The following is a 119,788-nucleotide window of genomic DNA, read 5'->3' as shown; positions in this document are numbered from 1 at the left end:
AATATATATTATGGCATATAAATTTATAAAATTATAATATTAATATTACATATTTCAATTTTTAAATTTTGTAAAAAAATACCATGAGCTTATATATTTTTTAAAACTATTTCATATTTTCGTCAGTATCATATATTTTTGTATATAATTGATTATAAAAAATTAATTTATTTTATAGAATATTAAAAATAAATTATAAAATTTTATAAAATAATTAAAATAAAATATAAAATTTCCATCAGTACTGATAATTTCGTAATAAAGTAATTGTTATTTTTTTTTTAAGACAAAACAAACGGAGAACTTATCATTTTGTAAGAGCAAGTAAACCATTAGTTTGGTTCCTAAGAGAAAAATTCTCTAAATCCTATACCATCTTTTTGCGGCCATGCCGTTGGGTGTGGCTATTTCCTATCCCTTTGGACAGGGACGGTCGTCGTTCCTTTTGCTCAAATAAGTGGCTTTTCCTTCTCCTCTTTCTCTAGATGAAGTTTTATCTGATCCATTGGTTAAATTAATTTAACTGAAATTAGAGCGAAGATAGGGATGCATGGTAGGTAATCGCACCGACTTCGATAAAATAAAAATATATATATATTTTAAATTTTTTTCACTTGGCTTTGTCTATATGTCTAAAAGGTTTTTTTCACATTTAATTTCTTTTATAGTTTATAATTTTGAGCATTTTAATTTTTTTTTATACAAATTAAACATTTTTTACATATTTTTTAAGTTTTTTCCTTGGATCAAATGAGTAGAAGTTTGGTATTAATTCTCTTTGCTATTTAATTTAAGGTGAGTGAAACTTTTTATTTTTTCTTTTTATTTTTCTCATTTAAGTATTGATTTGGTATTTTAATTATAAAATTAAACTATTTGAATGAATCTGAATTAGAAGTTTTGCATTTATTCTTTGATTTTGACTTGTATGCATTGTTCATATTATGTATTTTTTGAAATAATTTATTGTAGTCATTAAGGACATGTGATATCACATAATAATCATCCAAAGTGAGCCATAAGCCATGAGCTGTGACTATAAGATAGGGCTATGTGGTAAGAGTCCAGTAGGTCAATACGCAGTCCCACCTATAGGAAGAAAGATCCGGACACCATAACCATTCAATTCTTTACCAATACTCGCCCAATCTTGAATAGACGGAGTTTTCATATAAAGTTACTGTTAATAGAAATAATCCAGCAAATCTCCGATTAGGCCTATGATCGCAGATTATCGATCAATTAGTCGATACTAGCTGGGTTTTCAGAAAATATTATATTTAACTCTGTCCTCTTACAGTATAAAAACCAACAATCACAAAAATAAAGGTACGCTATTCTCTCGTACACAATTACTCTTGAATTCTAAGTAATTTCTTATACTCGCCCTATTCTCCAGTTTACTGACTTTAGTATTCGAGTGACTGTCATAGATGCTAACTACCTTACGTTCTCTTTCTTGCAGGTTTAACCGATTACAACACAGTTTTATTTTTTCGGTTATATCATTTGATTCTGTTGTTGGAAAAATCCATTGAATCCTCTCTGTTCATTTGAATTAAAGCCAGCCTCTTATTCTTTTTTCTATTAGAAAGAAATCTCTCTCTTCTTTTTCTTCAAAAGATAGAAAATTCTCGAGTTGCTGCTAAGGTTGCTACCAATGAGGGCGCTATCATTTCTTCCACCCCTGGCAGTGGATAAAATATACCTTCAATGGTCAATGAAGCAGATCTCAACAATCTAAACAATGAGCAAATATTTCAATACATCCAAAGGTTGCAGGCTACTCTTGAGTAGTACAAGACTAGGGTGGAGGTGTCATTAATGGCTTCCAGGGGAAGAAAGGAAGCCTCCATTGACACCCTGAGGATTCGGACAGAGGCAATCAAGATGCGGTCCAAAGAGAAGGCCGAGTTCAAAAAAGATGAATCTGACGATACTTTGAAAGACGTCGACTGGAAGCTGGTACGAGCTGTTCAAAGGTACCAGAAGGAGCAAGAGAAGGACTTTGGTCTGGATGATGCCTCGCCTCTTTCAGAAAAAATCTTGGCAGAAACTTTCCTAACCAAGTTCAAGCTGTCCAGCTTGGACAAATATGATGGAACAACAGATCTTAAAAGTTACTTGGCGATCTTTAGGATGACCATGCAGTTTCAGGATGTCAATGATTTTGTATTATACTGACTGTTTTCATCAACACTCATAGGTTTGGTTTAGAAATGATACCAACATCTGAGTTCAGGTTTAATTTAGAACTTTACACAGTTCGCTACGTTATTTAAATTTAAATTTATTACTTGTACACCTCCTAAAAAGTTATCTTCTGATTTGCGGAAGATCCGCTAAAGAGAGGGTGAGTTTTTAAGGAACTTTATCTCATAGTTCAATACAGAAGCAATACAGGTGAATGAGTTAAATCATGAGATAGCATATGAAGCATTGAAGAAAGGAATATGCAATGTCAAGTTCATGGATTCCTTAATAAAAAACCCAGCTGCTATGTACCAACAGTTGATGGACAAAGTCCAAAAGCATATCGGTCTAGATGATGAAGTCCAAGTACTGAGAGGGACAAGAGGACAAATCAAAAGTAAAACCAAAAAACTAAAGGGACAAGGATGTGAAGGAAACCATAAGAGTTATCCCATCTCTCGAATGAGGGATGACCAAAGTATAAAAATTATAATTTATTAAATGACTCATGGATGCATATTCTAATATGGATCAGAAAAAATGACAAGGAGGTTAGATAGTCTCCCAAACTCAATCCTGAGAAAGTAGAAAGGTGAGATAAGACCAAATACTGCCATTTTCACGAAGACCACGGATATACAACGGAAGAGTGTTGGCAACTGAAAGATGAAATCGAGAGACTGATAAGGACGACACTCTTCGAAAGTTCGCCCAAAAGTTCGCAACAAATAAAGTCATAAACAAAAAATAATTGTACAATTGCATGCAACATATATATCTTAGTCCTTTCAACAATAAAATTTCAAGGACTGATAAAAGGAAATAAAATCTCCTATACAACCACAACTAACTCAAGAATTGGCTCCTTAAATAATATATAAAGGAGGCAATTGAGAATCTCGACTCCATCATCTAAAGCTACGAGAGATAGGGGATTGACTTGCAATTTCCGCTACTTCCTCTAATACAAGCCCTTGAAACCTCCTATACCCTGGTCAGTTTAGGAAGACAACAACAGTAGAAAACCACCATCAGACCGCCAAATCTCATTTGAATCCCTCAGCATGCATCACGTCAAATGGCAAAAGACCCACATAAGCTTTACAATTGCACCAGTAAGGGAGGGAGGCCACCACTAGTCGAAGAAAGCAAAACAAAGCCTTCCCTTGCTAGAAGGAAGGAAGTAGACCGGAGAAAGTCTTAACGACTAAACTAAATTAACACATTATTTTATAAAATTCAGTATATTTTATATCATCATATAAGAGAAAAATGTTATTTTATAGAGTTAATTCAATTGAAATTTTATACCCAATTCCATCCAACAAAATTAGAAAAAAAAACATTGCTTATATTAATAGATAGAACTAATTGAATTATAGTTTCAAAAGAAAATTAATTGAAATATAATAACTTATTTTTGATAAATTAAATTATAAATCAAAAGAGAAATATTATACTATAATTTAGTAGATATTGACAAGGAGATGCTCCCACTCTCTCTCTAGTTAGGACGCGTTTGTCTACTGTTTGATGGGTAGCTCTGCGAGCAGGTTCCCTCAGGTTCCACTATTTGTCACTGGCTTCCTAAAAAAGTTTGATTCAGCTTACCACAGACGTGTAAGGAATGGACTTACAGTTCCTTGTTCACCATAGAGAACGTGGCTAATTCACTCTATTTAAGCCTCTCGTCTTCGAGTTTCAACCATGTTAACTATCTTCAACTTTTCTTCTCGTTTTCCTTGTTTATGTTTAGTTTTATTTACTGAGTATTTCTCAATGGAGAGATACTCTACTGTCAACCGTGGTCGCGGTGGTGATCATGGGGTGTTTGTGTATACCGTTCTCTTCATCATCATCAACAGCAGAATAGGGTTTTGGGCCAAGATGGTCGTACCCAAACCGAATGACAGTCCAAACATGGCCAGGTTGGCCGTGGTGGTTTCAGGGGTCCTACACGAGGTGGGCGTGGTGGTGGTGGAGGAAGAAGAAGAGAGGACTGGGGTCTCTTCTTCTTTTAAGTCATAAATATAAAAAAACGCCTTAAATGAATATTATTTACTATCAAATTATATATATATATTTATATCTTTTAAGTCAAGTGAATGAAGTATTAGTTTATTTATGAGTTTGGAAATATTGATAAAAGATTTTATTGAAACCAATTATAAAAAATAAATTTAAGTACATTTTCAGAAACTAAATATTAATATTAATAATTTAAATAAATTAAAATGTAATTTACCATTTTAATACAAATTTTCTGTGTAATTTTTATAATTATAATATTTCCTAATTTCTATTTGTATAGATCTTATAAATTATAAACCAATTATATTATTAATATCTGAAGATAATTAATAGATATCAATTTAAATATATTTTTATATAATTACCAAATTTCTAAATTATATATATAATAAAATTTTTATATAGTCTGTGAATATTAAAATTATTTATAGTTTAACTCTTTAATTTTGAAAATGTTATTTATCATTTCATCTATTAATTTTATCTCTCCTCATTTTTAGAGCCTATTATAAAATTTAAGAATAAAATTTAATTTTAAAAATTAATGGTAAAATAGATAAAATAATTTAATGTAAAAGTAAACACGAGGAATTAAATATAAAAATCAAGTAATTATTATTAATATTAAAAATTAAAAAGAATTATTCCATAACGGTTTTTTTAGTGGGTCCCATAGGACGCTGCCCGCCTTTCTCAGCAGGTTCCCTCAGCTTCCTTGCTGGCTACTACACGGTGCAAAAAACGACTTCCGAAACAAGTCGTCCTTCGTTTTTCGCCTCACCTTCAACCACCTTAACGTCTAAGCAATGGAATAACGCTTTTCTCCACTTGATGCCTCCTTAGCTCTCTCTATTTAAGCCCTTCATTCTTCGCTTTGCTTCCAACAATACACACAGTCTCTTCAAATTCTTCATCATTTCTAGTTTTGTTTACTGGTTCTTTCATCAATGGAGAGATACTCTGCTGCCGCTAGTGGAAGAGGAAGGGACGGTCAGGATGGTGGCCGCGGTCGTCGTGGTCGTGGTCGTGGTGGTGGTCTTGAGGGTGGTCCTGCACGAGGCGCTGGAAGAGGTGGAAGAGGTGTAAGAGGAGGGAGAGGAGGAGGAGTAGGAGGAATAGTAGACTGGGGGCCTGCCGGTGGCAGGTTTCGTGGATCTACTAGCTCTGCTCCTTCTGTTCAAACACGGATAGAGCCACAGAATATTTCTACTGAAGAACTTCCTGGTATGGTTCTGGTTCTAAGCTACAGTTTTAAAACTTGTTTGTTTGTTTGTTTGTTTTTAAATCAATCCATTTGCTTGTTTAATCAACTTACTCTGTTGTTCTAAAGATAAATGATGATGATGATAATAAGAATAATAATAAATTAATTTCATCAGTTAGCCTTTTAGAACTGCTTTGATTATTGAGAATGTGCTTGTGTGTGTTTGATTGGCATTCTTGAAGGCAATTTTTGCTAACAGTTTCATGAGAGTTTCTCAAGGTTTTCTTCTTTTTTTGCTTCTAAGTTATAATTATGACTTTGAGTATATGCTAGTTTGAAGTTGAAAAACTAGTCATAGACGGTTACAATTCTTTGTTTGTTCTTTCTTTTTCCTTTTAATCATTAAAACAACCTTGAAAAAATCTCTGGCTGAAACATGATTTGATATTTTTTCTTTATTTTTTTCACAGAGCCTATTGTTCCAGCAATGCAATCATTAGCAATTTCTACATCTTCAGCTCCTGAAGATTCAGGCAAACGCGTTCCAATTAAACGACCTGACAATGGTGGGAAAAATTGTGACCGGCCTGTACCGCTCCGTGTTAATCATTTTCTGGTTCGTTATGACCCCGAGAGAATCATAAGGCACTATGATGTTAATGTCAAACCGGATTTGCGATCTGAAGATGGTCGGGCTGTGAAGTTGCCGAAGACTGTTCTGTCTATGATTCGCAACAAGTTATTCTCAGATGATCCTGACAACTTTCCCTTGTTAAAGTCTGCATATGATGGTGAGAAAAACATTTTCAGTGCAGAGCCACTACCCACTGGAACATTTAAGGTGGGATTATCGAATGAGGAAGGGATAAAGATCCGATACTTCACAGTTGAAGTGCAGCTCGTGAATGAGCTTAAATGTAGCAAGTTGGGTGATTATATAAGGGGCGAAATTTTGTCCATTCCTCGTGATGTGCTACAAGCTTTGGATGTGATCATGAAGGAGAATCCAACAAGGAACATGATTTTTGCTAGTCGAAGTTTTCATCCTATCGAACCTGATACACAAGTTGACCTTCACCGTGGCATCATTGCTTCTAGAGGGATTAAACATAGCTTGAAGCCAACCTTCCAGGGTCTAGCCTTGTGTATGGACTATTCCGTTGTGCCATTTCGCAAGCAAATGCCCGTTATAGATTATCTACAGGAACACATTCCTGGCTTCAATCCAAACAATTTCAGAAGATTCAAGAAGCAAGTCAAGGAAGCTTTGGAGGGATTGAATGTTACTGTGACTCACAGAACTACGAATCAGAAATACAAAATTGCTGGATTAACCGATCAGAACACACGGGATATTTCATTTGACGTGGAAAACCCGAGTGACCAGAACTCTCAAGGGAAAGTTAACCTTGTTTCTTATTTTAGAAAAAAATACAACAAGGATATTATCCACATGGATATACCATGCTTAGCTTTGGGGAAAAGCAACAGGAAAAATTACGTTCCTATGGAGTTCTGCATCATAGCTGGGTGGCAGAGATATGCAAAGGAGCTTTTGGACGTAAATCAATTAGGAGAGTTAAGGAAGATTTCATTAGTTGCACCAAAGGATAGACAAAGAACAATACGTGACATGGTAGAAAATAGAGTTGGACCCTGCAGGTAAGTAACTTTAACTGCTTATATTCAAATGAATGTAAAGTATGACTACCGTATATGTCCTGGTTGTGTGCATATAACTTATGCTTGCTTTAAGTTGTTAGGGAGACCACATGGTCTCTAATTTGTTTTCTCTATCTGTATAATTTGATCATTTATAGAGGAACCTTTTAATTTCATGCTTATGCACATTCTTTTACCAAGTTCAAATACAGCTATTTGAAAATGGATTTGTGTGTTGGATTGAATTATAGCTATGGTGCTTATATTCCTTTTATTTTTTTCTCTATTTCCCTTGCAGTGGAGATATTATTCAAAATTTTGGAATCAGTGTGGATGTGGAAATGACAACACTTATTGGTCGGGTTATTAAGCCACCAGAGTTGAAGCTTGACACTAATCTGAGAAGAAGCTTGGTGATTACTAGCGAACCAATCAGGGAATGGGGAATACTTTTCTTTGGCGAGTATAGTCTTGAAAATTTCGCTCCTGAGCTGATCTCTCGCAGCCAAAGAATGAACATCCGCATGGACCAGCCTCGTTTAAACGAACTTCATCCAAGGAAATTGTTACTTGATGTTCAGAAACTCGAAGAACTGCTTGAAAGAATTAAGAGTGCACGTTTACAGATTCTTGTTTGTGTGTTGCCTAAGGAGCCTAAGGAGCCGAAGGAGCCTAAGGAGGGTCCTGCTGGTTACAATAATCTCAAGTGGATAAGTGAGAAAAAAGTTGGCATCCTAACTCAATGTTGTTTAGCCAAAAATTGCAGTAGACCTAAAGATCAGTTTCTCGCAAATCTTGCTCTAAACATCAATGCGAAGCTTGGGGGCAGTAATGTAGAGCTCATCAAGCAGCCCAATTTCTTGCAAATTAAGGGCCATTTTATGTTTGTTGGTGCTGATGTTAATCATCCTCGCTCTTACAACACAACAAGTCCTTCAATTGCAGCTGTTGTCGGCACCATGAATTGGCCAGCAGCAAATAAATATAGTGCACGGATTTGTCCTCAGGATCATAGGACAGAGAAGATTCTGAAGTTTGGAAGCATGTGCATGGAGCTTGTAAATACATATACCAGCCTAAATCAGGCAATGCCAAAGAATATTATCCTATTCCGTGATGGTGTAAGTGATGGGCAGTTTGATATGGTTCTGAATGAAGAACTCACGGATCTCAAGATGACATTTCAAGCATCGAATTACTCCCCCAGAATTACTGTTGTTGTTGCACAGAAGCGACACACAACTCGGATGTTTCTAGATGGCAACCAGGATGGAAATGTGCCCCCAGGAACTGTGGTAGACACAAAAATCACACATCCTTGTGGATTTGACTTCTACATTTGCAGCCATTATGGTAGTATAGGAACAAGCAAGCCAGCCCACTACCATGTGTTGTGGGATGAGAATGGTTTTACTTCTGATGAATTGCAGGAGCTTATTCATGGCATGTGCTTCACCTGTGCCCAGTGCACCAAGTCTGTCTCACTGGTCCCTCCAGTGTTGTATGCCGACCGTGCTGCTTATAGAGGTCGGGTTTACCATGATGCAATGGAGGCATATCAGTCATCAGCACCACCACCTTCAACATCATCAACGCCTTCCTTTGATGAGCAGCTGTACAAGTTGCACCCTGACCTGGAAAACTCCATGTTTTTCATTTGAGGCATCTTCCTCCTCTTTCGGAGATAGATAAACATTTTATATCAAGATCGCCGAGTTGCATTCCATTCTCCAGGCTGGAAAAGCAGTTTGTGCGTGAATCTAATAAGTATGAGGCTTGTGTCTTTTTAGTATAGTGTTTCCTCTTGAGTTTTCATGGTCTGTGCATGCAGAAGGCCATGTGAATTAAGAGGGTTATTTGTGTTTTGTGTCAGTTTGTCGTTTTGGATTAAGTTTGTGGACTGAAGTTCTGTTGAGATGTTTCGCTATTGGTCCTTTTGTAGTCTGTTAATGTTTCTCAATCCCTAGCTGCCTCATACTTGGGTTTAGCAAGGAGAAGGTCTAGTTTTTGATGCTAGATTGCTACTCTTATGATTGTCAGTATCACTATTTCAATATGATTTGAAGAAATTAGTATTACTCTTAAACCATTTGAGTCCTTGAGCTTTGAATTATCTTTAATTGAGACCTCAGAAATGGAAATGAGGGAAATTGGGAAATGCAATAGTATGAAAAATAGAGCACTGAATCTCCTTCAAAAGTGGCATGTTTATTGCAGAAGAGAAATGAATGTTGCTTTTACTTTCTAGTTTCCAGGAATCAAAGTAATTCCCTTGCATCATTTATTCAAAAGAAAATTGAGTAGTTTTCTTGGATTTTTATTAGAGCTTCCCAGTTGTCTGTCTCAGGAATTTCATTCAGACAAGTGTTTCTATTAGTCCCTGTCTCCCTGATCCCCTGGTTTTCAAAACCAAAATCATCAAATTTGTTTGCAACACACTAAAAAATCATCAGGTTCTTGCATATGATTTTATCCAGTTTTGGTTTTGTAGAATAGACAATTGTTTCATTTATTTCCCATAGTAGAGTTCTTCATCAGTACAAGTTCATCAAATTCTGAACTGAAAATAAATAGGATGACTCGAACTTTAAAGCCTGTGCTAAAACGAGTGATTTGCTTTTAACCATTCAATAAAATTAAATATCTAATATATTTTAATCTAATTAATTTAGAATTTCTGATAGCACACGTTTGATTTGTAATACTGGTATAATTAAATTAACTTTTTATGTTAATTTTGTATTACTAATAGTATATATTACATTTAATTTTTTTTATAAAATGATTAATTTATAAAATAATCAAATATCAAATTTAATATCTAAATTACAATAGTAAAAATTTCTATTCTTTATATGTTTTAGGGTGAGCATTCGGTTGGTTTGATTTAAAATCAAACCGAACTGAATAAACTGAAAATCAAAATTTTAGTGTTTATGAAATCCGAACTGAACTGATTTTGGTCAGAAACCGAATTGAACCGAACCGGTCTGATTTGATTCGATTCGATTTATTCGGTTTTGATTTTTAATAATTTTTTTTTATTTTTTACACCATATTTTTAATATTTTAAAATTTAATTAAAATATTTTAATTTTAATATGATTTAATTTCTCTATATTATTGAAAAAATATATTATTATCACTAATCGGTTCGGTTTAATTTTTTTGGTTTTTTTATCAAAATCAAATCGAATCAAAATAACCGAAATTTTTGAAATTAAAAATCGAATCGAATCGAAATATATAAAAAATCAAATTAAATTTTTAAATCAATTTGGTTCAGTCAATTTTTTTAATTTGAATCGAATTTTACTGAATATGCTTCACAATGAAGTATAATAAAATATCTGCCTCGCCTCGTCCTATGTAGTAAAAGAAGTTGAAGTTAGATTTACTCTTCAAAATTCTAATTTCAAAAAAGAGGACGATCCCTTTCTCGTGAACATAACCTGATTTCCAATTGAAAACAACATTTTACTTCAATTTATGTGCTAGATTTGTGTAAGAGACAAAATAAAAAAAAAAATGCAAATATATAAAATATGATATTGTGTGCATGGGTGGCATGCAGGCTCTCCTTCATCTCAAATCCAATAATCCTTTGTAAAACCAACACGTGAATCTCACGTGCCCACGACCATTGGAGGTTTACAAGTCTTAATCGTACGTCAATTTCAAAATCCTTCTTTTGATGTTGTCTTAACCTTAAAACAACAGCCTCTCCATCTCCAAATATCCTCTTCTTAATTCTCCATTACACTTTTCTTCGGATCTTTTGAAGTATAAGCAAAGAAATCTAAACCAAACCCATCATCAAATATTCACTTCTCATCCTTCCAAAACCTCCATAACCAATCCTCTCTTCTTCTCCGCCATGGAAACCCCATCTCTTTCTCCTAAACCTGCCCAAGATTTCAGGTCCTCTGTTGACACTTCTCGCCCTTTTCGTTCTGTCAAAGAAGCCGTAGCCATCTTCGGCGACCGGATTCTCGCCGGAGAAATATACTCTCCAAAGCCTTACTACACTCCTCGACCTAGTAGTTATGATCATTCATGGATGTTCTCATCTCCAAGCTCTATAAACCCTAGTAAAGAAGATGATGACCTTGGAGATAACAATAATAATAATAATGAGTTCTTGGATACTCTAAAGAAACTTCAGGCTGAGCTTGAACAAACGAAGACAGAGCTGAAGTTGCTGAAGGAGAGAGAGTCGGAGACTGAAATTGCAGTGGCTTCTTTGAATGCTGAGCTTCACAAGAACATGGCTAAGTTGGCTGCTGCAGAGGCGGTGGAGGCGAAAAAGGCGGCGTCAGAAGCAAGAAGGGTGAGTTTTGAAAGGGAAAAGATAGGAGAAGTTATCAGAGAGGAAAAAAAGAAGAGAGAGTTGATAATGAGAATGGAGAATTCGCCAACTCTGGCTAATATTCTGAGTATTAATGAAGAGAAAGAATACTATGGAGGAAAAAAAGAGAGGAAGAAGAAGATGACGAAGAAGAAGCCAATAATACCTCTAGTGGGAAATTGGTTCTTCAGAAAAAAAGGATCATCTGATAAAACTCTGAATGATAATCCTCTCTTTGCTTCTGCTCATGGTGTATTTTGATTAATTAGGGAAAATTAGTTTGTTGTATAAGCAAATTAATTCATTATGAATATTGTCTCAGGTTGAGTTTAATCAATTTTAAACCTATTTTTTTTTTTTGTAATGCATGGATGTATGTGGCTTCTATTATCAGTGTATAAAATTTCTCTGTTTTACTGCTTCTTGTTTTAAAATTTTTGGAAAAATTAATATTTGATATCTATAATATAAAAAAATTCATTAATTAAGCTTTGATTTCCAAAAATATATTAAAATACTTTTCAAATTTATTAATTAATTTTCCTATTGAATTAGTCGTTAATGATATAGAAAAATATAAAATATTTTCGATACGGAGAAATTAATTAATAAATATTTTTATAAAATTAAAAAATCAAGTAATAAACTTTACTACATGGACAATTTAGTAAAGAGTTAGATTCCATTTATTTTATATAAAATATTTTTGAAAAGAATATTTTTTTTATTTTTTATATTTAAAAAATTGAGAAAATATCAACGAAAGATATTTTTTTGTTGAAAAAAAATTAATCTATTTTAAGAAAATTGATTTTTATTTTTAAAATAGTAAATTATTTTTTATACTTTAAGTTTTATCAAGTCTTTATATATAAATTTATTAATATATTTTATTTTTTAAATTAAAATTAAATAAAAATAATTTTTTTTAAAAAATATTTTCTAAATATAATTTATTTTTATAAATTAATAGAATGTGAATGACTAAAACTATCAAAAAGATTAATTAATAAATTTTTAAAATTATACAAATATTTTAATATATTTTTCTAGAGATTTCGTACGGTATGGATTAACTAATAAATTTTTTAAAAATTTTTCATATATATTAAAAAAATTTAATTTAATCAATATAAACTTACTATTTCAATTTGATCTATTAATTTTAAAAATATATTAAAACACTCTTAAAATTTTAAAAATTTACTAATAAATTTTTAATATTAAAATTTTTAAGCTAACATTATATATAATCTTTAACACTAAAGGGAGGGAAAATTTTGCTCTTCAAATTACCTTCTCTTTATTAAGTAAATAACACATATATGCAGCTTAATTATTATTAGAGAAAAGTACAAAAAAAAGTGTCATATAGTATTAATTTTTTAATTGAGAATTTGTAGTTTAATTTGTATTAAAATAATATTTATAGTAATAAAAAACGCTAATTTTTAAATATCGTCAAAAGTATTGATATAAAAATTATATTACGAACTATTAATTTAACACAACTTGAATCACCGATCTTAAAATGAAAATGAATTAAACCATAATATACTTTTTTATATTTTTACGTTTTAATTAATAATTATATTTTAATTGTCACGTTAACATTTCTTGATAACGTCAGAAAATTATCGCTATTTGCTAATAATACGATACTTTAGAAAGATACGAGCATTGTCACAAAACTGGTTGAGGAGATGAAAACTACAACCTTCAAGTTTTTTTTACAAACTTTCAAGTTGTAATATCAAGCTGATTTCTGTTGAAATGCCGCTGTTCGTACTTGGGTCTCATCTTTGATCTCTTCCAAAGCATCCAGGCTGTTTCTCAACTTCTCCCCGATAGAGCTTTTATCGTTAAATTGGACCCGGTGAGTGGGGATCTATAGCTCTACGAGGACTACTGATTCTGTTCCAAATACTAGTGCAAACGACGTCTTCCATGTTGGTGTTCGATGTGTAGTTCGGAATTCCCACAAGATGCTATGCAGTTCGGCTGCCCAATTCTTTTTAGCACCATCTAACCGTTTCCTCAATTCTTAAAGGATAGCTCGGTTTGTCATCTTTGTTTAGTTATTCCTATGTGGATGATGTCATTTCTATGTGGACCGAAAAAAACTTAGTGTCATATGCCCATATTTCTTGCAAAATCTTGAAAAGAGTTACAGTCGAACTACTTTTCGTTAGATGATATAAGCGTTCTGAGTATCTTAAATCAACATATGATGTTACCCTCTATAAAATCTATTACTTTCCGAGTTGTGATGGTGTATACTGTCTCGGACCCCTTAGAGAAGTATTTTACGGTTACAATCACAAACATCTTCTATCCCATGGTTTTAGGGAATGGCCTAAGAATATCTATTCCCACGAGGAGAACGATCACAGACTTGATATACATGATTGCAGCATGACCGGACTATTGACATTGACGAACTTTTGACAAATATCACATCTCTTTATAAATTGACGAATTTTTATTTATTTTATAATTATAATAATTTATTAATATATATTAAAATTTATATTAATATGAAAATTTAATAATTAATAAATACTGGAATGGTAATATACTCATGCTCATAGCTACTGGCCTATGATAAAAAAAAATCTAAAATTAAAGCTGATAAAAATAGCTAATAGTACCATAAAATATGATCACATTATAAGAATTTGATAAGTAGATGTGCGATTTTGATAGAGAAAAATAAAATTTAAATACTATTACATTTTGTTTTTTATTAAAATTCGTTCTAAAAAAGTTGAACCTTCATATAAAGTTATAATTAGCACTGCAGACTCTCGTCTATAATTACAAGATCACTGACCAATTAAATCGATAAGATTCCATATTAAACATCCAACCACATATATCATCGCTAAATTATCAATAACCGTTATATTTAATTTTTGACTGTATAAAACTAATCGATCATAAATATAAAAGTACACGATTCTATGATATGACAACTCCCAAATTCAACATCCACTTTATTCCAGTTTATTAATTTGAGCATAACTGCTCACCATATTCTGTTTTTTGCAAATTCAGTCAATTATAAATCTATTTTTTAATGTATATTATTAAATATTAAAATTAGCTATTTGAGGGATGATTAAATGGTAAACTAAACACCTTTTTAATGTTTAAAATTAATAAAAAAACAATTAATAAATTTTTAAAACTATAATGATGGTTTTTTAAATTATAAAAATTAAATAATAAAATTTTCAAATTAATTCTGACCTAAGCGACTTGTTAGCAAAAAACTTTCGGTTTGATTCAGTTCTAGAAATATAAAGATCAATTATTAATTATGTTAAAATTAAAGGATTGAAGTGTATTTTACCATTACACAACCTTATTCCAGGAAACCTTCCTTTTACATTTCCTCCACCCAAACAGAAAGTTATTAACCACAAAGAAAATTTTCAATAAAGCCTCGCGCAGTCACACTTCACAAGTGTCGATATCAAATCGAATACTCGAGCATTCTCAGTACAGTATATTCCCCCTCCTTCCAATTCATTATTCCCCTCTTTTCCCTTGGTCACTTCGCTTCTACGGCGGTCGGCGGCGTTTCTCTCTTCACACCGGCTAATCTCCTCTTCTCTCTTCTCCCTCTATAAAGCATCTTATTTCTAGTGAAAGTAAGGCGTTGTTTTTCCCAAAAAGCCATGTCTGTAGCTCCTCTCCAGCCAAATTTCCAACAATGCGCCGCCGCCGCCTCCCTCGCTTCGTCCACCTCTCTCTTCCCATCCTCTTTTTCTTTTCGTTTAATCACTTTAAGACCTTCAATTTCGGCTCTTAGACCTGTTGTTTGTTGCTTATCGCAATCTCAGGTCTCAGTTGTTAATGGCAAAATCGATAATAGAGTTTCTGAGAGGAATGAGATTCGTCTCGGTTTGCCTAGTAAAGGCCGCATGGCTTCTGACACTCTTGATTTGCTAAAGGTATGTTTGAATTTTCTTCTGGTTCCTGAGAAAATGATGGAAATTATAAATAAAGGGGGAAATTCGACCTTTTTTATTATTTTTATTTAGGAGCTAACGCAATTTTTGACTCAGTTTTAAGGTTTTGCCGAGTTCGATTACTATTTGCTATTTGACTAGATATGCTCCTTATTGATCAATTTTTTTTCCTGTTAACCGTTATAATTGGATTCTGCTTTGGTTGTTAAATTCTAGCTGAATTAAGTTGAGTGATCAACTGTGAGGAAATGATGGAAAATATAGGACTTGGCAATTTCTTTTGAGTTTTCTTCATGCATTCATTTATTTAACATTAGTTTCATATTTGATAAGATATGTAATTAAGAATATACAGTTTGGTTTCTGGGATCTAAAATAAAAAGGAATTGCATATCAGAATTTCAGTTTCTGGCTCTGTTACATTAGGACTCCATTTTCATTACTTTTTCAGTACGCCTGAGTTTGACAGTTTCCCTTTTGTCAATTTATGTTGGAAAGTGACATGATTCTGCTTGGTTGCAAAGTAAACGTTAAATGGAAATAAATGTCGATTCTGATTCTTTTCTGTACTTTCTTTAAAGGACTGTCAACTGTCCGTCAAGCAGGTCAATCCACGACAATATGTTGCAGAAATTCCTCAGGTCTCTCTCTCTCTCTCTCTCTCTCTCACAGTTTCTGTTTCTCAAGCATGAACAAATATGTTAAGCTTTCAGAATTCCTCAATGAAATTATTGAAGATGAATTATGCTTAGAAAAAAAAAAGGATATGCATTGGTTCTTTATGATTCTGAATAGGAGTTTGGGTGAAGGTTGAGAATTTAATGGTTAATTCTAAATAGATTTTTCAGAATATTTGGAAAACCTGGAAAAAAAAATCAGCTAAAGCTAATTATGACTTTAACTTACCGTGATTCCTTCGGTTGTTTTTTTTTTGGGGTGTATCTGGTTTGGGAAGAACAAGAGCTTTATGAAGCTCAAAAATTTTGCTCTCTTGGCGATTCTAGGTATTATTGTGAACAAATCCATGTAGCAATGAATCAGTTTCAGACATTATTGAAATAAGCTAAGTCGAAAAGAAAAATATGCATGAAATTAAATATAACATGTTGCTGTACAACTTTAAGCATGTTGTCTAAAGTTTTTATTTGAAATTCCTCTTCCTTCCTATTTGAGTCTGCAATGTGGTTTTCTCAAGTTGTATTTATCATGTTTTTAATTGTAATACCATTAATCAGTAGAATTGCTAAGTTTTCCTTTTGCTATAGGTTTTTTCTCCAATTTTTGGGGTTCATTAATATAGACAAGGTTTTGTTGGTATTATTCTTCTACAGCTATCCAATTTGGAAGTCTGGTTCCAGCGACCCAAAGACATCGTACGGAAGTTGTTATCAGGAGATTTGGACCTTGGAATTGTGGGTTTTGATACAGTCAGTGAATATGGAAAAGTAAGCAATATGCTTATTAAGTTGGTTCCTTTAGAGGTTTTTGATGCTAGTGATACATTCATAGCCACGATAGTATGTTCTGTAAGGGGCAGTGAATCTTACTGAATTTCTCTTTCCTTATCATTTTAATTCAGACTGCAAAGGTATGTTTTAAAGTTTTCATCTTGTAATTTTAGTGGGTTAACTAATGATATCAATGGCTGTATGTATTTTTAAGCAAGATAGTTTTATACATAATGAAAGCATGGAATTTCTTAGATTCATTATGCTTTCTTAAAAATAGTGTGAGCATGGGTTTTTGCTTCTAACTAATCTGAACCACGTGAAGGGTTCTTGAATACAACTGCTGATGTCTTAAAAGATGGTAGAAAGACATCTGAGCATTTCCACATGCAAAATGGTATGGGTATGCTTCACACATTGCTGTGGGCCCATAAACTGTGTGAAACTGGATATCCTTAATGCAATTGGAAGTATAGGATCAACTATTAATTAAAATTTAAGTATGGAGCATCTCCCAAACTGCTAGTGTGTTGAAGTTTTTTCAACTAGTGAATTTTATGTCACATTTTTGGCTTTGGCACATTCACTGACGAGTTTTAAGCCTGCAGCCATGCTGATGATTCTCATTCTATCATTCTGTTTTTTCTGGTTGTCTTTTGGCTGCCTGTTGTGGATATAGAAGAGTTAACTTGTTATATTGACATTTGAACTAAAAATTTTGCCAGGAGAATGAAGATCTTATCCTCGTTCATGATGCTCTTGACTATGGGGATTGCCGTTTGTCCCTTGCAGTAAGTTCTTATTTTTCTCATATGGTTAGCAATATCTTTGGCATGCAGATTGTTTTCCACTGGTAATATTCTTAACATGACTTTCTTCTTCATCATCTTTTTTTTTTTTTCCTGTTTTTGACCCAGATTCCTAAATATGGGATTTTTGAAAATATAAATTCAATGAGGGAGCTAGCACAAATGCCTCAATGGACTGCTGAGAAACCCCTGCGAGTCGCTACTGGCTTCACTTATGTATGATATATTGAGTTCTTGGTAACATATCATGTTTGTTTTATTAGATTTTGGTTTTGCTGTTTTGTTAATATTTTTTGTTGCCTTTTGCACAGCTAGGTCCTAAGTTTATGAAAGAAAATGGACTGGAGCACGTGACATTTTCAACTGCTGATGGAGCATTGGAAGCTGCTCCCGCGGTGAGACACGAGCCTTTTTGGTAGATGAAATGAACCATTTTTGTTCTAATGTTAATTGTGCTACTCATTGAAGGTGCTATCATTAATTCTCATCCTTATTGATGAGTCCGATATGATACATCACCTCACAAGTAAGATGCATAAAAGACTATGATTATGTGTGTTTTATTTGATTCCTTTCTTTGTATCCTCTTTGACTTGTAAATGCTTCATAAGACATGTGGCAAATGAATTCTGACACCCTTTAGGTTAAAATTTTAGCCCAGTTGTTTACACAATTGAAATGTGAAGATAGCACAAAAAATTATCCTATCAAGTCATGTTTTACCTGCTGTACTTGCTGCTTCTTGATTTGAGGCTTCCTCTTCCACATCTTGGAAATGTTGCTTAGAATCTATCCACATTTATTTATGTAATTTTTTTTTCCTTTTTAGATGGGTATAGCTGATGCTATTTTGGACCTTGTGAGTAGTGGAACAACACTAAGAGAAAACAACCTGAAAGAAATTGAAGGTGGTGTTGTTTTGGAGAGCCAGGTAAGCTATCAAGCTAAACTGACTCTGTGACTATGCAAATATGTTATTGTAGCTCAGTTTGGATCTTTTTGGCAAAATGGTTAACATAATGCCTCCATTGCATAGTGGCTTACCTTAAAGTTGACCTATTCTTCAGGCTGTTCTTGTTGCTAGCAGGAAATCGTTAATGCAACGGAAGGGTGCACTAGACACGACACATGAGATTCTTGAAAGGCTGGAGGCACATCTGAGGGCAATTGGTCAGTTCACGGTGTGTATACCATATATTTAATTCTGTGCCTCATCCTACCTTCCCATATTTGTGGTGGTAACATTTTAATGGCAGGTGACTGCAAACATGAGAGGAAGTAGTGCAGATGAAGTGGCTGAACGTGTACTGAGCCAGCCATCATTGTCTGGGTTGCAGGTGAGGATCAGTTAACAATTTGAAGTGCAGTTCTCTTGCTATTTCTTTTTTATAATCAATATTCCCATATTTTCATTTGAGATGGTTTAACTGCTGGATATTGCTGATGGATGTTGTTGATAGCTGATATCTGGGAGAGACTATAGGGAGTAAATTGTAAATTTCTCTTATAATTGTTATGAATGCAAGATATATAGTAGCTCCTTGTATTATTTTCTTATGTATTTTTCTTTAAATAAATAAATTCGTAAAATTATTTGCCTTAGTTTAATCAGTAGCTGGGCTTGTAATTTTTTGCCTTAACTTTTTTACTTTGATATGGGTGATGGCTAGTTCTCTGGGTCCTGTCCTGCCCTCATCAGTGCAGGCTGGCAACCATACAGGCTGTGTAGGACTTGAACTCAGGAGCAAGACTCATGATGGCTGAGTCTTAAGAGTCTTGTCATTCAGACAACCACTAAGGCGATTTGTTTTCAAGCTCTTATGTGTTATTTTGGTGGTTACGTGCAGGGGCCTACTGTAAGTCCAGTTTTTTGCAAACGGGATGGAAAAGTTTCACCAGATTATTACGCTATAGTCATTTGTATCCCGAAAAAGGCATTATATAAATCTGTACAGCAACTGAGAGCGGTAAGTTATTTAATTATAATAGATATAGAACGTGCCGTTATAAATTGGCGTTCCTACTTCTGGTTTTGTAGGTAGAACCTTTAAATTAAAGTATGGAATGTCCAGGATTTACTTATGTTTCTTTCTTTTGTGGAGGAAAGCTTCTTTATACATTTAGGAAGTTTGATGGCCTTTGACGGAACAATGTCATGTGCATATTAACGTATTAGCTTCATATATGTGTTGCATGTTAACTGGTTCTGGCTGGACAAATCCAACACGTATTGGGTTATTCATGTATTTGGGATTGGCGTCATCTCTCTTTCTCTCTCTTGTTTGCTGATTTTACTATAAACTGTTAATATTCCATTTGACTGGAAACGTTAGAACAACGTTTCATCATCTCCCATCTCCTTGAGATTTTATTCCTGATTCCATTTTTGACAAATAAATTCAGTTGAAGTGTTCAACTTCTTCTAAAATGCTGCTACTCCTAATCAATATTTGGCAGGACTTGAATTCTTTCTTGCTTATACGCATGTTTTTTTGGCAGATTGGAGGAAGTGGAGTTTTAGTTTCTCCTTTAACCTACATCTTCGACGAAGAGACTCCAAGATGGCGCCAGCTTCTTTCAAAACTTGGGTTGTAACTCCTGTCATTGGCCTTTATCACGTCTGTTTACAGTAGTGTTGCTTCTTGAAATACCTTTGCTTTCATTTGCCATAAGGGACATCTTCTGATCTTGGGTATATTAGCAGGACTTGAGTTGCTTAAAGAATTTTGTAATGTATCTGTATTCTGTCTCGTGATTTGAACTCTTGCAGAAGAATTCGCTGTAGTTAAGATTTTGTACCATGATAACCGTCCCCCATCTCGTCTTTCATTCAGTGAACGAGTATACTTTTAATGCAGTTTTTATATTAATAAAATTTTATCGAAAAAAATGAGATATCCTTAACGGATAATAGAGAGATGATCATATTTAATAGATTTTTTAATTAAAATATAAGTAGTTAGAGTATAAATAGTTAAAGTGGTACGACGACGAATTCATTTAATTAATAGAAATATTAATTTTAGAATTTAATAAAAATTTATAATTAAATTTAATTATTTTTAATGTAATTTATTTGTTATTTTTTATTATTTTAAAATGATTTAGATTTTATTTCTTAGAGTTTTACATATAACTGATAGCCTGACTGTAACTGTAATAGATGGCAAAAATATAGAGATTTTACTATAATAAATAGCTGTTAACCAATTATTTTATTTTTAGATTGTAATAGATAGCAATAGACTGTTAAATCAAACATTATTTTAATAATATTAATTATTTTATTTTTAGAGTAATGAGAGTGATAATATGTAAAATGAAGAATGTATAAAATTTATTTTTAATAATATATATATATATATATATATATATATTAATTTATATGACAATAGAAATAAATGTTATTTGTGAGGAAAGGAAGTATTTAATAAATCCGAAAAATTATTTTATTACCCATGATTTTTCAACCATGCGATAACATATTCAACTATGGCAGAGGCAGTGTTGTGGCTGTTGGTGTCGACTTGCCAGACAATTTGGGCCACATGTAGCTCCAGTGACCTAACTATTACGATAGAACTTGCTAACTGGAGCCGAGTGGCAACCAGCTCTTTTATTGGTCTGCCCTGGTGATAACTGCGTTGGTGGATATCTGAGCTCTCTCTTCTTGTCTGCAGCGAAGAAAAAAGAAAAAAGGTAAAATAAATATTTATTGATCTCTAATATTTGACAAAATTAATAAATATATTTTTTTATTTTTAAAATTAATCATTCAAATTGGTTAATTTCCGTATTAAAATTGCTGTTAGTGAAGCATGTAATAACAATAGTGCCTTTGATTAACTATAAAATTTTCTTAAAAACCCTTACTATTCTCCCCTCAATCTCTTAAACCTACTGAAAATTAAAATACACCACACAATACTATTCTCTAAGGTATTTCTTCAAACAGTAGATATGCATTCTCTAATATAAATTTGGAGAAGAAAAGTGTTAACCAACAAACAAGTCACTACGCAGATTTTGGCTCTTTTGGTCCAATGCATATTTGCATGATTGCATCCGAATATTGCAAAAAAAAAAAAAAAAAAAAACATGTAAATATTATATCCATGGAACATGGGTGATAGAGGAATCATTGAATTGTCCGAATAATAGATTTGGATCTACTCTTCGTCTCTACACTTTTATTGCATTAATATGTCATTCTCAAAAAAGCTCAATTTATCTCAATTTTTTATTGAAATTAATTCAAAATCTTTAAGTTAAGTCCACATAAAAATAAAAAAAAATTAAGTTTATTGATTTTTTACTTAAATTAAAAAATGAATAAATTTATTTTTTTAAATTAAAAAATACTTATAAATTAATAAATATCATGAACTAATACGTCAAAAAGAAAAGAAAGAGAATAATTACTCCATTCTTCTAAAATTTTTTAGAAACAGTAGCTCAAAGCAAGAATATCAACATATTGATTCACAATTTTTTAATATATATAAAAGATATTAGAAATCTCTAAAAGAAGAATCTTTATACTCTAAACAGTTGAGATTGAAATTTATATATATTAATTTAAATAAAAAATATAAAATTAAAACATTCCTAATGGGGTAAAATTGAACTTTGGGCCATATTTAATAACAAAACTTATAATATAAGTAACTTAGTTAATCGATTCTATTTTTTTATACTATAATAATATATAAATTAATTATTATAATTTTATTTAATTTTTATATATTTAATAAAATTTAATATATTTAATATTGATAATCTGAGATCAAAAAATAGGATTTTACAAGGGGTTATATAAAACTGAAAAAGCTTAGACCTAGAGGAGAGTATTTCTCCTATGTTTTCTTTTGTCTGCTAGTGACGTGCTAACAGAACGTATATCATTGGTCCACCTGTTCCTACTACGTTGATACGGACGTACGAGGGAATCAGATCTCTGCTCCATGCGTAACGGCCTCTGATTCTTTCAGGACGCGCAGGCGGGTGGATCCACACGAGGGACATGCGGATCTACTTTCTGGTTCCGGGTTGAGCCAGAGGATGAGGTACGGGCCGAGTCCAACGAGGATCGGCTGGTCCAGTCGGAAGGGTCGGGCTGGCCTTGGAGAGGGTGAGCTGGACTTAGTGCGAGTCGTGAGGTTCGAGGGCTTCGGGATGATGGGCCTGCATTGTGGGCTGGACCCCAGATCGGGGAGAAAGAGCCCAACGGTCATCAATGGGCCTGCATCGTGGGCTAGACCCAGACCGGGGAGGAAGAGCCCAGCGGTCATCAAATATTACTATAATTAAAAAATTAATAAAAAATTATATTTTTTAATATATGCGAAAAAATTATTGAATTAAAAGAATATTAAAATTTTTTAACGTTTAAAAAATTTATTAATTAGTTTTTTTATTAATTTTAATCATTAAATATTATAAAAAAAATAAAATACACTCACTATAAAAAATTAATTAATATACATATTTTATAAAATTAAAAATTAATTAATAGATTTTTTTATGTTAAAGAAATTATAAATATTAAAAATATTTGACAACCAAATTAATGAATTGGGGACTAAATAATAATTTTCTATATATACATTTGTATTGCACACTTCAAGGCAAAGCTAATTTAACTACCTTACTTCGGACTTCACAATTAAGTTCACCTCGTTTGACTTAATCTATTTTAAGAAAAAAATTATTATTTAATTTGTAGTTTAGAAAAATTTTATTAATTAATATTTTAATTTTAAAAATTTATTAATTATTTTTTATTAATTTCATTATTAAATATTTAATTATTTAATTTTTATAATTTTACAAAATCTATTAATTTTATATTTTTAAAAACTTTACAAATAATTTTTTCATACTAAATATATTTTAAATTTTTTTATAATATTTAACCGTTAAAATTAATAAAAAAAATTAATTAATGTACTTTTAAAATTATTATAAATTTTTATAAAAAAAATTAATTAATAATTTTTTTATAATATAAAAATTAAATAATAAATTTTTTAATTTTTTATAATAAGATAATTTTTAATTTATTTTTATATTTAAAATAAAAAAATTTAAATATGTTTAACTTAAAATACCATAAATATTTAAACTTAGTTTTTAAAATAGAATTCTCTCATAATATAGAGATTAAATAATAAATTTTTTAATTTTTTATAATAAATTAAATTTTAATTTATTTTCATATTTAAAATAAAAATTTTAAAAAATTTTAATTTAAACAAATGAAAAAAAAATAGAAATCATAAATAATAATATTTCTTCTAATTTTTTTTTTTAAAAAAAACAAAGCCTCGCATTGTTGGATAATGATCTCAAATATTTTCTTGTTCACACATTTCCTTGTAGACACGATTGAATATCTGTCTAAATTTTTTTATTTTTTTATAGTGAAAACCGAATGTTTTCTTCCTTCTGCCAATAAAACAAGAGGAATGAGTAAATGCAAAATCCAAAAACAAAGACACAACAAAAGAGCTAAAACTAAGGACGATGGTGATCAATCAACCTAGTTAAAATCAACAAAACCTATATGAGACAAAACCAAAACAGCTCAACCTGTAATAGCAATCTTCATGAACTTCAACTCATGGATTTAGATCAACGGTAAATATATTTAATTAAATTTTAAAAGCAGATCGCATTTTCATGAACCTGTGCTTATAAATTCAGAACAGGACAAATATATGTAATAAAAATTTGGAAAAAATTTAACCTCTAAATTATATATATTTTTTACATTTTAGTAAAAAAAATAAAATAAAATCAAAACCATAGAATTTCGAATATTGATTTTTCATAAATTATTGTTTATAAATAGAGTGGATATTTGATTGGTTCGATTTAAAATCAAATCGAATTGAATAAATTAAAAATTAAAATTTTAATATTTATAAAAATTAAACTAAATTGATTTTGATCAGAAACTGAATTAAATTAAATCAGTCTGATTTGATTCGATTTGATTAGATTAAATTTTAATATTTTTTTTATTTTTTACACTTTATTTTTAATATTTTAAAATTTAATTAAAATATTTTAACTTTAATATGATCTTATCTCTTTATATTATTAAAAATAATATATTATTATCACTAATTAATTCGGTTTGATTTTTTTGATTTTTTATGATCAAAACCGAATTAAATCGCAATAACTGAAAATTTTAAAATTAAAAATTAAAACGAACCAAAATAAAATAAATAAAAAATTAAATTAAAATTTTAAAATTAATTCAGTTTGGTCAATTTTTTTATTTTAAATCGAATAACGTTCACTTCTATTTATAAATTTAAATGGATTGCGAGTACATTTAATTAAGTAAAGGTAATCTAAGTTTTTAAGTTTTTTTTTTTCAAGGAAAATTCATGTATGAGCTTTCACTTGACTATGTAGTAGGAGTGAGCAGTATTCGGTTCAAATTAAAAAATCGATCGAACCAAATTAATTTGAAAATTTAATTCAGTTTTTTATATTTTTCGATTCGATTCGGTTTTTAATTTCAGAAATTTCGATTATTTCGATTTGGTTCGGTTTTGATTAGAAAAAAAAACTGAAAAAACCGAATCAAACCGATTAGTGATAATAATATATTTTTTCAATAATATAGAGAAATTAAATCATATTAAGATTAAAATATTTTAATTAAATTTTAAAATATTAAAAATAAAATGTAAAAAATAAAAAAATTATTAAAAATTGAAACCGATCAAACCGAACCGAATCAGATCGATTCGATTTCTAATCAAAATCAATTTGGTTCGGTTTCTGACCAAAATCGATTTGATTCGATTTTTATAAACATTAAAATTTTGATTTTCAATTTATTCAGTTCGGTTCAGTTTTGAACCGAATCGACCGAATGCTCACACCTACCATGTAGTAAATATACATAATGCAATAGATCATATATAAAAAAAGTGAAATAATATCCTTAACCCAAAATTCAATAAAAATCAATTTATCTCATTTTACACTTGATTTTTTAATTGGCATAAAAAAAAAAACTTAATATTTTAAAAATAAGGTTTATTAAAGTTCAATTTGAAGCTTTTGATTCTAAATTGGTCTAGACCTATTAAACTCATGTCAAACTTGGTATTTTTAGCAGAATGAGAGTTTCTTATTAATTTTATACTGGAAAAATTAAAAAAAAGCCAATCACTAAGGAAAGAAAAAGCTAAATTACATTTCAGTATATAAATTTAATATAATTAACAGATTTATATTTTTAAAATTAAATATTTAAATTTTTATATAATTAATATATTCAAATTGAAAGTGTTTTTATTTATAATTCTGTTTATAAACCGGTAAAATAAAATTTAAATATTTAAAATATTTTCGTAAATATTTAAATTTTTTTTAATACGAATGAAGAATTTTATATTGTAAAAATTATATTTTAATTTATAATTTTTAATGTAATTGGTGAATCACTTTTTATATTTTAAAAATTAAATTTTTTAAATTTTTTATATTTAACCTATCTAAATTTATTATTTTTTGATTCATTATAGAAATTAATTTAAAACTAGTGAATAGTAAATTTTTTTTTAAAAATATAATTTTTTTAAAATGTTTTTTATAAAAATTTATAATTTATTTAAAAATTATTTGATATTATTTAAAAATAGTTGAAATTATAAATATTTTTAAAAAATTTTCAAATTATAAATATTGAAATATTTTAATTAATAAAAAATAAAAAATAAAAAAATATTAAAAATTAATTAAATTTTTTTAAATATTATTTTAAATAAAAAATAAAAAATAAAAATATTTATATTATAATAAATAATCGTCTACGGGTTATAGAAAGATTTAAGTGAATTTACTGTTATTAGAATTCACGAATTAAGTGTAATTTATTAAAAAAATAAAAAAATTATAATGAAAGGCAAAAGCATGGATGATGACCAATGAGTAAATAGAAAAAAGAAAGAAAAAAAAAATCAACCTTGAGTAGAAAGAGAGTCCTTATTTTGGTAAAACAAATTAAGAACCGCTTCTCCTTTCTCTTCCTCTTGTAATTCCAAGCAATAATCTCACAGCTGTATCCATCTCCCTCTCCCGTGTTCTTTCTCTCTTTCTTTAAGCGCCGACACAATCTTCAATTTCTTCTCTATTCTTTTTCTCTGTCTTTCTTAGATCCAATCTTTCTTGCACCTGACTTTACAGTCTAACACAGTCAATACCACCATATATCACTCATTTTTTACTTACCCACCTGATAAAATTTTGAATTTTGTGTGAAATCTACTTCAATTTGAGTCGGGTCTTACTGCAAATACTGGATATCACCGGCTACTCACTAGAAATTGTATTTGGAATATTGGGTATTGGTCTTTTTTTTTACTACAGCTTATTGAAGTTGGTGCTGATTTGGGAATCTGTAGCAGATATGGTGGTTTTGTGATGTTGGCTTGAGCCAGCGGAGGATTTGGGTTTCTGTGGGTGCTTTTAGTTAATTACAACCATGGCGACTCAGAGCTTGACAGACACTTACAAGGGTATGTCTTCTGATAATATCAAGGGGTTAATTTTGGCTCTATCTTCGAGCTTCTTTATCGGTGCTAGCTTCATTGTCAAGAAGAAGGGATTGAAAAAAGCTGGTGCCTCTGGCATCAGGGCAGGTATCTACTTTGTTGTATAATAAAATGTCGTTTGTAATTTGTCGAAATCTTTCGTCTATGCAATGACTTGTTCTATAAGGAATTGCTCTGTCTAGAGTAGTGATTTCATTCATTTCGGATCTATGTTCGTCTTATTTGTGATGGGAAATGTGAAGATTCTCTTTATTTGGAAGTTTTATTTAGTGATCATGTTAAGGATGTTGATAATTTTCTACTACTGCTGCTATTGAACTTGGATCAGGCAAGAGCACAGTTGAACTGACCAATCGTTGTTTTTTTTTTTTTTTTTGAGCAGATTAGCATGATCTCTATACTTAATTTGAGTGTTTATGCTCGTTTTATACAGTTATCAAGTGTTTGGATATCAGTTTCAATATTTTCATTTGATTTGGAGTCTATGTATTCCATGTTAGGACTCAAGAGATTATTCTATGAACTTTTTGGAGTTTCAGTTTCTTCATGTAATGGGATAGTAAAGTTAGAGTTTCGATAGATCCTAATTATAAATTTGGTTGGTGGCCAATATAAGTCATGTTCTTGTTCGTGCATTGTTGTTGGTATGGTTCTGCTAATGTGTGTGAAACAATGTAATGGAAAAGTGGGAATTTAGACTTTCCATCACTCCATCAATCAGTTAAGTTTGGGTTTTTGACCTAGGAAGATCCATATCTTAGTAATAGCATTTTCAGAGAATGCTTGATCTTTATTAAGGCAGCTGCATTTTCATAATCAGTTTAGTTTCCGGACAAAGCAGCTTGGAGCTAAAAAGTTTCTTGGCCATAAGACATAGAATTCAACTGTACAGCTTGTTTTTTTTATGTGGCTGTTCATTTCTTTTTATTCTCTTTCTTGGAGAAGTTGAATAGTTAGTCCATGTTTCAATTTGTTGCCCACATCCACAAAAACTATTGATTCAAATAAGCCATTATTCACATTCATTATTTGCGTGATGTTGTGCTCTTCTCATATATCATTATGTGACTATGATTTACTGGAATTTTACTGATTTTTTTTTCTTCAAAACAATTTCCAGGAAGTGGAGGCTATTCTTACTTATATGAACCACTTTGGTGGGTGGGCATGATAACAAGTGAGTTATACTATCATAAAATGATGTTGATTTTTCTTTTCTTCCAATTTAATGTTTAATTCAGTTCATCATTGTACAAAGTGTAAAGAAGTCGTACAGGTCCCATTTTTCTTTGTTGTTGATACTTCAACATCAATGCTGACAACTATAGACATGGTTTTCAAGTCCATCTTTGTATATTATTTGTGATAATTTGATCCATCTCTCTCTTTCTCTTCATGTGTTGTCTAGTCATCTACTTAATATGTTTAGATTTTTGTACTTTTGCCAATAAGAAGTCCACGTTAATGTTTGATTGTTTTGTTAACAGTGATTGTTGGGGAAATTGCTAATTTTGCTGCCTATGCTTTTGCACCTGCTATATTGGTCACACCCCTTGGTGCTCTGAGTATTATTATTAGGTATGATTGATCATCAAAAGATTATCTCATATTTATTTTAATCTGGTGCTAAGTTCTGATCTTTTGATGCTTTGTAGTGCGGTTCTTGCACATATGATTTTGAATGAGAAGCTACACATTTTTGGAATTCTTGGTTGTGTTCTTTGTGTTGTGGGTTCTACAACAATTGTTCTACATGCTCCTCAAGAACGTGAAATTGAATCTGTTAAAGAAGTTTGGGATCTTGCTACAGAACCTGGTAAAATAAATGTATCATTTATATTATACTCCCAATGGGATTCTACATAAGAAAGTCACTTAAGAACTGAGCATTTAATCCTTTTTTTCCTCTTCCAGCTTTTCTGTTCTATGCAGCTTTGGTCATAACAGCTGTATTTGTACTTATATTTCACTATATCCCTGACTATGGCCAGACACATATAATGGTTTACATTGGAGTTTGTTCTCTTGTTGGCTCTTTGTCGGTATGTTTTATGTTGTTTGCTATTTCTTCCATTTGTTTTTAAATATTCTTCGCTTTTCTGTTTATTTTGTATTCAAAATTTGTTGTTTGACAGGTTATGAGTGTTAAAGCACTTGGAATTGCATTGAAGTTGACATTATCAGGAACGAATCAGCTAATATATCCCCAAACGTGGGCCTTTACTTTAGTTGTAATTACTTGTGTGCTAACCCAAATGAATTATTTGAACAAGGTAACAATTGTTTCTGTTTAGTAATTTTTAGGTTTTGAACTAAGTTTATATGCTTGCATATCTGTTATTGTCCTCCTTTGCTCATGTACAAAATTCTCCTTATAAGTTTTCCTTATGAACAAATGAGGAAACTTGGGGATCAAGTAAAATCAGGCCACATTTAGATGGTTACTGGGCCTTTATTTTTGTTGTGGGAGGAACTCTAGGCATTTCTGAAGTGTAGAAACAGCTTATTGAGTTCCTTGTCCATCAGATTATGTTTCTCTCTTTTCCACTATTGATGATTTATTTTTCAAACCCGTAATTAACAAGTTTTTGTTTCTTCGTCTGTTTAATTTTGATGCTGCTTAACCTTTGGCATTTATTAATTCATGTAACATTCACTGGTTGGATAGATGAGTACAAAGTTGCTAAAATTATATCAAAAGAGAATAAAAAGGAGAAGCTTTTGAAGTGAGACGTTTTGTACTGTGTCATAGCATCTAATGTCTATTTGGTCTTCTTAGTTTTTGGAAATTTGCCCGTCTTATCTAAATCTTTGTTTGTTGAATGAATTTTTTGGATTATAATGATGTATATCTTATCTCTGCTTGAGGCTTAGACCAAAAAGCAGGAATTGATTTGTCATCGCTTAGGATTTAAATTGAGAAACCTCTTGACTATGTACTGTTTATTTTTATATTTGAGAAGTTTCCCACCTTTAATTGTTAGTGTTCTAATTTAATTTTTGATCTTTTGGTTTTGCCCCTCCAGGCACTCGATACATTCAACACCGCTGTTGTATCTCCCATATATTATGTTATGTTCACATCGCTCACCATTGTGGCTAGTGTTATCATGTTCAAGGTAAAATTTTGGCCAAATGGTAGAATCAACTTGAATCATGTTGGGGTTGCCCTATTGGATTACATTCTAGAAAATAATCCAGAAAACGCTTGAAGGAAAAATAAAAATCTTCTAAATGAAAATATTGCCTGAAGCAGTCTTGTTAGATGAATATTTGGTGTTCCCAGTCCCACAGTTGGGACCTTCCGTAGGTTAAGTACTTTTGGGGTTGCTATTGCTGGCACTTTTTCTGAGGCACTGTAAACTCATCATCAAAATGAGAGATCTATGCTTCATGCAATAGAAATTCGTGTAGAGCCTTTTGCCTTTTGAAACTTAGAATTTTGCAAATGTCTTTATGTCCTTGTTTATTGATGGATCCTGCCATTAATTTCATTATGTTTTTGTCTTATGCAGCACAGATTGCTCTGCTTATCCTTTTGTTGGCAATCATAAGTTATGAATGTTGAAATTTGATTTTTCTTTTCAGGATTGGGATAGGCAGAGTCCAACTCAGATTCTCACAGAAATGTGTGGGTTTGTGACTATCCTTTCAGGAACATTTCTTCTTCACAAGACAAAGGATATGGTTGATGGTATGCTCTCGACATTACTTTCTAACATGATCACCATTGTCATTAGTATTAATATGTGATTTTGCATTTTCACCAAGTTATCACCCTTCATTTTTGTCTTTGTGCATTTGTAACATGTTGACAAGGTTCCTTGTTGTACAATTAATTGAATGCAGCTAATGTCATTCTAAATCTAGGCTTATGTTTTGAATTGAGATATAGGGTCCACGTCTCTGCCTGTGCGACTTCCTAAGCACACAGAGGAGGATGGCTATGGTGCTGAAGGCATCCCTCTTAGACGTCAGGAGTCAACCAGGTCATCGCAAAATTGATATATTCATCAGCTTCTTCCAGCAATTGCTAAAGGACAGACATCTGGGGGAGGGACCATCTGGCATCAACCTGTATTTTATGAGAATACTTGATTCTTTTTGTTTCCGGAATACAGATAATGGAAAGGAAGGTGAGGAATTTTCCTCCATGTCTCTTTTTGGCTTCGCAAAGAGTCTAGCTTTCATCTTTTTCATTGTATACACTCCCCCAATTCATACGGAAAGAATTGGCCATTGTATTTTTGAGCACATTGGTATATATAATGCTGCTTTGCTTCTTTCATCACGAGTAGATTTGCTTAAAAATTTATGCTGCAAAGCTTAGGACTGTGTAAGCACGTAAGCATGCTTGCGTGTGTGGCATGCAGGCATTGCAGCAAATAGAGGTCTTCATTTTTGTATGAAAGCTTATCATGCAAAGTTTGCATTATCTATTTGCAAATTGATGCATCGTCAGGACGTTTTCCTGTTTGCCAATTAACACGAGAAAAAAGTAGGAATTTCAGAAGGGAATACAAACTTCTTCACAATCTTGGCTTTCTCATGCTTTCTTTTCATGTACGTCAAAGAAGCATAAATTACTTGACATGAAATACTGGAAGATTAGTGGTAAAAGGGAGCTTGTTGGTTGTGTTTCACAGAAGAAGAGTTGATTGCCTTCATTGTATTGCTTTTCAAGAATACCAGGTTTAGCTTATAAGACGAAATACCATGCTTCAAGCATGTTGCACGTCCATGTTCAAGAATTGCACTTGTTATCAAATTCGTAAACTCATTGGATGTTTCCTTTGGAATTCAAGAAAAGATAAGTCTCATCACCATTCTTATTTGTTTAGAGCTACTGTTAGTTAAGTAGAGCTCCAATCAATTTTCCAAGGTTCTTCATTCCATATCATCATTACAGTGCAGCAATCAAAACTAGAAAAGAAATGCAAAATAAGATGCAAGAAATCAAGTAAACTGTAACCAGCATAATTATTCAATAATCCATTTGACATCATTCATATGAAGCTTTGAGCAGTTAAAACATGTCAGTAAGCATCCAAGTATAACGTTAGACATTTCTTGTGATTGTGATTAAAATCTCCACAGTTTTCTAGCTCTTTTATCTTGGAGAATACTATTATCTGGTGAATAATAGTTCTCATACAGTTTTTTGTATTTTTTTTTTCTGAAATCAGATCCTCATACATCTCTACCTCAAAACCCAAAAGAAATTGATTTGTTGTGTGCCATGATGTGGAAAATATATCTAAAGTAATGGCTTTCTTGTGAATATTCCCTAGTAGAAACTACCAATTAGCAAAACATGGATGCCTTGTAGTTTGCACACACGAGATATGGGCTCTCAATAGGGAATTTGCTTCAGAAGGCTAGACACAGAACCACAATGTGACTTGTTCTTGCATTTCTCACAGCAAGAATGAAGATTTTTCAATGACCTTAAGGCACCTGTATGCACCATTTCAAAAGGCTAATCAGAATTTTTCATGACAAGTATAGTGTAAAGATATAATATTCAATTAAGTTAGATCACATGAAACCACATGGGACTTCTAGAACATTATCAAGCTCATCTGTCCAAGGTTAGAGTGCCAATGGACTCCAACTAAATAGATAACAGCTTTTGATTTATACAGATCCTTACAGGACTAAATTCCATAGACAAGAATGGAGTATGCATTCAACACTGCTAATCACTTCCTACACCTTGCAATCTGCACAGAATAAGCTTCAATATCGGTGGGTCACCCGATGACTAGGAAAACTAACCAACGTGTGGGAAAATGACAAGTATTTGAACAGCTGGAAGCAATGTCCCACTATTATTATGACACGGAAAAAGAAAGACAGAAATGAATTGGAGGATGATTTTTATGGATAGTCCAATAAATACACCATCATATTGTTAAATTTAAATAAGATCTAATTCACTCCAAAAACTAGTTTAAAATTAAGTACCTAAAATCCTTATAAACATTATTTTTGTCCAAACCGATGTCTAACAACCCCATGAAATATTTATGGAAGGCCTAATATCGGTGTAAAGACTCTGATACTATATTAAATTTGAATCAGACCTAAACTTACTCTAAAAAGCTAATTCAAGAAGAGGAGTGACTAAGGCCTTTATAAGAGGTAATATATGTCCCAAACCACCGATATGAGATTTAATAATAATGAATACTGCACTTGCAATGTTGTAAGACTTGAAATACATTAAAATAAAAATAAAAAAAAAAAGAAAGAAAGAGACAGGTAGAAAATATTTGCACGAGATATCTATATTAAAAATTCAAGCAGACGCCATTATGGAATCAATGCTGAAAGTATTGCCATTTTATCCTCTGATTTTCCCATTCTACCAAGTATCCACAAGCGGCAGTTTTCTTGTAGCACGATCAAACCAATTAACATAAAGAAAAAATCTACATGGCAAAGCAAGTCATCTACTAAAATTATGCACCATAGAATCTCTCCCCACAGCAACAGTCATTGATAAATGATGAATGTGATAGACTCCAGAGCGATGAAAAATGCATGAATTGGCTCAATCAGGCACAGATGAATTTCACAGTAAAGAAGGCACATATATTTTACATGTTTTGCAGTGTTGAAATAGAAGTAAATACTGAAAATGAGCTGATGATCATCTACACACTCCACCTCTGGTCAATTAAAGCAAATAAGCAGATGGTAAATCTGGCATTGCTCATTTCCCAATAGTCATGTTTCTGTTTAGAAACTAGCGAACAAAGAGAGTAGGTTAAAACTGAATAGTCAATTCAACATGAAATTACTAAAATATCAAATTTGTACCTTTCCAATTGTAGTTAGTGCACTTTTCCCAGTGATAGGCCTAAATATATGCTTTTAATTTTTGTTCTAAACGTCTAAGTAGAAAGCTTTGCGTTTGGGTCATTGGTATATTAGCTAGAATTTGTGCTCAAGTGTGGAGTATCATCCTTGGCAATGAATCAACTAGCATACAAGAAGCCAGGCCAAGAAGTATGAGACAAGAAGAATGCAAGTGGACAAACACGACACCTTCAATTGCAGCCTCTTACAACAGCTAATTACATTCATTTTTCAGTTAAAAATCAAAAAGATTTCACGATGCATAAGCAACATCCTTTCCTCTTTCAAGCCCCATTGGCTCCCAGTATATTCTATATCTTTACCACAATTTATTATTTATCTTGAAAGAAGAATAAGACTAAAGAGCTATTACCAGTGCATCTCTTTCCTTGTAAATTCAAAATATTACCATTATTATAAAAAATATTAACTAAGGAAATCAATGGAAAATTGATAACCAAAGAACTGCTAAAACCCATGAACACACAGATCTGAATACATCAATAAGTCAATATATCAGCATAAACAATAGAGCATCATCGAAGCAATAGGAAGAAATGGGTTCAATCATATATTTCTTAATCCAGCATTATTTTCAGCGACAAAATTTTATCTCAACAATCCAAAGTTTAAAGCATAAAAAATCCAAATAAGTTAAACACAATATTGAATTTAAAAATGAAAAAAAGAACAGAGAGATTACCTTTGAGGGAGGAAGTCGTTCTTGGAGAGACAAGCAAGCTTCTTTCTTGCACGGCTCTTCGCTTGGTTGCGTCGTTTCTCTGGTTCTCTTGCCAGCTCATTCCATACGATTACTAATTTTAAATTCAATGTTAGTTTCTATAGAATGGAACGGTGCCGTTTAATTCGGATTGTTGAAACTGGCAAGCCGACTTTCCCATGGAATGAAATCAAGGGAAAATCCATGGGAAAATTATTCTTGAAGCTAGAAAATTTGGATTAAATGACTTTTATATTTTTTAATTTGATTGAAGTATAACTAAATTAAAAATTGCTTCTAAGCATAAAACTCAATTTAATTAGATTAACCTAATAAAACAAACAAATATCCAAATATGTTATTAGAAGCAGTTGCGGGCTTGAACTTCTGAAATATTCTTCTCATTTTCAGGCGCGATCCATTTCCAGCAGCTTGCCCTTTTCTCTGCCATGGGTTGGCAGATTAGTGAGCCCAAGCCCAAGCCCTCGCTCCTTATTATAAGCAGGCATTGGCAGCTAAATTCAGAGCTGAGCAGCTGAGCTGATCATGTTTGATGGTAAACTATCCTTTGTACTTTATTCTCCGTCTCTGTAACAGTTATCTCTCTTCGGAATGGAAACTGCGAAGCCGTTAATAAGGGTATTCAGAAGCAAAGTAAAGCAAGCATCTTTGCTATGGCTTGAGGGTTTTCGAGAAGCTTGTTGCCTTCACAGAGTAGTCATTCTTTGTCTCAGGTCATCTCTCCCTCTTAATTATTGCTAAAAGAATTTTGCGTTTGGTTGACGAGAAATACAAGGAAAACTTTGCTTTTTTATTTTTATTTTAATCCAAATTCAGAGAAAGAAGAAATTTGTTGAGGTATTTGAATCATGTAAAATTTGGAATTCCAAGTTTTTCTTTCTTTTTTCTTTTGTTTGTTGAAAATCCAGCAGGAGTTTATGTCATCTTTCGTGATTTCGTTTTCTTTTAAATTTTGGGTGGCAGGTCAAGGAATCTTTTGATTAGAACTGGGCAGTGTTTTCTTTTGAATGGATTTATTTTCTTAGGAAGGTAATATTTCTCTCTCTGTATATTCATATAATCTGACCTTCAAGTTCAAATTTGCAAAATGAGCTAGAATGCATATTGATTAGAATCTTTATTTGCAACCTTTTCGAGTATTTCTGTGTTATTGAGCTATGTAGCATGTGCAATTAGAAGTAAAGAGAGGCAACTGGGCAATTTGAGTTCATCTTGCTCTATGGAGCTGCATGGGTATAAAATTAATCTAGCAAGTTGCCTTTGTGTAAAATTCTCACTCATATGCATAATCGGCTAGCTCCTGGATTCTACTACGAGGGTTTACCTCATAATTGCTTGATTGACTTTATGGACTGGTAATGTCTTTTGACCTAGATTTAAGACATTTATACTTGATTCTAATAACAGTGCAGAAATGGTTGCTTCATTTATGGTAGATGCATTAATGAAGTGAGGTCTTTTGATGTTTAGTTGTGGACAAATTCAAGACTGTACTCTAAGACTGCCATTCATCTAACTCTCTTGTGGGCTTGGCAGCAATGCTAATAACTCTTTTGATGCCATTCACATCTTCAATATATATTGTCAGAGTATTACTGTGGATTAGAATAGTGAAAGTTCTCTTTCTTGGTATGTGAACATACTTTTGAAATCCAACCCAATACCTTTGGGTGTTTGGTTGATCTACTTAGTTAATGTTTTCAGATGTTATCATTTAAGTCATGCTTGTCATAGTCTCATGATATGAATCTTTCAATCTTCATTTCGTTGCAGTATATTGGTGCTGAAGTCAATTGTCATCCCAACATTAAAATGGATACTACCTGATCATTTCTCAGATATTAGTTCTCAAGAACCAAGCACATTTGGCAGTATCTTAAAACTTTATTCTTTTTTACGTGTTGGACTTGTACAACTCTTTTATGTAAGTATGCAGATCATACATGCTTATGAATTTCTGCTGGTGCTTCTGTAATTTCTACGAAATTTCTTACATGTTAGGATGTGTGGGTGGTTTTCCTTAGTTTCTGTATCATGAAACTAGGTAGCTTATATCGTTTGCGAGCACATACAAAATATGCTAATAATATCCTTAGAACATACTAAATTGTAGCTTTATAAAATATTAAACCATAACCACTAATCTAAACACCAATTGAAGGAGCGTGGAAGACCAAAATTATCCAATCTTATCAACTGCTACAGCAGCACAAAAAGTATTGCAACATCCAAGTCCAGCATAATTTTCAAGTGAATATATCTTTGCGAAAATTTGCTGGATCTTAATTCATTTGATTTTCATAGAAATATGAAGTTAGGAAGACTCTACGTCTTACACATAATGTCTCTTTAGATCATATAACTGCTGAATGATTTGGTAAGTTGATCTCTATTGAATTTAACAGCAGATGCTGTCGTAAAGGTATGTATAATTCTAAGAAGGCTACAAATGACATTTGGAAACTCTGGAATTTAAAACTTGCTTGCTGCTTAATCAATAGTTAAGCCAGCAAGGTCTTGCCTTAATTTGCAATTACATGACTGGCTACAGAATAGTTTTGCAGAGTTATGCGGGAGTCCCAAATCTCAACAAAGTTGGAACTGGTGAAGATGCTTTTGACCGATTAAATTGAACAGCAGTCATAAAAAGAATTCCTGCAGGAATATATTTGTAAACTAAACTTTTAAAGCAAAACTTTGGATCATCTAGAAAAAAGCTATGTATTGTGCCAAGTGGATACCTCAGAAAGAAAAATTAAACCTTTATCTGATTCCAAGAAGTAAGAATATGTAGGTATCTTTTTGAATCATGCAATGGCGCAATTAGTTCTCTTTTTCTCTTTGAAGTTTTTCTAGCCATATGATAAAGAATAATTCATATTAAGATTATGCACAAAGATGTGTATGTGTGTAAGACATGCTTGTCAGTTTATTGATTTTCATAACTTATAATTTCTTTCACTGCCTATTTAATGCAGCTATTTTGGTTCTACCCATTGTATGTATTCAGCTTTATTCTCAGCACTATCTGGTATTTTTCTCTTTCTTATTACCTTTGTTGTTGACATATTCTGGGCTAATCTAACTGTTGTAGTGAGAATATGATATCCATGAGTTGGAGATAGATAGGGCTAATCTTATCTCTTGATATTTATCCTTGCATTATTCAGTGAGTGGTGAACGTAAGACTTCATATCTCTACCTGAGTTTATAGGTTTCTTTGTGAATGTACAGCTTTTGAGTTAGAACCAATTTTGGAGTTTAAATATGTGATTGTTTTATCTTATTAAGAGATGCTTGCCATGCAATTTTTGTTTTATTCATCTGTGTTGTTCTAAACTGATCTTATTAAGGTACAATGAAATTGCTAAGTTTGGTTTTACTGCAATGGGAAGAGATGGACATAATGTATTGGAACCTTTAAGCCAGGATGACCCAACAACAGCATCAGACAACTCAGGTTCAACAGAAAAGCCTGCTGGTCTAGGACGGTAGATTTCTATCTTGTAACTATTTGATTTGAGTGTTATTCCTTTTGCCTTTATTTGAAAATCATGCTTGGGAATGAATGCTGTCAGTTCATGTTTTTGTTGTAAAATTTTTCTGCAGGGTTATGATTGGAATTGGAGAGCAGGTGTATTCTATATTGCTTTTGAGCATATTCTTTCTAGAGGTACAATGTCTTTGATTTGCATAGAACCTCATCAACTCCAACACTTGTTACCATTATCTCTGCACTCTGCTTGAGTTCTTGCAGCAAAGTCAATTCAGCATGTATACTTTTTTATTTGCATTGAACATGGTGCCACTTTACCATGCCTTTGTATTTCGGTTTACACACTTGACAATTAAATGCAGGTTTATGCTACAGGATTTTTACCATATATAGGGAAGGCACTCAACTTTGTGCTCCTTTCCTGGATGTATGCTTACTACTGTTTTGAGTAAGTCATGAGTGTGTATCTGCTAATTTGTTGTTTAGCACTGACTATCGACTAGATAATTGCTAAGTCTGCTTGTTAACTTAGGTACAAATGGAATTTGTCTGAAGTGGCTCTGGACAGACGGCTGGACTTCTTTGAATCTAACTGGGCCTTTTTTGCTGGTTTTGGTAAAAATAGTTTCCTGCTAAATTTTCTGTTGATTTTGCAGTGTGCAATCTCATTTGTAGTAAAGTTTCCATGCTCTCAACTAATGCAACTTCGTCATCCTAAATAACACTGCAAATTGAAGGATCTTGAAATCACCAGTACTATGGTTTTCTTATGTTAATATATTTCAGTATATGCTTGACACAATTTATTTTACTCGGGGCATGAAAAATTGCAGGAAGTCCGTGTGTTCTTGCTATTTTCTTCTTCTCTCCTCTTGTGAGCTATGGTGTTATGGCTGTTCTTTTCCCACTGGTAGATATTTTGTTCATTTATGCAATCAATGAAAAAATATCTGGTTGTTATCTCACATAACCACATGCGGAATTTTGGTTGATGACCATGTGTCCTGCAGTTTGTTTTGACAGCAACAAGCTCAGAAGCCGAGCAACTTGTCCTCTCTCAAAGAAGAAGATGGAAGGGTGAAGGATTGATAAGGCTTCCAATATTTTATGCAGCAGATACATTGTCGTAAGCTATCCACATCCCAGCATCTCTTAATAGAAAAGAAAATAAACGCAATAAACTAATGAAAAAAGCCTTTTTGACTTGGCATACAACTCTCAACTTCCATTTTCACTCTGACAAACTTCTAATAATTGCTTAATGATAAGGTTGATTGGTTTTCTCTGATGCATAGATCTTACCTTGGTTTGAGCATCATTCCCATTCAGCCTAGTGGAATTCTCAACTTTGATTTTACATTATGCCCACTTCGCTTTGAAAGTATAGAGAAAAAGAAAGAGAAAATCACTCCACAACCCATTATTCCTAGAAGTTCAAATACTTAAATTAGGGTTTGCAATGAAGTTCTCATTGCCACTTACCACAACTTGGGAAATATTGTAGAACATTGTTTACCTGGTCAGTTGCTTCTTCCAGGATATAACAAGAAACTTGAGGAATAGTAATAATTATTATTTAATCCGGAAAACTTATTAGTTAGTCTCTCGGTTAAAATCACTTGAATATCAGTGTTATCATGTCATTATACCGGCCGTTGAACATCTTGATTGATTACTTTTCTGCAGAATGCAGATCTTGTCTCTCATCCCCTTAGAATCGCCGGAGCAAATGCCAGACAACAAAGAACTCTAAGGTCTGACTTGATTCTTTGTGAAAAATGTAAGTTTATTAGGACTTGATTCTTGAAAGGAAGCCATGTATAAAAATAGTTGTGAAAACTCAAGCTGACATAATAAACCAGCAAAGGAAGCAGCAGCAGCATCATATGAGATTGTCTGACAGATGGGATGAAAGAAAGTGAAATAAAGAGCACACCTCATGCATAGACCAATTCACAATAAAAATCAAATTGAAATCATTATGAGCACTGCAAAATTCCATTCCAAATTTAGCTTAACAACATTAATAATTTAACAAATCTTAATAAAAGCTTTGGTCTTTGCTTGGACAGTGCATGTGATCTCATCATTTACAAGATTATAAAGCCAGGCCTTGAATTACACTTGTCTTCTCCTCATGTTTGATATTATACTTTGCACATGTATTGCTTTTCATGAACAGTTTCCTTGTTCTTTGATGATTTCCTCATTTTTTCCAAAAGTATAAGCTTTGCTCAAAAGTTTCCTTTTTTTCTTTTAATTTATCTTTTAGTGTATCAATAGATAAGATTAGGGCGAGCAATCCATCGGTTTGATTTAAAATCGAATTGAATATATAATTTAATTTTTCAATATTACTGAATTATTTTCATTAATCGGTTTGATTTAATTTTTTAATTTTTTTAAAATAAAAATTAAATCGAATCGAAATAATTAAAATTTTTAAAATTAAAAATTAAATTAAATTAAAATAAATAAAAAATTTATAAATTAATTCGATTTAATCAATTTTTATAAATTAATTCGATTTAATCAATTTTTCTAATTTGAATCCAATATATCCAATTATTGGAGTATATTTAATCTCAATTTATGAAAATTGGCTGGAAATACCTTCGACCGTAAGTAAAGAAAATTTTTTGTTTTAAAGAAAAAAACAAACGAAAATAATTTATTAGGAAGTTCTTTTTTTTTTTCCTTCTCGAGAAAAAGCAGAGATCCAATCCAAAGCCGCACTTAGCACACCAATGATTGGTGCACGTGAAGCGCGTGTACTTAAATTTATTCCTCAGATAATTTAGTATCAAAACTCTCTTCTTTTTTATTCGTTTAACTTTTAATTAATATTTTTTAAAAACAAATTTCATTGATTTTAAAATATTTTATTTATAAAATAAAACGAGTGAATTACATATAAAAAAATAATAATAAATTTATTAATTAAATTATGTTAATTATAATTTTTAAATTTATAAATTAATTCCTGTGAAATGAAATATTTTATTGGCTCTAAGACCCAGATCAGACCAAACAAATCAATCTACACCGTCCACTTGCATTGACATCTACGGTCTATCTCGCAGTCCACATAGATCACCCATCCATCACATATTTTCCTAAATCTATATTTGCATTAAGAAATTATTTTTTTCATATTATAAAAATTAAATAATAAATTTTATATTAAAAATTACATTTTAAAAGTAGAATATGGTGTCGGTATGGTTGGATTAAACAAGAACAAATTAGGTGGGACAAAGAATAAATATGTAAAAAGTGGAGGACATGTAGTGCAAAAAACAGGAAAATGATTAAGCAATGAAAACAAGAAGTCATCTGAATTTGCTGTCCAAGTCAAAACAAACGTCAGTCACTCTCAAGGGCAATGGATGGAGGAAGCTGAGCCCTTCAATAAAATAAATTAATTATTTTTTAAAATAAATTCTAAATTAAGAATTAAAAAATTAAAAAAAAGGACAACAAACAACTGAATGAATAAAATTGTTGTTGATATTTGAAGTAACAATCTTCAATTTCAAGGTAACATAAATAACTTTCCTGGAAATATGGGAGATTTTCAGGAAGATGGAGGCTGCTTAAGACATCATCAAACTTGCCCAGAAAATTTATTTGCTAGAAACCATTTGTTTACTGACCCATCTGCTCCATTTTCATATCTTTGAAAAAAGAGAAGGCAGACAGACACATTGAAGTTTTACATGTCATATAAAGATGTCTTTAATTTTGCTTTTCTTATTCTTGCTTTGTAGCTAGCTAGCTAGTCTCTAGTTGCTACTACCCTTTTGGCATTTTTGGAAGAGATAACTGAAAAGAGTTGCTTTTAAGCAAATGTACAAAAGAATTAAGAAAAAAAAATCTGAAAATTTGCAAAGCTAACAAAGAACAAAAACTCTCAATTCCTTTTGCTTCTTCTTCATTTTGCTCATACAAACAAAGCAAATAATAATTATACTAAACACAAACAAATATCCTCCTATACAAACTCTAGCTCTTCCTATCTCTATTTTTCTTCTTTTTTTCTTTTTTGTTTCTAGAAGAAATCAAAAATTAACAAACCAAAATCAAAATGGCAATTACTAGGAGACTGATCAATCTCATTCTCCATCATCAATAGAACTAAATTCAACACAAATTCAAACCCAAATCTGCAAAAGCAAACCCAACAACAATCTTCTAGCTTCTGCTGCTTCCTATGCAATAATTTTGGAGAAAAGAAAAATTCATAGGCATCAAGCTGTCATATTTATGTATTTGAATAAGAGCAACTAACCAACTTATGAATCTTGTCATTGTGAACTATTTGGATCTTCATCTCCACTATTGGTATCTTGAGGTTGCTGGTGTTGATGATGTTGATTCAATGGATTGTTTTGCTGGGAATTCATATTTAATCCACCTCTTGAATATGCATTTAGAGCAGCTAACATTCCCAAATTTGAATCTGCCATGCTTAATCCAATGTGTTGTGAAGGTTGTTGCTGCATTAACATGGAACCCAATTGTAAAGCATTTCCTCTTCCACCTTGAAATTCAAGATTGCTTGGAAGATTGAATCTTGGGACAAAATGCAATGGAGCTTGTAGTGAGTTTCCACTTGCTGGTGTTGCTGTAGAAAAAGGCCACATCTGGGGTTGGGGTTCTGAAGGTCCAGCCCCTGTTGTGGTAGTGGTAATGGCTGGACCACCACCGGCTCCGCCAGCAGTCACTGGAACCATCCAGATTGTGCTGCCGCTGCTTGGTGCTGGTGCCATTGCCCACATGGCTGTGGGAGGTAGGATATTTGAAGGCCTAAGTAGTCCTGATGATCCTGTGTCGTGTTGCTGAGGTTTTGGTAGTTGCAACCCACTTTTAAATCCTTTACCGGGAGATCCTCCTCCTGTTCCAGCACCGCCACCTCCGCTAGTACCACCACCACCTCCACCACTGCCACTTTCTCCTTGTTGTTGTTGACTATCGTCCTTGAATAAATCTTCTCTAAAACGTTTTCTCATATAATTCTCACTAGAATCTTCCCCAGCACCACCACCACTCCCTCCTCCTCCACCACCAGCACTGCCACCTGGCAGCGCTTCTGCTATTTGATCTGCTGTCATCAGGTGCTGCTGCTGCTGATGGTGAAACCCCAACAAAGTTGTATGAGAGAACCCTTCTTCGTAATGAGGATGATGAGCTAAAGCCAAAGCTCCATGAAATGAATGAGGAGCAGATTTCGAAGGCGGAGCTGAGAGGGTGGATCCGCTGCTTCTCAACGAAACATTGAGAGTAGAAAAATTCGCTGGTATAGTTCCAGTTCCGGTGGCTGCTATAATCGCAGGTTCTGCTTGCCGTAACAACCACTCAATTGTTTCTCCATCAGATTTATGACCCAATTCTCTTGTCAATTGAAAAACCCTAGCTGCACAAGTTGCTGGCATTCTGATTCTCCTCCCTCTCCCATCAACCTTTGTGTGTCGGTCCTTCGTGGACCTCTTCGCTGGTGTTGCAGTCAAAGCAGTGGTGGTGGCTGTAGATGTGGTGGTAACTACGGAAAGATTCTGCTGCTGATTTTTCTTTGTTGAGTCTAAAACAGGTCCAGATCTGGTGGCGATAGCAAGAGAAGCGTCGACAAGTTGAGGAGGAGCTGCAGCAGAAGACGTGGAGGTGGAAGTAGAAGAAGGAGGAGATAAAGAAGAAGAAGAAGTTGAAGGAGCAGACCCAGTAGTTGTAGGAGCTGAAGAAGCAAGACCATGATGCTGGTGGACATGATGAGCAGCATGAGACAAGCCAGCTTGGATAGAGATGGAGCCCATAAAGGGACCTGGAGATGGTCCTCCACCTGATGATCTGCCATCAAAAGAAACTTGGTGGTGGTGGTGGTGGTGGTGACGCTGGTGGTGAGATTGGTGGGGTTCTTGGGTGGTATTATTTTGCTTGTTGCTTTGCATATCTGTGATTTCCATTTGATGGTGGGGTGAAGTTTAGATTTTTCCCCCCTTTTTTTCCTTTTCCTTTCCTTTTCTTTCTTATGTTTTTTTTTTAATTTATATTGGATTTCCAATACAACTGATCACAACCCATCTCTTCTTTCTCTTCTACCTCATGTTTTCCTTCAGAAACAGCACAGAGAAAGAGAAAGAGAGAGAGTTTTTAAAAATCTTGCAGAGGACTATGAGTTTGTGGGGTTGCTTTGTTTTCTGATTGACTCTTGTCTTCGCCTGAGCGAGGGTGCGCAGGTTAAGAGGCTGGCTGGCTGGCTGGCCAAATAGAGGCAGGTGAGGGGAAAAAATTAGTAGCAGAAGTCCACTCGTGGGGTCAAGTTAAAAAAGAGAATGTTAAAAATTGGCCTCTCTTCTACCCTCAGCTCAACTACGAAAGCTAATCTGATATAGGGGCAATTATGGTAACAAAATTTTTGGAGCCTCTAGTTTAAATTTCCGTCGAAGCAACTTTGGTGGGTGTTATGAATCTGAACAGTAATTTCCAGGACAAAACAACGTTCAGTTTCAGGACACAGGGAGTCCTGTGTACTTGTGTATATGAAAGCAAAGCTTACAAGTAAGGTGATATTTGGATTCTACAAGAACAAGTGAAGATTTGATGTTGCAGGCAGAACATAGAGGAACTGAATACCCTTTTTGAAGTTGATTTTAGGGTATGAGAGGAAAAAGGGAGATTAGGGATTTGGGTGAAGATTGAAGAAAGGTGTTTGATTGATTTGTGTATTGAAATCCAGGGAAGCAAAGCTCTACTGGACAGCTCTGGTAAGCATCAGATAAAGGTATCTATTGCTGTGGCACAGCTCATCCCAACCCAGCCCCACACTGTTTTCTTTCTTTCTTTTTTTTTTTTTTCAAAAATCAATTTGGACACCTCTTCCTTTGATATGCACAGGTAGCTTGCTAAACGACAGAATTGTCTTTTTTTTTTTTTTTCCAAGTTATTATAAGATAAATATCTGATTATTAATTAAATTTTTTTAATGTCTTAAAATATTTTTGAAAATTATTTTTTATGAAATTTTGGCCACTAATCATCATTAGGGTGGCCAAATTAAAAAGCTTTGGAAGTGCTCAAATCATTTCATCTTTCCTTCTATTTCAATCCAAATAATATTTTACCATTTCCACACTACCAGCCAGCCAATTCCAACTGGACCCACTTTTTTAAAGTAAATTAAATTTATTTTAATATAAACAAATAATTATCTAATAATTTAATATAATTAATTAATCCAAATGACCATACAAAACCAACCCATATCTTTATCCTATCTTCTTAACAATGTTTAATCACAATTAATTAATAGTAAAATTACCATCAAATCCCTAATTTTTTCCAAAAATTATTCAATAAAAATATTCTTATATTTTATAAAATTAAAAAAAAAGTAAAATATCTTTCCATGGGTATAATTGTCATTTCAATGTATTATTAATAATTATTTGTATTATTATTATTACAATAATATCAGTGTAGTACCTGCTGTGCAGGTACTATGGTCACAGCAATAAATTACTGTTCATGCATCATATATTATCTGGGCTTGGTCTTCCATATGTAAGAACTTATGTCATTTTTTTTTAGAATTTTTAATTATTTTAAAAGTAAAATCATGAACTAAATTTTATATATTATATTATTTTTCTTAATTAAAATAGATTATAACGTTGAATGTATTAATAAATACATATTTTAATTCTTAAATTTCATCATGATCCATGGAAATAGAATGAAACTGTTACATTATTGATGATGCTATGATTTCCTCTGCCGACTAAATTATTAGTATAATATAATTAATAAATTTATCTCTTTATTTTTAAAATTAATAATTTCATCTTTAATATTTAATTTTATTAAAATTTATAACTTTTTTATTAAAAATTTTTATTAAATGAATGATTTTAACTTGGTTAAAGAAAAGTGAATAAATATAATTTTAAAAATACTTTTATCAATAATAAAATAAAAAAATTACTATTTAATTCGTATATAATATAAAAAAACTCGTTATTTAATTTTTTTAATTTTAAAAAATATATTAAAATATTATCAATATTTTAAAAATATATTATTTACTTTTTTTATTAATTTTATCACTAAAAATATTTTATTATTTAATATCTATAGTTTAGAAAAAATTATTAGTTGATCTTTCAAATTATTAAAAAATTTACTAATTAGTCCCTCCTATCAGAAATATTTTAAATTTTTTTTTATAATATTTAACGACTAAAATTTATGAAAAGACTAACTAATAGACTTTTTAAAATATCAGAGATGTTTTAATGAAATTTTTAAATGACGAGCAGTTATCGATAGTGAACGGTATGACAAGAATAATTTTTATTGAGTTTTAAATTTTTAGTTTTAATAATTTAAATTGTATGTATTTTTACTTTTATTATTTTTGTTGAATTTGAATCTTAAATTTATTAAAATTTTTATTTATTTATGAAGATTGAGTTTGAATTTTTTTTTTTGAATTTTAATAATTAAAGTATTGAATTTAAAAAATAAAGGAATAAATCTATTAATTATATAATACTATAAGGACGAAAATATATTTTTTTTAATTTTTTAAAAAAGAGACTTATAAATTTATAAAAATTAAATTTTAAGAACTAAAGGGTTAGATTTTAAAATGGATAATTCGGTAGTCATTTCTAATTTTAACGGGATTAAATTTTATGGATAAAAGTGTTGAATTTTAAAAATAAAAGAATGAAATAATTAAATTTTAAAAATAGTAGAATAAATCTGTTATTTGTCCTATATTTAAATATTAAAAAAAAGTAATTTTTTTATATTTTAATTATATTTAAAATATAATTAATATAATTAAAATAATAAATTTTATATTTTTATTTTTAATATACTCTCCCATTTTTATTTTTTGGCATCAATATTTAAAAATGATGAAGTGTCAGAAAAAATCAGCAGCCACATGGAGGAGTTCTTGTAATAAGTACTACTGAACACTGTGACACTTACTACTACTGAATACTGATACTGCCCAGTTTATTTTAGCATTGCCCAAATTTTTTTTATTTTCCTATGCTATCCTCATTTCTTTCTGTTCCCTTTTACTTTCCTCTTTTTGACCTTTTTACCTTTGACTTTCTTTTAAACTCAAGGTAAATTGGTTAAAATTCATAAAAGCTGCAACTTCAATTCAGTGTTTTAAATAATATTTATTTATATAAAAAAAAATTTGAAAAAAGCTGCAACTCTCTTTGTTTTCTTTTTCTGCTGTCTTTATTTCAGTCCCCTTCTGGGAGACTTGTATTGATTTATGAGTGGAAATTTATGGATGGAAAAAAGAAAAACTCTGCAATTTGTATCTTCATCCTTATACTCTTTTATATTTGTATATTGCCTCATTTTTCTTCATAATTGAGAAGCTTGATGAGATTTCTTAGTTTTGCATAATAACCCTTGTGTTAATAGATTGGTTTGTTCGATTATGTGAGTCGAGCGGTATTGATTCAAATAACTTTTTAGACTCATTTTTTATTTAATTTAAAATTATTAATTTAAATTATTTAATAATTTTATACTAACTATTATATATAATTTTGATTTTTCATACTTTATTGATTTGGGACGAAAAATAGCTGATCGACAAAGCAGCTGAATATAATACTTTTTTTTATTAAATTTGAGACGTTCTTATTGCAATTAAATTGAATATAATTATTAAGTTAAAATCGAACTTTGGGTATTGTAATTTACTAATATTTAAGGCGGTTCGATCTCATCTCATATAAATAGCCATTTTCCCACGGTACAATTGCTAAGTTAGAACTAAACACTTTAATATTGTGGTTCACTAATACTTTAGTCAGCTCCACCTCGTCTCACACAAATAACCATTTCCTCACAGTACAGTTGTCGCTCCACCTCGTCTCACACCATAGCTCTGTCTCACATGAATACCCTAAGATATTGTGGTTCGCTAGTCCTTTGGGCGGTTTTATCTCGTCTCACACATGTAACCATTTCCTCACAGATCCACCAACTCTACATAATTTTTCTGACTTAAGGTGGTTTTAATACCAATTGAAATAGTCCTATCTAAATTGACCTAAATAATTTTTTGAATTCACTTCTCACTTGATTTTCAGAATGATTAATCATAATTATTTAATAATTTTATACTAATTATTATATATAATTTTAATTTTTTATATTTTACCGATATGAGATGAAAAGCAGTTGAATATCATATTTACCATTTAATTTAATTTAATGTGAATTCCATTAATTTTGATTTGATATTAATTTATATTTTAAAAAAAATGATTTAATATGAATGTCGTTTATCTTATAAGATATACATTTATAAAATATGGTTTTATAATACATTATTTCTTTTAATTTTTAATGTAAAAATAAGGTAAATCAATACAATTATTTAAATTTAAAAGAAAAAATATTAGTCCATATAAGATAAGCTCCTTGTTTGAAATTGTGAAAAATAAAGAATGAAGAAAAATTGAGAAATAAAATTTCAATATTTTTGTTCCTTTTCATGTTTAAATTGAAGGAAAATTAAAGAGTAAGGAAATAGAGAGAGAATATATATATGTATTTTCTTTTCTTCTATTTGGAAATAAAGGAAAAATATATAAAAATAACTAGTAAAACACTATATTTTATATTTTTTAAATACAGAAATAAAATAATAATTTTACTATTTATAAAATGAGGTCAAACGAGAATGAAAGTTTAATTTCCTATCATTACTGATATGAAATTTATTTTCTACTTTATATTTGTTTAAAAATAAATTACTTTTATTTTTTTCAAAATTAATATATATATTTTTTTATTTTAAAAAACATTAATTTTATTATTGTATTTTAAATAAAATGAATTCATTACTTCTGCTCCCTTTTCTTTATCAACCATCAGCATAGATTTAATTTTATAGTAAGTATATTTAAATAAATATTTTAAATTTTACTTTTTTAATTCTTAATTCTTATTTTTTTTAAAAAATTACAAATAAAAATTTAAATATTAAATTTTTTATTTTATTTATAATAAAAAAGTTACAAATAATTTATTTAAATTTCGACAGATAATTCTTAAACTTGATATTAGAACATGTGATTGAAAACGGGTAGATAATTATAATATGTAAAATGGCAAAATTGCCCCTAAGAATTATGGCCCGTGGTCCTTAAAAAGGTGTACGTTTGGGGATATTATTAACCGTAACTGTTACAGCGGGTACTTTTTTGGCGGGAAATGAAGCATTATTGTCTGACGCAACAAAAATATCCATACCCAATTACCCACCCACCCACCCGATTTATGAACAAAAACCAATAGCCTGACGTCATCATTACATGGATATAGTAGTAATTTGACCTCACATGCACCTCACGTGCACTTTGCTGCCTGCCTACTCTCTATTTGGTAACAAATTTTAGCTCCCAAAGGCCTGAGGTTTGTGCCTATCCACAACGCGACCTAAGGCGCGTGTAACATTGGACGCTGATAATTGGGTGGGGCCCACAGGACATGCTTCCTTATCCGAAATTCTTTCTCTGATTTGATGTTGAACTCGTTTATCTCGTGATCCAATAATTTAAAGCAAGTTGATTCGTGAAAATAATTCACAAAACTCGCACTAAATAATTGTTAATTTAAAATTACGAAGAAAATTAAATAATTATTATTTTCAAATTATAAGAATTAAATAAATATTTTTTAAAATTACAACATTTAAATAATTGTATTTTAAAACTATAGATATTAATTGAAAATAAGAGAATTTTATTATTTTATATTTTTTTACTATATAAATATATTTATATTAAAAGGTCCAAAAAGCTAAAAAGATAAGTGAACAAACCCATCAATAAATTTCAAATAAATCCTGCTGGATATTCAACCTATGATCCAATTTAAAGATGATATTATCAAAAAAACACTCTGAAGTCTAAAAGCTGATTGCACTCTAAAAAATCAATAAAAATAGCATAAAGTAAAATAAATAGAAGAAACATAGAAGAAACAAAGAACACGATACCACCGGACGCAATTCTATTAGCAATTTTATCACCAATTCACTATCACCAATTCACTACCACGGAATTTTATTCCGTGAATACATATTCAAGATAAGAACAAAGACAAACGACATATAGATATGAAAAAGAGAAAGTACACCTCAACCACAATTGAACTAAAATAATCAAAATAGGACAATTGTGGACCAACCAACAACTAAAATTATCAAAGAGAGCTTGATCTATTAAACGGATAATCCTATACGATGAAAAAATATGTGACAGAATTTAATTTTATTATAGTTCATGAAAGCGGTGATTGTCAGACGTATCAGTGCGATCCTAAAATATCGACATCGAAATCGATGAACTCTATTCGGAAAGAAAATAAAAGTTCAGAAAAGAAATTTTAACTCCAAACCACCAAAACCAAAACAGATCAACAAATACAAATAAAATTCATAAGACAAAACTATATACGCTTAGACAAAGAAAAGACACGGAAGCCGAAGCCCCTCCAACGGCCAAAGAAACTCTCACTGGACGATGGGCGAACTTTTCGCTTTCTTTCTATTTATATTGGACTTTAAAACCTCATAATTTTGTTATTTTATATATTACTAACAAATTTATATAAAAATTGATTACATAATTAATAATTTAAAATGAAATTGACTTGATAATTAATTATTTAAAAAAGACTATTTATTATGTTTTGAAAATAGAATTACTAAATAATCAATTTTCTAAATAATTCTTGTCATTAAAAATTTGCTCAAAGTTTGAGCTTTTTAAATGATTTTTGGATCACTAAAGTGAAAATAAACTTAAATAGAATAATTTATTATTTTTAAAATAAAGCTCTTCATTATAATTCTCTTTAAATAATTTCATATTTATCCCAACATTTAGAAAAACAACATGGCATGAAAATGATGGATAAATAACATTTAATTCAAATAAAAAAAATCGACTGAATCGAATTAATTTAAAATTTTAATTTAATTTTTTATTTATTTCAGTTTAATTTAATTTTTAATTTTAAAAATTTTAATTATTTTATTTTAATTTATTTTTATTATAAAAAAATCAAAAAAATTCAACTAAACCTATTAGTGATAATAGTATATTATTTTCAATAATATAGAAAGATTAGATCTTATTAAATTAAAATATTTTATTTAAATTTTAAAATATTAAAAATAAAGTTAAAAAATAAAAAATTTATTAAAAATTCAAACCGATCAAATTAAATCGAATTAAATTGAATTAGACTGATTCAATTCAGATTATGACTAAAATTGATTTAATTCGATTTTCATAAATACTAAAATTTTAATTTTCATATTTGATTCGATTTGATTTTGAATCGAACTGATCAAATGTTCAATTCTAATGAAAATAATTAGAATAATTAGATTTAAAATGTTTTAATTTATAATTAATGATTCTAATAAAATTTTGAATCATGAAATTTTTGTCTTGTTTTAATTGTCCTTACTAATTTCGCAGTATTAATAATGTTATCTTTTTGGTCAAGATGATGATAATTATAAATATATTAATATAACTATAAACAAAAAAAAATCAATTAATATGATTATAGTTTAATTATTAAAGTAATGTAATATTCTCTTTTATCATTACACATCATTTCATTTATTTGAATTTTATTTTTTATATATTCTCAAAATTGTAAAAAATATAAATTAATCCTCTTACAATCCAAAATTATGTTAAGTGATAAAATTATAGTTATTTATTTTATTATATTTATTCATTTACCGAAAATTCATTAGCTGTCTGATTGCGACTTTCATCCAAAATCGTCGGATTAGAATTCTATATAATAGCTAGTACGAAACTATTAAATAATTTAGATTAATAATTTTGAATCAAGTAAAACGTGGATTCAAAAATTATTTAAGCCAGTTTAGATTGAACTGTTTTAATTGATATTAGAACCACTCTGGTCAAATAAATTATACGAAGCTAGTATGTTTACGAGAAAAAGGCTACCTGTAAGAGACGAAATAAAACCGCTCGAGATATCAGCGAACTACAATACCCAATAGTCCAGTCCTGTTTAACAATTATAACTAATTCAGTTGCGATGAAAACATTACAAATTTAGCAGGACCGATTATAAAATCAGTTTTTTCTGCTTGCGGTTTGCGGCTTGCAGCTTCCGTCAGCATCATCGGATTATAATAGATAGCACGAAACTATTAAATAATTTAGATTAAATTATTTTTAGCTAAATAAAAAATTAGTCTAAAAATTATTTGGACCAGTTTAGGCCGTACTGTTTCATTCGAGATCTTTATTTTATTTATTAAAAAATTTAAATAAATTTAATTAAATCTCTATATTTTTTAAAAAAATTAAATAAGTTTAATTTTTTTTATCAATTAAATATCTTTATTTAAGGGTAAATAAGTTTTGATATAATATAATAATATTTTAAATAATAAAATATTACTTTATAATTTAAAATAAAAAATTAATATTTTAATTAACATAAAAATACATTGAAATAGTAAATAATTTTTAGAATTACAAAAATAATTATATGTTTTAAAATAATTGAGTTATTTTTAAAAAATTCACCATTGAACAACTGAGCTAAATGCATGATTTATCTCATTACAATTTTTATTAAAAAAATAATTTATTAAATTTAGATTAAATTTAACTCTCTAATAAAAAATAATTTATTAAATTTAACTCCTTCCGAAACTACCTCATACTAGAGATAAAAAAATATATTATAGGTCAGCATTCGATAAATTCGATTTAAAATTGAGTCGAATCGAATAAGTTAAAAATTAAAATTTTAATATTCATAAAAATTAAATTAATTTTAATAGAAATTGAACCGAATCGAACTGATATCATTTGATTCAATTTAATCGATTGAATTTTTTAATAAATTTTTTACTTTGTACATCTTAATTTTAATATTTTAAAATTTAATTAAAATATTTTAAAATTTAAATAAAATATTTTAACTTTAATTATAGTATAATTTTTTTATATTATAAAAAATAATATATTATTATCAGTTGAATTCAATTTTTTTAATTTTTTTATTAAAATTAAACTGAATTAAATTGAATCGAAATATTTAAAATTAAAAATTAAATTAAATTAAAATAAATAAAAAATTAAAATAAAATTTTAAATTAATTATTAGAGTTAATATGAATGAGAAAACTATGATAATATATTAAATTTGAATTATATTTAATTTATTTAAAAATTAATTTAAAAATAAAAAGTGTATAAAATTTTTATAAAGACATATTATTATAATTTCAAATTAATATAAAATTTAATATAATTTAATTTACAAATTTTATAAAAAAAATTTTATATAATTTTATTTTAAATTTATAATGAACCGATTTACAAGGAAAGTGGTGGTCGGAGTAAACAAGTTATTTGAAGCAAAGAAAAGGATGGAATCATGGATGTTTCCCTTCTAATACAGTAAGCGGGATCAGCTCTTTATGGTCCACCTAATCAACTGTTTGCTTTGGACCACTGGACTCTCTCATTAATAATCTTTGTCTTTGGTTTTTGTCAACCAATTAAATCCCAGCACAACCTAATTCTACACCTTTTTTTTTTTTTTTCTTCTTAACTAAATTTTAATTAATAAAGTATTAATTTATTAAAAATTTATATTATATTTTAAAATATTCAATCGGATTTTTTACACTATATTTTATAATATTTTTAAAGCCTTTGAGAATGACACGCGAGTACAAGAGGAGTGAAATCGGTTAAATTTAAGAGGCTCTAGTATTCGATTTAAATTAAAAAAAATCGATTGAATTGAATTAATTTAAAATTTTAATTTAATTTTTTATTTATTTTAATTTGATTCTATTTTTAATTTTAAAAATTTTAATTATTTTGATTTGATTCGATTTTAATTAAAAAAAATTAAAAAAATTAAATCGAATCGATTAGTGAGAATAATATATTATTTTTAAAGAGATTATATTATATTAATGTTAAATATTTTAATTAAATTTTAAAATACTAAAAATAAAAGAATTATTAAAAATTTAAATCAATTAAATCAAACTGAATTAAATCGAATCAGATCGATTCAATTCGATTTGATTTCTGATCAAAATTAATTTAGTTTGATTTTTATAAATACTAAAATTTTAATTTTCAGTTTATTCAGTTCGATTTTAAACCGAATCGACCGATTACTGATCTAGTTGGATCCTCTAATTTCTTTATAAATCTTATAATAAAATAAAATAAAATAATAACTTTTTTAATCAAAATTATAATAAATAATAAATTAAATCATTCATTGTTTCTTTTTAAATCAATTTTAATAGTGAGTTTTAGGGAGATTAAATAGTTTTTTTTTTCTTAAAATAATTTATAAAAAGGAAATATTGATGGTTGGATCAAAGATTTGAATAGTAGATGGAAATCCTAAACCTAATTGGATTGAAATTGATGGCATGGGCTTAAGTTCTAATAATAGAATGTTGATGGGTGAGGCCTGGGCCGGGTTGATCCAAACACAGCCCATAAATATTGATGCTGTTTTTTTTTAAAATTGACTAATAATTTTTTTATATTTATTTTTTAATAATAATAATTAAAAAGAATAATAAACTAAGTGGTGGGGACCCAACAACCAGCTCAGACTTATCTCTCGTCAGAAGGCCTTTTCTTTGACAAAGACACTCTTCGTGCTTTTCCTTTCTTCAATAATTTTCCTATTATAATTTCTCCTTTTCATACCACCTTTATTCTCTGCATCTACTCTTTTCTTTTTCTTTTTCCTTTCATTCCCCAAGAAAAATTAACCCACTTTCCCTCCAAACAAACAACCCTCCCGTCCTCTCTTTCTTTCTCAAACCCCACCAGGAATTTCTCTCTTCCCAAACAACAACAAGAAAACATCCAAACATGGCAGACTTTGACTATCAAGATCTTCTACAGGCCACTGATGGATTCTCTCCATCAAGACTCATAGGCAAAGGAAGCCATGGATCAGTCTACAAAGGAATACTTTTCCAAGAAAATAAAGTTCTTGCAATCAAGAAACCATCCATTGGTATTGATCATGTCTCTAATGACAACTCCAAGAAGCTCGACAACGAAATATTTATATTATCATCTCTACGTGATCGAAGTCCATACATCATTGGTTTTCTCGGAACGAGTCATGACTCAGCTGCAGCTTCTAGCGAGGAGAAGAAGATTATCAATAATAGAAAGCTTCTTGTCATGGAGTTCATGCCCAATGGTTCACTTCATGAAATGTTGCATGGAGCTCAAACTCCACCTTCTTGGCCAAAACGTGTAGAGATCGCTCTCCAAATCGCTAGAGCAATACAAGTCCTCCATGAAAGCAAGCCTTTGGTTATACATAGAGATATCAAATCAACTAACATTTTGTTCGACTCAAATTGGAATGTTAAGTTGGCAGACTACGGACTCGCAGTACTGTCACGAGCCGACTCATCAAGTCACCAGACGATTCAACCCGCCGGCACGATAGGCTACATAGATCCTTGTTACACAACCCCAAGCAAATTGAGTACCAAAAACGATGTGTTTAGTTATGGGGTGGTTTTATTAGAAATCATAAGCAGCAGAAAAGCCATAGACGTCTCAAAGGGACCAGCTTCAATAGTAGAATGGGCAGTACCATTGATTCAAAAGCAGAGATTACCCATTAAAGAAATCTGTGATCCAAGACTTGGGTTGCCTCCATACATGGAATCCACGATAAGAAACTTGCTGAATTTGGCTGTACGTTGTGTGTCCTCCAAGGAAGAAACTCGCCCATCAATCAGTGAACTCATTATGGGAATGGGTAGCCATTGCTTGGTTGAAAGAGTAAACATAGCACCAAACCCCAGAAGCTGGACAAGCCTTGTAAGGAGTTTGATTGTGATGAGAAAGAAAAGAAGATTATCAAAGAAATGGCAGGGAAAATGTGAAGAATATAGTGAGATTTCAAAAGGGAAGATTTTGTTGAGGGAGATATTGGCTGATATTACACTGAAATGAGTTGGAGATGATAAAGAAGTGAGTGAGTGAACTCGAGTGAGTCAAATGGGAAATGGGTTTTGGATTAAATAATGAAGAGATGAAGCTGCAGAGAATGGAGTCCAAACAGAAGATTCCCAAATGTTTGTGGGTGAGGAATATAACAAAGATTGATTTGATGGGTTGTCATTCTATTGTGATGTTACAACTCTGCTTTCTTTTCCTTTATTATCCTTTTATTATTTGTATAGGATATTCTACGTATAATTATTTAATACCAATTTTTTTTTTTTTTTTTATAACAATTTCTTTCTTCACTTTATTATTGTGTATTTATTTATTTTTTAAATAAGGATTGGGTTTGAGAAATTGAATTTGAGTTGAATTTAACTTTGGCTAAAAAATTAAATCAACTGCTTAATATTTGGTTTGATAAAAGCTCCATCAGCTTTATTATTTATTTGATTCGTTAAAATTCATGATTTTAACTAGTTTTTGAGTTTATGGGAAATAATATTAATATTGGAAGAGATCATGTTGAAACTATGCATAAATCAAATTTAAATTTTTTAAAGTTCAGCTCTACATAATTTAATTATATTTTTAAAATTTATAAATATTTAAATCGTTAAAATTTATGAATTTATTTTTTAAAAGTTTACGAAGTAATTTATATATATATATATTTAATTAATTAAAATTATTTAATTTTAAATTAAAAATTATATGAAATTCAATTTATATATAAATAAATTAAAAACCTCCACATAATCCCTTACCCATAAATTAACTAAATCAAAATTAACTTTTTTTTTTAATTTATGTATAAAATCTAACTAATAAAATGGACTAATTTTAAATTCCTAAAAACTAGAATAAAGATTTTCATTTTGTTTACTAGTGGTCTCATTTATTATTATTATTATTTTCAAATTAAAAGAAAAAGATAGAGAAGTATATTCCGCCTGCAGTGGTTATATCCACAATTGTGTTGGACATTTTTAGCTATTTCTATAATTAAAATTGTGTGAAATTTAATTGAATTTTATATAGTTTTTCTTTAATATAATTTTAAAATTAAAATTTATTTCCTGTTAATTTTTAAAGTATTCTTAAAAGTAAAGTATATATATATATATATATATATATATATATATATATATATATATATATATATATATATAATTATGCATATAATTTCCTATTATAAAAAAAATCTTGTTCATCATATATGTATAATTAATTAATTAATTAATAATAATAACAATTAATAAAATATAAATTTATTAATAATATATTAATAAAATCAAAATAAATTAAGATATTAGCATATATTCTTGTAGAAAAAAAATTTCACTTTATTTAACTTATTCAAATAATAAAAGTTTAAAATAGACTATCGATTGTTTAGACATATCTATTATTTTTATTTAATATTTATAAAATAATATAAAAATTAAAAATATAATTATTTATATTCAAATAATTTTTAATCATTTATTTTGAAATTAATAATTTTTTTAATTATTTATTAATTTTCAATTATTTATTTAATTGACTAGTAAAATGAATAATAATTGAAAAAAAAAAATTTATTACAACATTTTAATCCATAGGTAAATTTTATGAAATTTATTTTAAATTTTATGAAAACTTGAAAGAATTAATTTTAATTATAATTAATTTTATAAAATTTAATTTTTAAAATTAAATTTTAATTTCTTTTTAAATTAAACACACAAAATATGAAATTTAATTCAATTCTACACAATTTGAAAAATTAAAATTGAACTACTATAAGAATTAAATAATAATTTTTTAAAAATATTTTTAAAATTAAAAGGTAAATGAGAAGAAATTATTCATAAATACAAGGCTAATTTATGTACATTTTACTCAAATGTAACAATCAGATTAAAAACAAAAATCGAATATAGAAAAAGCTATTTCTACGTTTTACCTTTATCCTAATTTTTCATAATTGAAAACCTAACCCTAGTTTCACCTAAATCCCAATTATTAACCCTAAATTTCCCACATATTCACATATCACAAGCCTCGAACGAGGCCTAGGTCGATGGAACGCAGTTCACTCGCAGTTCATCCGAGCAACGCCCTTTTGTCAAATCCAAGGCTCCTGCAGTTAAATGGTTAAACCAATGGTAACTAATTTTCAATTTTTAATATTTTATTTTTTTGTTAAGCATTGTTAGCATTTCTATTATTGTTTAATTATAGTTGTTGACTGTCAAAAATCTGGAGGAAAATTGAAGGAACAAAAAGAAAGTATGATGTTCTAAATTTTATTTTTATGGTGTTACCGGTTCTGTAGTGATAAAGAGAAATCCTAATCTGAGCTAAGTGTATTTTCGTGCATTGAGAACATCCAAACAGAGCGTTTAGACCTAAAAAATTGGTTGATTTTGAAGTATTCGGAGTTTGAACTTCTGGGTTACTGTTAGTTGAATGGAGTTTTTACGGAGTCATTTTATTGAAGTTTGCTTTTAGCTGTTTGTTTGGTTGGAGGGATAACTCAGAGAAAGGAAAAGAAAACAGGAAGGCATAATTTTTTATTTTATTTTATTTTAAAGTTTGATTTTAGGTCCAGTTGAAAAACCATAAAAAGAGTAAAAGAAAGAAATCAAAGGAAAAAACGAAAAAAAGAAGTGAGAAGGCATGCACCCTCAGATTTGCCATTGAAGGCTGATGGTTTGGAATCCTTGATTATGGAAAAGAAACATGTCTATATCATACGATTGTAAAATATTTTATTAAACCATGACATGAAGGCTAAGTGTGCCTTTCAAATGTAAATTATTAGTTCACCTGTCTGTTTCTTCCAGTTTTATATGTTATTGTCTGGGAATTTCTGATACATAGATGTTCTTAATCCCTGACATCATGTTACTAATGGTTTGAATGTGTAGGAAAACGTAGCTTATGAACATACTTGTATTATTTTGTGATTCAATCTGTGTCTTTTATCTTTCTACCATCTCTCGTCTTCTCTCTATTTATTTTACATTTTTAATCCGCCAACTAGAAATTTGAGTTCTTTTGGCAGTTTTTCTGTCAAGCAGTGTATCAGATCGCGCATCAAACAATGAATAAATTTGGTATAGCTACATAATAGCTAGGTTAAAATAACTAAATAATTTGGATTAACTATTTTGGGTCAATTGGATCTAAAAGTTATTTAGGTCAGTTTTATCCAGACTGTTCTATATAACTTGTCGTGTAATGATTGTTCGACATTCTAATTTGTTTCTACATCATGCTGATAATCTGACCTATTCCTTTTTAGTGTACCCCAAGATGTTGCAACTGGTGGGAAGTCTTCTTTTTTCAAATGGGTAAATGGTTCTTTTCATCAGATTTACTTTTCTCTTCCTGTTGTAGTTTTGAATTTTAATTGTCTTTTGCTTTCTTCATTCTAACAGCATATAGTTTGGATTATTGCCACTTCTTTTTAAACAATGTAAACTTGGGATTTGATATTCTGGGTCCCATACAGAGCTTTTCTGTTGGAATTTTGACTTTAAAATATGAATTTTTCTTAACTCTTCTTGTTGCTGTTACAAACAGGGACCAATGAAGGTTTTGAAAGAGAAGGTGCAAGAACCATCTGCACCAGAGCCAGAACAAACCTGCAGTTTTGAAAGGTGTGTATAAACCTTTACCCTCCATTGACATTGATTCATTTTGCAAGAAAAGAATTTAAATAAATTATTACAAAATCGTGTATGATTTTATTTTCTTTAAAAAATGAAAATTTTATAAGTTAAAAAGAAATGAATTTCTTCCATTCCAAATCCTCCATTTCGAATCAAGAATTTTGCAAGAATTCAATTCAATCGATTTCTTTATAATGATTCTCTTATTTGGAATGATGGAATTCAATTTTTATTTAATTTAAAAAAATTTTCATTTTAAAAGAAGTAAATTTCTTGCATGATTTTTCAAAAGTTCATTTGAATTTTTTTATACAGCGTTACTACTATTTGATACACAATGATCTTTTGAATAGAGCAATTACTGCATGAGACAATTAGTCGAATCAGGAGGTTGATGAAGATGATTATGCTAAGCAGAGGCTGTCAAGGCTGAGGTTGAAGATGCCCTCTTCAAAATTCACACAACTGAAAGGTTCAAGTCCATCTGGTGCCAATTTGAATGGGGTTAAAAAAATCTTGGCCAGTAAGAAAAGAAACCAATGAGGAAGAAGATAGTGAAGGGACAGAGGAGGAAGATCATGACAATGCAGAGGATGGTCGGAGGTATAGCAAAAACAATTACCAATGGACGGAATATGAAGACTGAAGAGTGAAATACAGGAGAGGGTGCTTTAATTTATTATATATAAAAATATTTTTTTAGAAAAATACTTGTTTCATTGTTTAATTTTCTTTAAAAATAATTAGATTTTTTGAGATTACAAAATATTTTCTGTTTATTATATTTCGGAGTGTCAAAATTATAAAAAAAAATGTTGAACAATAATTTTTTTTTCAGACAGAAAACGGAACCCACGTTTAGACAAAAATTTTCTGTTTGGAGGAAAGGAAAAATAGGCCAATTTTCCATTTTCATTCCATGCACGCTCACACGTCCTCTTCACCCGCCCATTAATTCCATGACATAATAATATCATCATGTTTCTCTACCTACGCACAAAATAAAAAACTCTCAAAAATAAATAATTAAATATTTATTTTCATACCCAAAAAATTAAAAACTTATTATTATTATTTGTCAAAACATATTTGGAAAATGGATTAATCCTAGGCCTAATCCCTTCCAGCAGGCGTTTTCTTTCTTTGAGGCTTCCAGGGTTCGCTGTCTTTGCCAATTATTTTTTTTTTTTTATTACGTTTGACCAACAACTCATTGGCTCTGTTTTCTTCGGTTTCTCTTACCAACCACACCACAAATGGCACGAAGTGTCTGAAATTCATATCCCCACTCTCAGAAAATAGAAGCTTTCTGACGATAGCAAGCTTTTCTCTGGACCACATTACAAGAAACTGAAATGTAAAGGCCAACAAGAATTTAACCTTATCTATTCCTCAGTAAAAATGTAAAAGGTTAATGTCTCATATTGTGCAAGTTTATTACATGTATAGTAATTATGTTCATGGTTTGTTCAGTGAAGATTACTTCTTTCATGTGTTTTTTTCTTTTTTTTATTTATTCATAATGCTTATTCTATATAATCGAGTTTAATTCTAACTCTTCCAATCATTAAAATATTATTGTCGGATTTATAATTCTTATTCTGTAATTAATTGAGTTTATTTCTAACTTTTATAGTTATTTTTTCAGATTCAGAGTTTAATTTTAACTTTTAATAATTATTATGTCTTTATATTTATTTTTTTCGTATTCACTTCACTTTCTATGTAATATTTTTATTCTCCTTACTCTTATATGATCGTAATTTAATTAATTCTGACATTTTATTAAATTATATTCACCTTTAAATTTCATTTTAATAATTTTATACTTACTTTATTTTTCAAAAATACTTTGGCATTTCTCTTATAATTAAACTTGATTTACATAATTTTTCTATTTAAAATTTACTCTATTAATCTAAATTTTAGCTAAACATGGATGAGACTATTTTCTAGTGATTTCATTTAGATTTTACCAATAAATTAACATTTTCTAAACAAAATATAATATCACAAAATATAAAAAAGCAGTAAAAAATTCATTAAGATTCCCTAATACAAATGTCAAGCCCATGTAAATCTTAAACAAACCATTTTTAACTTTCACCAATCTTTTCCACTGTATAAAGAGCAAGCATTTTCCACAACAATCACAAGAAACAATCAGAAAATCACTCTTCTCTAAGCTTTAGCTTTTGCAAGAAACCCACACACAGAGAGCTTCAAAAATGGAAGCCACAGTAGTGATAGTGGGGGCAGGGCCTGCAGGCTTAGCTGCTTCTGTTTGTCTTTTAAAAATTTCCATTTCTAATTTAATCTTAGAAAAGGAAGATTGCTGTGCTTCTCTGTGGAGAAAAAGGGCTTACAATAGATTAAGCTTACACTTAGCTAAATCTTTTTCTGAGCTACCTTACATGCCTCACTTGCCCACAACTCCAAAATTTATGCCCAAAAGAGAGTTCGTGAGATACTTGGATTCATACGTATCAGAGTTTAATTTACAACCTAGTTATAATCGATGTGTTGTGTCTGCTGCTTTTCGAGAAAGTTCAAAGAAATGGTTTATTGAGGCAAAAACTTAGTTTCTGGAGAAAATGAACATTATGTTGCTAAATTTTTAGTGGTAGCTACAGGTGAAAATGGTAGGCCTTTTTTCCCTGCGATTCCTGGATTGGATAGTTTTCCAGGAAAAATCGTGCATTCTAGTGAATACAAATGTGGGTCTGGATATGAAGATAAAGAAGTTCTGGTTGTTGGGTCTGGGAATTCGGGAATGGAAATTAGCTTTGATCTTGCCAACCATGGTGCTTATGCTTCTGTTGTTGTTAGAAGTCCTGCAAGTTGTTTAATTTTCCTTCATTTTCTCTCACTTTTTCTCCTTTTGCATGTTTAATTTCCTTACATGCATCTTTCTCGTGGTGATGACATGCAAAGTTGGCAGATTTTTGGAAGTACTTGTTAGTTGTTACGTGGACTCCATGCATGCTAATGACTAAGGGAAATCTCTCTTAAATACAATGAATCTGGTCTGGGTAAGAATTTTGGTAGTACAGACATTAAGTTGATTACTTTGATTTTGCAGGTTCATATGGTTACAAAGCAATTGATCTATTTAGGAATGGTGCTATTAAAGTACCTTCCAATGAGTCTTGTGGATGCTATGGTCACCTTCTTCTCAAGAATGAAGTTTGGTGATTTGTCAAAGTTTGGAATTCATCGACCAAGCAAAGGACCATTCACTCTTAAAATTCTAACAGGACAAACTCCTGTTCTTGATGTTGGAACTCTGGATAAGATTCATTCTGGAGAGATAAAGGTAAAATTAACAAGAAAAAAAAAATATTAAGACATTAACTAATGATTTTCCTTACGTTTAAAAAATATGAAAAATATTTCATAATATAGTTGTTTTTAATGAAAAGTGATGATCTGAAATTCAAAAAATAGGATTTACAAAGCGTTCTGTAAGTTTAGTCTGAGAAAATGATGTTTTTCTCCTTTTATTCCTTTGACATGTAGCGGTCTTACTCTCATTGGGCCATCTGTCTCTGCTATACTGATACGGACTTACGAGAGTATCAAATCTCTGTCCCATGCATGACGGCCATTTAATTCTGTACTGACACGCATGCTGGAGGACCCACCAGCCGGATGGGCTAACCACATTCCTTCTTCTGGACTAGGTTGGGAGAGGAGATAAAAGGCTGAGCTTAGAGGAGGTCTGATCATTGGGCCGAAAAAGGCAGGGCCGGCCTGATTGAGAAATCTACATAGGGCACGGTCTTAAAACTGAACGGGCTGGACCTGGCTCACACGGAAAATCTTAAATCTTTCAAGTCATGGGCTGTCATCGTGAGCCTAACCCTGGTCCGAGATAGTGAAATCCAGCGGTCATCAAAAATCTTCCAACCATACAAAAGGATGATTCATTTTCTTTATACCTTATCTCAAATTACAATTCAATTTATATGACTGATTAATAAGAGTTATGTAATATTAGTAGATGGATATATTAGAAAAATACAAAGTAAAATTTATTATTTTGTTATATTAATAACTATATATATATTTGATTTATATGAAAAGAAAAATAAATTATGAAATTGAAGTAATATATAAAAATAATAAAAAAAATAGTTCACAACCAAGTATGACTTATTTATATTTAGTCCCTAAAATTTTATTGTATATACATTTAACACCTTGTAAAGTTGGCTAATATTTCTTTTAATATAAATCCAAGTATGAATTAATTGGAGTGGCCATGCATTGGTCCTTTCATAGATTAGTTTCTCTTTTATTACCAAATTTAACACTGGACGCTTGAACTGCCCTCTTCTGACCAAACAAAAAAAAAACTGCCCTCTTGTTTCAGACAAATTTCTCTTACGACAACAGACAAAATCACTGCAATAATGACAAAGTGTTCATAAATATAATATTATCGCATAAGAATTTAAAAAACGTTGGAAATTAATTCAAAATGTTTGAAGATTTATTATAAATTAGCATATGTTTAATTTTAGCTTAATTAGTTGGATTTCATTTGGTTAGTTTCTGATGACCTCGTATTCTAAAGAAGAAAATAGCAGACCGACCCATCAATGTGCTTTTTGACCCGTGACTAAAACAGACCGGACTGACTCCAGACTTAGATCCATCAGGAGAGAACCTAGCTTGAGTGACGTGACAGAAATTAGAGTAGACCTAGTTATCCCATGACTTTATCAGCATGCGCACCAAAAAGAGAATTAAATGACCACTTAACAGGATAGCATGCACACCAAAAGATAATTAAACGACTGCCTAACAGGACACCAGTACGTATAGGTATGTGCGACAGAGACAGATGGCACTATAGAAAGATATCGATTATGCATTGAATAAAGAGAAAAAAGAATAAAGAGAAATACATGACCCCTCAAACCAAACTTAAACATACTCTTGTAAATCCTATTTTTTCTAAATCTCATAACATTAGTTTCTATTCAGATTTCTTAGATCTTGTATTTTGATTTCATGAACTGAATCTAGATAAGAGAAATCCCAATTCGAAAATAAAAGAGAGCAAAATCACTTGTTTAGGTAGAATATTTCTCAACTTTGAGTCTTCATAAAATACATGCAAATCTCTCATTACAGTCTTATATATGCTGTAAATGCGATTCTGTTCTTGTCTTAAAGGCAACTTGAATGCAATTGTTGCTCTTTCGGACCTTGTTTTAATGAACTTTGAAATGCAATTGAACAAGAAAAAGAACTATTGCAGTTACAGTATTCCACACATTCTTCATGTAGCTAAGTTGCAGCAAATACATTCAGTGCAGAAGCCAGTCTTCCGTCTCCACTTCATTATGGGAGGAGGCCATTTTCGTTCTCACGAGTTCAATAATTGAAACATGTCTACGTCTGCCAGAGGATTTGTCTGCATGACAAATGCAGCACAATTTCTTCTGTTAGGAGACGATGCCCTGACAATCCCGTTTTGACACATAAAATTCCTGATGTATTAAGTTAATTGACTAGCCGACTGGCAAATCTTTAGAGTGTAGAATATCAAGTTGGTCATGTGATCTAAGGGATATAATGGATGCAAAGAGAGTAATGTTGGTAAATTAAAGACTACTGACCATCAAGTTTCCAGTCAAAGCAACCAGAGCGAAAGGGTGGTGCTGTGGTGGTGATCGTGATTCAGCGGTGGAAGCTGCCACAAGGATAACAGAAATGGAGCCAACTGCATTCCGGTGAGAATTCAAATTGAGCTTCCATTTCCCACCTATATAAGAGTTCCCAGGCGTCCTTCACATAATCCTTTCCATTTGCAGCTATCTGTGACAACAAAGAATTGAGTCGGTCTACATATCAGAACAAGTTGAGCATGTCCTATTCATCAAGAATTGTTTGTAAAAAAATTTCAAAAGCATCATGGAGAAATTTGATGAATTCATAGTGTTAAGAATCGAATAATCACATAATCAAATAATAAATACAAAAAATAAACAACACACAGATTAACTAATTTGACTACATCTATAGCAGCTCAGAAGAAGAAGACAACAAAGATTAGAGATGCACAAAAGAACAGACAACAGAAGAAGACAACAAAGATTCCATCAACATGAGAGAGTGAAATATAATAATGAACCACATAAGACATTCGATTAAAGGAATAATACCTGGACTTATCTCTTTTCAAAGCAGAAAAATTGAACAGTGCCACAGATCTCTCAAACAATTCATCATCTCCGTGCTGAATCTTATCTCAAATCTATTTGTTGGATGCGCATGGCATCAGAGTTTGAAGAAACACAATGTCTAAAAATGTCTGAAAGACGTGAGGCTTCAGAGTCTCCCCATATGTGCATCTCAGATTCTTGAGTGTAATGATGAAAAGAAGGCAACCAAAATGGAAGTAGCAAGTCACCATCATCCAGAAAGAAACTTGTATGTGTACCTGAACTTTGGCCTCTTTTACCTTTGATTAGCAATCATTCCAGATCTTGCTTATCATGAAAATCAACCCTCCCAAATCTAATTCTTCAACACCTTGCTTCTTATCTCAAATATTTACCACAATATGCAATCATGAAATGTGAAGCTCCCCATCCAGATGAGCCTCAAGCAATCTAATTTTGGCACCAAGTCACATAGGACATTATAAGCAACAAATAGTGATTTGTGGTAGAGAAGTCGAAATGCTACGAATGTTCCCCACAGTAGATGTTGTAACAATGAATGCGACTGATGATTGCTCGAGCTTCATTTATGATTTTATAGCCTCTAACTTATTGTTCAAATTAAGACATATCACTGTTTTAACAAATTGAGCTAATAACTTACTAGGTCATACGCCATATATTTTGTATCATCTTTCAATGTCGCTTCGATTTCGACTTCTCAAAGTGACTGGGCAGCTACCTTGAATTAGAACTCCTCCAAAGGCATAGTCCAACCAAACTCTAATCATGCTCCATCATGTTTGCTAACGTAAGAATTGGACTTCTAATAGTCTTGAATATTCCAATCCTCTATTTAGAAGATCGATGAAAGGCAATCTTTTGAGTATTGTTGGACGAACTGACAATAATAATCGACAAATTTAATGAATGATCGAAGTTCTTTGATGCCAATTTTGGATTAGCTTTCACTTTGGATCGCATATTTTGACTTGATGATATAATGTTCCAAAAGGTACTTTAGTTATAAACTATGTAATGTTCAAGGCCTAAGCATTGCATATACTCATTTTCCTTATTCCATAATCCTTTTCATATCAAAATTTCCTTTTAACATCCATAACAAAACCAACACATTATTGTCTAACTCGATATCTTTCGAAAATAATGTACAATAGCTCTATAACAAAACTAACACAACCTTATCTAACTTGAAGTCTTTGGAAAACATTGCGCAATAGCAAATTAATTTGTTGCACATTGCACAATAAGCAAAGCATTGTGTGCAAGGCATCACTTCATATGAAGGAAGATGATGATAACTCAACCTAAAACATTGAAGGATACCAATGCTATAATCTTGTAGCTCTCATTCCAAACATCATCTGGAATGACCAAACACTTCTTTGGAGACAAGTATGTTAAACTCATGTGAATTTTCTTGCCTACACCACCCATGCCCATTATCGAAAACAAGGAAGCTCAAATTATTTGCTTCATAACTCATCAACAATTCAAATACCACGTCCTCATCCTTTTCCTTTCCACAGATATTAAGCTCCCTCACCAACAATGATGTTGAAACTCTTATGCACACTCTATTGGAAACCCCTTCAATGGCCAACCTCAAATACATAGTCGCAATTTCCTCGTATATAGCAGCCATATCCCTTAGTTAACTTGAGAAAAATTCTGCATATGTAAAAATTTTAAAATCAAAGGCTTAAGGAAAGAAGAAGCATAACTTCTAAGCTTCCACATTATAGACAATATTGTCCGAGGAATAAAAACAAGAGTGAGACCAAATTTTTGTGCTCATCAAATAATATTGTTTTGCAAAATTGGTCGTTTTTATGCAAACATATTATAAAGAAAGAAAAGAAATTTTAGGAAAGGCCTTACAATGGTAAAGATCTACAAAGTTCATAATAGATCTTATCATGAACAGTGATTTTAAAGTTAAAACAACAAATCAGAAAACAAATCTAGAAGTCAGAGGCCATTTTATAAGTTACCTTCACCTCTCTTTCTTTCTCCTTTCAGTTGATTACCCAAAAATCTTGGGAGCTTGACTTGGCTGTGTAGAAAAACCAAATCAGTTGATGTGTTCAAATTCTCAGTTAAAAGAAATCAAGAAGCAAAAAAATAAAATAAGCAAATTAGCGAGGAGAATAAACATTACCCATTAGAAGAATAGAGATCTATAGCGCTGAGCCACTGATTGAGAAGAAAGTAGATTGGAAATAAGAGAGAAGACGAAGGATTGAGGAGGAAGACTCTGTATTTCTTGGCAAAGACGAAGACTTTAAAGAAGCAAGATTAGACAATGACCTTTATTTATTTACTTACTTTTTGGAAAGATAATAGATTTCTATGATTAAGTTGGCAGGAAAAGCACGAGGCTCAGTCCACTGGCTCTTGGCCCAAAAATGAAAACAGATAACCTAGCTCAACACCCAAGCCCCTCACACTTGTCTTACTTTAATCTTATATTGGGCTCCAGTAGCTTGATCAATCTCCATATAAAAAGCGATGGTGGCACCACTTCTGAGACCCCAATGACGAGCGAATGCATACCAGCCCTTGGAGAATACAGGCTTCAGCAGCGTGTTCCTGGTTTTGGTAGTGCAGGCAAAATTCCAAGCATTCCCTTCAATATCTGCCACCAGAAACTCTACCTTGTTGCCACTGCCGGAAGGTGGCAACGCCGCGAGACTATAATCTGGTACTTGTAAACCCTTGTCGATATCTATGGAGGTGAGTTTCTTAGAGAAGATCTCCATTGATGATATGCTTGGAGAATGGATGGATATGTTTAGGCCTCAGACGTGGACGAGGGGGCATTTATTTTATAACCAGTTAATGAAAGATTATCTGAAAAAGATTATCAAGAAATTTCCATTGTTCATAGTATCTACAGTTAGGGTCAACATTCGGTGATTTCGGTTAAATTAAATTAAATTAAATTAAATTAAATTAAATTAAATTAATTAAAAATTAAAATTTTCATATTTATAAAAATTAAATTAAATTAATTTTAATTAAAAATTAAATTAAATTAATTTTAATTAAAAATTAAATTAAATTAATTTTAATCAAAAATTAAATTAAATCAAATTAATTCAACTCGATTTAATTCAATTTAATCGATTTAAATTTTTAATAAATTTTTTATTTTTTATTATTTATTTTTAATATTTTAAATTTAATTAAAATATTTTAATTTTAATATAATCTAATTTTTATATTATTAAAAATAATATATTATTATTATTAATTAATTTAATTTTTTAATTTTTTATTAAAACTAAATTAAATTAAAATTTTTAAAATTAAAAAAATTAAATTAAATCAAAATAAATAAAAAATAAATTAAAATTTTAAATTAATTTAATTTATTAATTTTTTCAATTTAAATTAAATATTTATCGTTGCCGTTAATCTTATAAAAAATCTTTATAAAATAATAATCTTATTATTACATGTGCATGTGTTACGTGTACAAGATGATATCAGCAGATTACGTAATGCTAACGACGTCGACTTGGCTTGTCATGCCATTACCAAGAATGGCAAGATCTTCTCATCTTTACTGTATATATTGGTTTTTGACAATTTTAGTATTTGAATTTTAGGGATGGGTTTAATTTCTTATTAAAAAAGTAATTAATTATTATTTATTCAAGAAAAATTATTATTTATTTATATATATGCATATGAAAATAAATTTAATAAGTGTAAAATTAAATATTTTCTATAATTTTTGTCTATTATTTTTATTATTCTAAAATTACTTTTTTTAATCAAAATTATTCTAAAATTATTATTCTCTCTTCTTTTTAAACATATGATTAATATATAAATTGATTAATATAAAATTATTTTATTTTTTAAAAAATAATTTTTCATTAATTATCAAAATCTCTTTTATTATTTAATAAAATTTAATATTAAAAATAAATATCTTTTAAAAAATATTTACAGCATTAACTATTTTTAAGTGATATGAAATAACTTTTAAATAACTTATAAATTTTTATAAAAAATATTTAAAAAAAATATATACTTTCAAAAAAAAATTGACCATCTACTAATTTTAAATTAATATAATACTTTATATTTAAATTGCTATAATAAGTTAATAATAATAATGGTTTGTGAACCGTACATTTTGTGAAGCTTAGCTGCTTCTGTCCCATATCCGCGGATTCAGATTAATCCAAATCGTATATAATAGTTAGCACGAAATTATTAAATAATTTGAATTAATCATTTTGAATTAAGTGAAAAGTAAATTTAAAAGTTATTTGGGTTAATTTAGATCGAAATATCAAAGTCACCCTAAATCAAAAAGAAAAATTATACAGAACTATAGGATCTGTGAGAAAAGGGTATCCAAAAGTCTGATCCTGATTTAATAATTGTAACTGCTTCCATCCTACATCAGCGGATTACAACAAATCCAAATTATATATAATAGTCATGATTTCACATCGATGGATTACGTAAAATTCAAATTATATATAATAGTTAGGAAGAGACTACTAAATAATTTGAATTAACTATTTTAGACTAAGTGAAAAATAAGTTCAAAAGTTATTTAGATTCATTTGAATCAGATTGTTTCATATTTTAATTCCGTATTTTAATATAAATTAATAATTTATTTACTGTTTTTGCAATACATACACGTACAATTAAAATTAAAATTTTATTAAATATAAAATAAACTATTTATTAAAATATATTATGAGAACCTACTTCTACATTATATGTCATAGCAGCAGTAACATCACATCAACGCAGCCCAAATATCCTTACCAAATAGTCTGATTTTTCTCTCAACCTTAATTTTGATTCTATCTCCATTAGCCTGATCATTCAAGCTTGGTTCCTCGAGAAAAATGACCTTGTCACCGACTCTAATGTCTCCATATTTAGCAAACTCAAGCCACCCAATTGAAAGAACATGTCCCAGTTCTTCATTTCTCTGAATAGAGCAGGGAAATATCCATTCTTGCCCACAATCATCATGAACATTCATGTCCATCTCCCAGTGGACGCCATCTTCAAAAGGTTGAAGACTCAGAGATGTTGGAATCAATAAGCTTTTCTCAAGATCAGCTCTTGTTATTAGCTTTGAGAAGAGCACTGTCGACATGCTTGGTCTCGGGAAACTTGAACAACACAAGAGTTGCTTAATTTTAGAAACTAGATAATAACACGTACGTGCATTAGATTTATATACTGATTGATGGGCAAAGTGATTTGCCCCTTTTTCGTTAAAAAGAATCATTTATAGAGAAACTCTTACGCGTTTAGGTTTGTGTTCACTGCGTGGAAAAGTTTCAAGAGCTTCCAAGAAGATGGGATATCTTTATAATAAGTTTTTTTTTTTCTTTTTAGCAAGTATGCAGAAAATTCATTGTTGAAATATGAAAATTAATGATATATGATAAACTGTATACTATATTTAAGGTCATAAATTTTATGGAAATAATTATTATATTTTTTTTATATTTTCTCTAAATATATAAATATATAATATTTTTTAATATATTTCATTTAAAAATTTACAGAAAAATCAGAAAAATCTAGTTATTATGGAGCGAAATTATAAATCACATTAAATTTGTGTGTTTCTTATTATCCATATTTATTTTTTTGATAGTGTGTTATTCAATTCTTAATATTCATGATACTTATTATTATGTAATTTTTATAATTTCGAGTTTTTCTTTTATCCATATATAAATTTAAATCGCAAAATATTATAGATTTCACATATGTATTGTTTTCCTCCTATCTATTCAACTGAATAATGCTTGTGTTGGAGGATGTGGAACCAAATAGAGAGTATAAAGAAAGCAGAAACTATAACGTGCCATGGTGATTTCACATAGGATATTCTTATTAAATTTTGAACATTTTTTTTTTCTATTCCCCCTCTGCTTGATTTGAGAATTTTCTCTGAAGTTTCCTTGACCTTTGCTTCTTCGAGTTCCGCGGGGTTTCCATACATTAGTAGAAGATTGAAAGACTAGAGGGAGACCTCTATCTGCATGGTCGTAGGTTTGACTCTTCCCCGCATGGTGGAAATGTATTGTTTGGTGGTAATGATGCTTATATAGAAGGCCTGTTATGGTTGCTGTTTGTTTCCTTTTCTTTTTTGTGTGTTTTGGGTATGGTTGTTTGCAGATTTAGAGAGCTTTCCTAATATAGGTTTCGGAGGTTTTCAAGCAACAAAAGAGCAATGGTGGCTCACGGAGCTGTGCGTCCATATCGTTTTCCTCGCTGGCTTTTGTTGATTCGGGGCAATTTATCCCTAAACCTAGGTGGTTTGGTGAGGTGGTGGGATTGAAGATGCTCTTACCTCTCTTTAAGTAACCTGCTTTCCACTGTTTTTCAATCGAATTAAAGGCGTATGTGCTTGTCTTAGCCACTAGCTACACACTCCAAAGTTGAGTTTTCTTGGCTATGTGTACTTCTTCTCCCTTCTTCCTCGATTTGTTTTGCAAGGGCTTTATAGGTTGTTGTAATAGGAATTTTATTCTTATCATCTTAGTTTTGCCAGTAACAATGACTGACTCTTCCAACGTTAGGGTGCAATTCTTTCAGTAGGATAAATTCAGATTTTTAGAGCTAACTACTATATTTTAAGGTTTAGAAAATGGTATCTGATAGTAATTATTAAATTGTTACCTTAATATTATTTAGGTAACAGTTTAAAATTATTATAAATAAAATTTAATTTTTTACTATACATAATAATATACTTTAATAAAATGTGCATTTTATATTCAGTAAAATTATAATTTTAGCCGTAATTTTTATTTGCTGCAAAGAAATGATTAAAACCACTGTTGTATATTTAGCAGTAGAAACAGATGTAGCGGTTTTCAAACCGTTACTATTGAATTATGATAACAGTTAAAATATTTAAGATAACAATCTATAACTACGGTCTATTTTTACAGTAGTGGCCTTATTTCTTAATTGATTTTTTTACTTATTTTGTGAATCTTAAAGTGAAAAAATTATAACTAGAAGCAAGACGATAATATTTTATTCTTGATAATGAAACAGTGTGGAGAGGTCGACCTGCAGAGAAGCAAGACAATAACATGTCCTACATCACAAAAGTCTATGATCGGATTTTGCGTTTTTCTCGGACCCTTTCTTATTTCCTAAAAAACAAAAAAGCAGACCACTATTAGTAGATTCTCTGTGGAGGCCGAATACAGAAGCATGGCTTCTACGGTCTGTGAACTCCAATGGATAATATACCTATTGCAAGAATTTCAAATCAAACCTCAACTAATCATTCCGCTTCATTGTGATAACAAGGCGACCCAATACATTGTTGCCAACCCTGTCTTCCATAAAAGAACTACGCATTTGGAGATCAATTACTATGTTGTTCGTAATCAGTTTGCAAAAGAATTCATCTCCACCATGCATGTCTCCTCCAAAAATCAAATTGCAGATCTTTTATTGTTGGGTGCTTCTGCATTTCACCATCTCCTATTTAAGATGCGACTTTCTTCTTCGGAACCGTCTTCATCTTATGAGAGGAAGAAAATATTATAACTAGAAGCAAGACGACAACATTTTGTTCTTGATAATAAAATGGTATGGAGAGGCTAACCTGCAGAGGAGCCGACCTAGAGACAGACATGTGCGAAGAGGCCAACCTTCATTTTCCTCTTTCTCTTCTTTCTTTCTTCTCCGTGTACAGTACACCTGTTATATATTATCATTTATTCTTTTTCCATTAGCTGACACCAAATTAGCTGGCTATTTCTTTATGTTATTCATTTTAGAATGATCCATCAACCTATATATAATAGTGTGCGTGCGAAAATCAATAACAAATCCCATCATTCTTCCATAAATTTTTTTCTTTACATAGAGACCATTTAAATTTTGTATTTCTTCAAACCTTGGCCTATACCTAATTGTATTTGGATTTAGATATTTAATTCTATGAATGAAACATCATTTAACTATGAAGGAAAAGAAAAAGAAAATTAACCATTTATTCATGTTGCTGAAGTAAATACCATTGAAGAATAGAAATTTAAGTATATTCTAACAGTTTGCTGAAGTAAAATAATGCAAATTAAACAATAGAAATTTAGATTATTATTATTCTTATTACAACTACTACAAAGATGATGTATAAAAACGACATTGAATATTACTATTATTAAAGAGTTGACCTATATATATTTCGCCATTTTAAAAAAAAAATTTATATATATTTAGAGAATTTTATTAAAATGTTATTGAGATTAATAAGGAGAATGCATGTTGAAAGCAAAGAGCGAATGTTGATATGAAGAGTATAAATAATTTTATTTTATCTATACCGTAAAAAAAAAAAATATTTTCGTAAATACACTAGAATTACGGTTTGAGAATTGTATACACTTTTTTCATCGTAGTTAAATTTTATCTATATTTTACTTGTGTATATAGACCTGATGATCGAATCATATTAAATTTTATTTATTTATTTATTTATTTTTTCTTATATTATGATTTATGAATGTTTGTTTTAGTAACTCTCAATAATGACTTATTAGAATTCTAAATTTATGCTATAAATGTTCAAATTTTGTCATATTGATTAAGAAATCATGTTTGAAATCTATAGCTAGAAGCTGCAAATCAACAGTTCATAAAGTGGACATGATGCAGTTTTAAGTCATTATCACAATAATTAAGAAATTGGAGCAAAAAATCTAAAGATCATTGTCAAGCAAATTAATAAACTGCCAGTCATGAACTGCCAGTCGCCACCCAAATGCATGGACTAATCAAATATAATTAATGGTTTTGAAAGCATGTCTTGTAGTTAACTCATTTTTCTATGAAATTATCCATTAAGAATTTAATTAGGAGAAAATTTTGTCTAGGTGATCTTCTCATGAGGTTGATACTAAAAATGGAGAGAGAGAGAAATGGAGTTGTTCATTTCTAAGGTTAGGGTCAATTTCAGAGGACCACATGCACGCAAACACTTTAGAAAATTAAAACTTGGTGATGAAGTTTCTTGAGACATGACATGATTGCTACCCATTTCAACTTTTTTTTTTTTTTTTTCAAATTACTTCAGCTTCTATTCTTGGGCTATGAGATAAACATAATTATCAGTCAAAGATCCTTTTTGGGTATCTTTAGAATGTTCCAGGTATTTTTAAAATTTGGTTTTACATATAGAATCATCCAAGATTGTTGATGGTATTGCATTGTGCACATATCAGAAGGAAGCAAATCCAAACACTCAAGCTAAGTGATAATCTGATTAAACCCTTTTCAGTTCATTTCTTTTTCTTGGTCATCATAAGCAAACAAGAAAAAGAGACTACTTTTGTTTAGTGGAGTGTGTGAAATTGTCAACATTCTTTTCATCATCAGTCTTTCAATGGCCCTACTCGACAGAATTCAAATGCATTGTATTCAGCTTTTCGCAAAACTCATATTTTTGTTGGCAAAGAAAGATAAATGATAAATTTGAAAGTAGTTGTCATTCAATGTCCAAATCTTGAAAGAATCCTGGTAGTGGTCGGTAAGTCATGATCATTATTACTAACTAATTGTCTCCACATGCCGCTCACAAACATTGGATAACTGCAAAAATAATAACTTTTTTGAAGTACGATTATGATTTTTGGGTAGTCAACATTTATCGTTGATTCTCCATCCATCCACAACCAGATTCAGCGCAAGCATCTACTTAGAAAATCCGTTGATAAAGAAAGATACACGACAGAAATCATACCATGTGGTCCTCTGAAATTAAAATCCACCACCTTTCTTTAATAAGAAAAAACAATATTTCCCGAGACGAATTTTTCAGTTTTTCTTCGCCCACTAAATAAAGAAACAGAGTACTCTGTCTCAGTATAAATACATCAGACTAAGAGAAACACCTCAGTCGTCAAAGCTTATCAGCTTAATCTCCACGCAAAAACGGAGCACCTGGACATGGCAAACGGTGATATACGACTGATTAGACTCTATCATAATTTTAATTAATAATATTTGATTAAAATAAAATAATAAAATTTATAGACTATAAATAAAAAAAATTATTAAAATTTTTAAAAAATTAAAAAATTAAAAAATATCTCAAATAATAAAAAAATTTTTTTACAATAGAAAAATTCAATACGTAAAGTTTTAAAAATATTCAAAAAAATAATAAAAATATAAAATTGACTATCTCATAAAAAATTTTTAATATGTAAAATTTTAAAAATATTTAAAAAATAATAAAAATGCAAAATAAATTTTTATCTTGAATATTGTGACATACATTCGACTCTCATAACTTTTTTGAAAGTCGTGCGTCTCAAAATTTTTTTTTCGAATAGCTATTGCAAGTCTTATCAGACTTCGACTACAACAAAACTTAAATTTAATTTCAAGTTTTCCGTAAAATCTAAAACTAATTACTCTGTATCAAACAGACATTGACGGAGCCATTGTGAAAATTTTCAAATTTTTTAGGAGAAGTTAGATAGTTTTACCTGAAAGCAAAAAATCACAATTAAGTCCCTATAAATTAAGAAAGTGTATTATTTTAGTCTTTATTTCAAAATTACCTAATTAAAATATTTTATAGTTTGTAAATTCAAACTTTTCCGTCTTTCTATCAAATAAATTCTTAATGGACTTTAATATTTATGCTATTTAGTTCATATATTTTTAGCTACATTATAATATTTAATCCATATCGTTCTCTATTATTTTTTTAATTCAAAATATTTACTTCTCATTTTTAAGATTTTAATACTCCAAGTAGTAAAATTTTTCTTAAATTATTTACTAAACATCTAATTTATTTTTATACATAATTATTATTATTATGGGTACATTTAGTATGACAGTAAATGAGATTTATATACTATAACGTAATACTTAATTTTATTTAGCTATAATTAATTTTAAATTAAAATTTATGCTAAATTAATATATCATCCATTCATCTTACCTTTTTTTTCTAGTGTAACATTTGGAATGAATTATGAGATTAAATGAGTTAAATTTTAAATTTAAAAATTTAAATATAGATTAAATATCTAATATTTTAATCTCGTATATATAACCACCATTATAATTTTATTATATTATTATTAATTTTTATAAAAAAAATTTTTATCTAAAATTTCTACGTAGATTGGAAATAAGAGAGAAGATGAAGGATTGAGGTGGAAGACTCTGTATTTCTTGGCAAAGACGAAGACCTTAAAGAAGCAAGGCCATAGACAACCTTTATTTATATTGCTTACTTTTTGGAAAGATAATAGATTTCTATGATTAAGTTGGCAGGAAAAGCACGAGGCTCAGTCCACTGGCTCTTGGCCCAAAAATGAAAACAGATAACCTAGCTCAACACCCAAGCCCCTCACACTTGTCTTACTTTTATCTTATATTGGGCTCCAGTAGCTTGATCAATCTCCATATAAAATGCGCTGGTGGCACCACTTCTGAGACCCCATTGACGAGCAAATGCAAACCAGTCCTTGGAGAATACAGGCTTCATCAGCGTGTTCCGGCCGGTTTTGGTAGTGCAGGCAAAATTCCAAGCTTTCCCTTCAATATCTGCCACCAGAAACTCTACCTTGTTGCCACTGCCGGAAGGTGGCAACGCCGCTAGACTATAATCTGGTACTTGTAAACCCTTGTCGATATCTATGGAGGTGAGTTTCTTAGAGAAGATCTCCATTGATGATATGCTTGGAGAATGGATATATATGTTTAGGCCTCAGACGTGGACGAGGGGGGATTTAATTTATAAACAATTAATGAAAGATTATCTGAAAAAGAACAAAGTATCAAGAAATTTCTGTTGTTCATAGTATCTATCAATCCTATAAAAAATCTTTATGAAATAATAATAATATTATTATATGTGCATGTGTTTACGTGTACAAGATGACATCAGCAGATTACGTAATGCTAACGATATCGACTTGGTTTGTCATGCCATTACCAAGAATGGCAGGATCTTCTGATCTTTACTGTATATATTGGTTTTTGACAATTTTAGTATTTGGTTTAATTTTCTATTCAAAAAAGTAATTAATTATTATTTATTCAAGAAAATTTATTTATTTTATATATATGCATATGAAAATAAATTTAACAACAGTAAAATTAAATATTAAATATTTTATTCGTTCTATAATTTTTATTTATTATTTTTATCCTTTTAAAGTTATTATTTACTTTCTTTTTAATATATGGTTAATATATAAATTAATTAATATAAAATTAAAAATCCTTCAACTATTTTTATTGTTAAAAGTGTAAAAATACTTATATTATCCTATTTAAATAGATAATTATACTTGAACTCTTGAATTTTACTATAATTAATGGTTTTAAAATCGTTCAATAATAATTTTAAAATTTTTACAAAATATTTATAACATTAACTATTTTAATTTCAAAAAAATTAACCATTTACTAGTTTTAAATTAAAAATTAATGTAATACTTTATATTTAAATTGCTATAATAAGTTAATAATAATAGTTTGAAAATGGGTACATTTACATCCATGTTTTAGTATAAAGTAATAATTTATATATTTTTTCGCAATGGGTGTAATTAAAATTATAATTTTATTAAATATAAAATAAATTATTTATTAAAATATATTATGAAAAATTAATTTTTTAATAATAATTTTAAATTACTGTGAAATTATTCTCTTATTAATATTAAAATAACAATTTTATAATTACTTTTACAATAATGCTGCATAAACTCTAGATGTGATAATGTCTCAAAATTAAGAAATTTTAAAAAAAATCTAAAAGTTGAATTTTTTATTTATATATTGGGTCCAGACTAGAGTTTGAACTCAATACTTAGCATCACTGGAAATTCAAAAAAATTAGAACTCTATTAATAAAAAAAAATAATAAATCCACTTATTTTAGGCTTCCTCATTGCTTAACACAGGATCCATAGTGTTCATATATAGAAAGGGCCATTTGCCCTACTTCTACATTATATGGCATAGCAGCAGTAACATCACATCAACGCAGCCCAAATATCCTTACCAAATAGTCTGATTTTTCTCTCAACCTTAATTTTGATTCTATCTCCATTAGCCTGATCATTCAAACTTGGTTCCTCGAGAAAAATGACCTTGTCACCGACTCTAATGTCTCCATATTTAGCAAACTCAAGCCACCCAATTGAAATAATATGTCCCAGTTCTTCATTTCTCTGAATAGAGCAGGGAAAGATCCATTCTTGCCCACAATCATCATGAACATTCATGTTCATTTCCCAGGGGTCGCCATCTTCCAAAGGCTGAAGACTCAGAGAAGTTGGAATCAATAAGCTTTTCTCAAGATCAGCTCTTGTTATTAGCTTTGAGAAGAGTACTGTCGACATGCTTGGTCTCGGGAAACTTGAACAAAACAAGAGTTGCTTAATTTGAGAAACTAGATAATAACACGTACGTGCATGAGATTTATATGCTGATTGATGGGCAAAGTGATTTGCTTCTTTTTCGTTAAAAAGAATCATTTATAGAGAAACTCTTACGCGTTTAGATTTGTGTTCACTGCCTGGAAAAGTTTTAAGAGTTTCCAAGAAGATGGGATATCTTTATAATAAGTTTAGTAAGTACGCTGAAAAATCATTGTTAAGATACGGAATTTAATGATATGGTAAATTGTATACTGTATTTCATGATTGTGAATTTTTTAGAATTATTATGTTTTTTGTATTTTCTCTAAAAATATAATTATATAATATTTTTCGTGTATTTCTACTAAAAATTTAAAAAAAATATAAAAATAAATAAATAGCTGTGGGTGAAACTAAATTTATAAATCACGTTAAATCTTGTATTCTTATTTTTTATATTTATTCTTTGTTCGTGTCGTAATCACAAAATATTATAGATTTCACATAATATATGTATTGTTTTCCTCCTATCCATTCAACTAAATAATGCTTGTGTTGGAGGATGTGGGACCAAATGGAGAGTATAAAGAAAGCATAAACTATAACGTGCCATTATTAAAGATAAAGACTAACTATAACAGTTTTATCTATTTGTAACTTGAGTTATAGCTGTATACTTATCTTGTATTTAGTTAGTGATAAGGGTTAGAGTTGTGATAAGGTTTAGAGTCATGATAAGGTTAGAGTTGTGATAAGATTTAGAGTTATGATAAGGTTTTGTATTCTATACAGAAATACAAATACATAGAATTCTCAATATCATAAATCTTCTATATGGTATCAGAGCCGCAATCTGCTCTCACGAGTTTTCTGATCCAATTTTCTTTTAATTAATGGCTTCGTCATCCAATACCGTCATTCAATTAAATGCTCCAACGCATTTTCCAATTAAACTTACTCCGGAGAATTTTCCTGTTTGGAGAAAACAGATCCAATCAACCTTAATTGGTCTTGATTTACTTGATTTTATTGATGGTTCACGGGTTGCACCATCACAATTTATTTCTGAAAAAGACAAAACAGCCAACCCAGCTTTCGCCTTATGGTTTCGACAAGATCAAATTTTGATCAGTGCTCTTTTAGGAAGTTGTTCCGATACTATTCAACCCTTGATTTCTTCAGCCAATACTGCCAAAGAAGCATGGGATCGGCTTCACCAGAGTTTTGCTAATGTTTCTCGTTCTAGAATTCTGTCCTTAAAAACTAAATTAGCACAGAACTCTAAGGGAACCAAACCGATTGCTATTTTTCTCAATGAGATGAGGGCTATTGCAGATGAGCTTGCTCTTACCCAGAATCCGGTGAGTGATGATGACTTAATTGTTTATATTATCACGCGATTGGGAGATGATTACAGTCCCATAGTTGCTGCGTTAAAAGTTCGTGAAACCCCAATAACCTTTTCTGATCTCTTTGAAAAACTTACTGATCATGAACGATCCCTACAAGAAAAAGATTCCACAACTGTTTCAGCTATGTCACAAGTGATTGCTACTGTCAATTACACTCAACGTTCTGGAGGGCGTTCACACAATCAGAATGGCAATTATAATCGATCTCCACAAAACTCCAATTATTCTGGAAATCGACGTGGTGGTCGTGGTTCTTACTCTGGTGGTCGAGGTCGAGGTTCTTATCGACCTGATGTGGTATGTCAATTTTGTGAATATACTGGGCATACTACTGCTGAATGTCGCAAATTGGCTCGCTTTCTTAAGGAGAATAATATGTCTTTGAAGACTGATACCTCGCATTCTTCAGCACCGATACCTGCAGTTAATGTTACTTCTTCTATGACTGCTTCTTCTCCACAACAATGGTTGTTTGATAGCGGAGCTTCTCATCATGTTGTGTCGAATCCAGCTTCTTTGCAAAGCTATTCTGACTATGGAGGTCCTGAGGAAGTACAACTTGGTGATGGTAAAACGCTTGCTGTATCACATACTGGTTTTGTGCAAATTCCTACTTACTCTAAGAATTTATCATTGCCTAATGTGTTATGCGTGCCTAATCTGCGCAAGAATTTGGTCTCAATTGCTAAGTTGTGTCGCACTAATCATGTTTCTGTGGAATTTTTTCCATCTTATTTTGTTGTGAAGGATCTGTACACGGGGGCGTCTCTCCTACGGGGAGAGAACATTGATGATATCTACTGTGCAAGTTTTTCCAAAGTTAATTCTCAACGTTCTCAGCTGAATGTTACTACTCGGTGTCTGTCTTTGCTTTCTGAATGGCATCACAAGCTTGGTCATCCCAACAATAAAGTCCTTTTGTTAGTACTTCGAAATATTGGTCTTCAGTCTATGTCTAAATATGTTTCTAGTTTTCATTGTACTTCCTGCTCTATGAGCAAGAGTCATAAATTACCGTTTTCTGAGAATTCTCTTGTTAGTAATAAGCCTTTGCAACTTGTTTATTCCGATGTTTGGGGTCCTACACAAAAATCTATTGATGGCTATGCATATTACGTTACATTTATTGATCACTATTCTAAGTATGTTTGGCTATATCCCATGAAGCAGAAATCTGATACTCATGATTTGTTTATCCACTTTCAGAAATTGGTTGAAAATTATTTTCACACTAGAATTGTTTCTGTGTTCACTGATAATGGTGGGGAGTATCAAAAGCTTAAGAATCATTTTTTGTCTTGTGGTATTTCACATTATACAACACCTCCACATACGCCAGAGCATAATGGTACTGCTGAACGTCGTCATCGCTCAATAGTTGAAACAGGTCTTGCTATGTTACAATTTTCGTCTTTACCTTCTAATTATTGGTCTCATGCTTTTCAGGCTGCTGTTTATTTGCTCAATCGGTTGCCTTCGTCCGCTATTTCGTTTCAAACACCTTTCTCTAGATTGTTTGGTATGCCTCATAGTTTTAAGAGATTGAAATCTTTTGGTTGCCTTTGTTTTCCATGGCTAAGGCCATATAATAATTCTAAACTTCAGTGTCGTTCATTGCCTTGTATTTTTCTTGGATATTCTCCAACTCAATCTGCATACAAATGTTACGATCCAAAGGCTAATCGTTTGTATTTGTCTCGTCATGTTCAATTTGTTGAGCATATTTTTCCATCTGAAACTTGCACTAGTTCTCATCAATTTACAGATTATTTTCGAGATGCTTCTTGTACAGGTTCGGCACAACAACCAAATCCATCACCTGTTGCACCAACTGCAGTTGCTTCGGTTCCATTGGCAATTTCTATTCCAAGTGATTCTGATTTGTTGGTTTCAAGTACTGGTTCCGAATCTATTACAGCATTATCAGCAGAATCTGATCAATCTACCATGCCATTAATTAGTACTGAGACTCAACAAGTTGACCCTTTGATGACTGAATCTTCTACTACTGCTTTAGATTTGCCACTACCGATTGTTTCACAAGACTCAGTTCCAGCTCCTGTACAACGGCAGCAGCGACAAAGGAAGCCTAACTCAAAGTATTTTAATTCTTCTTTTGTTAATCTTACAACTAAATATCCTTTACCGGATACACTCGAGCCAAGAACAGTGAAACAAGCTCTGGCCAGTTCACTTTGGCGGCAAGCGATGGATTCAGAGTACAATGCTCTTTTGAAAAATAAAACCTGGGAGCTGGTTCCGAGAGACAAACATCATCTTATTAGTTGCAAATGGGTGTTTCGGATTAAGCGTAAACCGGATGGTACTATTGATAAGTACAAGGCACGTTTGGTTGCCAAAGGATTTCTTCAGGAACCTGGGCGTGATTATTTTGAGACATTTAGTCCGGTTACAAAACCGGTTACAATTCGGGTAGTTCTTACTCTTGCAATTTCTAAAGGATGGCAGTTAAGGCAATTGGATGTAAATAATGCTTTTTTACATGGCACACTTTATGAAGATGTCTACATGCAGCAACCTCCAGGATATGTGCAACCTGAGTTTCCTGATTATGTTTGCAAACTGAAGAAGTCTCTTTATGGTTTGAAACAGGCTCCACGAGCTTGGTATCTTGAACTTACTTCTTTTTTGCTCAAACTTGGTTTTCGCAAATCAAATGCTGATGCGTCCTTGTTTATTTTTTCCTCCAATGGGATTATTGCATATTTTCTAGTATATGTTGACGATATTGTACTTACAGGTAATAACAATCATTTTCTGCATACCTGTGTACAGAAGCTATCTGCTCAGTTCTCTGTCAAAGATTTGGGAATATTAAATCATTTTTTGGGGGTTGAAGTGATTTCTACAGCTGCAGGATTATTTCTTTCGCAACATCGACATATTGATGATTTGTTAGACCGATTTGATATGGCTGGAGCTAAAGAGGTGAATACTCCTATGTCTACAGGAGACAAGCTCATCTTAAATGATGGTTCTAGTTCGACTGATTCCACCGTATATCGCCAAATTGTTGGATCTCTTCAATATTTGGCAATTACGCGTCCTGATGTTTCTTTTGCAGTGAATCGGCTGTCACAATTTATGCATGCACCGACGCAAACTCATCTTCAAGCACTGAAACGTGTTTTGCGATATCTTAAAGGAACCATACATTATGGCTTATTTCTCAATCGAAATTCCACTCATACTCTGTCTGCCTTCTCTGATTCTGATTGGGGTGGTGTCCTTGATAATGGGCGGTCTACAACAGCTTATGTTCTATATCTTGGTTCTAATATTATATCCTGGAAATCTAGTCGCCAAAAGACTGTCTCCCGATCTTCTACAGAGGCTGAGTACAAAGCCTTAGCCAATGCTGCAGCAGAGGTATTTTGGGTTCAAAGTTTATTACAAGATTTGGGAGTACCAATATCACAACCACCAGTCCTTCATTGTGATAATCTTGGTGCGACTTACTTCTGCGCCAATCCAATCTATCATACTAGGATGAAGCATCTTGCACTGGATTACCATTTTGTTCGCGAGAAAATTAATGCTGGACAGTTAAGGGTTCTTCACATAAGTTCAAAAGATCAAGTTGCTGATGTGCTTACAAAGGCTTTGGGAAGAACTCAGTTTTGTTACTTTAGAACCAAGATTGGAGTATCCGATGGCGCCTCAATCTTGCGGGGGCGTATTAAAGATAAAGACTAACTATAACAGTTTTATCTATTTGTAACTTGAGTTATAGCTGTATACTTATCTTGTATTTAGTTAGTGATAAGGGTTAGAGTTGTGATAAGGTTTAGAGTCATGATAAGGTTAGAGTTGTGATAAGATTTAGAGTTATGATAAGGTTTATAGCCATGGTGATTTCACATAGGATATTCTCATTAAATTTTGAACATTTTTTTTTCTATTCCCCCTCTGCTTGATTTGAGAATTTTCTCTGAAGTTTCCTTGACCTTTGCTTCTTCGAGTTCCGCGGGGTTTCCATAAATTAGTAGAAGATTGAAAGACTAGAGGGAGACCTCTATCTGCATGGTCGTAGGTTTGACTCTTCCCCGCATGGTGGAAATGTATTGTTTGGTGGTAATGATAATTATATAGAAGGCCTGTTATGGTTGCCGTTTATTTCCTTTTCTTTTGTGTGTGTTTTGGGTACGGTTGTTTGCAGATTTAGAGAGCTTTCCTAATATAGGTTTCAGAGGTTTTCAAGCAACAAAAGAGCAATGGTGGCTCACGGAGCAGAAGTTTGATGCAATTAGGTCGCTGTGCGTCCATATCCTTTTCCTCGCTTGCTTTTGTTGATTCGGGGCAGTTTATCCCTAAACCTAGGTGGTGGGATTGAAGATGCTCTTACCTCTCTTTAAGTAACCTGCTTTCCACTGTTTTTCAATCGAATTAAAGGCATATGTGCTTGTCTTAGCTACTAGCTTCACACTCCAAAGTTGAGTTTTCTTGGCTATGTGTACTTCTTCTCCCTTCTTCCTCGATTTGTTTTGCAAGGGCTTTATAGGTTGTTGTAATAGGAATTTATTCCGACCATCGTCGTTTTGCTAGTAACAATGACCGACTCTTCCAACGTTAGGGTGCAATACTAGCTGATTCTTTCAGTAGGATAAATTCAGATTTTTAGAGCTCACCCCTATATTTTAAGGTTTAGACGTCAGACGGTTTTTTGATAGCAGTTATTAAATTGTTATCTTAATATTATTTAGGTAACAGTTTGATAACAATTTAAAATTGTTATAAATAAAATTTAATTTTTAATTATAATTTTAATCGTATTTTTTATTTGTTGTAAAAAAATAATTAAACAACTAGTAGCATAAACAGATGTAGCGGTTTTTAAACCGTTGCTATATTGAACTATAATTACAATTAAAATATTTAAAATAACAATTTACTGTCTATTTTTGTAGTAGTGGCCTTATTTTTTAATTGAATTTTTTACTTATTTTGTGAATCTTAGAGTAAAAAAATTATAATTAAAAGCAATACGATAATATTTTATTTTTAATGAAATGGTGTAGAGAGATTGTCCTGTAGAGAAGCCGATCTAGAGGCAGACCTGTGTGGAAAGGCCGACTTTCAAATTTTAAAAGCATACTTGTGCGGGGAGGCCGACCTTCTTCTTCCTCTTTTCCTCCTTTCTTCTCCCGTGTAAAGTACATCTATTGTATATTATCATTTCTTCTTTTTCCATTAGCCGGCACCAAATTAGCTGGCTATTCTTTTTCTGTTATTCACTCTGGAATGATCCATCAACTTATATGTAATAGTGTGCAAAGATCAATAATAAATTGGGTCATTCTTCTATAAATTATTTTCTTTACATGGTATCATAGTAGTACCTATTTTGATTCTCTTATAAACCTTCTTTTCTTTTCGAGTTTCTATCTTTCCTTTTATAATACAAATGGCCGAGATTATTGATCAAACCATACCACCAACCAAGAGCTAAGGATCTTCCTCTGGTACAATATCAGATGATTCAATGGATCTGTTGAATTCAGATCAACCTGGGATGCAGCTGCTGAGTATTCCAATGGATAGAAGCAATTACTTGCCAAGGAACATGGAAATTATTGGTATAATTCAACAGTAGATTATGAAATATATGAAGAATCAGGGTTCATATGAAAGTGAAGCAGCTGGCTGCATGGGACTTTTAGAATTTGTAGGTAAAAATCCTAACCTCATTTTGCACAATGTTCTGAACATTCCTAGTTTCAAGCATAATCTTTTATCCATCAATAAGATAACCCAAATTTCAAATTTATCAGCTAAATTTCTAGCTAACAAATGCCTTTTGCAGGACTTAGTGAGCAAAGCACAAGGTGGTCTTTACATTCTGGAAGTTAATCATGATATAAATAGTCATGCTTCTCATACTATGTTATCCGATATGTATCTCTCGTGGCATAGTAGACTAGGCCATATTTCTAAGAATAAATTGCTTCATATTCCAGAATTGAGCCTCACTTTTGATAAACCATATGTTTGTGAGATATGCCAATCAGCAAAATAACATAGAATATGTTTTCGTAAAAGCCACATCTCTATGCATGAAGTTTTTAAAATAATTCATATAGATCTATAGGGACCATACTCTATCAAATCTATTTTTGTTGTATCATATGTTTTAACTATAGTGAACAATTTTTTTAGAGCCACATGTACATATTTACTAAAAGATATGTGCATTTGATATTAAAAAAATATTTCATCATGACGAAAAGATAATTTCAAAAAAAAAATCAAAATAATAAGGACTGATAATGGAACCGAATTTGTAAACAACTCATGCATCGCACTTTTCAAAGAAAATGAAATTATTCATAAAAAAACCTTGACTATATACTCTACAGCAAAATGGAGTATTGGAAATAAAATATAAGCATTTAATTTAAATAGCAAGATACATTTACTTTAAATAGCAAGATCTCTCATATTTCAATCAAATTTATTAAAAATATTTTGGAGTGAATCAATTTTAATAGCCACTCGCATTATTAATAGTTTGCCTAGTTCAGTTTTAAATTGGAAAACACCATATGAGATTCTATAGAATAAAAAACCAAATTATTCTTGAATAAAAGTCTTTGAATATCTATGTTTTGCAACTAATACACAACCACACAAAAATAAATTTGAAGAAAGAGCTTTTAAATGCATTTTTCTTGGTTTTGTACAAGGTTTCAAAGCATACAAGTTATGTGATTTAAAAAATAAAAGGATTTTTATTTCTAGAGATGATGTCTTTTATGAAAATATTTTCTCTTATGCTCAAACATCAAATAACCAACCCACAACACCCATACCCAACATTATTTTTTATTTAGCTTCTGAAAACACACAACCAAGTATAAATATGCCCACAAATTTAGAGACCGAAATTCCCTCACCCATTTCAGAATCCTCAGTCACCACTATACCACCCATTGTAACCTCGCCCCCTCTAATAAGAAGAAATACAAGACATATATCAAGACCACAATGGTTAGAGGATTATGTTTCACAGGTATCAAAAATAGACAATGCTCTGGGTCTTGCACACATACAGCCACACATTCCTTCATATAATTTTTTTACTGATTTTCCTACATTCAATCATAAATACAAAAGTTTTGCTGCTACAATATCTACTATATTAGAATCTAAGTCTTACAAGGAAGCAAGAAAGGATAGTAATTGGATTAGAGCTATGCAAGAAGAAATAGAAGCCTTAGAAACAAATAATACATGGGTCCTAACAATACTGGTAGATGTTTTAGAATTAAGTACAATACTGATGGATCAATCAATAGATACAAAGCACGGTAGGTAACAAAGGGTTACAATCAATTACTAGGAGTGGACTATCATGATAGTTTTTCACTTGTTGCAAAAATGGTCATAGGTTTTGGCCATAGCTACTGTGACTGTGCGGTTATCAAAGCTGATAAAAAATAACCTTTTTGGTTATCAACAATTTTACAACTGTAGATAGTGACAAAAGGATCGAATCCATAGGGAATTGATACTTACCTATTTTCCTTATCAAGACCAAGTAAACAAACTGAAAGTAAAATAAAAAGGGGGTTTTGAGATTGATTGAGTTAAACTAATGCTGAAAGCAATAAAGTACAGCAAATAATTAATGTGAAGAAGTTCAAATATGAGAAAAGTTCTAGTTGAAGAGTTGGATCCACTTCAGTTGTTGGGATTGATCATTGACACTTAGGTTCTTTTATTTGATTTAATAAATTAGTTATGCAGATGAAAGACACTTCTCACCACCATATACCTCAAGCATAAATCAATTAGGGAACGTCCTCTAATTAATTACTAATTAATAAGTTGCCAAGAAACGTCCTTATACTTTTGACATCTAACAATTGTCAATTGCATTAAGAAATAGAGAGACATAATTCTAGCTACCCAAACGCATGATGATATTGCTAGATCATGCAATTTCCTTAGTTTTTACACTAAGAGTTACTTATGTTTGAATAATCCAAGCAATTACAGACTTAAAACTATCCAAACTAATAAATTATTACTTTGCAATCAAGAATCAATTGGCCCTATTGATCAAAATCACAAAGCAACAATGGAATTAAGCATGAAATTGCATAAATATTAAAAAACAAAAGATAAACAATATATGTTCAGATCTCCCAATCCATAAACCAACTAAAGTTTCACCTAATCTTCAACTAGAAAAAGAGGTTTCGGCCACTCATGGCTGAAACAAAATAAAAAATAAAAGAAAGAGGAGAAGGAGAAGTGGCCGGCGGCCTTGGAGAGGAGGAGAGGTGCGACGGCCTTGGATCTGAATGGGAGAAGAAGAATCAAGAGTGGGGCGGCTAGGAAGAGATGTATTTATAGAGGAGAGTGTTGCCCTAAGTTTCCTTGTGAGGTGGAACCTTCTTTTGAATTTCAAATTTTGAATGTCCTCTTTTGAATTTTGAATTTTGAATGCTTGTGAGGCAAGTGCTAAATTTTGGCTTTCTGAATAAGCTGAATTTTGAATTTTGAATTTTGAATGCTCTTGAAGATTTGAAATTTGAAATTCAAATTACTTGGCTGAATGTACTTTTCTTATTTATCTCCTCTTCAGCTGTAACTTAACTTGTGCAAACATACTTGTTTCCCTTCATCCTATTTTAGGCAGTTTTGAGAGTATTTTCACCAAATCACCTCTTTACACCATTTTCTGCAAAATAAGATCAAAACCATAGAATTAGGCAGAAAAATTGTAAATTAACATTAATAACAATATGATAAAATGGTCTAAATTTGGACTGATCATACTGCAAAGAATTGAGAAGTGCATTAATTGGATATCAATAATACCTATTTACATGGACATATTAATGAAGATTTATATATAAAAGCACCAGATGGATACACTGTATCAGAAGGGCAAGAATACAAACTGGTAAAAAGTATATATGGGCTCAAACAGGCTGAGAGATAGTAGAATAGGGAGTTAACTTCAAAACTTAATGCCTATAGGTTCAAACAGTCTGAAATTGATTAGTATCTTTTTACTAAGGGATCCCACATCTCATTACTAGTTCTTATTGTCTACGTAGATGATATACTAATTACAGGTGAAGACAGAGAACAAATTCTGAAAGTCAAAGCTTACTTACATAATGCATTCACAATCAAAGACCTCGGTCTCTCCGCACAATGTACTTCTAAGGTCGAAAGGTCAGCCTCTCCGCACAAGCATGTTTTTATTGAGTTTAAAAGATTAAAAACTAAATAAATAATTTTGAAAATATATAAAAATTGAATAATAATTATTTTACCGTATTGTTTATTATATTTATTATATATATAAGGTAATATCAATGGTACGTAGGGTCAACTTTGAACATTCAATTTAATACAATAGCATCAACAATCTCGGATGATTTTATATGTAAAACCAAATTTTAAAAATTCCTAATACATTCTAAAGATACCCAAAAAGGATATTGGACTGATAATTATGTTTATGTCATAGCCCAAAAAGAAAAAAAAAACAAAAAATGTTGAAATGGGTAGCAATGTAATACCCGGCTAGATTCCGGCATCCGAATCCCTACCTTCCGACGGAATCTCCGTTGGAATCTGGAATTTCTGAAGATGCCAGAGTCTTCTAGAGGGGTAAAATGTGTTTCTAAAATATTTTCTCATGATTTTATGGTTTTAAATGGAAAAGAAATGGAGTTTTGAAAAGAAAAGGCCAAGGAGGAAGGATCCAGGTTCGGCCGCCGAACCTCAAGATCGGCTGTCGAACATGGGGCTGTTTCGGGAGTGCTTTAGGCCTCCGAAAGCTTTGAGGGCAGAAACCAGGTTCGGCCGCCGAACACGGGAGAGTTTAGGAGGCACGTTAGGCTTCCGAAGGTAGCTTCCTTTCGGCCGCCGAACCCCCAAGTTCGGCTGCCGAATGTGGTGAAGTTTTGGCAGCAGCTTTGGCAGCAGCTTTGGCCGCCGAAGGAAGTTTAGCCGGCCACCTATAAAAGGCCCTCAGACCGAAAATGGTCGAATTTTCTCCCCATTCTCGAGCTCAGGTGTGTTCATGTCCTCCTTTGGCTGATTTTATGTCTTTTCTTCAATCTCCCAAGGTTTTTATAAGTTTTATGGTTGTCTTGAAGAGTTTTAAAGCTTAGATCGAAGTTTTGGAGCTTGGAGATCTTTGGAGCTTGGATTCTCCATATCTTCAAGTTAGGGATCGCACCAACCCTCGATCTTCAAGAGGTAAGTGTAGATCCTTGCTTTCCTTTATGTTTCATAAAGTTTTAAGTAAGTTTAAAGAAGTTTAATGCTTGAGTATGGGTAGATATGCATGTTAGGGTTTATGTGGGTTTTATGCGCAATGTATGTTTATGTGATGTTTGTGTTGGGTTTAAGTTAGTTTATGCCCCTTTATGCATGTGGGAGTGTGTTTGCATGTTTGGGTGAGAGCATGTGAGGTTTTGGGTGGTTTGGAGGTTGGTTTTGCTTGCGACAGATTCAGACCTGCTGTTCAGAGGGGACCAGGTTTGGCCGCCGAAGGTATGTTCAGCTGCCGAACCTGCATGGAAGGCAGCTTTGGCCGCCTAACGTCCCCCAAAGGCCAGAACTTTCGGATCTGTGAGAGGCTTCGGCCGCCGAACCTACTGCCGAAGGTGCCAGACTTTCGGCTCTGGAAGGACTTTCGGCTGCCGAAAGTGCCCCCGAACCTGCATGGCTTTCGGCTCTGGAAGAGACTTTTTGCTGCTGAAAGTGCCGCTGAAAGTGCTCTGTCCAGCCCTTTCTTGGGTGTCTCTTATGCATGTTTTGAGGATGTTTTAGGGGGTTTTTGGGGAGTTGTTTATGAGTTGTTTAGAGTGTGTTTGGCACCTCATTCGAGTCCACCTGTGTAGGATCGGACCTGAGGGACCGAGGAGGCCAGCAGTGTTAGCTGTTGCAGCGTTAGTCCAGCGTCTGCCAGAGCTGAGTAGAACTGAATCTTATGTTTTTAAATTAAATCAAATGCCTAAATCATGTTCATGCATCATGTTTTTATGTAATAGGTTGATTGCACTAGTTTCACGAATATGACGCATTGCATTACTTACTGTTGATGTGGATGGACCAAGGCAACTTCAATAGCCCATAGATCTGTCATAATTGAAAGTCCTGTGTGAGCTCCTTTAGAGGGGCCGGGCACTATGTTGGGTAAGTCCTGTGTGAGCCCTTTTGGGTCGGGCACCATGTTATGTGATTGAAAGTCCTGTGTGAGCTCCTTTGGGGGCTGGGCACCGACAGAGGGAGTTTTGAGATCATGTCCAATCCGTGATGTGAATTATTTGTGCTGTGACACATTTCATGAAAGCATGTAATTAATGAACTGTTTTTATTGTTTCTACTCACTGGGCTTTTTAGCTCACCCCTTTCTCCTAACCCCAGGTTTGCAGGTCAGAGTTAGTCCAGAATGACGTCAAGGGTAAAGGTTTTGGCTATGTAATAGAGTAGTGGACATGATGTAGATTAAAGGAATGTTATGTGATATAATGTATTGTAAGATAATGTAATGTAACGTAAAGTAGAGTTATGTTATGGATTAGTATTGTGCTTGGCTCTAAGGCTTGGTTAGTCCCTTTTTAATACATGATGTATGTTATTTTTTAGTATTGGGTTGAGTTTGAACCAAACTTGTGGCATGTAATGTTTACCACGCTAGAGTATTTGATGAGAACCCTAGTGGAGGTCTTATGCTTATGGTTTCAATGCATGCACAGGTTAGGTTTTGGTTCATCGGATGTGATCCAAGCTTGATGTATGTTATGTTGACCCAGCTAGAACATTTGATGAGGGCTCTAGTATAGGGTTCTTTATGTTTCCAGTTATTTAGCATGCAGGTCAAGCTCGGTATATACATCAGATGTTTAAGTTTTTATGTTTCTCTGTTGATCATGTATGGGATTTGACCAGGTACCAGGATGTATGTTAGGCTTGCTACGGGTCCCGACGGCCTTAAGCCGATCTGGATCCTAGCGCCGGTAGCGGTCCGGTTTCTGGGTCGTTACAGAGTGGTATCAGAGCCCTAGGTTCATATGGTCGGATCTAGAGTGTTGGGCTCATAGAGGTCATAGAAGGGCAAGCACAATAGGGGAAATCATGTCCACTAGGATAGGATGTAGAGTCCTGTCATGAATGATGATGTGAAATGCCGTGATTTTATGTATGTGCATTAATGATATGCTATGTATGCATGTATGTGATGCAGGTTCACGTGTTGTCACATGAACCTTATGATGCTAATGATTGTTTGTATGATTGTGTGTTGTTCTTCAGCGGAGCTAGGATGCGAGGTGCTTGTCGATCTGTGGAATCGACTGGAGTTTCGTTTGTGAGGGAAGGTATGGACACCTTTCCCCCTGCTCTGCCAAGAGCGCAGTCGTGGGGAGTCAGCAGATGGAGAACATCAAGGGACCCTGGAAGGTCTTTTGATGTGAGCAGAGAAGGATGTTAGCTAGTATGAGGGAAGTAGAGATGGATGTTCAGAGAAGAGATATCTGTTTGGGAATCAGAGTGCCAGAAGAAGGTATGGGAGATTCTCAGGAGGATGCTTAGACTCAGGATTCCAGAATCTCGGGTTTAGGAGGGATTGATCCCTCCACTTTGAGTACAGCCTCCACGAAAAGTAAAAAGTGGGGGAACACCACGAAAAAGTGGGGCAGAGGCCTCAGAAGATTGAAGAAGAGCAAGTTCTGGAAGAGGTTGAAGTCTAGTATGGGTTTTGGTGGTGGCTCAAGCTTTGGCTCAGGCAGTTCAAGATGCATGAGGTGTGGGAGGCCGCACAAAGGGGTTTGTCGGTATGGGACTAATTGATGTTATAGATGTGGTCAGGAAGGGCACATGGTACGTGAGTGTCCCACTGCGCCCTGGTTGGCACAGTCCCAGCGGGCAACTTCTGGTAGAGCAGCTCAGCCAGCAGCTCCAGCCATGGCTCAGGTCAGTGGTCGAGGCAGAGGGAGAGGGTCAGCCTTTTCTTCTGAAGGTTCCCGCAGAGAAGGTCCGTCAGCTCCAGCTTGGATCTTCACCCAAGCTCAGCAGGAGGCAAACACATCAAACATGATGGTGTCAGGTACGCTCACTTTCAAATGTTCTGATGTGTATGTTTTGTGAACCCTGGTATTTCTCTTTCTTTAGTTGCTCTAGGAGCCGTCGAGGGGTTGAGTTGATAACTTCTGGGCTAGAGTGTCCTCTTTGGGTTAGTGAACCCAAGTGTGATCCATCTATGGTAGAGTCAGTCTGTCGGTCCAGTTCAGTGTCAGTTGAGGGTAGATGCCGTCCACCCAACCTTGAGGTCCTAGACTTGACTGTCTGGACGTCATTCTAGGGATGGACTGGGTTTTTCTACTCGTGGTACTACCGGGTCTGTAGAGACAAGGTAGTCAAGTTCAGAGGACAGGATGGGTCAGAGGTAGTCTGTTGAGGGGACAGTGTAGGGATGCCTAGAGGTTTGATATCAGCCTGTCAGGTTCGTAGGGTGCGTAGGAGGGGTTGTTAGAGGGTTCGAGTTCTTGTTGAGAGTTTAGCAGTCAAGTCGGGGAACCAGCCTCAGTTTAGAGAGAGTTCTTAGATGTCTTCCCAGACGTGTTGTCAGGTTTACCACCTGCTAGGGAGATAGAGTTTGGACATAGAAGTGATGTTAGGAATCCGGTTCACCTCTATTCTTCCCTACAGGATGGCACCTGCAGAGTGAAGAAGTTGAAGGAGCAGTTGCAAGAGCTTGGTAGAAAAGGGGTTTTATCCGACCTAGTACCTCACCTTGGATTGCTCCAGTGTTGTTGTGGGAAAAGCAGGATGGATCCTTGAGACCCTGTGTCAACTTCAGGCAGTTGAACAAGGTCGCTACCAAGAACAGGTATTCCCTACCTGTTGAAGGTTAGAGAAGAAGTCAGTTCAGTAGAGAAGAAGGGAGAATAGAAAGGATCAGAGTGCGCAGCGGAAGTTTATGGAGTTTTAGGAGGAGGTTGGGGTATTGCTAAGATGTCTCCACTAAAGAGGTGATTCGTTGTGGGTCGAAGGGTAAAGTAGCTCCAAGATACATCGGACCCTTTGAAGTCCTGCAAAGGATTGGGGATGTATCGTATAAGCTCGATTTACCTGCTTCGATAGAGAAAGTCCATTCGGGTTTCCATGTTCCTGTGTTATGGCAGTTCGTGTCGGATCCAAGTGAGGTTCTTAAAGAACTAGAGGTGGAGATCTCGGGGGGTCTCACCTATTGTGAGCAGCTAGTGCGGATCATAGACACACAAGTTAGGTAGCTAAGGAATAAGGAATCCCGATGGTGGTAGCCCTTTAGAATCACCATATAATAGAAAGGTGTGCCTGAGAGACCCGGGAGTTCATACTCCAGCAGTATCCGTATCCCTTTTAGGAGGGAGGTTTTTAGGCTTTGCTTGCTTGTTTGCTTGCTTGTTTTATGTATGCTTGATTCTATGATTTGAGAATACCTGTTTGTTTGAACATTCGGGGACGAATGTTCTTAAAGGGAGAAAAAATGTAATACCCGGCTAGATTCCGGCATCGGAATCCCTACCTTCCGGCAGAATCTCCGTTAGAATCTGGAATTTCTGAAGATGCCAGAGTCTTCTAGAGGGGTAAAATGTGTTTCTAAAATATTTTCACATGATTTTATGGTTTTAAATGGAAAAGAAATGGAGTTTTGAAAAGAAAAGGCCAAGGAGGAAGGACCCAGGTTCGGCCGCCGAACCTCAAGATCGGCCGCCGAACATGGGGCTGTTTCGAGAGTGCTTTAGGCCTCCGAGAGCTTTGAGGGCAGAAACCAGATTCGGCCGCCGAACCTCAAGTTCGGCCGCCGAACATGGGAGAGTTTAGGAGGCACGTTAGGCTTCCGAAGGTAGCTTCCTTTCGGCCGCCGAACCCCCAAGTTCGGCCGCCGAACGTGGTGAAGTTTTGGCAGCAGCTTTGGCCGTCGAAGGAAGTTTAGCCGGCCACCTATAAAAGGCCCTTAGACCGAAAATGGGCGAGTTTTCTCCCCATTCTCGAGCTCAAGTGTGTTCATGCCCTCCTTTGGCTGATTTCATGTCTTTTCTTCAATCTCCCAAGGTTTTTATAAGTTTTATGGTTGTCTTGAAGAGTTTTAAAGCTTAGATCCAAGTTTTGGAGCTTGGAGATCTTTGGAGCTTGGATTCTCCATATCTTCAAGTTAAGGATCGCACCAACCCTCGATCTTCAAGAGGTAAGTGTAGATCCTTGCTTTCCTTTATGTTTCATAAAGTTTTAAGTAAGTTTAAAGAAGTTTAATGCTTGAGTATGGGTAGATATGCATGTTAGGGTTTATGTGGATTTTATGCGCAATGTATGTTTATGTGATGTTTGTGTTGGGGTTTAAGTTAGTTTATGCCCCTTTATACATGTGGGAGTGTGTTTGCATGTTTGGGTGAGAGCATGTGAGGTTTTGGGTGGTTTGGAGGTTGGTTTTGCTTGCGACAGATTCGGACCTGCTGTTCAGAGGGGACTAGGTTCGGCTGCCAAAGGTATGTTCGGCTGCCGAACTTGCATGGAAGGCAGCTTTGGCCGCCTAACGTGCCCCCGAAGGCCAGGACTTTCGGATCTGTGAGAGGCTTCGGCTGCCGAACCTGCCGCCGAAGGTGCCAGACTTTCGGCTCTGAAAGGACTTTCGGCCGTTGAAAGTGCCCCCGAACCTGTATGGCTTTCGGCTCTGGAAGAGACTTTCGGCCGCCAAAAATGCCGCCGAAAGTGCTCTGTCCAGCCCTTTCTCGGGTGTCTCTTATGCATGTTTTGAGGATGTTTTAGGGGGGTTTTTGGGGAGTTGTTTATGAGTTGTTTAGAGTGTGTTTGGCACCTCATTCGAGTCCACCTGTGTAGGATCGGACCCGAGGGACCGAGGAGGCCAGCAGTGTTAGCTGTTGCAGCGTCAGTCCAGCGTCTGCCAGAGGTTAGTAGAACTGAATCTTATATTTTTAAATTAAATCAAATGCCTAAATCATGTTCATGCATCATGTTTTTATGTAATAGGTTGATTGCACTAGTTTCACGAATATGACGCATTGCATTACTTACTGTTGATGTGGATGGACCAAGGCGACTTTAATAGCCCATAGATCTGTCATAATTGAAAGTCCTGTGTGAGCTCGTTTAGGGGGGCCGGGTACTATGTTGGGTAAGTCCTGTGTGAGCCCTTTTAGGGTCGGGCACCATGTTATGTGATTGAAAGTCCTGTGTGAGCTCCTTTGGGGGCCAGGCACCGACAGAGGGAGTTTTGAGATCATGTCCAATCCGTGATGTGAATTGTTTGTGCTGTGACACATTTCATGAAAGCATGTAATTAATGAACTGTTTTTATTGTTTCTACTCACTGGGCTTTTTAGCTCACCCCTTTCCCCTAACCCCAGGTTTGCAGGTCAGAGTTAGTCCAGAATGACGTCAAGAGTAAAGGTTTTGGCTATGTAATAGAGTAGTGGACATGATGTAGATTAAAGGAATGTTATGTGATGTAATGTATTGTAAGATAATGTAATGTAACGTAAAGTAGAGTTATGTTATGGATTAGTATTGTGCTTGGCTCTAAGGCTTGGTTAGTCCCTTTTTAATACATGATGTATGTTATGTTTTAGTATTGAGTTGAGTTTGAACCAAACTTGTGGCATGTAATGTTTACCACGCTAGAGTATTTGATGAGGACCCTAGTGGAGGTCTTATGCTTATGGTTTCAATGCATGCACAGGTTAGGTTTTGGTTCATCGGATGTGATCCAAGCTTGATGTATGTTATGTTGACCTAGCTAGAACATTTGATGAGGGCTCTAGTATGAGGTTGTTTATGTTTCCAATTATGTAGCATGCAGGTCAAGCTCGGTATATACATCAGATGTTTAAGTTTTTATGTTTCTCTATTGATCATGTATATGATTTGACCAGGTACCAGGATGTATGTTAGGCTTGCTACGGGTCCCGGCGGCCTTAAGCCGATCTGGATCCTAGCGCCCATAGTGGTCCGGTTTCCGAGTCGTTACAAATCATGTCATGTGTCAAGAAACTTCATCACCAAGTTTTAATTTTCTAAAGTGTTTGCGTGCATGTGGTCCTCTGAAATTGACCCTAACCTTAGAAATGAACAACTCCATTTCTCTCTCTCTCCATTTTTAGTATCAAGCTCATGAGTAGATCACCTAGACAAAATTTTCTCCTAATTAAATTCTTAATGGATAATTTCATAGAAAAATGAGTTAACTACAAGACGTGATTTCAAACCCATTAATTATATTTGATTAGTCCATGCATTTGGGTGGCGACTGGGCAGGTCATGACTCTCAAAGTCTCAATCATTCAACATCTCGTTGGGGATATAGCTGCTTTATTAATTTGCTTGACAATGACCTTTAGATTTTGTTCCAATTTCTTAATTATTGTGATAATGACTTAAAACTGCATCATGTCCACTTTATGTTCTGTTGATTTGCAGCTTCTAGCTATAGATTTCAAACATGATTTCTTAAACAATATGACAAAATTTGAACATTTATAGCATAAATTTAGAATTCTAATAGGTTATTATTAAGAGTTATTGAAACAAACAGGTATACACACGTTCGTCAATCACGAGAATGAGAACAAAAAATAAATATAAAAAATTTAATGTGGTTCGATAGTGAGATTTATGTACACAAGTAAAACATAAATAAAATTTATAACACTAATTCTAGTGTATTTACGGAACATAAATAAAATTTATAACACTAATTCTAGTATATTTACGGAAACGTTCTTTTTTTAGAGTATAAGAAAAATAAAATTATCTATACCCTTCATATTAACATTCGCTCTTTACTTTCAACATACATTCTCTTTTTATTTTTTTTTTTGAAATCGAGTCAGACAGAAATCTTGATAGTTTTGAATGTTTCATTGCATTGTGCACATATCAGAAGGAAGCAAATCCAAACACTCAAGCTAAGTGATAATCTGATTAAACCTTTTCAGTTCATTTCTTTTTCTTGGTCATCATAAGCAAACAAGAAAAAGAGACTACTTTTGTTTAGTGGAGTGTGTGAAATTGTCAACATTCTTTTCATCAACAGTCTTTCAATGGCCCTACTCGAGAGAATTCAAATGCATTGTTTTCCAACTTCTCGCAAAACTAAAATTTTTGTTTGCTAAGAAAGATAAATAATAAATTTGAAAGTAGTTGTCATTCAGTGTCCAAATCTTGCAAGAATCCTGGTGGTGGTCGGTACAGTCATGATCATTATTATTAACTAATTGTCTCCACTTGCCGCTCACAAACATTGGATAACTGCTAATAACTTTTTTAAAACGATTCTGATATTTGGGTAGTTAACATTTATCATTCATTCTCCATCCACAACCAGATTCAGCGCAAGAATCTACTTAGAAAAACCGTTGATAAAGAAAGATACACGACAGAAATCATACCATGTGATTCTCTGAAATTAAAATCTAAAAGTTTCCTACCACGCAAAATTGGGTAGTCAATATTTCCCCAGAATTTTTCAGTTTTTCTTCACCCACTAAATAAAGAAACAGAGTACTCTGTCTCAGTATAAATACATCAGGCAAAGAGAAACACCTCAGTCCTCAAAGCTTATCAGCTTGAATCTCCACGCAAAAGCAGAGCAACTAGCCATGGCAAACAGTGATATATTAGACTCTAACAGGAATTTTAGCCAATAAATTTGGTTAAAACAAAATAATACAAATGAGATATTATAAATCGAAAAAAAAAAAATTAAACATTAAAAAATATCTCAAATAATCAAGAAAAAAATTATTGTATAAAATTTTTATTAAAATTTTTAAAAAATTAAAAAATATCTCAAATAATAAAAAAAATTATTTATAATAGAAATATTCTAATATGTAAAATTATAAAAGTATTTAACAAAATAATAAAATTATAAAATTATCCTCTAAACGGTTATAATAGAAAAACTCTAATATGTAAAATTATAAAAATATTCAAAAGAATAATAAAAACACAAAATTGACCATCTATAATGATGAAATTTTTATCTTGAACTTTGTAATAGGTCTTCAGCTCTCATTAAGTCGTGCATCTCAAAATTTTCTTTTCAAATAGCTATAATGAGTCTTTATCAGACGTCGACAATAAAATTTAGACCCAATTTAAATTTACTATAAAATTTAAAATTAATTGGTGAGTATCAAACAGTCAATGGAGCCATTGTGAAAATTTTCAAATTTTGTAGAAAAAGTTAGATAGTTTTACCTTAAAGCAAAAAAATCACAATTAAGTCCCTATAAATTAAGAAAATATATTATTTAGTCTTTATTTCAAAATTACCTAATTAAAATATTTTATATTTTGTAAATTCAAACATTTTAGTCTTTTTATCAAATAAATCCTTAATGGGCTTTATACTATTTAGATTATATATTTTTAGCTACATTATAATAATTAATCCATATTGTTCTCTATTATTTTTTAATTCAAAATATTTACTTCTCATCTTTAAAAGAAAAATCTTTTTTAACGGTTAATTATTACTCAACGAAAAAATACACTATTAACCATTAAACTTATTTTGTTAATTTCATATTAAATATATTTTTAATAATTTTTTTGGTTATTTTATTTAGTTGAAATTTTATTTATATAATTAAAAATTATACTTTAAACTATTTAAATTTTAAAAAAAAATTAATAATAAGAGTGTTTTACGAGTAATATTAAAATATTTAATAAATTTTATAGACTATTTATATTTAAAAATTTAAATATATATTAAATATCTAATATTTTAATCAATGAATATATAACCACCATTATAATTTTATTATATTATTATTAATTTTTATATAAAAAAAATTATCTAACTTAAATTTCTGCATCTGCATAAAGTGATGTTTTGGGAAGACTCTCTGTCCCAGAAACCTGTATGAAAGAATTCCCACCAGCCCAAAAAGGACATGAAATCACTTTGCATGTTAAAGATGATTCTGGAACTGTCTGGACATTTCGTTGCAGAATCCCTGCCATTGGCTTTTCCAAACCTGTCGTTTATGGGGACTGGTTTCAGTTTGTTCGCCGTAATATCTGACGCCTGGAGATGTGATCTTCTTCTACAAAGATGTGGATAAAGCTAGTGGAGCCCAGTACAATATTGAAGCGAAGAAAAGGGATCGAAGTTATATGAAAAGATACTGTTGGAAGTCGCCTGCAATGGAATCTGAATCCTTTCACTTGTAATTACCTGTAACATTACTACTCAGTGATTGTGAATAAGGTGGAATATTCGCCCATCTTTATTATTCACTGATTTTGGCGATAGAGTGGTCGGTAACAAAGTATCAACTACCTCGTTTACTTCTGTTTTGTAGATGCTGTTAGTCAAGAAATCAAAGGACAATGCAGACTGCATCAGCTACTTTGTTAATGAAACTTCAGATTTGTTTTATTTCGTATAGTAATTATGACTGAACCTGCATTCTTCATGTTCTGTTTGTTTGCAGATTCAAGTAATAGATTTTCAAAAAGTGCACAGCTGAACAAATCTGAAATGGTTTCTAAAAGAATCGACAACAAATTATTACACTATGATTATTAAAGAAAAGACTTTGATTAAAATAATATTATGCTAATATTGTAGCATAATTTTGGAAACTTTGAAAAGTCAATTGGAAACTCTGAAAAGTCAGAAGCAAGCAAATCTAAACACTCAAGCTAAGTGATAACCTCAGTAACCCTTTTCTGTTCTGTCTTGGTCAATCATAAAAAAACAAGACAAGGGACTAAGTTTGTCTGTGGAGTGTGAAATTGTCGACACCATTTAGTGATCAATCTTTCAATGGCCCCATTTGTACTACTACACAACTTGCATCTTCTACTTTTGGGAAACTGATGGGAAACTGATGTGATCAAAGGGATCAAAGCTTCCAAAGAAAGCTCTTTTTTTTTTTAATATTTTGTTTTATGGGTAATTATGAACCCTGCAGGTAGTTTTCGAACTTAGAAATCGTTACTTCTGATGCGAGATTGAACCATACAACAACATCACCATTCACCGACTTTCTTTGACTAAAGTTGAAGGTGGACCCACGTGGACCCATCAAACTCTTTGATGTTTCTATAAATGTCTGCACAGAACCTCGGAAAGATTAAAGAATCTGCTCATTATTAGCTATGAAGCGCACAGTTCTCTTCAGAAAGAAGCTGACACATACTGATGTGAAATTCCGCATGGTTTTTCCAATGAAAAGCTACCGAGAAGTTCTGCAAATTCAAAACGGTGATCTTTCTCAAGGCATTGATGTTATTGACGTGGAAGATAAATCTGTCAAGAATTTCATCTGTACCAAGCGCCACAAAGGCCATCACAAGCCTGTGTTCAGCAAAGGCTGGATCAGTTTCGTCAAAGAAAAACATCTGGTGGCCGGTGATAAAGTTATCTTTTGCAAGGAAGAAGATAAAGTTGGCAGAATTAGATTCAAAATCCATGCGAAAAAAGTTCCGTGCTTGTTGTTTGGTTTTGATTTGAGGGAGGCCATTCGAAAGGCAACATATCCCGGGCAGCAGAACTAGGTGATTTGTAAGGTTGATGTTGATGAAGTTGTTAAGAATCCATGGCGTCGTTGTTTGCTTTCTTCACTTGAACCTGTTAGGCTAGACTCATCAGGTTGCTTAATTTTTCACTTGTTAATTTTCTTTATGTTGTGTGGCCTGTGCTAGATTCAGGATGTTCAGCTAAATTAATATCAGAAGATATCTTATATTTATATATTTTTATTTCTTTCCCTCTTAAGGCACACTCCCATAGTTTAGGATAAATAATCCTAAGAAGAAACATATATCTAGACTTAACCTTTGTCTGGTTCGGATTGAAAATATGGATTATTGGATTGATTTAAATTTAATTTTAAATTTTTAAAATATATCATTTAATAAAAATTTTATCACTTAAAATTAATATATGAACAAATTAATTATTAAATAATTAAATTTATTTCTTTTTATTTGCAAACAACATTATTCTCTTTGAATGTAAATTAATTACTATTAAAATTTAAATATAGTGTAATTATTTTAAAATCGAACCAAATTAAAAAAAAAAAAAAAAAAAAAACTGAGTGAAAGTAAGCATTCGGTCGGTTCGGTTCAAAACCGAACCGAACCGAAAATCGAAATTTTAGTTTTTATGAAAACCGAACCGAACCGATTTTGGTCAGAAACGAATCGAACCAAACCGGTCTGATTCGGTTCGATTCGGTTCGGTTTGATCGGTTTCCATTTTTAATATTTTTTTAATTTTTTACTCTTTATTTTTAGTATTTTAAAATTTAATTAAAATATTTTAATTTTAATATAATTTAATTTCTCTATATTATTGAAAAAATATATTATTATCCCTAATCGGTTCGGTTTGGTTTTTTCGGTTTTTTTCTGATTAAAACCGAACCGAACCGAAATAACCGGAATTTCTGAAATTTAAAACCGAACCGAACCGAAATGTATAAAAAACCGAACTAAATTTTCAAATCGGTTCGGTTCGGTCGGTTTTTTCGGTTTGAACCGGATTCTGCTCGGCCCTAAGTATGGGCATATGGGGATCCCTTATACCATGCGCGTGTATACATAGAGCCTTACAAATGAGAATTAATAAAACTTTCATAGAATGAGATGTTCTTTTAAAAAAATTAAATAAAATTTTAATTTCTAATTTTCTTCATGAAAAAGTATAATTCAATTTAGTCAACAAAATTAAATATATAAAAAAAAATTTTTAATCAATCGGTACAACACAACTTATATCTATGTTAATGAGTGGACACAAATTTCAATTATGGTCTTTCTTTTCAAAAAGATAAATAGATAAGGATGTTTCAATAAATAACAAACCTATCTATAATACATATAATAAATTAAATGGTATTAAAAAAAATAAGTCTATATAAATTTAACGTATTAGTAAGTATATCAAAATAAATTTAACTGAATTAAATATATAAAAAAAAAATTTAACCAATTGGTACAGTAACAAACCTATCTATAATAAATAATAAATCTATCCATAATACATATGATAAATTAGATGATATTAAAAAACGTAAGTGTATTTAAACTTATTTTATTAGTAATAAATTTGAGAAATCTCATATTTTATATTCTCTTAATTTTTAATTTTTTTATAACTTTGGTAAAAAAAAAAATTAGAGAGATATTTTTCTCTCATTTTTTATTTTTTTATTTAAGACTTTAGTCCTTTTTCTTTGTCAATTTTACGACTTCCTCGACTTCTCTAGGTATGGAAGGCTTTTTTCTTCTCCGTCAATATTGTGGGTTTGCCCTCTCTTTTGGATGAGATTTGTTTTTATTTTGTTTGTTAGTTTTAATTTCTGATTTGTTTTTTTTTTTTTTTGTTTTTCTTCGGGAGCACATATGAGCTTTTCGGTGAGAGTTTCTTTATTCCTACTAGTCCAGTTCTCTTGAGACTCAGATCGTTAGAAGGATTTCAATTTTTGCACAATAGTTATTGCTTGGGGTTGATATTGGCTTGCATGCAAAGTGACCTTTAACACAAGATGATGAAGGCGTTTTGATCATCATCTTCCATTGACAGTGACTCAAAGATGTTATTTTCATAGTTGTTTTAATCCCTCTTCTTAGTTCTGAGTTTTCTTCTCAGTTTAAGGTTTTACTCTTATTTTGTGCTTTATCTGTGATTCTCTTTTATTTGTTATAGAATAATGGTGAATAATGCTTTCTTGGTGGTGGTTCTGTGTTACTTTCTGTTTTGAGATTCTTGACTGTTAGCTATGATCATTTCTTCTTTTTTTATAGCCTATTCTTCAATATATTGTCTTTGTATCAATGCCTATTCTTCAGTTTATTGTCTTTGTATCAATGGTAATCAATGAATTGTTTACGGTCAGACGGTGGAAGTTTTTAAAAGGAGGACGGTGGTGAAGCTATGGAGAACCTCAAAACTCTAGGGTTTATTTTTGTTTTTGGGCCATGGCTCTTTTTTTTAGTAAAATTAGGCTGCAAAACTTGGTTTTTACTTTGACCTCATGTATTTTGGATTATATCTCTAGGTTTTACCCCTATGATAAATCTCTATATCTTGATATAAAAAAAATATGAATGGTATTGAATGGTTCAATTAGATATTATCAAATAATTAAAGGAATGGTTCAAGAGAAATACTCATAAAAATTTGAAAGATTTGAAAAAAAAACATAAAATCATCAAAGGAAGGGCAAGAACTCACCTTTACTCGAAAATGGAGAGAAAAACTCTCCCATTTTCGGACTGGAGGCCTCTTATATGTGGCTGGCCAGACCACCTTCGAGGGTCGAAAGGAGAGCTCCCGCGGCAGCACCATGTTCGGCGGCCGAACATGGGTTTTCCTTCCAAAACATTTTTCTTTCAAAAACTCTTTTCTTCCTTTCTTAAAACCTTAAAATATTCAAAATACATTTTATAAAAATCTTATTTTACCCTTCTAAGGGAATCTAGGCTCGAGCTTCCAGATTCCAATGGAGATTGCATCGGTGGGCTGAAATTTCGACGCCGAAGCTTAGCCGGATATTACAATTATTGTCATTAAGTAAATTCAGGATGTATCTAAAAGACGACTAGGGAGTACTGATAACTGATCAGCCCTTGAAATTTCATGATAAATGCTAGCATGGTCGGTAGAAATCAGCCCGTAATGCCTTATTTACCGACCTTGGGCCGCAATCAAAGTCCAAGCCTTAGTTGACTTTATAGCTGAATGCTCATTCAGTTCAAATAAGAAAAAAATAAAATAATGCATTGTCGAGTTCAGTAGAAGAAGGAGAGGGGAGTCAACACCATCATGAATTCATGTGGAATCTGTTTGTGGATGGGGCATCGAGCTCCACAGGTAGTGGGGTAGGAATTCTTCTTAAAGGACCTGATGAGTTCAAAGTATATTATGCCCTGTGCTTTGGATTTTCAGCATCTAATAATATGGTAGACTATGAAACTCTTCTAAATGGAATGCAAATAGCTTCAGAAGTTGGTGGCAACCGACCTCAAAATAAACAGTGATTCACAGCTAATAGTGACATGACCCTGTCATGTACAGGTAACTAACAAATACGAGACGCTCGATTTATTTAAATTAGATTATATTATTTCTTAGAAAGGTATTATAAAATCTAATTTAAATAACAATATATTATTCTAATAATTTCACAATGGACCTTTATTATAACACTAAATAAAATAATAATAAGCACTAATCATAGAAGCAATATAAATACTAAAAGATAATAAAAAATAATAAAATGAATTAGATCTCATAACCAAATAAACTTCAACTGAAAAGAGGATTTAGATATACATATTCATAGCTGAAACATAACAAGAAAAAGAGTGTTTTCAGCCTTTTAAAATTAATTCAGAGCAAAAAGATGATATGTACATCAAAATATAATCTTTTTATAATATTAAAAATTCTAATTCAATCTAAATACCAAATGGTCGAGTCTGATATGCCTTAGCAGATGGAGATTTTTTTATCGCTTATCATCTCATTAAATACGTTATATCCATAACATACTCCATAACACAGTATGTCTAAGAATTAGAGTTCAATATGACTCTGTTTTCTTATTCTTTTGTGAATTTGATTATACTCACAACTTTTTTTTTAATTTTATAATATAGAGTTCCAATATGATTTTTCTTTCATTATTCTCCGATTCTTGTTTATTCCATCAAAATATTAAAATTTAAATAAATCAATCTGCTCTCGTAGAATTAAACTTAAAATCTAAGTATTTTAAAATATTAAAACTATACAAATATAATAATTATTAATTACTAATATATGATTCACTCATATAACTAAAAGTTATAAAATAATTAATATATTTTATAGTTAAAATAATAAATGCAGAGAAAGTTATATTTAAATTATATGAATAATTTAATCCATTACCATATATAAAAGTGAAAAAAAAGGGAATATTAGAATTTTTTAAATTACTCCTATAATATTTTGTTAATTATAAATTTATTGCTATTTAAAATTTTTTAATTTAATTATTTAATTGTATTAGTATTTTATTTAAATTCAAATTAATTAAGAAATCTCTTAATATTTAAATAATATTTAATTAAATTTTATCAATAAAGAATTCTCTTAATATTTAAATTACTTTTTTTTTGAAATGGAATATTTAAATTACTTGTATTTAAATATATATGAAAATGATTTATTTATTAATAATTAATTAATTAATTAATTAATAATATTTGTAGTTTAGACTTTTTATAATGGCATATCATTATTATATCATATAGAATATAATAATTGTCGTTAAATTTAAATAGAGTTATTGTATAAATACAATTGTAAATTCAATAAAATACTTTTTTATATTATTTTTAAAAATAGATGACAATATTATATTTTATATTAATTTTAGTTATTTAAAGAAAAATTTCAGAAAGATATATAAAATATAATAACATTAAATTTTTAATATGTTTACCATTAAATTTATAAATTTATAGTTTTTGATATATATATATATATATATATATATATGATAATTAAAAAAAATTAATTTTTTTATTAAAATTTACTAATTTAGATTTATATTGGATTCGATTTTGTATACCTATACTGAATTTTTTTTACTTTAATTTATTATTTTTATAATTTATAAAATTTATGTTATTACGCACTCATAAATTTAGTTTGATAATAAGTGTATTTAAGTAAATCTGAGAGATTTTAAATTTTACTCTTCTGATTTCATTTCAAGAAAAAAAATTATGTTATTATGTATTTTATTTAAATATTTATTTAAATAAAATTTAAAAAGTTAAAAGTAATCTTTGATTTTATAATTTTTTTATTATTAGATCGATCTATATTTAATTTAATTTTTCAGTTCATATAAAATGTAATTTAAATACATATATATAATTTTTAAATTTAAAATATATAATATTTTTTTCATATAAATACCTCATGAAAATGGTAAAGAAAGAAAAATAAATATTTATTAGTATGTGTCCTTAGTAATCATATAAGTATTTAATAGTTTAGATTAGGGTGATCATTCGGTCGGTTCGGTTTAAAATCGAACCAAACTGAATAAACCAAAAACCGAAATTTTACTATTTATAAAAATCGAACCAAATCGATTTTGGTTAAAAACTGAATCGATCTGATTCGGTTCGGTTTGATCGATTTTAATTTTTAATAATTTTTTTATTTTTTATACTTTATTTTTAGTATTTTAAAATTTAATTAAAATATTTTAATTTTACTATGATTTAATTTCTCTATATTATTGAAAAAACATATTATTATCACTAATCGATGGTTTTTTCAGTTTTTTTCAGTTTTCTTCTGATAAAAATCGAACCGAACTAAAATAACTGAAATTACTGAAATTTCTGAAATTAAAAACCGAACCGAATCTAAATATATAAAAAATCGAATCAAATTTTCAAATCGATTCGATTCGATCAATTTTTTCAGTTTGAACCGAATATTGCTCGGCCGTAGTTTAGATTCTTATTTTCAATGATTTGGTGAGCTTTTTATTGCTGACTTGCATTACATCTCAATTTAAATTATTTATATATTATTAATTTTAATAAAAGTATAATTTTTATATTATTCTTTTAAATATGAATTATTATATTTCAATATTAAAGTGAAAAATTAATATTTATTATAAATAAATAATTAAATTTTGATTATATGCATTAATAAATAAAAATATCAAAATTAAGATAATATTATTGAAATAATTTTAATTTGATAATATTATATTATTAAATAAAAATTTTAAATTAGAAAACATTGTAGAATAATAAATGATAGATAAAAAATTAAGTTATCGAATAATGATAATTCAATTTTTAATGAAAATATTAAAATATTATTATAATCTAATTATTTAATAAAACATTTAAATTTATGAGATTAAAATTATATAATATATATATAAATATTGCTTTTAAAATTATTAAAAATGATATTTAAATTTTAAAGTGAATGATAATTCAATCAAACTTATAAGATAAAAATTATAAATTATTAAAGTGATAATTTGGTAATATAAAATTATTAGATAATGTTATAAATAATTTAATAATTAAAAAATATAAATATAAATAATTTGATAATATAAAATTTTTAAATAATATAGTGTTGTTTTAATTATTAATAATATATTTAAATAATTTAAGTTGAACTCCTAAAGTACTCTTACTATGTTTTATTAATTACAAATTTATTGTTATTAAAAATTTTTAATTTAATTATTTAATTATATTAATATTTTATTTAAATTCAAATTGATTGAGGAAATCTCTTAATATTTAAAGTATAAATTTTATCAAGGAAGAATTCTTTTAATATTTAAATTATTTGTATTTAAATTTTATATTAAGTTAAATTATATTTTTTAAAAAAATAATTATAATTTGTTATTATTTAAAAAATTTTAATTTAATTATATTATTATTCTATTTAAATTTAAATTTATTGACAATATTTTCTATTAAATTTTATTATAGAATACTTTTTTTACATTTAAATTCTATTTATTGAAATTTTATCGTAAATTAAATTATTTTTTAAAAATAATAAATTAAAAATAAATTGTATATTAAAATCACACCATACTATAACTTTTATATTTTAGAATGAAAAGAGTTCAAATACTTTTATTTTAAATTTAAATTTTAAAAAATAAAAAATAATAATTGAAAAAATTATTTTAAATATTTATTTGAAATCAATAATTTTATTTTAAATTTAAATTTTAAAAAATAAAAAGTAATAAAATTTTTAATAATGAATGTAGTTAAATTTGATAATTGTAATTAGATCTTTAATTTAATTGGCTAAAATAATTTCTATTTGAATATAAAACTTATTTTATAAAATAATATAATTTTGATTCGTTTTTAATCAAAACATTAAATAAAACAGTTTCTCTTTTAAAATTAAAAATGATTTTTTTATTAATTATCTTATCATATAAATTTAAAATTTAAATTTAAAAATGGTATTTTTCATTAATTATCTTATCATATAAATTTAAAGAATATTAAAGCATTATTAATAGAGCTATATAAAATTAACCATCCATTTCAAAATAAAAAAAATTTAACCATTTAAAGAATTTCTATAATCTGATGGTAAATATATCTAAATAAATCTGAGAGATCTCAAATTCTATTTCTTAAATCTCTATTTCAAAATAAAAAAATCTATTTAAAAGATTTTGTTGATATTATTTTATAAATAATAATAGTTAATATTTATGAAATTAATGTATTTAATATTTATTTTTAATTTATTTATGATTTATTATATTTATTTGGAGTAGAATATATTTATAATATAAATAAAAGTGAGATAAATATCTATTATTATTATTATTATTTAATTTTTTTTAATTATAATGGTAAATTATTAAATTTAAATGAATACTAACCGTTAAGAATTTTAATTAGATTATTATTTAGTAATAATAATAAATTTAATAATTTCAAAGTTACCTTTTATTATCATGTAAATATTTTAAAATATAATTATATATTTAATAAGAATTAAAAATTGTTCAAATGATAAATTATAAATTAATATAAACTAAATTAAAATAATTACATTTATATTAATTTTTATAAATGGATGAGATAAATACATAAATTTAAAATTGAGATTAAAAATATTTTAAAAATATTTAAATAAATATTTATCGAATATTAGATAATACATTATTCTTTTAATTATCAATAATTATATTTGAATATAAAAGTAAAAAATTAATATTTATTATAAATAAATATTTAAATTTTGATTATATACATCAATAAATAAAAATATCAAAATATAAATTTAACTTTGATAATATTAAAGTATTAAATGAAAATTTTAAATTAAAAAATGATTGTAGAATAATAGACGATAATATATAATAATTCAAAATTTTAATGAAAATATTAAAATATTATTATAATTTTAATTATTTAATAAAATATTTGAATTTATAAGATTAAAATTATATATATATTTTAAAATTATTAATAATGATATTTAAAATATTATTTTAAAATGAATGATAATTCAATCAAATTTATAAGATAAAAATTATAAATTATTAAAGTGATAGTTTGATAATATAAAATTATTAGATAATGTTATAAATAATTTGATAATTAAAAGAAAATCAATATATATATAATAATAAATTTTTTTGGGTACCATTCATTCTCCGTTCACATGCAGCATTTTTAAAATGCTGGGACTACGGAAAAAGGGAATGGAAGATTCCGATCTCAGACTTTTAGACAATAATATTTAAGAGATGTCTTAATCATTTGAATTAAAACGAATTTAGCTTCAGCACATTAATGAATAAAAGATACACAGGCAGAAATGATGCCACGTGAGCCCCTGAAAATCCAGCACCATTTTTCAATTTTTCTTCACCCATTAAATAAAGAAATAGGTACTGTCTTAATATAAATACAGGATTTTTTAGTTTTTAGTGTTAAAATAAAAACTAAACGCTCAAGCTAAGTGATAATCGCAGAACTACTTTTGTCCGTGGAGTGTGATAAAATTTCAACATCATCAATCGTTCAATGGTATACTTGCATATTCTACAAACGGAGACTGCTGTGACCACTTTGCTTTGAATAAGGTGACCCACGTGGACCAATCAAATTCTGTGATTCTTCTATAAATTGCAGACAGAAGACCTTGGAAAGATCATAGAATCTGCTCATCAGCTCATTTTTAGCTATGAAGCGTAAAATTCTCTTCAGAAAGAAGCTCACAAATACTGATGTGAAATTCCGCATGGTTTTTCCAATCAAAAGCTACCGAGAAGTTCTCCAAATTCAAAACGGTGATCTTTCTCAAGGCATTGATGTTATTGACGGGGAAGATAATTCTGTTAAGAAATTCATCTGTACCAAGCGCCACAAAGGCCATCACAAGCCTGTGTTCAGCAAAGGCTGGATCAGTTTCGTCAAAGAAAAACATCTGGTGGCCGGTGATAAAGTTATCTTTTACAAGGAAGAAGATAAAGTTGGCAGAATTAGATTCAAAATCCATGCGAAAAAAGTTCCGTGCTTGTTGTTTGGTTTTGATTTGAGGAATGCCATTCGAAAGGCAACATATCCTGGGCAGCAGAACTAGGTGATTTGTAAGGTTGATGTTGATGAAGTTCTTAAGAATCCATGGCGTCGTTGTTTGCTTTCTCCACTTGAACCTGTTAAGCTAGACTCATCAGGTTGCTTAATTTTTCACTTGCTAGTTTTCTTTATGTTGTGTGGCCTGTGCTAGATTCAGGATGTTCAACTAAATTAATATCAGAAGATATCTTATATTTATATATTTTTGTTTCTTCTTGGTTTATGATCTGTTTTAGTAAAACTAATATTTATTATTATTATTATTAAATTAATATATAAACAAATTAAAGATTAAATAATTAAATTTATTTATTTTTTTAATTTGCTAACAACATTATTCTCTTTGAATGTAAATCAATTACTATTTAAAATTTAAATTTAATTAAAATTAAAATTATAATACGAATATGAAAACTGTCAAAAAAAAAACTGACAGAAACTATGGTACACGGGTATCCTTGTACCATGGGCGCGTGTATATGTAGAGCCTTACAAATGAAATTAACAAAACTAACTTTCATAGTATGAAATATTCTTTTAAAAAAATTAAATAAAATTTTAATTTCTAACTTTCTTCCTGAAAAATATAATTCAATTTAGTCAACAGAATTAAATATATCAAAAAAAAAATTTAATCAATCGGTTTGATAATAAAACAAAATTTAATCAATCTGTACGGTAACACATCTTGTATCCATAATGGGTGGACATAAATTTCAACAATGACATTTCTTTTCAAAAAGATAGGTAGGTGGGCAAGATATTCCAATAAATAATAAACCTATTTATAATACATATTATAATTTAAATGGTATTAAAAAATTAATTCTATCTAAACTTATTAACTTATTAGTAAGTTCGTTGGAGAAAATCTAACAGAATTAAATATGTCCAAAAAAATTTAGTCAATCAATACAATACCACATCTTGTATCCATGTTGGTGAGTGGACACAAATTTCAACTATCATATTTCTTTTCAAAAAGATACATAGGTGGGTCAGGATGTCCCACAAATAATAAACCTATCCATGATAGGTATGATAAATTGGATGGTATTAAAAAATTAAGTCTATCTTCGCTTATTGTATTGGTAAATACATTAGAATAAAAATTTAAAAGGCGTCATATTTTATATTTTCTTAATTTTTAATCTCTTTATAAGTCTGATAAAAAAATTGAAGAGATTTTCTTCTCATTTTTTATTTTTTATTTGAGATTCTAAATCTATTTTCTTTTTGGATGTTACCGCTTTCTTAATTTCTCTAAATATGAAATGCTTTTTTCTTCTCCGACAGTATTGTGGGTTTGTCCTCCCCTTTGAATGAGATTTGTTTTTACTTTTGTTTATTAGTTTTAATTTCTAATTTGTATTTTCTTTTGTTTTTCTTCGAAAGCTCATTTCTTTTCGATGAGGGTTTTCTTGTTCCTACTAGTCTAGTTCTTTTGAGACTCAAAAACATTATTTTCATAGTTGTTTTAATCCATTTTCCGAGTTCTAAGTTTTCTTCTCAATTTAAGATTTTACTCTTATTTTATACTTTATCTATGATTCTCTTTTATTTATTACAGAATAATGGTGGATAGTATTTTTTTTATGTTGGTTCTGTGTTACTTTCTGTTTTGAAATTTTTGACTGTTAGCTGTGATTGCTTCTTCCTTTTTAATAGCCTATTCTTCAGTATATTATTTTTGTATTAATGGTAATCAATGAATTATTTACAGTGATGGTCGAAATTTTGAAAACGAACATAATGGTGAAACGATGGAGAAGCTTAGAATTCTAGGGTTTGTATTTGTTTTTGGGCCATAGCTCTTCTCTTTAGTAAAATTAGGCTGCAAAACTTGGTTTTTACTTTGACCTCATGTATTTTGGATTGTATCTCTAGGTTTTACCCCATGATAAATCTCTATATCTTGATATTAAAAAATATAATGACTCCAAAATCAAATAATTAATACTTGATGATGCTTTTGCATCTATCGTTTGTCAATCAATCCACTTTTGTCCTTTTTCCAACATGGCCACGTGCAAACTTGGCTTGTCATTTCTTATGGATGTATTTTATAGAACTGATGATGGTGCCCATTCTAACACAAAGCACAAGCAGCTGCTAATTGATTAAATTGTATTGATTCTATGATGCAAAGCAATCAACTTTTTCATTTGAAAATTATGCCTATAATTTGAACTAAATTGCCTGCAAAATCTTCCATGGCTTAAACCAATTGGATTTAACTCCCTACTCTATCTCTGTGTAAATGCATCCCTTTGCCTTATGCCAAAGTATGATTCTTAACCTTCTCTAGTAGTATCGGCTTTCAGATAGTGGTAGATTCAGTCAATAAAACTCACATTTAGGCTTGTATAGTAAATTCTGCTCTTGCTCACTCTAAGGAAGGTGTGCGCTAAGTAAATTCGCATCAACTCCTCCTCCGTATTCTTATCTTTGAACTTCTAGCGGCTTTTAAGAAGACCTTTTAATTACAAGTGCGGAGGATCTTGTTGGGTCTAGGTAACTAGCAAAGCACAGGTGGAAGTTGTTAAAGTAAATATTTAATTAGGTTATTACCTCTTTGTCCCAATAATCAAATCCTTTTCTTTAAAAATTTCAATAACTATCAGCGAATTGCCCAACAGAATTGTTATCCTAATTAAAGGAGTTCAAGAAATGCTTCATAGATATTCAATTTAATCATACGTACAGAGAAACGAATGTTGTAGCAGATTGGTTGGCCAAATAGGCACAAGACAACCAACTAGGGGTTTGCCTTCTCGATGCTCCGCTCCCTTGACGACTTGAATCCATTTTTGGCTTAAAATACTTTGAGTTAAAATAGTTTTTTTGAGCTTTACCTCTCTATTCCCTTACCAAAAAAAATTGATGATAACCAAGTCTTGAACACTCTAACCATAGCTGAGCCCGTGCTAGAAAGGTTAGACCTTAACTCTATTGAGATCTAATATATAGATCTACTTCACATATAAGCCCATGACTTGCTATGACGGATCGGGTCGGATTCGGACCTACATTTGGGAGGCCCAACTCGATTAATCTGCTGAACCCGTGGGACAACAGACCCTGAAATATCTGGAATCGTGTCCACATGGCACTGGATGGAATTAAATGGCCACCTAACGATGGAAAAGAACGCAGTACGTTCCTATGTACAGCCAAACGTGACTATGGCAGGAGATACAGGCACAGGACGGCGGTTACGCATCACTAAAGGATAAAGGAAAAAAGGAATAAAGGAAGCAAAGGGGAGACAAACTAGGGAGATTTTACAAAATACACATCGAGCCCACCTCTTATCGGATCTCAGAACATCAATTGGCGTCGTCTGTGGGGATGAAGGAGATCTTTTCATCACCGGAGTTCTCATCCTCATTTCACCCATTGAGATCTACATGGCTAACCACAGCAAAAGCCATATTGGAAACACCTCGAATGACCTGAGTTTAACTCACGAGGACCACAGTTCTTATTTTTTAGCTCAACTGCCCCATTAAACCAACCCCCTATATTGTTTAGCCCTTCATCGAGCTCAGTCGGAACATTTCTCGAACTACCTTATCTGACCAAGAGCTGAAAAGTATGGCTCTTCAATTACAGAACACTGCCTAATGGCTAGGCTAGATGTTGCAATAGAGAGGACTCACCACCCCGTTGAGTGTACCATCTTCCGCTGAGGGGTTCAATGTCAATGAACCCCAGCCCACATTAAACTATGAAGCTCCTCAACAGAACAGTAGGAGAACAGATGACGGGGATGAAGAGGCTAGTTGGAGAAATGAGCCGATAGCCAAAACAAGAGGCATAGTAGTAAGAAAGCTCATCGAGAATGATGGAGCTGAGAGCTGCTCCTCCGAGCTAGTAGGAAGGTTGGAGGGTGAAGAGGTAGAAAGAAACTACCATTTGGAGAAGAGTCCTAAAAGAGAAGACGTAGATATAGATCAGAAGTTAGAAAGGTTGAAAGAGCAACTACTGATAGAGTTGGAAGCATAAGACAACAACATCCCCCTATTACCAACCTCATCACCATTTGTGAGACGAGTTCAACAAGAAACTATTCCCAAGAAGTTCATGCCGCAAGCAATGGCAGCTTATAATTCAACAGAAACCCCGGGGAGCATATTTTGAACTATAAGACATGCATGGAACTGCAGACCCATTTGGGTGCCTTGATGTGTAAGATTTTTCCTACTACCTTAATAGGACCAACCCGAGCGTGGTTTAACAGCTTGGAGGCAAGAAGTATTAAGAGCTTCATTGACCTAGCCCACTGTTCATTAGCAGATTCATTGTCGGAGTCTCTGCAAAGAGAAAGACAAGCTACTTAGAGATCGTTCGGCAGAGGAGGAACAAATCCTTAAGAGAGTACGTAGCCAGATTCAACTATGAGGCTTTGCAAATACCTAAGCTTGATGAAGGAAGTGTTGTAGAAGCTATGCAGAAGGGCACTACCTCCCTAGAGTTCTTCGGGTCATTATGCAAAAGGCCCCCTACTACCCTAGTGGAGCTGATGAAAATAGTAGAGAAGTATATAAGGTAGGACGATGCCTTAACCACAAGCAAGTTTGCTAAGGATGATAGAGATAGAGGAAGGGCTGGGGAGGACAAGTGACAAGATAGGTGTAATACCCGGCTAGACTCCGGTATCGGAATTCCTACCGTCCGGTGGAATCTCGGATGTCGGAGACCTCTAGAAGGGTAAAACCCTGTTTTCATGAAATGTTTTAATGTTTTTGATGATTTTAAGTAAAAGAGGAAATGAGTTTTTGAATAAAACAACCTTGGAGGAAAACTCAGGTTTGGCCGCCGAACATGGCTTGCATGCGGGGGCACGTTCGGCTCCCGAATGTGGCCTGGCCAGCCACTATAAAAGAGCCCCTTAGCCGAAATGGGCGAGCTTTCTCCCCATTTTCGGCCAAGGTGAGCCCTTCCGCCGTTCCTCACCATTCTTGAGTCCTTTCCTTCCAATCTTTCAAGATTTTCACAAGCTTTTACGTTGTTTTGAAGATTTTCGAGTTTAAAGCAAGTTTTGGAGCTTTGAGGTTCAAGAACTCAAAATCTCCCACCTCCGAGTTTAGGACGTCTCTCTCTCTCTCTCGATCTTCAAGAGGTAAGAGCCGATCTTAAGCTCATTTCATGTTTAAAGTAAGTTTTATGCAAGATCTATGGGGTAGAATGCATGTTTAGCTCATAGTTAGGTTTTTGAGTTAATGTTATGTTTTGAGCAATGTATGTTGGATTTGTGTTGTGGTTGTGTGTTGTAGTTGGGGTTTAAGTTAGTTTGAAGCCCCTAGGAGCCAATGTATGTATATTTGCATGATTTGAATGAGATAAATGCATGATTGGAAGTTTTGGAGGCAAATGTGCATAAAGGAGCCAAGTTTCTGCCCTTTGGCAGAAACCAGGTTCGGCAGCCGAAGGAACTTTCGGCCGCCGAATATGGCTTGGGAGGCAGGCCTTTCGGCTGCCCAAGTTGCCCCCGAAAAGAGACTTTCGTCTCTGTCTAGGACTTTCGGCCGCCGAAGGTGCCGCCGAACCTACCCTGTCCAGCCTTCCTTTGCATGTTTTTACATGATTTTTTTTTAAGGTGTTTTAGGGGGTTTTTGGGGGATGTTTTTAGAGTTATGTTCTAGTTGTTTGGTCCCTCATTTGAGTCCACCTGTGTAGGTTCGGACCCGAGGAACCGAGGACCTCAGCAGTGAGTCAGCTGCTTCAGTCAGTGTCAAAGCTAGCCAGAGGTGAGTGGAATAACTCTTATGCTTTTAAATAAATAAATTAGTTTTGAGCATGTTCATGCATCACGGATGCCATGTGATATTTTAGGCTGTTTGCATTAGAAATCACGAATATGTTGCATTGCATAAAATGTTGTTGATGTGGATGAATGTTGAATGATCCATTAGCCCTCATATGTTATGACATGATGATATGATATGGAAGTCCAGATGTGGCCTGCACTACGCCCCTGGCACTATGTAAGAGAAAGACCGGACGTGGCCTGCATTACGCCCCCGGCACCATGGAATATGTATGTTATGTTATGTTATGTATAAGAGAAAGACCAGGTGTGGCCTGCACTACGCCCCTGGTATGATTGGATTATGTAGAGGGCTAGATGGTGACAAGTTCATCCTTGATATGATTAGTTGTGATGTGATGCATTCCATGATAGCATGTGTTTTAAATGCTTTATGATTCTGCTCACTGGGCTCTAGTAGCTCACCCCTCTCCCAAATTTCCCAGGTTTGCAGGTACGGGTTAGACAGAGAAGTCAAGAAGAGTAATGAAGTCATGTATGTAATAGTTAGAATGTGGACATGACAGATTGTATAATGATGTATAGATATCTAATGTAATGATATTAAGGTTAGAAGTGTGCTTGACCATAGTATATTGTAATCTCTTTTGATACATGATCCTAATGATTATTGATGACTATGTTTAGCCAACTCAACACATGTATTGCCACCCTTTGGGGGCATTGATGAGATCCCACAGAGGGGTCAAGTTTATGATTATGTATATGTTCAGTGCATGCACAGGTTGAGTTTGGTGTATGATAGAATGTATGAAAGAAAAGTTTTAAATTTTTATGTATGTTGTTGATCATGTATGGGATTAAACAGGTTTACAGGTAGCATGTCAGGCTTGCTACGGGTCCCGGCGGCCTTAAGCCGACCTGGATACCGGCGCTAGGATCCAGGTCGGCTTAAGGCCGCCGGGACCCGTAGCAAGCCTGACATGCTACCTGTAAACCTGTTTAATCCCATACATGATCAACAACATACATAAAAATTTAAAACTTTTCTTTCATACATTCTATCATACACCAAACTCAACCTGTGCATGCACTGAACATATACATAATCATAAACTTGACCCCTCTGTGGGATCTCATCAATGCCCCCAATGGGCGGCATAACAAGTGCTGAGTTGGCTAAACATGGACATCAATAACATTAAGATCATGTTTCAAAAAGGGATTACATCATACCATGGTCAAGCACACTTCTAACCTCAATATCGATACATTACATATCTATACATCATTATATAATCTGTCATGTCCACATTCTAACTATTACATACATGACTTCATTACTCTTCTTGACTTCTCTGTCTAACCCGTACCTGCAAACCTGGGGGATTAGGGAAAAGGGGTGAGCTACTAAAGCCCAGTGAGCAGAATAGTAAAGCACTTAAAACATATGATAACATGAAATGCATCACATCACAACTAATCATATCAAGGATGAACTTGTCACCACTTAGCCCTCTACATAATCCAATCATGCCAGGGGCGTAGTGCAGGCCACACCTGGTCTTTCCCTTATACATAACATAACATAACATACGTATTCCATGGTGCCGGGGGCGTAGTGCAGGCCACGTCCGGTCTTTCTCTTACATAGTGCCAAGGGGCGTAGTGCAGGCCACATCTGGACTTCCATATCATATCATCATGTC

At 31.5% G+C, this 119,788-nt stretch overlaps 8 protein-coding genes and 3 long non-coding RNA genes across 14 annotated transcripts; 8 read left to right on the top strand and 3 right to left on the bottom strand.

Annotated features, from left to right (window-relative positions):
• The first annotated feature begins 5,089 nt into the window (after positions 1 to 5,089).
• On the top strand, positions 5,090 to 9,176 carry LOC110618594 (protein argonaute 2). The gene is made up of 3 exons (XM_021761761.2): positions 5,090 to 5,448; positions 5,899 to 7,090; positions 7,389 to 9,176. The coding sequence occupies exons 1-3, from the start codon at positions 5,172 to 5,174 to the stop codon at positions 8,749 to 8,751; spliced, it is 2,832 nt and encodes a 943-aa protein (XP_021617453.1). The 5' UTR covers positions 5,090 to 5,171; the 3' UTR covers positions 8,752 to 9,176.
• Positions 9,177 to 10,407: 1,231 nt separating this feature from the next.
• Positions 10,408 to 11,854, top strand: LOC110619785 (WEB family protein At1g75720). Its single transcript, XM_021763340.2, has one exon. The coding sequence runs from the start codon at positions 10,968 to 10,970 to the stop codon at positions 11,697 to 11,699; it is 732 nt and encodes a 243-aa protein (XP_021619032.1). The 5' UTR covers positions 10,408 to 10,967; the 3' UTR covers positions 11,700 to 11,854.
• Positions 11,855 to 14,844: 2,990 nt separating this feature from the next.
• LOC110619515 (ATP phosphoribosyltransferase 2, chloroplastic) lies at positions 14,845 to 20,505 on the top strand. The gene is made up of 11 exons (XM_021763018.2): positions 14,845 to 15,397; positions 15,997 to 16,056; positions 16,747 to 16,860; positions 17,589 to 17,654; positions 17,781 to 17,888; positions 17,984 to 18,067; positions 18,502 to 18,603; positions 18,740 to 18,853; positions 18,929 to 19,009; positions 19,520 to 19,639; positions 20,172 to 20,505. Exons 1-11 carry the CDS (start codon positions 15,122 to 15,124, stop codon positions 20,265 to 20,267), a joined length of 1,221 nt encoding a protein of 406 aa, XP_021618710.1. The 5' UTR covers positions 14,845 to 15,121; the 3' UTR covers positions 20,268 to 20,505.
• A 6,139-nt stretch (positions 20,506 to 26,644) lies between these two features.
• On the top strand, positions 26,645 to 31,544 carry LOC110618540 (probable magnesium transporter NIPA4). Of its 2 annotated transcripts, none has more exons than XM_021761684.2 (9): positions 26,645 to 27,340; positions 28,374 to 28,430; positions 28,741 to 28,831; positions 28,909 to 29,069; positions 29,168 to 29,295; positions 29,389 to 29,526; positions 30,280 to 30,372; positions 30,842 to 30,947; positions 31,143 to 31,544. In XM_021761684.2, exons 1-9 carry the CDS (start codon positions 27,184 to 27,186, stop codon positions 31,256 to 31,258), a joined length of 1,047 nt encoding a protein of 348 aa, XP_021617376.1. In that variant the 5' UTR covers positions 26,645 to 27,183; the 3' UTR covers positions 31,259 to 31,544. The 2 variants fall into 2 exon arrangements, with proteins under 2 accessions (XP_021617376.1, XP_021617377.1); XM_021761685.2 differs by having other exon boundaries at positions 26,647 to 27,340; positions 31,149 to 31,544.
• Positions 31,545 to 32,209: 665 nt separating this feature from the next.
• Positions 32,210 to 35,019, bottom strand: LOC110618542. Its single transcript, XR_002488523.2, has 2 exons — positions 34,821 to 35,019; positions 32,210 to 32,710 (listed from the first exon to the last, which is right to left on the bottom strand). It is a non-coding gene; the product is annotated as an uncharacterized LOC110618542 (long non-coding RNA).
• Positions 35,020 to 35,204: 185 nt separating this feature from the next.
• LOC110618541 (protein EI24 homolog) lies at positions 35,205 to 40,234 on the top strand. 2 transcript variants are annotated; one of them, XM_021761687.2, is made up of 12 exons: positions 35,205 to 35,572; positions 35,823 to 35,888; positions 36,633 to 36,783; positions 37,838 to 37,890; positions 38,213 to 38,350; positions 38,469 to 38,532; positions 38,718 to 38,803; positions 38,888 to 38,970; positions 39,189 to 39,265; positions 39,366 to 39,481; positions 40,042 to 40,113; positions 40,149 to 40,234. In XM_021761687.2, the coding sequence occupies exons 1-11, from the start codon at positions 35,451 to 35,453 to the stop codon at positions 40,106 to 40,108; spliced, it is 1,023 nt and encodes a 340-aa protein (XP_021617379.1). In that variant the 5' UTR covers positions 35,205 to 35,450; the 3' UTR covers positions 40,109 to 40,113; positions 40,149 to 40,234. The 2 variants fall into 2 exon arrangements, with proteins under 2 accessions (XP_021617379.1, XP_021617378.1); XM_021761686.2 differs by having other exon boundaries at positions 35,207 to 35,572; positions 40,042 to 40,234.
• A 2,015-nt stretch (positions 40,235 to 42,249) lies between these two features.
• LOC110619336 (transcription factor TCP8) lies at positions 42,250 to 45,144 on the bottom strand. The gene has a single exon (XM_021762708.2). The coding sequence runs from the start codon at positions 44,313 to 44,315 to the stop codon at positions 42,663 to 42,665; it is 1,653 nt and encodes a 550-aa protein (XP_021618400.1). The 5' UTR covers positions 44,316 to 45,144; the 3' UTR covers positions 42,250 to 42,662.
• Positions 45,145 to 55,079: 9,935 nt separating this feature from the next.
• Positions 55,080 to 56,706, top strand: LOC110618803 (serine/threonine-protein kinase-like protein At5g23170). The gene has a single exon (XM_021762046.2). It carries the CDS (start codon positions 55,326 to 55,328, stop codon positions 56,433 to 56,435), a length of 1,110 nt encoding a protein of 369 aa, XP_021617738.1. The 5' UTR covers positions 55,080 to 55,325; the 3' UTR covers positions 56,436 to 56,706.
• A 1,622-nt stretch (positions 56,707 to 58,328) lies between these two features.
• Positions 58,329 to 61,245, top strand: LOC110618839. Its single transcript, XR_002488581.2, has 4 exons — positions 58,329 to 58,576; positions 59,719 to 59,767; positions 60,000 to 60,076; positions 60,442 to 61,245. It is a non-coding gene; the product is annotated as an uncharacterized LOC110618839 (long non-coding RNA).
• Positions 61,246 to 62,125: 880 nt separating this feature from the next.
• LOC110619578 (probable indole-3-pyruvate monooxygenase YUCCA10) lies at positions 62,126 to 63,523 on the top strand. Its single transcript, XM_021763092.2, is given in 3 exon segments — positions 62,126 to 62,659; positions 62,662 to 62,924; positions 63,171 to 63,523. Coding segments are annotated over 3 exon segments (870 nt in total). The 5' UTR covers positions 62,126 to 62,316; the 3' UTR covers positions 63,435 to 63,523.
• Positions 63,524 to 65,138: 1,615 nt separating this feature from the next.
• Positions 65,139 to 68,975, bottom strand: LOC110619471. 2 transcript variants are annotated; one of them, XR_002488678.2, is made up of 5 exons: positions 68,447 to 68,975; positions 68,280 to 68,341; positions 66,265 to 67,956; positions 65,719 to 65,917; positions 65,139 to 65,589 (listed from the first exon to the last, which is right to left on the bottom strand). It is a non-coding gene; the product is annotated as an uncharacterized LOC110619471 (long non-coding RNA). The 2 variants fall into 2 exon arrangements; XR_002488679.2 differs by having other exon boundaries at positions 65,139 to 65,559; positions 68,447 to 68,974.
• Positions 68,976 to 119,788: the final 50,813 nt, after the last annotated feature.

The sequence above is a fragment of the Manihot esculenta genome, chromosome 7 (assembly GCF_001659605.2).
Source record: "Manihot esculenta cultivar AM560-2 chromosome 7, M.esculenta_v8, whole genome shotgun sequence".
NCBI lineage: Eukaryota > Viridiplantae > Streptophyta > Magnoliopsida > Malpighiales > Euphorbiaceae > Manihot > Manihot esculenta.
Note: the sequence above shows the minus strand (reverse complement) of the source record. Positions and strands in the feature narration are given on the sequence as shown.

Coding starts and splice junctions, on each gene's coding strand:
- LOC110618594 (XM_021761761.2), top strand. CDS start 5,172: ATGGAGAGATACTCTGCTGCCGCTAGTGGAAGAGGAAGGGACGGTCAG. Junction 5,449..5,898: donor TTCTACTGAAGAACTTCCTG/GTATGGTTCTGG, acceptor TTTTTTTCACAG/AGCCTATTGTTCCAGCAATG. Junction 7,091..7,388: donor AATAGAGTTGGACCCTGCAG/GTAAGTAACTTT, acceptor TTTCCCTTGCAG/TGGAGATATTATTCAAAATT.
- LOC110619785 (XM_021763340.2), top strand. CDS start 10,968: ATGGAAACCCCATCTCTTTCTCCTAAACCTGCCCAAGATTTCAGGTCC.
- LOC110619515 (XM_021763018.2), top strand. CDS start 15,122: ATGTCTGTAGCTCCTCTCCAGCCAAATTTCCAACAATGCGCCGCCGCC. Junction 17,655..17,780: donor ATTGCCGTTTGTCCCTTGCA/GTAAGTTCTTAT, acceptor TTTTTGACCCAG/ATTCCTAAATATGGGATTTT. Junction 19,640..20,171: donor CTGTACAGCAACTGAGAGCG/GTAAGTTATTTA, acceptor TTTTTTTGGCAG/ATTGGAGGAAGTGGAGTTTT.
- LOC110618540 (XM_021761684.2), top strand. CDS start 27,184: ATGGCGACTCAGAGCTTGACAGACACTTACAAGGGTATGTCTTCTGAT. Junction 28,832..28,908: donor GCTCTGAGTATTATTATTAG/GTATGATTGATC, acceptor GATGCTTTGTAG/TGCGGTTCTTGCACATATGA. Junction 29,296..29,388: donor CTCTTGTTGGCTCTTTGTCG/GTATGTTTTATG, acceptor GTTGTTTGACAG/GTTATGAGTGTTAAAGCACT.
- LOC110618541 (XM_021761687.2), top strand. CDS start 35,451: ATGGAAACTGCGAAGCCGTTAATAAGGGTATTCAGAAGCAAAGTAAAG. Junction 36,784..37,837: donor GACTTGTACAACTCTTTTAT/GTAAGTATGCAG, acceptor TATTTAATGCAG/CTATTTTGGTTCTACCCATT. Junction 39,266..39,365: donor TGGCTGTTCTTTTCCCACTG/GTAGATATTTTG, acceptor TGTGTCCTGCAG/TTTGTTTTGACAGCAACAAG.
- LOC110619336 (XM_021762708.2), bottom strand. CDS start 44,315: ATGGAAATCACAGATATGCAAAGCAACAAGCAAAATAATACCACCCAA.
- LOC110618803 (XM_021762046.2), top strand. CDS start 55,326: ATGGCAGACTTTGACTATCAAGATCTTCTACAGGCCACTGATGGATTC.